The sequence below is a fragment of the Lepisma saccharinum genome, chromosome 6 (genome assembly GCF_977018435.1).
Source record: "Lepisma saccharinum chromosome 6, izLepSacc3.1, whole genome shotgun sequence".
NCBI classification, from domain to species: domain Eukaryota; kingdom Metazoa; phylum Arthropoda; class Insecta; order Zygentoma; family Lepismatidae; genus Lepisma; species Lepisma saccharinum.
The window spans coordinates 18,233,995-18,378,173 of NC_139234.1; the positions used below are offsets into that span (position 1 = coordinate 18,233,995).

The window sequence follows — 144,179 nt, forward strand, 5'->3', positions numbered from 1 at the left end:
ATTAAACACCTTGCATAATAAGTTGCAATACTCTGAGAAATTCATCTTCATTAGATTAACTGTGACAATTAAACCTGGACGTACGCAGTATTTCTTTCTGGAGAAAAGCAAATGAGTCATATTTTTCCACGTAATAGTGGGACAGTCCTTCAGTTTGAAATTGTCATGTTCCATTTACATCATTCTAATAATGAACAAGTTACTGCGACTGAAATAAAATAATGTGTTGAATATATATTAGGTCAGTCAAAAAGTAAATGCAATCATTTTTTTTATTTTTCACAGCAACAATTGAAAAATTACAATGATATCATTTTCCAACATAGTCCCCCTGCACTTCAATACACTTGGTCCAACGTTCCACAAGCTTTCCGATACCCTGAGAAAAAATGGTACGTATGCACCGCTTTCTTCACCCGTTGATCTGTGTCGAATCGACGGCCTCTTAAATCATCTTTAAGTGGACCGAACAGATGGTAATCCGACGGGGTGAGATCGGGACTGTATGCAGGATGCTCTAATACCTCGAAGCCCGGATTCTGAAGAGTTTGAGCGGTGTTGGCGGCGGTATGGGGACGCGCGTTGTCATGCAACAAAATAATGCTTTCCGACAATCGACCTCGTCGTTTGCTTCGAATTGCAGGCTTCAACTTGTTCGAAAGCATATCACTGTATCGTTCACTGTTTATTGTTGTCCCCTTTTCCACATAATGTTCCATAATTACTTTTCAATCCACTGGTAAACACTTCGCAGCGGTAAAACATTGTCACCGTATTGTGCTGAAAGTCTTCTATGGATTTCAGCTCCTGGTACACCTTCAGACCACAAAAAAACGGATTACAGAACGCTGTTCTTCTGTGGTGCACACGGACAGTGGCGCAGCCATGTTTACTTGGCAACACTGCAGAGCGAACTAAAGTGATGACGCTGTAACCTGCCACAGGCGAAGACAACGATAATATCTATCGGCTTGCGAGCGCAGAAAGCTATACAGCCAACCTACGGAAGAAAAGAAAAACATTGCATTTACTTTTTGACTAACCTAATATATTTGTATTTTGCAAATAATTTTTCAGGGTGTCGTTACCACCTTGCTCCTCCACTTACGGATGTCCATGCAATTGGATAAACGGTCAAACAAACACCCATAAGAGAATGAAGGACACAACGCTAATCCTTGGATTGCAAATAATAGCACTTTAATTCACACGCTCTCCACAGTTCTCCCGCCCCCACCTTTTCTTTACGATAGTACGTAGTTTGGGGTCGTTCTGCCGATTGAAAGACGATTTCAATAAAGAAGAGCACAGAAAAGGAACCCTGTGCGTTTCATCGGAGCTTATTTCCACCTGCGAAGTTCCTTTTACAGTTATTCTCACATTGCTAAAACATGTCACAGTAAGTGTTAAAAGTGAATAACCAGCCCATCCGTCTCTCTCTTGTAGTTCCGCTACTGCAATACATGTAGGGTGACCAGACATACTCTTTTTAAGAGTATTATACTCTTTTAGAGGTTCATGTACTCTGTACTCTTTTCAATTTGCAAAAATCCCCAAATATACTCTTTTCTATAAAAACAAAGGTAAATATGATATTGAACAACATATAAAATTGAAGTCACACACAGAATGTTCATCGGTTTCTGAGACACGTAAGTTGGATAGTTTCTACAAGTGTATTGATGGATACAGTAAGTCAATATAGTTTGGAAACTAAGGTTGTTGGATTTGTAGCAGATAATGCACCATTAAATTTTGGTAGCATAAACAAGACAACATCAAGAAATAAAAATGTGCACAGAGAGTTAGAGTGCAGATTAGGAAAAAAATATTTGGCCTATTTGTTGTGGGGCTCATATTCTAAAGAATGCAATTTCTGTACCTTGTGCGAAAATAATACCCATAGATGTTGAGAACTTGGTTTTCAAAATATACAATCATTTTAGTATTTTTACTGTGAGAACAGAAAATTTGAAAAGGTTTTGTAATTTATTTGGTGCCATTATGAGGGTCTTTTATAGCACTCAAAGATAAAATTCCTGTCTTTACTTTAATTATACGTCAGTATGAAGCGACAAAGGCCTATTTTTTGAGTGAGGAAAATGCCCCAATTGCTATAGTCAATTTTTTTCAAGATGATACAAGTTAACTATGGCTATTTTCTGCATGCACAGCTACTCCTGTTTAATGATACTATTTTAAAAATTGAAAGGGGTGATATAACAGTAATCGAAGTTTCTGTTCAATATTTTCAACTCCTACAGAATAGAACAGAACTTTTTCCCATTCTCAGCAAAATGTTTACTTATGAAACTTGTAAAAGAAGGGAGTATGACGGAGGAATATCCTTTCTCTGTTTCAAATAGGTTTCATTGTGAAGTGGTAAAATACTTAGAAACATGGTCACTTCGTTTTTTGAAGATGTCAAGAAACTGAGGTATTTACTCCTTGACTCAAGAATTTCCTATGAACAATTCCAAGAGTCATTTTCATATATCCATCAACAAGCAAAACATAATTCAAATTAATTGGAATTTAATGATAATAATATTTTTGACACTTACTGTGCAATTTCAAAAGCCCTTGAAAAACATCTTGAAGATTGGGGGGGAGGGAAGAAAAGAAACAATGATGGGTAAGTGGAGGTCAGGGTCAAATTTAAAAAGTGATTGTGCCTCTTATAAAATTCTTGTTTACTCTACTCTGCCTGGTACAAATGTTGATTGTGAAAAACTCTTCAGTGTTATTAAAACGTATTGGCGAGAGGAAATAAAAGTACAATCCTTGTGTCAACACTCGAACAAGTAATGAAAGTGAAATTCAATGTGGACATGACCACAATAAAGGACGATTTATATACATACTCAAGAAAGCAAAATCATCCCAGAAGTATGAATGATGGTACCCATTGGTTAGAAAGTATTTGTAATTAGCTAATTACATTAGACTTATAAGTAATTTGAATCTGTAGAGTGTAGGCCTATTTTATAGGGGCTATAATAGAAGCAATAACAAATAGCCACCCTTATTTTCGTTTTCTTTTTATGTTTTGTGCATGCGCACCTTCAACCTATAGACTATATACTCTTTTTGTTCAACAATTATCTGGTCACCCTAAATACATGTATTGTTGTTATAAATAGAGTTGCGCGGATTTATCTGTGGAAAACCACCACAGCAAGCCCAAGCAGAAACAAAAGACGGTCGCTACTTGGGAGTGAACGACTGGGAACTGCCGGAGCGGCTGACAACACACGCAAAGCTCACTACTCCGAGGAACAACAACCACAGAGGAACTCCTCGTTCACCCCCGAAGGAGCGGGCAGTTCACAGCTCCCATCACTATAGTGGAACCACGAGCAAAACAACCTGCGCAGACCCGCGGCTCCTGTGCACCGTACCCCCGCGAGTAGGGGAGGGGGAGAGTGGACCATGCTTCCTTATGGCTCGAGGTGGAGGGAAGAAGGGAAAGCTGCGCGGGGACTTTTCGTCCCAAGGTTTTTTCCTTGTGGTCGATCTATAGCACACTCCCACACGGCGTTGAAGGCAAGCACCGTCGCGCTGGGAGAGCAGGTGGATGAGTGCTTTTCCCTCCCTCCAGACCATCAAGAAGCACATCTCTCAGAGTTCCATCTTTCACCCGCGACAGTGGTGTGGCGAAACCACCTATTAGAGCGACCATAAACAAAAGAACCTTCAGCGAAAAGTCTCCGCGCACCTCTCCCTTATTCCGTTCAACTCGGGCCATAAGGACGCATGCTCCACTCTACCCCTCCCCTACACGCGCGAGTACGGTGCACAGGATTCGCGGTTCTGCGCAGGGTTTTTTGCTTGTGGTTCCAGATAGAAAACGCCAAGCATCAGAAAGACCATTTCAAACAAGGAGGCAAAGCTACCATCAGCTTGAATTCCAGATTATAAAACCCGCTAAGATAATGGACCGTGGACCACGAAGAACCTGAAAAATGTTTCTTTCAAGCAGCGGCGGCGCCAGGATTATTCACCTAAGGGTGCTGAGGGGGTGCGGAAAGAAATTTATGGGGTGCGATTCTGAAAATAAGGAAAACATGAAACACGCATGCAACCTTTCAAAACTGGGGGAGCCAGGTGCCAAAACTGGGGGGGGGGGGGGGGAGGGGCAGTTTACTTTCCCTTGGTAGATAAGGTTTAGCATAGTGCGGGGGCAACTCCATCCCTAATCGCCGCCACTGATTAACATAAATTACTGACTAAAATTAAGATATATATATGTGAAATATATGTATAACTTTCGATTGGCATTCATTTTCCAGAGATGCTGCCCCCCCCCCCCGCCTCCCCGGACGTCCATGATGATATGTATTAAGTCTTCTACTCCAAGAAAGTGGTCATACAGTGTAAACATTCAGATACACGTTGCAGTCTTATTGAACTATGTAGTGAAATACAAAGTAAAATCATCCTGCCCTAAAAACACAATTTTTGGACCTTTTCAATGAAGGCACAAAATACATAGTACATTATACCTTCCGTCTGACACAAGACAAAACGCGAAGAACACAGCAACTGTGTCATCTTTAAAATCCCTTTAGCCGCACTGTACCCAACAACAAACTGTAAAATTTCTTCGTGAACATTGGGCTTCTTACTAACAGTTTTGGAAAAGCTTGTAATGGTACGTTTACTAGACATGTTACGTGGAACAAATACATAGAAGAAGAAAACTACCCTTCATGTTACAACTCGCATTAAATAATTTCCGGAGCACAACCTGGCGATATCTTAAAAGCAGCTGAAATTTATGCTCCAGTGTAAGGAAGAGAAAAAGTAGGCGAAAAACAATCCGTTTATCGACAATGCAAAAAATAAAAAAAACATAACTCACATTAAGCTATAAGCAATTATCAAAAACCACGAACAGACCACTTGAAGAAACAAAAGAAGAAAAAAATCATAACAACAATGCTGACCAAAGAAAAAAAAACGGCCGCTGATCTTTACAGAGGCTGCCGCCAGTACAGAAAAGTATCGGCACATCTTTCAGTGCTTGCCTGTTGCATACAATAATAACGGTCTTACTTCAGTACCTATCATTCGGCGCTCAATATGACAATATGACATAATATTACATATTAATGTTAGTGTTTTCAGTTGAACGTAGGGGGTGATGAAGGGGAGCGGAAGAAAATTAAGGGGTTCGCGCTCCCCTGGCGCGCCCCTGCTTTCAAGTGTACCAACTTCACACAATCTTTCCTAAAATCTAACACAGATTGGATAAATCTATGAAAACAATATATAAATTATAAAAATATTTCTTTGTGATGGCTGTGCATTCTCGAAACATGGTAATATCGGAATCTATGTGTAACATATATATTGAATCCTGAGAAATATTGGTCTCGCATTCATTAATGCCGATACCTGGATGTTACCAAATATAGGGAAGATTATTGAAGCAAGTGCTGTGCACGTAAGAGTAGGAGACTATAGTTAATTTTAAGTTCTACAAAATTCATGTACGCCCTCTAAATATCCTTTCTGAAAGTTCAAAGTTTGACAGTATTTCAGAGAAGGAATTTGGTAGGGTACTGCATGAAAGTTGAATGAAATGTGATAACATTTCCATGAATAAGTAGGGTGAATAAAAAATATTAAGTTATGAATTCTCTCTTTATGGCTTTCTTTCAATCAAAATAAATATTAACCAATGATTTTGGTAACAACTGGAGCGACTGTAACAGCTCCTGCTGGGTGAGCACTGGCTCCACTAGTGCTTACAATAGCATTGAAGCCGTTGACGTCATCAGCAGAATAGTTAACAACTCGAATAGTGCCGTCAGGTTGCACAAGGCTGTACCTTCCCTTCACCACTGAACCATCACGGGCTTCCACCTGAGACTTCCTGTCTCCAGTCAAAGCATCACTCACGCCATAAGAGAAAGAGTATCGAGGATGGGCCTAGAACAGAAAATAACACTTTATATAAATATGTACATTTCAAGTTTTGATTTGAATTGATCATAATTATTAACAACAATGAAATACGAAGCACGTTGGCGACATGAGACGAAATGTCAACAGCTAAACTGAACGTGCTTGATGCAAGATGATCCATGATTTGAATATTTATTTATTCGCCTCACCTTAATAACCGAAGCAGACCTTCCGATTTTCTACAATATGTTCCTGCAAGTTGCTCTGTATGTAATATTGTATAACCACATACATTCTAGTCAATTTCATGGAACTACATTAGTGAAATTAGGAAAGTCTGACCAATTGAACAATTTTGTTGTAATATATGCAACCCATAATGTTACAGGGTAAGCTGAACAGCACACACAGTACCTAACATCAAACCATTCTAATTCCTGAGATATGACAACCACATTGCAATGAGTTATGCTTTGCAACATTGTTCTTAGGTCCATTGTTTCAGTTGGCTATGGCGGCACTATAAACTATAAAGGAGCACAATGTTGACAACTTCTGTTGTGTCAAAATAGTTCAGTATGTGCATCGTCACCGGATTTACAGTTTAAAACATTTGAATTGTTTGGATGTGCACCACCGGAATTCAAACCTGGGAAATTTTGAATGTGACGTTATGGTTAACCAGTACATTATCGTACTATCAAAAAATTGTCTTGGAGGCTGCCATAAGTGCAATGATGTGACTAAAGACATTTATTAGGTTATATGTTGCCAATTAGCACCGAGATTCTGTAAAAAAAAAAAGGGCGGGCGTTGAATGCATGAAAACATAACTCATCTTTAGAAACTTATCCTTCCGCTAAGAAAATTTCTACGTATGTAACTTCATGTATATTATGCACATATTATACTTTTTGATACAATTATTAACTTATCCCTTACTCCTGTCATGGAAAATATATTAGGTAAGTGTTAATGATTGTAGTTCGTATGCGCCTTCTGTGAAGTGACAATATAAAATTTGGTAATTTTTAAAAGATAATAAGTCTGTACCACAACGGAGAGTTTCAATTAAAGGAATGTCTGTGCTTAAGGTACTTAAGATATACTCACATAATAATCTACAGCAGGAACAGCAGCTGCAATTGTTGCAATAGGTGCAGCAACAGCAACAGGTGCAGCAACAGGACCAGCAGCAGCAACAGTAGCTACAGGGGCAGCAACAATTGCGGTAGGTACAGCAGCAGCTACAGCAGAAGCTGGGTGAGCGCTGGCTCCACTTGTGCTCACAACAGCATTGAATCCGTTGACGTCATCAGCAGCGTAGTTAACGACTCTGATGGCCCCATCCGGTTGCACCAGGCTGTACCTTCCCTTCACCACTGAACCATCTCGAGCTTCCACTTGGGACTTCCTGTCTCCAGTCAAAGCATCACTCACACCGTAAGCGAAGGAATAACGAGGATGTGCCTACAAAGATAATGTCAGCGTTAATTATAAATACAGAAAGGAAGCTGGGTAAGTTTGCTAGAGATATTGAGTTAGGAAAAGGCACTATATATACCATAAGAAGTTTACGCTTTTCGTACTTACGTAATAGTCAATAGAAGCTGGTGCCGCAACGATTGGTGCGCCGTAACTGATTGCACCTCCAGCAGATGCCACTGCTGCAACAGCAGCGAAGTAAACAAAGATCTGAGAAGAAAAGGTAAAGAAAGTTATGTGCTTCATTTAGTCAAAGTATATCGTAATCACATTAAAACATCCTTTTAAGAGATAACACAATAATTAAACAGCTATAACTTTAAAAACGATTTCTGCCGTTCTTTACCGCACACAAATTACTTATTAAGTTAATTAGTTTAATTTACGAATATAATTAGGTTTCTCTTGATCTAACTTTGAATTTAATTTATCTCATCATGTTCTTGAAAGCTTGAGAAATAGAAAAAGAAAGTCTGGTAATTGAGTTTTGAACATGCAAGCATTTACAAAGAGGAATTTTTAAAATATAATGTGGTTCAACACAAGATACAAAATACAACACTATAATTCATTGCAAGGGGTGCATACGCGTTTAATTAAAACCACCTTTTCCACCTGTCTTCTTCTTTTCCTTTTGATTGTTGTGTATTATAAGTTATTTGAAGTAAGGTTATGGTTACATACAATATTTTCGATTGCGTTACCAACCATAACAAAACTATTATTATCACAGAAAGTTGTTATTAAAAATAAATATTAAATTTGTTATTAAATAAATCCAAAAATTTAACAAGAAGTGAATTCGAATCGAATGGCATTTCTTCTTTTCTTCTGGTTGATGAAAGTTGATTATAAACATTTGTTGCTAAATAAGTATGAAGGTGTTGATCCATACCTTCAAGTGTTACACCAAGCATAGAGTTTTGTAATATTGCCAGATCTAAACTTTCGTTACAAAATTACTAAATTTGCTGGAGTTCACAGTTTTAAGAATTTTTACTGATTCCTTCCACGACATTTTTCTGAATTTCAAAGTAATTTTTATCTACGTATAACTGTCTATGCGTGTTAGCCATTTACAAGAATTAAATATATATTATATTAGTATTTAGTTTTTAAAGCATTTGAAGTTTACACAATTATCTGATTCAAATAATTCTCTGATCTAACCACCGTACAAAACCGGAGTTATTATTAATACTTACTGTAATTGTGTTCATGCTGAAGATGATATTAATCTGATATAGAGAATGTGTTTTCCAGTGTCTTATATACGATTTGTTTTTTTAGGAGGAACAGTTACATTCTCCCCTTACTTCCTTTGCAATACAAACTTAATAACCTTGGATGTATTCAAATAATATCCGAAAGGATTCCCTTCACTTTAGACTGGAAGATAGTTAGAGCAATAATATGGAAGACGCTTTTCTAATTCTGACAGGAAAATTAGTTATCACAGCTTGTCACGAAGACTTTCTGTTTGCAAGTTTTAAAGTGGACAAAGTGCAACGTACTTCCAGGCATAGCTTTAGTAAAAAATAATTACTGCTTTGATTTAGAACAATATTCAATAAAAATTGAATTTATGTTAGATTTTAGTTTGATATAAGACTTTTCATTATATTTTTAAGAATACGAAAATTGCACTATTGTTAGTAATATGAATTAATAAACTGGTGGGGCAACAATCCGAGGGGGTCGTCCCACCTACCGACTGTCGGTCTCGCTGCGAAGGTGAGAGATCATTCAACCAGTTACGGGGTGACGTGTGGTCGTCACAACGAACCCCCATTGTTGTAGGTTTCTATAACCACATTACGCGACTCATTCGCAGCTCCTCAATTTCCTGCGATGGTGGGTGGCCACCGGTCCCATCCACAGGCCGAAGTCTCAGGAGTAAAGTTGCGCTTCCTCCATACATCTATCTAATTTAGCAAACAAATCGTAGTAACTTTAAAATGTAATTTTTTGTTTGGTTCATATTTGCTGTCAAATGTTCTTCAAGAAAATTAATACATTTTTATGTTGCATAACTCTTGTACAGCAACTCAGTTATAACGCTGGCTTATGATTTCATGTGCATTTTAACAAATATATAACTGTTCGTAAAACACAAAATAATAAAGTTTTTTTCGATCAGTGCAGCATCAGTGGCGTGTCCAAGTGGGGTTTGATGAGGGTCATACCCCCTCCCCCTTTGGCCAAGCATTCCTAAGAAACAAGAAAGTCAAAGGTACGAAAAGATGGCAACGTGAAGGTTGAGTAAAAAAGTATACGTATCCCCCCTTTCGATAATTCTTTGCAATATGAGGCATTATTCATCTCATAATATATTTTAATTGTTTTCGAGATCTCTTTGGCAACGTTATGATAACTAATTTCCCTGTCGGAATTCGAAAAGCGTCTTCCATATTATTTCTCTATCTTCCAGTCTAAAGTGAAGGGAATCCTTTCGGATATTATTTGAATAAATCCAAGGCTATTAAGTTTGTATAGCAAAGGAAGTAAGAGGGGAATGTAACTGTTCCTCCTAAAAAACCAATCGTATATAAGACACTGGAAAACACATTCTCTACATCAGATTAATATCATCTTCAGCATGAACACAATTACAGTAAGTATGAATAACTCCGGTTTTTGTACGGTGGTGAGATCAGGGAATCATTTGAATTAGAGAATTTGTAAACTTCAAATGCTTTAAAAACAAAATAGCAATGAGATTTAAGTCAAATAAGTGGCTAATGAACAGATACAGTTTTAGATGAAAGTTACTGTAACATTCCGGAAAATATCGTTAAAGGATGGTAAAAATTTGCAACGTGCCACCACAATTGCAACTCCAGGTAACCACCGACATGTGGCAGTAAATAAAACTAAAACATTAAATTAAAAACGTCCAAAAACTTTAATCACGAATCGCGCGCGTACATACTGATTCGCACAAGATAAAATTATAATTTGTTTGGTCTTGCTCGTTCGTAGGCAGTGATAAGCAACTTATTTAACACGACAGAGTCCGCGCACCGCCTTCACCCTTAATAGCAAGATCTCAACTACTACCTCAAGCGGAGGAATAGCTTAACAGTGTCTTTCTTACAATGCTACAAACTCATACCATAAAAATAACACAAGAAAAGTTGATAATGTATATGTCAGATTAATGCTAATTAGCGATAGTAAGCTTTGATTGTGGTTGGCAACAATTAAGAATGCCAACGTGGAACTTTTGACGTCGCCATATACACGAAGCGTCACTCCCCACTCCTAACATAAACAGCCAATAGGAAAACGTTATTTTATTGAAAGCAAGGGAGAAATTCTTTGATATAATATTACAATATCAAACTAGGAAAACAAATAATGAAACTGACTTTATAAAATAATTCATATTTGCCCCTGCACATAAAATTATTAAATAAAGATTTAGCTTACGGATTTATAACGAAGCCTAAATTACTTCAATCTTGTCTATTGTTGAGAAATATCGGTATTAGGTAGAAATGTATTTAACATGTGCTCAAACAACAACATTCGCGTGAAATATGGAAATAATCCTAACCATCTTGGATTTGACAAATAATGAAAATGTTGCATATATTATTTGGGATAATTATTAACCTATAAAATATGAATTGATGTTGCAAGAATAGACGAATTGTAAAGGGTTCGGCAGAAACAATCGACCACTTTCAACGGTTGGTAGCTCGTACGGCCCTGCAGTGAGCATAAAACCGAGCAGGGTAGAGTGTAGCAGGAAGGATGCCATTTTAGTTACAACGGAGCGTTGGACCAAGATGCATCGCGCTTTTGTGATTGAAGCGTATTTCAAAAGTGGTGACAGTGTGGTAGCTACGCAGCGGAAGTTTCGACAGCAATTCAACATTGGGAGACATGAAAGAGTACCAGAACGGCACACAATTCGGAGGTGGGTTGATCAGTTTCGTGCTACCGCAAATGCCATGAATAACAAGCCACCGGGAAAGCCGAGGACAGTGCGAACACCAGAAAACATTGAGAGAGTACGGAATGCTATTGATAGGAGTCCTAGGCGTTCAGTAAAGAAACATGCTGCAGTTTTACACTTGTCAGACAGAAGTGTGCGCCGCATTCTCCTCAGCGATTTAAGTTATCATCCGTACAAAATACAGGTGACCCATAAGTTATCCGAGCGTGACTATGCCTGCCGGAAACAATTAAGTACAGACCTTATCGACCTATTGGACGAGAATAGGGACATTCTTCCCAACCAGATTATGTCGGATGAGGCACACTTTGAACTGACAGGCTATGTTAACAAACAAAAAATGCGATACTGGAGTAATGTGAATCCACAGGAACTTCACTAAAAACCACTCCATAGTGAAAAGGTCACGGTTTGGTGCGGTGTTTCGGCTTCCAGGATTATTGGACCCTACGTTTTGAGGATCATAACGGAAACGCAGTCACAGTCAATTCGGAACGTTACAGAGGCCGACTGACGACTTTCCTGATTCCTTAATTACATTTGTCATCAGTTTATTTCCAGCAAGGTGGTGCAACTGCGCATACCCCTGGAGACACGATTACAACGTTACGTACGGTGTTCGCAGGCAGAATCATCTCACGTTTTGGGGACATATCGTGGCCAGCGAAATCCCCAGATCTGAGTGCTTGCGATTTCTTTCTGGGGGGTTACCTCAAGAGTCGAGTGTTTGCATCACGTGCCCCAACTTAGAAATTCTGAAGCGTCGCATCAGTGAAGAGGTCAAAGCAATTCCACCTGAAATGCTGGTGAAAGTAATGGACAGTTTCGTTCGTCGAGTCCGTCAGTGCATCACAAAGGACGGTGGTTATCTCACAGATGTGATTTTCAAAAAAGAATTATTGTGTTATAAAATGGCATTATGTTATTTATCAATTACCACTCTCGTCCTTTACATTCCCTATGTAGTGTTACTGTAGGAACTATAATAAACGTAAGATAAAACATAAATATATACCTGAATTATGAAAACAATTAAATATAAATAATTTAATCAGTTATTAACTTGAAAGTATACGAATAATATAAATTCAAATATATGACTGAAATTTGCCTAACATGGCGGATGTTACAAATTCTTGAATGGGTAAACTCTAGCAAATTTAGTAACTTTCTAACTAATGATTAGATCTGGCAATAATACTACACTTTATGCTTTCTGTAACATTTGAAGGTATGGATCAACATCTCCATGCTTATTTGGCAACTAAAGTTCATAATCAATTTTCATCAACCAGTGTAAAAAAAACACAAAAGATAAGCCATTCCATTCGAATTCAGATTTTGTTAAATTTTGGAATTGTTTATCTTAAAACGGAATATATTGTTTTATCATAATATTTAATACGATATAGTCATTGTCCAGCTTTTATTGAAAGGACATTGTATTGGTAACGCAATCGAAAAGCTTGTGCGTAACCTTACTACAAAGAGATTATAATAATAAAGCGAAGTAGCAGAGGAACAAGATAGAAAGATAGCGTGATCTTAAATGTGATTGCATGTTAGTGAATTGTATTGTGGTCAGTGATGCGGGGATGCGGAGAAATAGTGTCCCCCATCTACAAAATTTTGGCAAGGTATCCCTCTATCTAACCCCAAGACTCGACTAAGCATCCACTTAAGGTGGTGAGTGTTGTAATACTGCATACATACATACATACATACATACATACATACATACATACATACATACATACATACATACACACACACATACATTGTGTTATATGCTAAATCGAAAATATTCTTGTTTCAAAAAACTATTTTTGTAAATGCTTGCGCGATACAACGTCACTTAAGATTTTCTTTTTAAATTCCTCAAGCTTTAATTACAAGAATTAACTTGGACACATAAAACTAAGTTCTAATAGGATGTCAAATTATGTACATTAATTAACATATTATTTCATTTAATAATAAATAAATAATTTAATAAATAATTTGTGTGCGGCAAAGAACGGCAGAAATCCAGCTTTTAAAGTGATCAATTATTGTGTTATCTCTTAAAAGGATGTTTTAATGTGATTACGCGATACTTTGACTAAATGAAGCTCATAACTTTCTTTACCTTTTCTTCTCAGATCTTTGTTTACTTCGCTGCTGTTGCAGCAGTGGCATCTGCTGGAGGTGCAATCAGTTACGGCGCACCAATCATTGCTGCACCAGCTTCTATTGACTATTACGTAAGTACAAAAATCTTAAACTTCTCATGGAATAAATAGTATTTCAATATCTCTAGCAAACTTACCCAGCTTCCTTTCTGTATTTATAATTAACGCTGACATTATCTTTGTAGGCACATCCTCGTTATTCCTTCGCTTACGGTGTGAGTGATGCTTTGACTGGAGACAGGAAGTCCCAAGTGGAAGCTCGAGATGGTTCAGTGGTGAAGGGAAGGTACAGCCTGGTGCAACCGGATGGGGCCATCAGAGTCGTTAACTACGCTGCTGATGACGTCAACGGATTCAATGCTGTTGTGAGCACAAGTGGAGCCAGCGCTCACCCAGCTTCTGCTGTAGCTGCTGCTGTACCTGCCGCAATTGTTGCTGCCCCTGTAGCTACTGTTGCTGCTGCTGCTCCTGTTGCTGTTGCTGCGCCTATTGCAACAATTGCAGCCGCTGTTCCTGCTGTAGATTATTATGTGAGTATATCTTAATTACCTTAAGCACAGAAATTCCTTTCACTGAAACTCACCGTTGTTATCACAGACCTATTATCTTTTCAAAATTACCAAATTTTAGATTCTCACTTCACAGAAGACGCAAACGAACTATAATCTTCAGCACTTATCTAATATACTTGCCATGACAGGAGTGAGGAATGGCCTAACAATTGTATGAAAAAGTATAATATATGCATAGTACACATGACGTTACATATGCAGAAATTTTCTTAGGATAAGGATAAGTTTCTAAAGAAGGGTTATCTTTTCATGCACTCAACATCCTCCCTTATTATTATTATTATTATTATTTTAAAATAAAGTCTGTGCTCTTTAGGAATATATAACCCGAGAAATGTCTTGAGTCACATCATTGTACTTACGGCAGCTTCCAAAAACAATTTTTTGATCGTTCGACAGTGTGCTGGTTAACAATAATCTCATATTGAAGATTTCCAAGGTTGGAATCCCGGTGGGAACACACAAGAAATTGTATTGTTTTATACTACATCCGTTGGCGATGCACAAATTAAACTATTTTAACACAACAGAAGTTGTCAACGTTTTGCTCCATTATAGCCAACTGAAAGAATGGATCTAAGAACAATGTTGTCAATTACAAATCATTGTAACGTGATTGTCAAATCTCAGGAAATAGATGGTGAGATTCTCGGTACTTTGTGTGGTATTCAGCTTACCCCTGTATCAATATGCGTTGCACATATTATTACAAAATTGTCAAATTGGACAGACTTTCCTACTTTCACTAATGTAGTTCCATAAATTTGACAAAAATGTATATATGTTACAACAGTATTTACAAAAGTTCTTGCAGTAGCATAGTGTAGAATAACGGAAGATGTGCTTTGAGTTTGAGTTTCTTGTTTTAAACTCACATTATGCACAGAAAGGCTAATCGGAACTGGACCTACAATTTAAAGTGGGATCTGAACCACTATCTGCCTCCACCGGGTATCGAGCCCGGAACGCTTTCATTACAAGGCGGCAGTTATACTACTGCGAAGATGCGATTTTGGTTATTAAAAAGAGGAGAATAAATAAATATTCAAATGATGGATTATCTTGTATCAAGCACGTTCAGTTTAGCGGTTCATATTTCGGCTCATATGACCGAAGTGGTTCGTGTTGCATTGTTGCTTATAATTATGATATTAATCCGAATCAACACTTAAAACGTACTTAAATAAAAGTGTTATTGTTCTTCTAGGCCCATCCTCGATACTCTTTCGCTTATGGCGTGAGTGATGCTTTGACTGGAGATAGGAAGTCCCAGGTGGAAGCCCGTGACGGTGGAGTGGTGAAAGGAAGGTACAGTTTGGTGCAACCTGACGGCACCATTCGAGTTGTGAATTACGCTGCTGATGACATCAACGGTTTCAATGCTGTTGTGAGCACAAGTGGAGCCAGCGCTCACCCAGCAGCAGCTGTTGCAGTTGTTCCCGTTGCTTCCAAAATCATTGGTTAATATCAATATTGATCGAAAACCATTAAATAAAGAAAGTTTATAGAACTTTATAATGTTTATTTACTTTGCTTATTGATCGATATGTTCTTTCAGTTCCACTTCATTGCCGCTCATTACCAAATTATTGTCTGATATCTGTCAAACTGTGGAGTTTTAGAAAGGATACTTATTTGCATATTAGAGAACTTTCTTACCTATTGTCTCGTATAAAAAAGGGCATGGCATTCGCTTGTCTAAACTCCTCAATATGGAATGTACCTGTCTGAGCATGTATAACTTCGCCGTCGGTCTCCTCCTTTCACCTCATGCACCTTTCTCCCCATGCCCGTTTACTTGATCTCATTATTTTCCACGCATTGTAATCAAAGGGTCCCGGGTTCGATACCGGACCCGGTGGAGGTACATAGGGTGCGTTCTGAAATTCTTAACGAAACGAACGAATTCAACTAAAAATTCGACAAAAACGCAGTTGCAGAGTTTTGTTTATAGAAATTTTCCAGCATGACGTACAGCGGAAGGTATTTTCTTCTGGCAGAAATAAACTCTACTGCGGACACTGTTACTCATTTTAATTACATTGTAAGAACAGGTAAGGCACACTCACCTTGCGCATGTTGCTTCATATAGCTCTCTGTTAAAATTATAATACAATTTCAGAACTAGTGCAGTTTGAAGCCATCATGCACGCGCGTTGTCTGCAAGCAGGAGACGATTCTCATCGATCAAACCAGCCTCCTGGCCCGCGCATTTGGTGAATCTCGTTCTTGCACGGAAAGCGACGTTTGGGACAGCATAACGAACCTCACGAAATGCACGGAAGCACTCATGGGACAGCCAGTTGCCATAACTCGTTTAATGCGTTAAGCTCATGCGACTTCTGGAACGAGCCTATAGTGGTTCGGATCCCACTTTAAACTGTAGGTCCAGTCCCGATTAGCCTTAGTGTGAATAAAGTGGACTTAAAACACTAACTCAATCAATCAATCATTCTTTTCCGATCACTGCCCTGCCTTTTTGTCCTCTCCCAACACTTCTGTTTTCACATTTTACTCTGTAGTCCAGTTTTTATATTTCGTAAATTATTTGAATCTGCAATTCCATGATCATTATGTTCTCAGCAAACGTGATGGAACTTATATTTGTATGTATGAAATCTAACTAAATATCCTGAACACATTGAACTTTAAGGAAATGCATAACTTTTAAATGTGATGTTTACACATACTTTCGTAACAATATTTTTTAACTGAAGAAATAAATATAGTCAAAATTATATCAACTTGTGAAATTGCAATCACATTATTTAAAAAATTTGAACAATTACGCTATTTTCTCACTACTGTTCTAAATTTGGACTTCACAAAACACAGTTAAGTAAATTCGTTTTGTTTCTTACTGCTTCACGTACGAATGTAATATTCACAGCTTCATCAATACTTGGTTTACGAATATAGATCTAGAATGTAATTAGGTAAGACATTGCATTAAACAAAGTAAACGCAATCTACACTCCTCCCACCATTTTCCTTAATCTGAATTCGTAACTTGTAATATTTTATTATGATGAAGGCTTTACATTTTCGATTGGATACCTCTCATGGCATCTATGGTCTTTAAAAGAAATGGATTGATTTATCAGATTATTATACGTTAAAAAAGATTGGAATGATATCAATACTCCTAACATTATTCACTGAGTGTAATTAATTACAAACTTAAGTTCAATTCCTATGCCATAATTTTGTTAACTTTGAATTCCATTACACACATAATACAAACATAATGTAATTAGTAAAGTTGAACTTCAATCGGCTCGATTGAATAATAATAATAATAATCATAAATTAACAAGACGAACATAATAATCCAGTTGCATTAAACTTCCAAAAGGATTTTCTGAAAAATCATACCTGAAAATGTAATTCAATATTAATATTTCAGCTTCACGGTTCATTATGTGACTTTAATTTGAAACTTAAGGATAATGTTCAAAGTATCAGCAACGTAACATGTTTTCGAATGCAACTTGTAACTATCCAGAGAAGTGTCGTTGGATTCTTATTTTGTAATTATTATGCATTTATTATATTGTATGTTATTCCTTTTGTTATCGATGTCTTCTATTGTTCCTCTATATCCATATTTACGTTGTATTAATAAATGCTAACTGAACACGAAATTCGTCCGTGTCCCGCAGGAGCGGGAGATGGCGACAGTAGAATCCTGACCCCTCGCAGTGCGTGTTAAATGTTAATAGAGGTCCTAGTACTGCCACTAGAATGATCGTTAATAGCACTAGACGGATATCCCGAAAGAAGCATATAAAGGACACTCTGTCTCGGTAGAGCAATACAGTGTGCGCTGCTGCAAGCGGCTGGTAGCTGCAGCTGCATTTTCCCCTCCATGCACTCACTTTCCCTCTCACGCGTCCATGGGTCGAGGTCTCTCGAGTCACTGCTTGCGCAGATGAGTTGTTTTCGTTCGCTTTTTCCAGAGATTCCCAGGAGAGAGTGTAGGTAAGTGAGATTAGTTTCGTAACATCTCAGTCTGTTACACATTTGAAGGTTTGGAGCGAGTCATAATTCAGGAAGCCTCCAATAAATAAGTGAGCTGGTGACTTCATCTCAACCAAGCACCTATCCCTAACCTTCTTCACGCTCTATGCAGTTGTAGGCTCGCTAGCTAGAATGACGCAAAAAGGTGGAGATGTTTCGAAAATAATCCGACTATACTATACTATACGTGTGGTTATGGAGCGTATCAACAAGACAGCCTACCTAGAGTGGAACACAAACGGTTATATACGGTTACATTGTATTTAAATTTTTGTTAAGAGTCGCATTTCTGCCACTTTTGGCTAATCGTGACAATGAAGATGAGTGATAAGATAAAATTGATGAATAGAGACTCACAAAGAACACCCTTGCTTAGGCTGGGGCCCAAACCCAAGAATTTCGGTGACGAAAACGGTTATGGAGGTCACGTGTAAGGTTTGAATGTTTTAAACGTCTGAAACACATACCCATGGGAATTTTAGAGGTGTTTAAAACGCTTTTAAATTGGAGAGTCTTTGAATGAAGCACTGTTGTTCCGCATCTCAACATACGTTGCTGTTAATATCAATGTATTTTATTGCGTTTACAATAAAATGCTTTCACAAGCACGGCGGAACCACTGTGAGGAATAAATGGGCATGACCAACTGGTAAATACAAGTTTAAACTCTCCTGAATAACTTACATGGGAGATTTTCAAATAATGTAATTGGATATTTTAACGAGATAGTTAGATGTTTAAAATATAAGTAAAAACACAGTTCTTCATTTCATGTCCACGGATCCCGCCAGTCTATGGATGAGAAAGTGATAGTGAGGTCGATTTAGTGAGTCTGAAAACGTTGAAAATATTTACTCAATGTATACCACAATCTTAACGACTTTCATCAATTGTCAATTTTCAGTTACAGTGAACTTTCATAATTTTTCCCCAGTCCTTTATTAATAGTTAATTTGCTACGTAAATATCTTGTTTGAGCTGAGTGTATAAATGTAATCATGTGGTTGTGGTGCCATTATGTTCCTGGCAAGCAAACTAAACTTCCATATTTCTGCAAGTTGGGTGTAAATGTCTGTAAAAGTAACAGCATAAATTAGCCTAACTGCTCCAAACCTAATGACAGGTTTCCTACTTCCCTGACACTCCACAGATGAAAAATTTGAAGTTCACTAACTTTCCTTATCTTCAAATAGCTCCGCAGCGGAACATCGCTTGAGTATGGTTGGAAACGTCGCCGAAGTGAGGTGCAGTACTACATTTCAAGTTGGACGACGATTGCAACGATAAAACATGAAATTAATGAAGATAAACATAAGACAACCGTTCTGTGTTCATTCCGGAACACAGACTCAGAATTCTCGAGTTAGCTGAGCTTTGAATACGTTCAGCATTTATCATAGGTTCGTTTTATTTACTCTATTGCCTTGCAGGTGAAAGTTTTTTGCCATGAATCATGATGAATGTCGGATGCCTTTGACCGTTGTAATTAATGCCATTAAAGCAATTGAAGAAAGTACACACATTTATAGGCATTACATCACATAATGTTGAAGGTCAGACATGCATCCTTGACTTCGTATAATATATGATAACAACATGAATGCAGGAAACATTAAATTCTAAAATTGCTTCATTATGATTTCTTAAATATCTTTTATGACAGATATTTACTTGAATATTTATATTTCCCTTAATCATTGTAATATGATATAATACAACCTCGAATACACCGGCTTCATCCCTTCCCAACCTCCGTCCAGTTTGCTGTCACTCTCTAACGTCTCTCTCCAAGTCTCAAGAAGAAGTGCAATACATCCTATCTTCAATGCCTCAAAATCGCGCCAATGGTCCTGATGAAATCCCTTCTATTTTCCTAAAAAACGCTGCTTCTTCTCTCGCTATTCCCTTCTCTATTTTATTAAACAGATGCTTCAATGAGGGTACATTTCCAGATTCATGGAAAAATGCTAACGTGGTACCATTATATAAATCTGGAGACAAGTGTGCTGTTTCTTCTTATAGGCCTATTTCCCTTCTTTCACCACTTTCTATCGCCTGTGAAAAGATAATAAAGGACCGACTCTACAAATTTACCTCTCGATATATAAATACAGCACAGCACGGCTTCTTACCAGGCAGCTCCTGCTTAACCAACTTAAGCATTTTATTATCTGACGCTATCAACTCTATATCTGAAAACTCTCAACTGGATGTAATATATCTGGATTTTTCGAAAGCTTTTGACCCTATAAACCACAATTTCCTGCTTCATAAATTATCCCACCGTTTCAATATTCATGGAAACTTTCTCTCTCTGCTCAAGCACTACCTCCAAAACAGACAACAAAAAGTTGTTCTTTCCGGAATGTCTTCTTTTTATCAAGCTGTATCTTCTGGTGTACCTCAAGGAAGAGTTCTTGGACCTCTTCTCTTCATTCTGTACCTTGATGATCTTCCAGAATATCTTTCCGATTCATGCAAAAACCTTCTCTTGTTCGCTGACGATTGCAAAATATATAGTAAAATCTCCAATTTCAGTGACATGACACTTCTGCAAAAGAATTTAGATTCTCTAATAAAGTGGTGTGAATTATGGAACTTAAAACTCAACCCTCAAAAATGTACCATGATGACCTTCTCCTTAAAGAAAAACACATTTAATACTAAATATTTCATAAAAAATAATTGTGTTCAAAGAGTTGCCGCACAAAAGGGCCTGGGAGTCATATTTGGCGAGAAACTTTCCTTTTCTGAGCACATCTCTACAGTCACAAGGGGTTCAATGCGTATGCTGGGTCTTCTCTATCGTTTCACGGAGATAAACAACTTGATTGCCCTCAGCACCTTTTAGAAATCTTTTGTGTCACCTAAAATTGAATACTGTTCTCCGATCTGGTCTATGGCATGCCCCTCAAATTCAGATAGACTAAATTCCGTCCTAAATTTCTTCCTGGCCATTCTTCGACACGGAATTCCGTCCACAAAACACTTGCAAAAGTCCATCCTCCTGCAAATGTTAAATATCCAAACTCCTCAAGAGAGACATAGACTGGCTGACCATATATTTCTACATAAAATAGTGAATGGCAACATCAGAAGTGACCGCCTTCTTCAGGAAATTCACTTTCGTGTGCCTGCCCGCTCAACAAGAAGCACTCAACTTTTTTCTTCTCAGAAGCCGAGATTGTGCCTCATCCAGCGCTCTCTGTTTCATAGACTGCCCAGTGTATATAATAATCTAGGAAGCCAAATATAAATTTTTGAAAATCTGGAAAGTTTTAGAAGAAAATTAACTAAAAGTATGTAAGTCTCTTAACCACATGTAATTTTTCTATGTTATTATTTTTGTTGTATTATGTTATTATTTTTTTGTCCTTATGTTCTATAAAATCGTTCCAATGTAAAATGGCTAACGCTGTATTTGGAATCTTCTATTAAATAAATAAATAAATATAACTAATGTGTAAATAACAGTTATGTTTTATGAATAATAAATACATTCAATATTGCAGAGAAACTCTTTCTGATACTTTTCGATCATTACATCATTTCCAATAATTCCAAGATTATGTCTCATTTCCAGTCTGCGTTAGATTTTAGGGAAGGTTTATTGACGATGACCTAGTGAGGATATCATTTTAACAATATGGTCTCACTAAACAATAATCATTCAACGCGCAAATTACTCTTTGCAATGGCAAGGGATGCCACACAGCACCGTAGATTCAGATATAATCAATACATGTGCATATTTTTGTATATTTACAATGAAATCCGCTCTCTTTTTGAGAGAAGAAAACACACATTACATTACAACTATTATTTTTAATACTAACTGCAACAAAACATTAAAGTATTGAAAACTACACAATGATATTCATTTCTTACGAATCATGGTTTCTACAAAATTAAATGTAGGTCTAAATTTGAAATTCAAGGATATTCTAATCCTCACATAAAGTTTCGAAATCTACGTTACTTGTGAAAAATACACTGAATTTAACCATTATTCTCTTGATAATTTAAGCCAGTTTAAAACTTTGCTGACTGTAGGCCTTTGTTCTCGCTCAATATAATAAGTGTTCAAGTGCTAATTGCAGAGAAGATACATTTTGAAACTGTATACTAGTAAGCTCTTTCTATAGATTCTAAGTTGATTCACTGTTGAAATGAAAGAAATTTCTCATTTCAATAAATTCAAGGCAAATATTGTCCTTTCAAAAGGAAACAATGAAGGAATTCTACTTTCTCCTCGAAAATCGTAGTCCTATATAAGCTACTCAGTACACAAATCTATACAGCAACTTACAAGAAGCATCGACATGAACACCCTTGTGGTAAGTATCAACAATAATACTTTTAATGTGTTGAACTTAGACGAATAAAGCAAGAAATAATGAAAATTGCTCAGTACTTACTTTAACATGTAAATAGCATATTACGCTGTGCATACATTAAACGAAAAAGCATAATGCTTTATGGTCAATAAATCAGGAATGTATGGTACGATATTTCACTTAACAGTACCAGATACATTGCTTGGACATTATACATTGGTAGTAAAAATATTATAAAGTATGTGCACACATACAAAAAATAAATTTCAAAGTTGGACGCAACATATTTTGTGCTTCATTTGCGGCAATATCTATTTGGCTGGTGAAGCAAGCCTTTTACTTGAACTTCAACGAAGCATCCTAGTATTCACTTTACGAATTAGCAATTAGGATTTCTATAACTTCAATGAAACTCGGACGTCACTATTTAAAATTTCCATATATTTTATCACTTATTGATCTATTGTGTTTTGTTTCTTTTTCGTTGCTATGGTCAAAAATGTATATAGAAATGTATACATCGTAATTTTACATTATCAAAAATGTGATAATAATTAATTATACATCATATTAATGCAACAACGTTTTCCAAAATATAACAAAACAGAAATCGATAACATAGATATATCATCGTGCGTATTAAGACAAAATTAAAGAAAACATAATAAATTAAATAAATGTGAATTTTTGGGCCAGTCACACTGGGAAGGAGCATAAGCAAGATTTTCATTCAAAGGTAGCTGGAATTGCAAGGTAGATAGTACATAGCTGCGTTATGGGGGGGATAAGCAATAAAATATTTCGTAATTAGCACTTACACTATCGTTTTGAAAGGTGTTCGAAGACAATAATTGTAATTGGGACTCATTATAAGGGGAGTTTTACTGCTTTCATTTGAAATTTTTCATTTCAAAATTTCGTAGGCTGTACATCCATCAACTTCCCCCTGCGTACACCAGTTGTACTGTGTGAGTATTGTATTAACGGGGAAGGGTAAAAGTTATCCCCCACTACAAAATAGAGCTAAAATATAATCCCTGCCAGTAATGATAGAAGTCATCCCCTTCCATTTGTAGCAAATGTGTACATAAATAAATTCATGTATTTATGATCTTCCTCATTTTGTTTCTCCCTAGATTCTGATTTCCTTTGCTGCTATTGCAGCAGTGGCATCTGCAGGAGGTGCAATCAGTTACGGCGCTCCAGTCGTTGCAGCACCTGCTTCCATCGACTATTACGTAAGTTAAAGTAAACTTAAATTTTCTTGGGGTCTTCTATTAGATCGGATATTTGTAATGTGCTTGTATAGTTTTCATTTTCCATCACAGTTAATTTATACGTATATTTCTTCTACAGGCACATCCTCGCTATTCGTACGCCTATGGCGTGAGTGATGCCTTGACTGGAGACAGGAAGTCCCAGGTGGAATCTCGCGATGGTCCAGTGGTGAGAGGAAGATACAGCCTGGTGCAACCCGATGGCGCTATCCGTGTTGTACACTACGCTGCTGATGACGTCAACGGATTCAATGCTGTTGTGAGCACAAGTGGAGCCAGCGCTCACCCAGCTCCTGCTGTAGCTGCTGTGGCACCTGCTGCAATTGCTGCTGCTCCTGTAGCCACTGTTGCTGCTGCTCCCATCGCTACTGTTGCTGCAGCACCTGCTGTAGATTATTATGTAAGTAGCAACTCCTTTTTTAGAAAATATTTAAAAGAATCATTTCTTAGAAATATGTCACAAACATAATCAATGATTACTTTGATTTTTAGGCTCATCCCCGGTACTCCTTCGCTTATGGAGTAAGTGATGCCTTGACTGGCGACAGGAAGTCCCAGGTAGAAGCCCGTGATGGTTCCGTTGTTAGAGGAAGATACAGTCTGGTGCAACCTGATGGCGCAATCCGAGTTGTCAACTACGCTGCTGATGACGTCAACGGATTCAATGCTGTTGTGAGCACCAGCGGAGCCAGCGTTCACCCAGCTCCTGCTGTAGCTGCTGTTGCTCCTGTAGCGACTGTTGATGCCCCTGTCGCAAGAATCCCAGTTGCTGCCCCTACTGTTGATTATTACGTAAGTACATCTTTCTATAACCATTTTGATTGTTCTGTTCATTGCAAGATGTGTAATTCTATCTCGTTATGTATGTGATAAATTTTTGGTATAAATAATACTACTTTGCCTTATAGGCCCATCCTAGATACTCTTTCGCCTATGGAGTGAGCGATGGCTTGACTGGCGACAGGAAGTCTCAGGTAGAAGCCCGTGACGGTGGAGTGGTGAAGGGAAGGTACAGTCTGGTGCAACCTGATGGCGCAATCCGAGTTGTCAACTACGCTGCTGATGACGTCAACGGATTCAATGCTGTTGTGAGCACAAGTGGAGCCAGCGCTCACCCAGCAGCAGCTGTTGCAGCCGCTCCATTTGCCACCAAAGTCATTGGTTGATTATTGTTGTGACTGTCATGAAATAAATAACTCTTATGAGAAAGAAAGAAAATGAACCTTTTTATCAATGTTTACCATTGCTTAACATTAGCAGCTATTTCACATCGGGTTCATATAAGAGATGAAGTCATAGACTAAGAAGCCACTATGGTTGTGAAATTGAAAATGGACATTTCTACTAATTTTTTACCACAATTTTAAAGACTACACCCTGGAAAAATGATCCCTGCAAGTTCTCGCATTTCTCTGCGTTCAGTTGGCAAAAACGAGACTTCCAAAGTTGCGCCATGTTAATACGTCACTACTTGGAGAGCTTCTTTGTCGTCTGCTTTGAGTGTCCAGTTTACTGGGGGGGGGGGGGAGCCACGGCAGAGCGCCAACGTCAGGGACGTCGGAACTTATTTCGGAGTGAGGAGGGGGGGCAGGTTTTTAAATCTATCAACCAGCAACCAGTTTTTACAATCTCATCCCCCATATATATATATATATATATATATATATATATATGTGTGTGTGTGTGTGTGTGTGTGTGTGTGTGTATGTATAGTCCACGCGTTTACTTCGTTAAGGTGAAAGAACTAAAGAAAGCCCCCGCCACAAACGAGGGTGGGGATAAACAGCGGTCGAGTTGTTTTCGTCCAATGACACTCAACCTTTAGCCAATGGGCGCAGCTGTCATTCTGCTCGTCTACTCCACGTGGAGTCCTTGAGCCAATGGGTGCAGCTGTCATTCTGCTCGTCTACTCCACGTGGAGTCCTTGAGCCAATGGGCGCAGCTGTCATTCTGCTCGTCTATTCCACGTGGAGTCCTTGAACCAATGGGTGCAGCTGTCATTCTGCTCGTCTACTCCACGTGGAGTCCTTGAACCAATGGACGCATCTGTCATTCTGCTCGTCTACTCCACGTGGAGTCTCAGTCACATGACTGCGGATACGCTGTTGCCGGACTTTGCAATTTCAATATGGAGACCGTGGAAAGGTGGTTGTGCGCGGAAGGACAAGATGGCGTAGAGTAAATGTGTAGCAACAGTGTGCGTTGAATGTGTTTGTTGCAGCTGGTGGGCGCGCTCCGTCGACTTCAAAGCCAGCTGTTCGTTAACGTAGCTAGCGCGTCGACTATACACATGTACATATCCATTATCATATTTACACTTAAAAAAACAACAGTAATCCACTTCGAAGTATATAATTAATCATGCAATTCCTTTTCAGTGCCATAATGAACTAAGCTGCTATATCACAATGTCAAAACTTTATTTGAGAGCTGTGGACTGAACAGTGCGGGCACACAAGCTGACTGCTTACAGTAAACAGCTTACTATGCAATAGAAGAGATTTGCAACTGAAATTTAGTGCTGCTAGCAGACGGCGGCGCTATCGTGAAGTCAAGTATCTTTGCAGCATCTTCTTGTAACTCGATAACTCTTGTATTGTCGAGAGGGAAGGGTTCAATGTACAATTAAGAATGTTTAGTAAAATGGGCATTTTAATATTACGATTTTATATAAATAATGTTGAGGAAAGTATAGTCTTAATAATTTCTTCTTTCCCACCCGATTCCAGGACATTTGTGCATCGCGAAGAAACTATTCGGGATACCAGGACAAATTATACCACTCCGGAATTGTCCCGAAAAATCCGGAACGTATAGCAGGCCTAGGTATGATCAGGCTATTAACATCCAATCTGTCAATCAGGCCATCAAACATTTTGACACACTGTTCCAATGAATGAGGAATAGCCATTTAACATTTTTGGAATAAGTTGTTGGGATTTTGCAATGTATTGACTGTGTTCAGAGAAACGTGAGTTCAATTCTACTACAAAATGGTCCAAAAATGGACAACAAAGGTTTACCTTGTAATATTCTTTTGTGCTCTCAGCTGGTGCATTATTCCCGGCTGGGTGTTCTAGGTCTCTTCATTTCTTCATCATAGTCTCTAAGTAGTTTCTCTGCTTTGGAATAAATGTCATTCAAGTTCTCAGAACTCTCTCTCTCTTTTTATAATATTTTTTTCAATATCTCCATTAGAATACTGACATGTTCAAAGTACTGAACAGTTCAACTTTTGAGGTGTCCAACATAATCTTGCACTGCGTGAAAACAATTTGGTTAGAACAAGTGGAGATGTTTCAAACTCCCCAGAGGTTACACAGTGAAGAACTGAAGAGCTTGTTGAAATATTTCTCTTCTGCTAGTAAATTGTAAAGTATGTAAAGTTTCTACAATTAGTGAATACAGTTCCATAAGCAACGCTACTTAGTATTGATACTTTTCCGTCCAACTTGTGTCACACAACTTGAGAATGTTATGGTGTTTTCCTGGTTATCTTGCACTGAATTTTTGAAAGCAAATTCCTTTAAGAAGACTCGAGGGAAAAAAATATAACTGATTTGACAGTCCCAATGCAGTTTCTTATCGAAGGAATTCCGAAACTATAAGGAAATTCCAGACACTTGGTTGCAGTCCCATCTGGTGTGTGGAATTATGTAATTACCTTCCCATCCTTATCCCGTCCTATACGTCTCCAATTTAGGAGACTAAAATACTCGTACGTCAGAAGAAATTTTTATGAACAAGTGAATAGAACAGGTAATCTAGTAATTTTACTGAACCAAAATGGGGTGGACCCGTTGAACACCCCCACTTAAATACGCCCATTCCTGTATGTAAAAATATCATGAAGACATGCCCGATACACGTTATTTGTACCTTTTCGCAAACTCGAATAAGGAGGCAAAGAAAGCATCAAGGTACTCACCGTATCCAGTCCATTTCCATCCAGGAATGTCCCTGTCGTGCATCTTCAAGTGGTTCGGTTTTCGACGACGTCATTTTACTTACCCATGGGTTCGTCCCCACCAATTCACGTGCTGCCAGCCCACCTGGTCGCTAGGTGAAGCGAACGCAGAGCACCGAAGCCAGCCACTCCCGGTGAAATAGCATTTATCACACACTTATTACTAGGGCCCGGGACTTATGTTCTAACATACCTTTTATTTGGCATCGGATCGTGTACTGGGCCGAGATCTTTACATATCGGATGAAAATCAGCCGAAATAGACCAATTTCATTAAGCATATTTTGACATATATACCAATTTCGCGTTTTTACAACATATTTATTCAATTTTCTCGTAATAAGACATATTTCTGCATGGGCGTCCGGAAGGGGGGGGCAAGGGGGTGGGTCGTGGCCGCCCCCACCCCTGGAAAATGAAAGTCAACAAAAAATTATGTATTTCATACATAAAATTTCATTTTAGCCACAATAATATGTGTTAATTATTGCATGAACACCATAAATTCAAATTTAAGCAATGTTTTTTAGGGAAGAACACTCTTTTGGGGGAAAATGTGACTTGTTTTCCCCCCTGGAAAAAAATACCTTCCTTGCCCCTCCCTCGAAAAAATCCTGCGGACGTCCATGTATTTCTGTATAATTTCGTAATTGTCTTGCATATACTCTGTTATTTTATAATTTTTCTTCGTATATTTAGCGCAATTGATACTTCATATTATCGATGCTAGTATAAGGAAATTACGAACGAAGAATTTAAAAGCAGATGCAGTCTTTTCTTACCAACTAAAAATAGAACAATAATACTCCCTTTTTTTTATCCCGCCGACAATTAATAGCCATGCAAACATGATTGAGGGAAAATGTTCTCTCACCGTTGTTCAGGATTCTGGCTTCATTTAATACTTCAGCCCCACCCTGGTCGATCTTCCCTGGAAGATACTGAATCCCGTATTATGAGAACCTTGAAAGTACTGTTGTGCATATTTTTGGATTTACTGCGAATATTTCTACCTTTTTCTGCCATATTTTTCAATTTTTATGACACAATTACATACATATTTTACAGTTTTATAGGACATAAAGTTCCGGGCCCTACTAATTACAGCTCTTCCACTGCTGAAATGGGCAGATACATTTTGAGACACAATAGAATCACGATATTCCAACATTTCCGTCAAAAGACCCGGTTCCCAGGAGTGAATGAATAAAATGAACACCCTGTCACTTTCGCAGGAAGATTTCATTTCCGTCTTCTGGTTGCCTCTACACTGCCTTTATTTTATCCAAACACCTGAAAGGTGTCTCTCGCCTTTCATCTTATCTACATATATCAACTGGTGAATAACTTGGAAGAGCGACGCATAGCGTTACGCGAAATTAGGAAGGAAAACGTAACAATTTGCGGGACGGTGATGAGGGAAATGCTCAAATTTACAATAAAACAAATACCATCCCTTTTAAATCATCATAGCTTAGCTGTGTGGCTGTGGAGAGACCTGCGCTCGTTCGCCAGCTCTGAACTTCGAAGGAGACGAAGAAAGTGAGCGGAAACATCCATCGCGGCACTTTAGGCTGCTCTGATACTGAACTAGGCTTCGTGGCGGTTCCTCTCTCAAACCTTTGGCCACCCTCTGTCGTCAGCGTCCTCGAGCATAAATCGCCTTCGAAAAATTATACAATCGCAGCTATTACATTAAAAAAAAATCACGAAGACAAAGCGTCCATCCTCATCTTTACCTTCCTATTTCCTTCAATCACCTTTTATATTCAGTTGCATCTGTTTTCTTCACCTCGGCTGAACTCTGTGGGCTAATGGGATGCTCTGACCCCTCTCAGGTACGGGTATAGTAATAGAAATACATGTGATATGAGGCTTCAACTGTACTAAATCGTTTTTTGACGTAGGCTATGGGAAAGGAGACTAGATAAATAAACATCTGATTCTGAAGAAAGGTCTGCGTCTTCAGTAGGCTTCTTTATGGGAAATTCTTTTCCTGAAGATGGTTTATTTTTTAGATACTTTCATAAATTTACATCTTAATTACAGATCTCCATAAACAAAGGATGGAACAGATTTCCTTCTTATAATCAAATCTATGCAACTCTTGCAGTTTATTTACAAAGTATGGATCAAGCGGTCATATTCGTTATATAAAGACGACCAGGTGCTTGCTTGGAACTTTATGAACGCTCCCTGACATAATGAAGCATAACTTTGACATGACTGGCGAAGGTTTTGAATATTGACTCCGATTTAATATAAATTGGACATTATGGCCTGGCTTCAAGATATGTGCAGAAATACAAACTGCTATAATTCGTAAAATATTAGTCACATAGACTTCATATTGGGTATGGCAATATGTTAGCATGTTCACAGGGCGAAACCTAACCATACCAGATATCAATAATGAATAACCTGATAAATAAATAATAATCATGGAGACGAAATAATCTGAACTTATTCTTCCGTATGATGGCTTGTTAGCATGCCTACAGGGCGAACCTACTCATACGGCAGAATAACATTAAGTCCTGTGCTTTATGCAAAATTGAAAATATGAGTATAAGTTTCAAAGAAATCAAACTGAATTATCACAAAGTTGAAAGCAATCGCAAATTAACTTATTCTCACGCATGGTGACATGTTATCATGTCTACAGGGCGAACCTAACCATGCGTCAGAATAACAGTAAGTTCTGAGTCGAAATGTAACATTATTTTGCAAAGATTTAATTTAAAATTTCATAAAGCTTCAAAAAAAAGTTTAAATGAACTTATTCTTTCGTATGGTGACCTGTTAGCATGTCCACAGGACGAACCTATCCATACGACGGAATAGCTATGTCTCTACGTTCATTTGAGAACAAATACTAAGTTCTTGAACCCTCCCATATAGGGAGCTGAGTATTTAAGATGTCAACTCATCGGAGTCAGTGAAATAAAAGAAAGGAAAACCCCCGCCCCCAAAGGAGCGCCGGGGGGGGGGGGGTGAGTGGTGGTCGACCTAGGTCAACCGGCAACCACACCGAAAGGCGCAGACCTCGCCTGAGACTAATGTACTCTCCAAATACATTATAGCCCCATGTTTGTCCTTTGCCTAGGCATAGTCTAACCCTCAGAATAGATCCAGTCAAGCCGGATTTCTTCCTTGGGGAAGCCTACATTTCATGCAGGCATGCTCTAGTAACAAACTACCTACAGGATTATCTGGTATCATGTTTCCTGGTTTCTAGTCTTGTTAAAGAAGACTTTTACCAAGTGTCACAATTAGAAAGAGTTGAAACGACTACAAGAGAGTGAAAGGAAACTCCCGAGTAAAAATCCAGCAAGCTGGGAAAAACCTCGGCCGCATCTTGAATTAGCTAGAGTTTCATCTAGATTCTAGTGTGCTAAGAACCCCCACGTTAGAAGGGGGAGGAACTTCGCACACCCTAAGGTTCAATCTTAGGAGAGACGATGATGTCGGGAATTAAGGATATATCCCGAAGGCCATCAGGAATTTCTAAGTCTAAAGCCCCTATCACACGGAACTGGATTTCTAGTTGGAATGCCCTAGTTGGCGATGAACTGACTTTCTGGGTAGTAATCATGGCCGCCTGGCTGACTGCTTGACTGGTTTTGAGGAATAGGACATGTTCTAATTGCTACTAACTTCTTCGACTAGATTCTGTGGAACAGCCAATCAGAGCAAAGTTTGGCCATGTGAAGATTTTTCTGTGAGTTTGTAAAGTAGCCTTTTTTTGTCTGTGGCTTCCGAGTGCATACAACACGAAAGGCATGTTTACAATTGAAAAAGCTAAAATATTCTTCCATACGTGTATAGTAAACGTTGTAAAGTATGTATTTTATCAGCGCCATTCTTCTCTACCTAAAACCATTTAATGCGATGCGATATTCCTCTCGATTGGATAGTTATCGTATTTTAAAAGTGTGAAGTGATACGTTGTTTATATCTCACGCGGCCGCCATTATGGGAACGAAAGACTATCGACAAGTACGGTATAACAAGTACCGTGTGAGGCGAAAACTAGCAAATGGGTAGCCAGTCCAGCGTCAACTAGAGCATTCCAAATAGAAATCCAGTTCTGTGTGATAGGTAGGGGCATGCATATTTCGTTTTTGACAAAAAAACGAAATTTGAAAAACACATTGTAGTGTTAATTTTTCATGTTTTTGAAAGGTGTGAGGTGCATTTTGTGACCATATTTTGTCACGAAATAATGCGAAATGAACTGTAAAAAGCGAAATTAACTCTTAAACACGAAATTCAGGGTTTATTCACCGACGCGACACCTTCTGAGGTCTGAATTATCCTGAGAGTTATGCAATTCCCGGAAAATTGATTAATTCTGCTGTTAATATTGGAGAAGCAAAAAGGGACTCCTTTACACAGAAATAAACTTAATACTCTGATAATGTGCTATTAGAAGTGAAATGTTAATTCTGTGGAATAAGTGTAGTTTTTAAATCAAATTTAGGATTATTTTCTCAATTTTAAAACCAATAGTCTTTTTATATAGCACTTTTCATCCATTTTTTCACTGCTATAACACCGATATTTTATTTTATTTACCGCTTTTGAACCCGAAATTGACTCCGTTTTTGTACCGAAATTTTGCTTTTTTATTTACCAAAAATATGTGCCTCTAGTGATAGGGGCTTTAATAGGACCTACACATTCCGACTAACAACCGTAATTTTGGACAAAGGGCCGAACGAAGATTAATTTTGATATACAGGCCGAAAAGTTAACCGGATCAAAGATTTAAAAAGTCGTAAGGAGGAGAAGTAATTTTTGTATCAAGTCCGTTGGGAGACATCTCGTCTGCTTCTCTGGGCATCGGCGCTTCAGTTTCGGGTCAGGGCGTTGGGCAGTATTGGCCTCTCTCAGCCTAGGGGTCGACGACTTCTCACCAGAAAACGACTCCTGTTGCACTCCTTCCCGGGGGAACCATACTTGATGCCCATGTGCCTGCCTATACCCCTTAGGTCCTTTCCGAGTCGGGGTAATCATCATCCTAGGTTGACACGACAAACACATGGTCCCTGGTGCCTGTCTCCATTCAGGCACGCAGGAGTGCGGTGCTGTCGGGGCTACCACCCCCCAACAGACCTGGTGAATCGGTCCTTTTGAGGGCCACAACCTGGTTGGATCTGATTAGCCTCCGCTACCCCACGCCTTTCTCCTCCTCATCCCTGCTTTTGCCCAGGATGAGCTTCCGAGCGGTTGTTGCTAGGTAACTTCCCCTCCTGCGACATCCTTGTTCTTGCGTTCCTCCCGGTCTTAATTTCACCACTAGGGCTTGTGCCGGGCGCCTGGAGGTGCAGATAGCTGCATCGGGAGTTGTTACCTTACCCTGGGTTGCACTGTTTAGTCCCTAATGTGACATTCGTCTTCTTCCTTAAGTTCCCGCCAAAAAGTGCTTTGTCCTGAAAAGGACTCTGTGCTTAGTGGGGGAGAGTTTTGCTCGGTGCTTCAGGTCCTAAGAAGGACTTTCAGCATTACCGGTATTGTTCATCCCCTTGAAGGGCATCCTGAATTCCTCCACGAGCGTTGGTGGCCCTAAGAAGGACCGTCCGCCACTCGGGAGGTGTTTAGGGTCCTTGCAGTAGCAACCAGGGAACTACCTACTCTAAGCTTTCCCCGTGGGAGAAAGGAACTTCAGAGTCATCTCGTCCAGCAGGCAAACGGGAACGTACGTCCGGGTACGTGAGTCGTGTGTCGAGCTGTGCACTTGGTTGTCACCGTTAGGTATCCACGCATGCGCTCCCCCCTCCCCCCAAGTTCGCTGTGGGGTGGTCGCCGAAGTCCCAGGATGCTCGCCGACTACTGCCACCCGTCGGCTCCTATCCTGGAAAATCGACGTCGCTCACGCTGCCTGCGGTCTGGTACTGGACTCAGTCATGTTCTCCATGCAAGCTGCCATTCTTGCTTTGCCGAAAGTTGCTTTCCCCAAATTTTTGATAGAGAGCATGTCCAACACCGGCGCTTGGAGCCACCATGCCCCAGAATTAGGTTTCGAGCATGTCACAAAAGATAAACATAGCTACAGCTGTGATATGTAGAACTAATTTGTGTATAATGGCAATATTCTAAAGATTAAACAGTATGTTCCATAAGGTTCATTTTTCTATGTCTAAAACAACAATTATGACCCTTGAAGTTATAATATTCTCTACCACAAAATTTGTCACATTCTTAAAGAACTGCTTTCCAATGTCCATAAGGCTTATATTACTAATAACTTCAACTGAAATCTAGCTCTTATGGTTTTCATAATAGTTTAATTCTAAAACTGAGAACAACATATTTTTAACAAATTGTCAACAATGGAAGATTTTGCTTCTATGAAGCTTTCAAATAACACAAAACTTTTTGAATAACAAAATTATGTCATTAGGTCAACCATTAAATTTCTTAACTGTCATAATGTTTATCGTGAATATAAAAGGCAAATATTATAAAGAATAATATTAGATATGATCGAATCTTTGATAGAATTTGGAAGGATCATATCAATGTCCCCATTGGTCAAAAAATAATTTCTTCGTCCTAGTGAAGGAAGAAGAAGAAATGATTTCAACTAGACGAAGCTATTTATGAACCATGTTCATGCATGAAATTTAAATAGTAACTTACTTTATACAAGTCTTATTCGTATAACGTTTTCAAGTCAAACTGTAAATTAATATACCGTATAACTAAAGTAACTAATCCTGCAATACCAATATTCCTTTTGGTGTCACACTTACTCAACTTCTAAACTAGAAACCTTTACTTACATATATAATGAGAAATACCTCTCGTGGATCCCGCATGGAAACTTATGTAGATGCACATACCTATATATTAGTATACACATAGATTAACATGCACATAGAGTAACATACACATTGATTAATATACACATAGACTAAGATGCAGATCTGTATTCATTCACACACATATACCTATTTACACATATCCACCTAGGTACATCTATTTACAAACTCACATATGTGCCTATTTACAATGTGTCCGATGCTCATGCCCCACATTTAACGCTTTTCAATTTTGTTCCTGAAATTAGCGAGTATGTTCTTTACATTAACATTTCGTAGAATTCACCTCTTAGTAGTGGACTTACTATAACTGGTACAATATTTCTGCATTACTTCATGCACTAGATCATCGAACTTTAACTTTCCTTCTCCCAATATGCCTATTGGCTTCCATCCTGTTCGCAACATGACCACTAATATGAGTCACCTCACTTGTACCATCATTGTGTCCTAGCGGCACTCCATCATCTTCTTTCAAAAGTCTGTCCTCTATAGGATCATCCGACAAAGTACTTAACATCTGATCAAATTCTACGTCAAGATCAGGTGACAGACACAAACTGACCAGATCGTCACTACCCATAGGGAACACATCTCCCCCAGTTTCTGTGTCAAAGTCGGCCACTTCCTCGGATATTGTTTGTGGGACACTTGATGAAGCATTTGGGTATTCCGTAGCTACGGCAACATCTCGAAGCTGAGGTGCAGGAAGTCCTTCCAACTCCAGTGGATCGACTGCAGCCTCCTTCAATTCGGAACTTCTAGTCTATGTGGAATTCTCCATGCACTCACTGGGTTGTCGAATATCAGTAGTGTATATTAGCCGGTTCAAAATAACACTTTGTAGGTATCCCTTTTTTTAATCAATTGAATATCAGTTTTTGACATATTTTGACAATTTTTTGTCGATGTTTTAGCGTTCAGCGATGTTTTAGTACAAATTTTCACTGCACCACTTTTTTTCCCACTCAAACTTGGTAGGTATATCACGATCTTACGTGGTACAACTTAACCTATCCTTTTTTCTTACGATTTTTTAATTTTTTTACGATCCTAAGTGATATAACTTAACCTATCATTTTTTTTTATTTACGCACCGAACTAACCTACAAGGGACTCTGTTTGTTTTAATATTTCAGTATTTTAAGGTTTTCACAAATTTTATATAACCTAAAATGTGTTGGATGTTGATTTTTTTTTTTTAGTATGTGGCAATTTTTTTATGAATTTTAAAACTGTTCCGTCACCCTCTCGTTCTTCACGTCGTACGCGAAGGACTTCTCTGCAATCAGGATGACGCTGCACACGGTATCCTCGGGCAGCGCGTCGTGGAACTCGCACACGACCTTGATGTTGGTGCGATCATTGACCACCACCTGCTTTCTCTTAGATGTGTTGATGACGAACATGGGTCTGCGTGCTTTGAATTCGCTGGGCGTGTAGTACATGTCCACGTTTCCCTCGGTCACGCGCTTGTAAGAGGTGTAAGCTTCGTAAAGTTTTAGGTAATCATCTTTGGTCATGTCGACCTCTGTTTGTCAAAAATTCGAGATATTTGCAATTTAACGCTGGACTTAGAAAATTTTCGATTGATGAAAAATTGGTTCCATGACGACCTATGTTCATTTTGGTATGGGTGGACAGAGGACACCGAGACTCGACCGACGCACTAAACCCGACCTCTCTACGACTATTCGTTCAAAAGTTACGAGTGATCAAAGTTTTTGGGAGGGGGTGGGCTAACTTCTTACCCCTTGACCCCAGGACCACCAAACTTTGGTACACGTATTCTACACCTCCAAAATCGACAGGGGGTATCTAACGATACCAGGATGGGGGTATTTTTCGATATATTTTTTCGATAACTCTTACCATTTTCGAGATATTTGCGAATTAAGATTTTTTTAACGCAGGACTTAGAAAATTTTCGGAACATTTTTTTTTGGTTCCATGACGACCTATGCCAGTTTTGGTAGGAGAGGACAGAGGACACCTAGACGATGCTAACGCAAGAAATCCCAGCTATCTATGATTATCCTTTCGAAAGTTACGAGCGATGAAAAAAATATTTTGGCAATTGGCCCACCCTTGACCCAGGACCTATAAAAAAAACTTTTGTACAAGTACTCTGCATCACCAATATCGACAAAAGGGTCAACGGGGAGGATTTTTGCGCTAACTCTTACCATTTTCGAGATATTTGCAATTTAAGATTTTTTTAACGCTGGACTTAGAAAATTTTCGATCGGTGAAAAATATTGGTTCCATGACGACCTATGTTTATTTTGGTATGGGAGGACAGAAGACACCGAGACTCGACCGACACACTAAACCCGACCTCTCTACGACTACATGTTCGGAAGTTACGAGTGATCAAAGTTTTGGAGAGTGTCCACAAACACCCCGTGCTCTTGAACTAAGGACCTCCAAAATTTCGTACTAGTACTCTTTATTACCAAAATCGACAAGGGTGTCAACGGGGGAGATTTTTCGATTTTTTTTTCTATCTCTCACCGTTTTCGAGATATTTGCTGGAATTGGAAAATTTTCGACAGAGGGGTCAAATATGATAACCTATGTTTATTATTGTTAGGAGAACACTGAGCCAATGCTAACGCATGTCTCTACGATGATCCTATGGAACGTTAAAAAAAAAAAAATCGGCAATTGGCCCACCCTTGAACGTTTAGGACCACCAAACTTTGGCATACGTACTCTACATCACCAAAATCGACAAGGGGGTGGTGTTTGGGGAGATTTTTTCGATTTTATTTTTTTGCGCTATCTCTCACCGTTTTCGAGATATATTTGCAATTTTTAACGCTGGACTTGGAAAATTTTCAGAGCCTACGTTATTTTTTTTTGAATTTCCAGTCAGGGAGAACACGAACATGTCAATGCACAACCTTCGAAGTTACGAACGAACGGCCCACCCTTGGATCTCCAAATTTCGTACCCGCATCACCAAAATCGACAAGCGGGTCGACGGCGAAAATGTTTTCGATTTATTTTTGCTCTATCTCTCATCGTTTTCGAGATATTTGCATTTGATGCGTTAGAACTCTTCCGTCACTCTTTTGTTCTTCACATCTTGGACGAAGGACTTCTCGGCGAACTTAGGATGACGCTGCACACGGTGTCGTCGGGCAGTGCATTGTGAAATTCGCACACGATCTTGATGTTGGTGCGATTGTTGACCACCACCTGCTTCCTGATTGATTGATTTGATTTGGTGTTTAAGTCCACTTTATGCACAGTAAGGCTAATCGGGACTGGACCTACAGTTTAAAGTGAGATCCGAACCACTCTGTGCCTCCACCGGGTATCGAACCCAGGATCCCTTGACTACAAGGCGACGACGCTACCACTGCGCCATCGGGGAGACCTAACCGCCTGTTTCCTCTTCGCTGGACGTGTATGGGAAAATATAGAACCTATCGAAAAACAGCATATTCTTGGTTAATTAACATTGATGAATGGAATGTGTTATAACTAAAGCTTTTTCTCGTCTGATAGGAGGGGAAAAAAAAGTTGATTTCGACATCTGAAAAAGAAAGAAAAGATCGCTCGTCAAAATTAATTGGAGACCAAATCTCATGAAACATCGATAAAGGATGTGCTTTCTACTGAAAATTTAATTACTTATAAACATGGAATGAGTGATATTCTCGAAAAAAAATTCAACCCCCCCCCCCGAAGAATTCGAATCCTGTTAAAACAAAAAAACTTCAACACGGACAACAAACATGCTTCACAAGAAATATTAGCATATAAACCATCGATTTCTTTTTAAGAAACCTATTTCGTTTAATTAAAAAAATCCTAATGAAAGCACATGCCACTATACAAACTATAAAAAAAATACAATCCAAGGCATAAAATGAACTTTAAAGAAAATTAATGAAACTTATTTCCACATAATGAACCTCAACGTATACATTTTTGTACATTTTTTTTTATTCTGTGTACCTCCAAAAATATGAATTAAATAGATTCGATATTTTGCAGGATTTAAATGAAACAGACGTAAATAAGAATTGGGAGCACGTACGTAAATGCAATAGAATCAGCAGTTAAATAAAGTATAGATCAAGAAAAAGTAAGCCATGGTTCGCATAACGTAATAGAAATAGACTTAGGTGGTTAAAGAACACCATGTTTAGAAGATTACTTGAAAAGTAAAATTAACGAAAAAAATATATTAGCATTATTCTTAATTGTATTTACATCATTCCCCAGTAAGTCTACATCATCTGCATATGCTAACAGTACTTCGTTAGTTTCTTTTACCTTCCTAAAAGCATATTCTAAGGCAAAATTACAAAGAACATCTTCTTTTTTTTTTTTAATCCATCATGAATTGTACATTTGTCAGACATATTAACAAGTTTCTTCTCGACTAATTTATCTCTTTGGCATCTTTAACTTCAATCAAGTTAGGTTCTGCTGTGCGTACTTAATTTATTTCTGATTTATCTCCTACATGAACATTTAAAACGTCATTAAAGTAGTTCTTCCATCTATTTAAAATAGTCAGCCATTTTTTTTTATCAAGTTTACTTTAGGTTGGCACCCCTATCTCAATTCATTTGCACCTCTGATACTTTTATTTCAATTTCGTTAATTTTACTTTTCAAGTAATCTTCTAAACATGGTGTTCTTTAACCACCTAAGTCTATTTCTATTAGGTTATGCGAACCATGGCTTACTTTTTCTTGATCTATACTTTATTTAACTGCTGATTCTATTGCATTTACGTACGTGCTCCCAATTCTTATTTACGTCTGTTTCATTTAAATCCTGCAAAATATCGAATCTATTTAATTCATATTTTTGGAGGAAAAAAAAAAAAAATGTACAAAAATGTATACGTTGAGGTTCATTATGTGGAAATAAGTTTCATTAATTTTCTTTAAAGTTCATTTTATGCCTTGGATTGTATTTTTTTTATAGTTTGTATAGTGGCATGTGCTTTCATTAGGATTTTTTTAATTAAACGAAATAGGTTTCTTAAAAAGAAATCGATGGTTTATATGCTAATATTTCTTGTGAAGCATGTTTGTTGTCCGTGTTGAAGTTTTTTTTGTTTTAACAGGATTCGAATTCTTCGGGGGGGGGGGGGTTGAATTTTTTTCGAGAATATCACTCATTCCATGTTTATAAGTAATTAAATTTTCAGCAGAAAGCACATCCTTTATCGATGTTTCATGAGATTTGGTCTCCAATTAATTTTGACGAGCGATCTTTTCTTTCTTTTTCAGATGTCGAAATCAACTTTTTTTCCCCTCCTATCAGACGAGAAAAAGCTTTAGTTATAACACATTCCATTCATCAATGTTAATTAACCAAGAATATGCTGTTTTCCGATAGGTTCTATTTTTTCCCATACACGTCCAGCGAAGAGGAAACAGGCGGTTAGGTCTCCCCGATGGCGCAGTGGTAGCGTCGTCGCCTTGTAGTCAAGGGATCCTGGGTTCGATACCCGGTGGAGGCACAGAGTGGTTCGGATCTCACTTTAAACTGTAGGTCCAGTCCCGATTAGCCTTACTGTGCATAAAGTGGACTTAAACACCAAATCAAATCAATCAATCAGGAAGCAGGTGGTGGTCAACAATCGCACCAACATCAAGATCGTGTGCGAATTTCACAATGCACTGCCCGACGACACCGTGTGCAGCGTCATCCTAAGTTCGCCGAGAAGTCCTTCGTCCAAGATGTGAAGAACAAAAGAGTGACGGAAGAGTTCTAACGCATCAAATGCAAATATCTCGAAAACGATGAGAGATAGAGCAAAAATAAATCGAAAACATTTTCGCCGTCGACCCGCTTGTCGATTTTGGTGATGCGGGTACGAAATTTGGAGATCCAAGGGTGGGCCGTTCGTTCGTAACTTCGAAGGTTGTGCATTGACATGTTCGTGTTCTCCCTGACTGGAAATTCAAAAAAAAATAACGTAGGCTCTGAAAATTTTCCAAGTCCAGCGTTAAAAATTGCAAATATATCTCGAAAATGGTGAGAGATAGCGCAAAAAAATAAAATCGAAAAAATCTCCCCAAACACCACCCCCTTGTCGATTTTGGTGATGTAGAGTACGTATGCCAAAGTTTGGTGGTCCTAAACGTTCAAGGGTGGGCCAATTGCCGATTTTTTTTTTTTTTTTTAACGCTCCATGGGATCATCGTAGAGACATGCGTTAGCATTGGCTCAGTGTTCTCCTAACAATAATAAACATAGGTTATCATATTTGACCCCTCTGTCGAAAATTTTCCAAGTCCAGCAAATATCTCGAAAACGGTGAGAGATAGAAAAAAAAATCGAAAAATCTCCCCCGTTGACACCCTTGTCGATTTTGGTAATAAAGAGTACTAGTACGAAATTTTGGAGGTCCTTAGTTCAAGAGCACGGGGTATTTGTGGACACTCTCCAAAACTTTGATCACTCGTAACTTCCGAACATGTAGTCGTAGAGAGGTCGGGTTTAGTGTGTCGGTCGAGTCTCGGTGTCTTTTGTCCTCCCATACCAAAATAAACATAGGTCGTCATGGAACCAATATTTTTCACCGATCGAAAATTTTCTAAGTCCAGCGTTAAAAAAATCTTAAATTGCAAATATCTCGAAAATGGTAAGAGTTATCGAAAAAATATATCGAAAAACACCCCCATCCTAGTATCGTTACAGACCCCCTGTCGATTTTGGAGGTGTAGAATACGTGTACCAAAGTTTGGTGGTCCTGGGGTCAAGGGGGTAAGAAGTTAGCCCACCCCCCGCACAAAACTTTGATCACTCGTAACTTTTGAACAAATAGTCGTAGAAAGGTCGGGTTTAGTGCGTTGGTCGAGTCTTGGTGTCCTTTTTTATCTTCTAACAAAATAAACATAGGTCGTCATGGAACCAAATTTGACCCCTCTGTCGAAAAATTTTCCAAGTCCAGCGTTAAATTGCAAATGTCTCGAAAAAACAGTGAGATATAGCGCAAAAATCCTCCCCGTTGACCCTTTTGTCGATATTGGTGATGTAGAGTACGTGTACAAAAGTTTTTTTTTAGAGGTCCTGGGTCAAGGGTGGGCCAATTGCCAAAATATTTTTTTTATCGCTCGTAACTTTCGAAAGGATAATCATAGAGAGCTGGGATTTCTTGCGTTAGCACCGTCTAGGTGTCCTCTGTCCTCTCCTACCAAAACTGGCATAGGTCGTCATGGAACCAAAAAAAAATGTTCCGAAAATTTTCTAAGTCCTGCGTTAAAAAAATCTTAATTCGCAAATATCTCGAAAATGGTAAGAGTTATCGAAAAAATATATCGAAAAACACCCCCATCCTGGTATCGTTAGATACCCCCTGTCGATTTTGGAGGTGTAGAATACGTGTACCAAAGTTTGGTGGTCCTGGGGTCAAGGGGTAAGAAGTTAGCCCACCCCCTCCCAAAAACTTTGATCACTCGTAACTTTTGAACGAATAGTCGTAGAGAGGTCGGGTTTAGTGCGTCGGTCGAGTCTCGGTGTCCTCTGTCCACCCATACCAAAATGAACATAGGTCGTCATGGAACCAATTTTTCATCAATCGAAAATTTTCTAAGTCCAGCGTTAAATTGCAAATATCTCGAATTTTTGACAAACAGAGGTCGACATGACCAAAGATGATTACCTAAAACTTTACAAAGCTTACACCTCTTACAAGCGCGTGACCGAGGGAAACGTGGACATGTACTACACGCCCAGCGAATTCAAAGCACGCAGACCCATGTTCGTCATCAACACATCTAAGAGAAAGCAGGTGGTGGTCAATGATCGCACCAACATCAAGGTCGTGTGCGAGTTCCACGACGCGCTGCCCGAGGATACCGTGTGCAGCGTCATCCTGATTGCAGAGAAGTCCTTCGCGTACGACGTGAAGAACGAGAGGGTGACGGAACAGTTTTAAAATTCATAAAAAAATTGCCACATACTAAAAAAAAAAAATCAACATCCAACACATTTTAGGTTATATAAAATTTGTGAAAACCTTAAAATACTGAAATATTAAAACAAACAGAGTCCCTTGTAGGTTAGTTCGGTGCGTAAATAAAAAAAAATGATAGGTTAAGTTATATCACTTAGGATCGTAAAAAAAATTAAAAAATCGTAAGAAAAAAGGATAGGTTAAGTTGTATCACGTAAGATCGTGATATACCTACCAAGTGTGAGTGGGAAAAAAAGTGGTGCAGTGAAAATTTGTACTAAAACATCGCTGAACGCTAAAACATCGACAAAAAATTGTGAAAATATGTCAAAAACTGATATTCAATTGATAAAAAAAAGGGATACCTACAAAGTGTTATTTTGAACCGGCTAATATACACTACTAATATCCTTGGCTGAACTCAGCTGATCTTGAATCCAGGATTTAAAATTATCAAACTGAGATCTCAATTGACGAGACAATCTCTCAGTGGCACGTGCAATCTCGTGGTTGTCATGGCCCTTCAGTCTTTCCTCCATTTTGTGGATTTTGGCTTCAACAACAGATGACATTAACGTTTCCACTCAAGTTTCCTGATAACATTCCCTTTCAACCTGTTTAAATTGCTGAAGCCAGTCTTTATACTTCTGAGAGTTTATATGATCTAATTCTCTCTTCATCCTCAAAGCTTGCCTCTCATTATGTTCCTTACACCTTTGATCCATGATAGCAGACTTTATATTCAAAAGATCAGTGTTGCATAATTGTGCTGCATGAGACATGTGAACTGCCTGGATCCATGGCATTTAGCCAAGCACTCAATAAGCCTTAAGAAAATCGTGTCCAACCTGTCCAACTTTCTGAGAAAGAATGACAACAATGGGAAGAGTTGCTGCTTAATGAAGTAGAAGCTCAATAACATTCTCTATATCAAATATACTGTGAATCCGATCTTCCTTTTTATAGTTTCCTATGCTTACTAAATAAACCAATTTTGCCCTTGAACATAAATTTCCAAATGATCTTTCTCCCATGTCTTGCGCTGAAGTTTAATCCATTGTTGTTTAGCATATTTATAAATCAACGTAGAAGTTCTTAACTTTCTAGCGCTTGTGAACAAATACAAGTGTAATAAAATGTTCATGTAGTTATTTTGGCTTCATATTCAGCCATCCATTTTGTAACATTATTTCTTCAAAAGGATGCCATAGCCTCAAATAAATATTTCTTTATTGCCATCAAGCCTCATATATATTTCTTGCATATTTACTTCTCGAGCACCACATGTATATATCTATTTTTTTTCCTCTTTATCGAGCCATACGTTTAGGCTACCATCATTGAAATGGGTTAATTCACACCAAACGTCTTTTCAAGGGCTGCTAAGTACAATTATCATCGAGCCTCGTGCTTGATGCACAATTATTGTCATCGAACCCCATGTTTAGGGTGTCATTATTGAAAGATGCCTCTCATTTCAAAGCCATATTAAATAAGAACTTAAGTAGTCATTCATTACCTAAATCACAAATTAGAGCTCGCTGTTCATGCCGTCGTTGATGTTCAATCGAAACCTTTGCATTTTAAGTCATTCATGGGCTCATTAAACAAACTGTTTTCAACTAGTCTCAAAAACAAAAAAAAACTTGAAAGATTGATTGATTTATTTTACTACGCTTTTGTGCCACTTTTGGCTAATTTGCGAAGATGGGGATGAATGATGAAATCGATGAATGGACACTCACAAACATCCATGCTCAGGCTCAGATTCAAACCTGAGAGCCCTGGCGTCAAAGCACAATGTGCTAACCACTCTGCCACGGGGTCCGGCTAAGACTTGAAAGCAACTGCTACGAACTTGAACGTAGAACTCAGAATCAGAAGAATTACACATAGCTCTGGATGTCCGACATTACTGGTCTTGGAGAGTTTTTGTACACACGAGACAATGACAAATCTCATGTATATAGAAATCGAGTTAATTACCCAGGCTACATGACTCGATGGTGAAGTGCTAATTTGTTATGCAAATTTGTCTCTTTCTAAATAATTTACAAGTTTTGAAACAATTGTCTCTGTACTTGCAAAGGAGAATTTCAAGTCCTGTAAATGTAAACTAGGACATTGATATTACTGTTAGAGCTTTCAGTGCAATGAAGGATGTTGCAGGAATTTCCTTGAAAGCAGCTACAGAAGAACTTACTCTGAAAAACATACACATATCAATGTATAAAATATACTTCAGACATTGGGAAAAAAACAATTAACAGATTTTAGAAAATAGTTCGTACAAGGTCTTGTTGACAATATAACACCAAGATATTCTGATTGTAGCGAGCATACATTGTTGTGAAGTATTGGATGGAAACAAGTAGTCGCAAAGTGAAAATGAACCGATTCTTTATGGTGATGAAAAAACAAAAAATGTTGTGAGATTTTGTGAAAATTATGACTTCAGACTGACTTTCAATAAAGAAGTTTTGATTGCACAAGTGGAACGAGAAGTGGGAAATTTGCTGAAATAAGTTTTAAAGAGATTTGCTGCTGTTCCAGTATCTTGAACAAAATGTGAGAGGAATTTCTCAAAACGAATCTCAACTTGCGGAATCGGATGCTAATTCAGTTTCTATCATTTGACGTGTGTGTCCATTAAAGGTCCAGTCATCGAAGATTTCCTGTCAAAAATAAATACAGCCTTGTGGATTAAAGAAGGACACCATTCTATAACTGACCAACCTCACAGAGCTGTGAGACAACAGCAGGCTGTTTTCCACTTCAAGTTGCAAGGCACGGTAGGTAGGTTAGGTGCACATTAAGTTTGAACTTGGCAATAGAAATTTGGTCATGTTTTCAGCGTTACTAATTCAATAGCTCTTTTGGTGTATGAGTTTGGGTTTTCTGATAATGTAAATACACTAAGTGTTTCTAAATTATGTGCAAATATTGTCATAAGATTTTATGACCTAGGTTAGAACCAATATTCTAAGGTACTTAAATTGCAAAGCAATAGTTTAGTTAACTGACTGGTAATATACACATTTATATACCAAAACAAACCTACTTCCCAAAATGAAATCACATATACTCCACTGAGTGGCCATCCCCCCCCCCCCACCTCTCCCACTTAATTTGCACAGTGGACATGATAGATACTTTCACAAAACACTTCACAAAGGTAAAAACCATGATATGTGATATAACAGGTGGGCATCATCACCTGTGCAGTCACATTAACAGCAAAGCCTTAAGTCAAAGTCCAAGCATACTTCTCCAAGGAGTTGCATTTTCTCAAATTTCCCTCTAATTTTCTGTTTCTCCAACTGAAAGGCGTATTTTCTTAATGCAAATCTTGTGATGCTCAAAATCAAGGACATTAACAATTTATTTCAAAATTCTCCCGGACACAAGACTGAAATTCAGGCCATGTCCAAAAAAAAAAACATCATCTGTTAGCCCTTGACTTCACACCAACAAACAATGTTTCAGAGAACAATTTAGTTTATCAGCAATGTTTCGGTGAAACACAACAAATTCGCACACTTTCTGCATACATGTCATCAGGGGATTTATTCAGAATTATCCATCTGGTGATATAAGATCTTATTTAGGAGGTGTAATGGTAAATTTTGAGCTAAAATGACCATAAATTGGGCCACTGTGAAACATTCTAGGGACATTGAGGAAACTTTGGCATGTTAGAAGGTGTTGGAGGAGCATGGAGAAATAACTTGTCATAAATTTATTTATACTGGCATTTATCAGAACTGTCGGATTACCAGTCCTGTGCTGAATGTAAGAATGGTGTAGTTACACACCAATCTTGCATTTATACCAGGAGTGTTGTATTCCACCAAATCATAGTGGTTCGGATCCCACTTTAAACTGTAGGTCCAGTCCCAATTAGCCTTTCTGTGCATAAAATCGACTTAAAACACAAAATTCAATCTTAGTATTTTGCACATAGTTCTTAGTGTGTGTGTGTGTGCAGTGGTGGTGATTAGGTGGGCGTGGGAGACAGTTGCCCCCCTCCCCCATACACACACAAACTTTTACAACATTTTGTCCCCACACTATGGGCTCTTAATGCTAATCCTTGTCTACCAGTTTTGCTCCTTCAGATTTGACATCCAATCGTCCATACTGTGGTGTGTTTGTGTGTATATAGGCAATAGTCATTAAATGTGTGGGTTTCTCCTTAAAACAGTAGTCCTTTTTAAGTTTTAGAAACTCCAGTAATGTAAATACAGAGGTTGTTTCCGATCTATGGTGACGATTTCAAACTGCACCTACCATAAGAGAAACCATGTCGCCACCATCGAGAGTGCTCTATTTGGTGTCCCTGCATCTTGGCAATTGCACGACAGCGAAGTTTCCACTGTAGGAGACTGGCACGAAGTGTAGTCATGTCCAGCCTCAATCACTCCTCCTGACAGGCTTTCCATAGCCCTTCAATGGTGTAGGGTCTCCTTTGAGACAAGGCTCGTTTCAGTAGGCTGAAGGTGCAAAAGTCCATCGGTGAGGCATCAAAACTTTCCTTACATTCAGTGAACCATCTTTGAAAGTCCCTTGCACCTGTCGATCGATAAAAAATTTGCACGTGGCTTGTGACAGTCAAGATAAACATATGCCTCGTCCAATGTAACAACCAACTTGCACTTTTCACCTGACAGGTGCCGCTCATAAAGCTTCCGACAGTTGGTGCGACGTTTCTGGATGTGTTTTTGCAAGAGCTTATGAACACGCCCCTTGGGTCGCTTTTCCAAACGAAAATCGCGGTGAATGATGGTGTGCACTGTCTTCAGTGATGTTTGTAGCCGGTTCGCAATACTTCTGTGTGGCTGAATTCTCCCTGGTGACCAGCACCCCGACTTCCTGAATTGTAGCTGGTGTGCGGCTAGTGGCAGGCTGGGGGTTGGCCTGTTTCTTCCCCACAGGAATCATCTAATACCTCTCCTTACATGCCCCTTTCAAAACCCGTGATATGCCATTTTTGGACACAGTGAATCCACGCTCCTTGCACAGTTTTATAATGGCACTATAACTGTAGTTTACCTCGGAAAGTGCAGTTATGTAACCCTCCCAATATGCACTGATTTTCGGCGGCAATCTTCCCGATATGCACTGACCACACCTGTCACGCACAGTCAATGGTCCAAGGTGCCCACATGACTAGCAGCTTCGTTCTCTTCCACCTTGGTGGTGCTGCACAAGATGTTCAATTTCGTCACCATAGATTGGAAACAACCTCTGAAATATTATGACACTTGAAAATAATATTTCAATATTATATTGAATATCAATTTAAGAAATTACATATTTACAAATATGAAATTTTCTTGCTTTATTTCCCACTGAATGTATTTCAACAATGCATGAGTGAATATTCCAAAAACAATAAGTAAGCTTCAATTATAAAATTAAAATATAAAGTAATTAAGCATCGACATGAAATTTAAAATAATGCAATGATTAAAATCACACATACTTCCAAAGTTCGGAGCCAAATTAAACAGTGGTAGGGACGTGCAAGCTACACGACTTGGCCCTGAAAGAAATAAAGCATTATCAAACTAACAAACATTGAGAAACAGTAAGGATTATACTGTGCAAAATGATTTTGCTTTGCTTTGAGGAAGTAATCCATAGCAATATTCAGGTGCATAAAAATCCATTGAAATTTAACTGTGTTTATACACAAATGATGAAATTAAATTAACATGTCTTGAAAATTTATCTGTAAAATACCACAAAAAGTGCAGAAATGATTTAATGCGAGATTAGCCAAAAGAGAAAGTTGTTGGTGGTGTAGATTTTCTTGTTACAATCTCCTTGCATTAAAAATAATTACTCTTTTTTTTATCCAGAAGTAACAAATACTTTCAATATTATCGAGTTTTTCTTGCAATAAGCTTGTTCAGTACATATTGTCCGTCTCTCAATATCCAGAGATGTTGTCAATGATTGAAATGATGATGCTAGATGCACTAAAAATACTTACTTGACGAACCAGTTTACAGTTCAGAATCTAATGGAAATATCTGCTTACAATCTGGCTATCATTTATGGAGATATTAATCCATGGCATCTCCCTTTGCCCATGAATTCATACCCTGGTTCTTTCTACCTAGGTACTAAGATTAAAATTTAATCCGAGTGCAATAGATGATATCGAAAATCCCCCCCCCCCCCCGGTACATCTGATTATCTCTGGATTCAAAGGTTCATCCTTGCCATAGAGGAATTTATTCCCACATCATAAAAATATAATAGGAGTAACATTTTTCACAAATATTTTCATCAGATTTTCAAGTGTAAACTTGTCCATGAATCTAATTTGCTAGTCTTATTAGTGCAATCACTGGCATCACACTGTAGAATGGGCCCAGATAATTATCAAGAATTACTTAAACAATATGTTAAGTTCTTGTTATTATTGTCTAAAAAAACACAATATGTTACTAAACATCCTTTTACATTGGTTCTTGAAAACAGCTATTCATAGGATGATAAAACATATGTTCAGTCGAGTCGAGTCAATGGTGGAACAAAGAATGCTTGACAAATGTACTTGTGTGAAGAAACTGATGTTAATGTTTTTACTAACAATTATTATTATCATTACTGATATTGTGCATTTTTTAACTTTCGAAAAACTGAACAGACTTCCTTGCACTTGAATCCTGCAATGCATGGCTTCCCCCAACCAAAGAAAAACTTTAATTTTTACATCAAATCTAATGATATATTTTGTACAGTCACAGACACTGCTACATCGTAACAACCCTATTGACTATCAAAAGAGCCCGGGACTGTGCATATATATACACACACTATATATTTTTTCATAAAATATTAAAAAAAATGCTTGTAAGCCCACTTCAGGCACAGAAAAGCTATTCGAAATTGGACCTACAGTTTAAAGTGGGATCCGAACCAATATGTGCATCCATCAGGTATAGAACTGCGGACCCCTTGATTACAAGGTGATGATGTTACCACTATGCCATTGGGGAGGCTTTATTAAAAAAAATTGAAGTGCATGTGCTTATATTTTCCATTATCCTATCTTCGTTGTGTATTGTTTCAATGTTCTGCCTTATGTTTCATTATTTTAATTATTAACGATTATAGTATAAGTTTCAGGACACTAAAAAAAAAGTTAATTTAAATCAGTGAATTTAAATAACACTTTTTGATAATAACCAATAATGTGGAGATGAACTTCATATCGAAGATAAAAATCTCAACTCTATTGATAAAAGATGACCTCCTTATTAAGAATCAAAGTAGAATGCATCTAAGAACAAAAATCACAGTGCCAAAATTTAAGCTGTGAAATGGCACCCAGCGAACAGATGGACAAGAAATAAGGACAACACAAAACCAAACAGAGGATTATGCGACTGTGGATTCAGGTGCCAGAACCTCATTAGCCTGCAAGAGTGGGAAGTAAGAGTAAATCACGGGAATAATGGGTACAGTCTAGCAACGATGTGCATCAACGGCGAAACTAGGAGAGTCTATACCAAGGGGTAGACAGCGTGGACCATGAAATATACATAGACAATATACGGGGTGGCTCAAAAAGTCACTTAACACCCTCGGTACAAGGCCACTGCAGCGTGCAACATGGAAATGGTGATGACGAATCGTTGCCAGGCCAAGGGGGAACCACATTGACGCCACCCGCACAGTCAGCGGCCATATTGCTGTCCGCCATCTTGAATTCAACTTTAGAATTTTAAATGGGAAGGGGGTGATATGATATATCAAATCAGGCTAGAATTTCACGAGAAATGCAATGGTGAAGGTTTTCTTGATGTATCTTTAACCAGTAAAAAGGTAAAAAAAAGGTAAAGTGTTCCCCTGTGCATAGCACCACGCCATGAAGGCGTATAGGGGGTGTGGGGGTAACGCCTCACACTTTCTTGATCCGGTCGTGAGTGGGGGTGATGTGATCAGCATCACGCCCCTGACCGCCTTTACCCCCCAGGGTTTCCCCCAGGTACCCATGTTATTCGACGCTGGGTAGGCGCCGGGGCCGCTTCCACCGTTAGAAAAGTTCCCGGATTTGAACCGGCCGGGGATCGAACCCGGGACCTTGAGCATGGTAGTCAGACGCGTTACCGACTGAGCCACCGCGGCCACATAAAAATATAATAGGAGTAACATTTTTCACAAATATTTTCATCAGATTTTCAAGTGTAAACTTGTCCATGAATCTAATTTGCTAGTCTTATTAGTGCAATCACTGGCATCACACTGTAGAATGGGCCCAGATAATTATCAAGAATTACTTAAACAATATGTTAAGAAGTTATGACTGAATTCTTGTACCAATTTGCTCCTTTTCGAGGTGTTACAAAAATGCCTTAAAATTTGTTTAGCGGATCGGTAATGCATCAAGATCAAAGTGACGTCTAGGGAGAGAAGTTCGCATGCCATTGCACAAGATTTTAATCGGATACATCCACGAAGAGCTGCGCATTATGAATGGTTGTCGCAAACAATTACAGTGTGATGCTTCCATTAAATGAAAAGTCCTTCACAGTGACAAGGCTAATGTTTATGTTTATAAGGAAGTTCAAAGATAACGATTGGTCATCACCATTTCCATGTTGCGCGCTGCAGTGGCCTTGTACCGGGGGTGTTAAGTGACTTTTTGAGCCACCCTGAATGTAAAAATTATCGCGACCAGCATCCTGTTGAACAGTGGGCATTGTAGAAGTGGCATAGAATTATCCTTCAGTTGCTGGGTGTCCATTCAAGGACCACTGACCAAATAAATAAATTTTAAAAAAAATGTACCTAACACATTCATTTTCACAGTCCCAGAGAGGGGCAGCAGAGAAGAGGGAGACAATGTAGCAACAGTTTCAGTTGTCAACTGTAACACGCACTGTGATTTTGGCACGAAGGGGTAAGGCTGTATGACTGTGGCGCACTGTTTATGTAACTAATAAAAACAAGTAAAATTTTCATATAAGTTTACCAAGATTCTTACAGGAGGCTGTTGCAGTTTTTGCTGTCGCTGCATTTCCCTCTCCTTCTGCAGCCACAGTTCGTACTTCACCCGTCTCCTCATTATGGCTTTCTGCATCGGCAATTCCTTTTTTATTTCCAACACAAGGGCGTAGAATGGAGTCTGCTCCTGGCGAGTCATCTTAAGCCACCGATCGGCCGCCAACAGGCACAGCTCCTTCGGCGAGTCATATTGCAGATTCTGAGGTCAATTATACATAATAAGAAACTCGAAACATTTTAACATACAGTACTGACATTGCAAATGGCAAACACTACGAATCAACATGAACTTCCCCTCCCCACAATGTTTTCTTACTTGTTATCCATAGAGGGTTGTTCAAAATTACCTTTTAAATGGCTTACATTTTTTGTATAAATTTCTTATTCAATCATGAATAATTATTTTATGTTTGCCTTCACATGTCACTGCATAAGGTTATAAGTAATAATTGAATTATATGTTTTAAGATTGTTTCTACTTCAAGTATTTATTAATTTCAAGAAGTTTTTTTTATTTCTGAGAACATGCATTTTTTATATTGGTAGGGGGGTGCATATGGGTATGGCTGGGGAGCAAGAGGGAGACAATTTGAGACTTTCATGAAAATGCATCCTCAATGAGATATAAACATCAGCCTATCAGCTTTTTGCTGTGGGTCAAACCCTATTTTTCCAGGTTATTTTTCCTTTTTTCTTTTCTTGATGTTCAGTTTATATAAAATAATTGCATTTAAGAACCAACAAATTGTTATATTACAAAACTATTTCTGAATGAAAATTACATTAGAATAAATAATCACTTACCTTTCTGAGTCCAGCCAAGAAGAAGAGAAATGCCTTGCTGTAGCGAAACTTCCTCTGAAAATGAATGTATGTTCCATTAGTAACTTACAACATATTTGCTACAGCAGGTCTATGGTTATTTGTGAAGCAGCGTTAGCAGTGCTTTCTGTCAAAGACTTGAAGATATGTAGTCACACATGGCCCACATTTGTTTGAAAAACATATGAATGCATGCATAGACACACCCACAAAATTCTTGACGCAATGGTCAGCTGCTAGAAAAGCATTTTGAATGCCAGTGTACGGACAAAAATTGGAGTGATGTAGTTATAATGACCTATTGTCTTCAAGTTAATTAAAGAAGGGGGGGTTCTGACCCTAATAAGATCATTTCCGTATAACCATTATGAATGTGGAAAGGAATATATTTAAATATGGAGCAATCTCTAAAAATGCTGGAAAAAAATAATTATTTTGACATTTTCCCTCTTAAGGTTTAACACAGTCACTTGTTTCTGTACCAAGAACTATTGGACAGCAATTGCCTTGTGGCTTGGTGCATTGCCATGCTGTAGGAACCAATCACCGGATGCAACCAGCTCTGGTCTCTTGTCACAGTCTCTTTAACAAGCACTCCCAAAATGGCTCTATACACAGTTGCAGTCACAATTTGACCTTCAGGAATAAATTCCTTGTGTACCACCCCCATCCATTCAAAGAAGACATTGTCTTCACATGTGACTTCTAGAGACAAAGTTATTTGGTTTTAGAGAATTTTGACCAATCCATGCTGAGGACTGCAGTTTCATGGCTGGATCATAAGCATGAAACAATAATTTGTCACAGGTTACCTTCTTCTTGAGAAAGTCTGGGTCCCCTATCGGCCAGTTCTATCTACGACATGATGCAACCCAATTTTTCCATTGTTCGACAGTAAGTGCATGTGGCACTAATCGTGCACAAACTTTTCTTTTCTTCAGATCCTGAACCACAATATTATGCACGGTGTCTTTGTGCATACCAAGGTCCATAGCAATCAACCTCAGTGACACTGCACAGTTTTCATTCCGTTTTTATCCAACCTTTTCAACATTATCATCAGTTCAGTTCAACTGATGGAGGGATTATCCACTACATCTTCCCAACCATCACGGAAAAGATGATGTGAAAACAAAACATTGGCCCGAGAAACTGCTTCATTGCCGAAAGCAATTTTAAGCATTTCAACAGTTTATGAAGGGGCTTTAGAGAGTTTTACACACAACTTAATCACCACTCTTTGTGCTGTTTTCAAATCCATGATGAGGAAACTATAAAAAAAATACATATTACTGTATATAAAACAGTAATTTTGTGAACTTGGTCCCTTACATTAAAAGAGGAACATAAATTAAGAGTATTTGCAAGTAACCTTAGAAAAAAATATTTGGACCTTAAAGGAATGATGAGACAGGTGAGTGGAGAAGGTTACATAATTTAGAACTGCATTATATGCATTCCATGTCCAGATATTATTATAATAATGAAATCAAGAAGACAGGTGGGCAGGGCAGGTAGCACGAATGGGAGACGAAATAAGAGTTTACAGGATTCTTGTTGGGAAACCTAATGGTAAGAGACCTGTAGGAAGGCTAAGACAAAGATGGAGGATAACGTTGAGATGGACCTAAAAGAAGTTGGTAAGGATAAAAAAAAGATTGGATTGATCTTGCCCATGATAGGGACAGATGCAAGGCGTGTGTTGCTGCAGCCATAAACCTTTGGGTTTAAGAAGACTATAGAGTTAGTTAGTTAGTAACATAATAGTAGTAAAAAAGGTAAAGTAAAGTGCTCCCCTGTGCATAGCACCACGCCATGAAGGCGTATAGGGGGTGTGGGGGTAACGCCCCACACTTTCTTGATCCGGTCGTGAGTGGGGGTGATGTGATCAGCATCATGCCCCTGACCGCCTTTACCCCCCAGGGTTTCCCCCAGGTACCCATGTTATTCGACGCTGGGTAGGCGCCGGGGCCGCTTCCACCGTTAGAAAAGTTCCCGGATTTGAACCGGCCGGGGATCGAACCCGGGACCTTGAGCATGGTAGTCAGACGCGTTACCGACTGAGCCACCGCGGCCACATAATAGTAGTAGTTGTTGCTTTTCGTACCTGCTATTGACTGAAACCACTTTAAGCACTTTGGTGATTATGTCTATGTGATGTATGTATGCCTATTACATGTGTAATATTATTTCAGTACTGTGGAAGAATACCAAATTCTATACACTATTTCTCCTTGAAGTGATTGTTTTCGCATTTATGGAATAAATACTGGCATTTACAAATAATTTTTGACAACACTTTAGAAATTTTAAACAGCCACTCAAAATTTTCCGACTTTTCAGAATTCGGATATCAGAAAATGATTTCCTAAAATGGGAGTGTGGAGAGGGAGATTTTCATCCAAATCAAAGTACCAAAATTTTGGGATCCCACAAATGCTAGTGATTTATAAAAACTTGAAATGTATAGTTGAAAACTGAATTAGCTTTTACTTATTTTGCCCGAGAGTTAGTATATTCTTCAACATAATAGTCCAAATATTTGAGTGGTTTAATGTCTAAAAAAATATTTTTCACGGAGTGCGGTCAGCCAGTGGCATGCTGACCAATCGAGCAAGAGGGCAATTACCCCTGGGCTCCACCTCAGGAAAAAAAAAGTGCAATATGAACCAGGCATTGGTGTAATTGTGAGTTGACAACCATGCTGTGGACTTCCACACTGATTCTCTACCACACTATTTCTCTTTTAGATGTGGTTCATTTTAAAACTGCTATAGCCGTCCCCCAACTGTCTATCTATCGATCCTTAGAAACAACTGAGCCAAAGTCTTTTCTGCACAAGTATCAAGTGTAAGTGTTGCAAAAGACTTAATTTGTTGACCTGCAATGTTTTGAATCTATCCATGAATCTTTATAAAATTTTGCATATATGCCTTTTTCGATCAAACTCGTACCAATATTAAATTGTAAGATTAAAATAATAAGGTGCCAAATAAATACCTTAGGTGGCATTTCTCTTATTTTGCAATGGTTAATTTCGAGATTTATAGAAATAAACTTTCACAAAACAGTTGCTATACTGCGAAACTAACAATATATAATGACAAGTTTTATTTAATAAGGTTTGTGCATAGGTTGTAGAAGTGTGTTGATTGGTCGCTTCAAAGACATCACTCTTTATCATACTTATGACATAAATAACTTTATCATTGATTAAAATATTCTAATACCAAACAATTAAAAAAAAATCCATGTATAGATATAATTTAAATTTGAAATAACAGTTTTTGTATATCGTGTTTGAATATTACACATTAAATTAAAAATTAATTCATCTATTGCACCAGCTTCAACACAATGAACCTAAAGATGGGCATGGGGTAAGATAACCAATATGCCAATACAAGATTCAGTAGGCTGTTCATGAGGCATATACTCTTGGAAACAAAGATACACAGATATTGGCTGATGGGGCTTCATTTGAGAACATATTTGGCGAGATGTTACATGCAACATAAAAGAATGAAAGCATTTTGGAAAGAACATTGAATGTAATAAAATGGTTCTCACTATATTATTTGTTCTGCTCAAAAACCCTATTACTGCCATAGTACATCCAGATTGAGACTCGCAGATGAATTACCTATTGTGAATGATAAAATTATGCATCAGTGGCATGGTGTAACATTCTTGAAACTGTTTTATTGATTAGTACTGCTATCCTAGTAATAACCCATCACTGAGTAGTGCCTGCCCAGCAAATTCAACTACTGGAACCAGTTTAAAAATAATGAATGAAATAATATTCAGTTTGCCTGTGAAATTCTTGTAGACAATTTTACCATCAAGTTTTCAGTTACACAATTTCAATCATTTTCAATTGATAATGGAATCCCCGGAGATGAAGACATTGCAGAAAAATTAAACATAGTATTAAAAACTCTGCTTACATGGCAGGTTAGTGTCACACACTGCAGCATGGCCCTGGCTAACAGAAAGCAATAACTGCTATGTTGTATCTGGCTGGAGCTGCAAGTGTTACATGTACGAGGCGTATTCGGAAAGTAAGTACCGAAAGGGTGTAAAAAATAAAGTAAAATGGTTTTGTATCTATTTTTATTTGCATTGCATTCTACAGACCCTAAACTACTTTTCTACGTAGTTTCCACCATTGTTCAAGCATTTGTCGTAGCGTGGCACTAGTTTTTGTATCCCATCATCAGAGAATGTTCCCGCCTGTGACGAAAGACATCCATGCACTGCTGCTTCGACGTAGTCATCCTCGTTGAAACGCTGACCAGCAAGAAACTTCTTCTTCAGATGAAGAAAGAGATGGTAGTCACTTGGTGCCAAGTCAGGGCTGTTGGCGGATGAACAAATTGTTCCCAGCCGAATAACGTGATGACATTTTGAGTTTGTTGGGCCGTATGCGGACAAGCATTGTCGTGAAGCAACACAATGCCTTCACTAAGCATTCCGCATCTTTTGTTTCAGGCATCTTTGTTCGTGGTCTGTCCTCTAGGCAAAAATTCAACCATTCTTGCATTGAGAAAACAAATCACAGACCGGACTTCACAGTCGGCAGGCTGATTGCTTTTCTTAAACATTTCAAACCTTCAGAAAACTACAAAGAAAAGCATGACCTGCTCCCACGCGTGCCTGTGGCTAACTAATGGATGAAGGACGTTAGCGAGAACTTACACGGTCGCGACTGCATAGCTACAGCGGCAATATTTGCAAACAGCACTTACTTTACGAATACGCCTCGCCTCGTATCTTACCACAGCATCTCTTGGCATTATTATCCACTTCACAGTTGATTTGAAAAAAACAAAACAAAAAAAAACATTTACTTTATTTTTAAAAAAAACATGGTTAAACCCAGATAAAAAGGGATGAAATCTGTGAGAAAAATTTAACCCTTTTTTACAATCTATTAACACAAAAAAGATTTGTTAAACATATTGTTTTATCCATCTGCCACAAATAAACCTTTTTCAATGTTATTGGACACAGTGGCGTACGCAAGGGGGGGGGGTTACGGGGTTTAAACCCCCCCCTTGAGCTTGTGAAATATTATGAAAAAGACTGTGGAAAAAACTTAAATGGCCAATGTTTCACAGTCAAAGATCTGGGGCAATAATATTACTATTACTACTTCTACTACTACTACTACCAATAATAATAATAATAATATAATAATGCTTTGAATTATTATTTCCATGCGGCATGGAGAAAAGGACAGCATTCCAAACACACGCGTCTTTCAGAGTGATGCCTTGAAAATAACCACGAGTTTATGAGGTTAGGTTAGGGTAACTATGATTTAAAAGAGAAAAAGTTGTTTTGTATCTCAGTTGCAACAATGTTCAACACACTGGCGTACGCAGGATTTTTTTTCGGGAGGTGCTGGAATAGTAAATGTGAATAGCAAATGGCTTCGATTTGGAGAGCAGGATGCATAATAAAATATTTCGTATTTTTGGAGCTTTCCAGTCTATTAAAATTGTATTCAAAGACAAAAATGGTAATCGGGATTCACTTTAAAAGAGGTTTCGCATTTACACATTTTGACTTTTTAAAGTTCTTAACGGATTTTTATTTGAAAATTCTGATTTTATCAAAATTTCGGTAAGGGCTGGAACACCATCGGCCATCCCTCTACGTACGCCAGTGTTCAACGAACATGTATTTTTTTTGTGTGTGTGAACAATGAGAATTAACTAAATAAAGTTATTGGTAAGTTGTAAGAGGCTAATGTATAAACAAAGGCTAGCCGGAGAAGAATACAGTCACCAGTTCGCTTTCCCTTTGTATTGTTTACCGCAGCTCGTTTGAATGTCTCTCTTTAAAATGTCTCACCTTCTTGACTAGACAATTATTAAAACGACAATAAGCTTAACTATTGTAAAATGTTTTGTTGGTAAGAACAGCGAGATAATCCAGATGTGAATTATGAGGGGAAAAATCCGGAAAAATTCCAACCAATTTCGGGAATCGAATCCGGATCTCCCGAGTGATTGTCACTTGTCAGACGCTCTACCGACCAGATCACCGCAGCTCCTTGGATGAGTTCCATACTTTGATTATTTCAATTTATTTTAATATATTTTCTTGTATTTATGGATCTCTTCACCCTTGAAATATCTCACCTCGTTGACCAGACAATTATATCGTAACAAAGAAACAAAAAAAAATGCTCCCTGGATTTGATAAAAATCGGATGACTAGAAAGTAATTTCGTTCTATTGTTTTCATAAATACTATATTTATGTAGATCTCTACTACTTAATAGTAGTATTATTAGTATTAATTCAGCTAATTAATTAATTATAAGTATTATTAATTAATTGTGATTATTATTATTTAATTGAAGAATAATAAAACAATAGTAATGTGAATTTGGAAAAAAGTTTTAGAAATAACACCCCCCTTGATGAAATCCTGCGTACGCTACTGATTGGACATGCAAAAAGTTAAAAATGAGTCCATTGGCAATTCACCAAAAATGCACATAGGCATTTTGTAGACAGTTTTTAATCTGCAGTAATGAAAATATTGAGGACATAATTTAAACAAGGAATCATTAATACAAAATGAAAAACACATGGTTAACTGTTTATGAATATATTTTTCAACAGATAACGTAAAAACATAATCCACACACTATTTCCAAGATACAAAATTCAATGTAGGTATACAATCAGATTAGCACCAGATTAGTACTTGTATATTTCAAAATGCTTACCTGACACTGCATATTTCACACATTCCCTAAAAACAAAAATATCACGTATTGAAGTAAAAAGAAAAAAATATGAACAATATAATTCTCTATTTGGAAAATGAATTATTTTTAGTTTTCTTATCTTTCCCAAGTACAATCACTGTAGTTATTGTTTATAACCTGACAACTATTCTTGCAATAGCCTTCTTGATTCTTACAAACATAGATTCACGAAATATCATGAAATTTGAGCTGTACCAATGTCACTTTCAACAGATGCCAATACTTTCACCAATTTCCACTGATATTAATGCCGATATTTGAAACTGTAACAATCAAATTTTGTCCTGCACATCTCAAAATATTAATACGCACGTAGTGCATTTGAACTCTACCATATTAATCTAGCAGATTTTTACTTCAAAATATACATAACTTCACATGTGAAATAACCACAAGATTAAAATAGATCTTACTTTATAAGTAGAGGCACATATTTTTGGTAAATAAAAAAGCAAAATTTCGGTATAAAAACTGAGTCAATTTCGGGTTCAAAAGCGGTAAATAAAATGAAATATCGGTGTTATAGCGGTGAAAAATTGGATGAAAAGTGGTATATAAAAAGACATTTTGGTTTTAAAATTGTGAATATAATCCTAAATTTGATTTAAAAACTACACTGATTCCACAGAATTAACATTTCACTTCTAATAGCACATTTATGTAGTTATAAGAGTATTAAGTTTATTTCTGTGTAAAGGAGTCCATTTTTGCTTCTCCAATATTAACAGCAGAATTAAACAATTTTCCGGGAATTGCATAACTGTCAGGATAATTCAGACCTCAGAAGGTGTCCCGTCGGTGAATAAACCCTGAATTTCATGTTTAAGAGTTAATTTCGCTTTTTGCAGTTCATTTCGCATTATTTCGTGACAAAACATGGTCACAAAATGCATCTCGAACCTTTCAAAAACATGAAAAATTAACACTACAATGTGTTGTTTCAAATTTCGTTTTTTCGTCAAAAATGAAATATGCATGCCTCTATTTATAAGTAAATACTTTAAAAAAAATTCTGATGTGGAATACATGTAAATCATGAATTTTGCATAACTTCCAGGAACTTTCAACTCCATAAAAATGTTGCGTGCCATTGGGCACACTTTGTAGGGTACCTAAATTTCGAAAAATATATTTGCCATTTGAATTGACATTTTTTTTATATAGATATCACTGATATTAGGCAATTGGTATCAGCTCTAGTCCTAGATGAAACCATTACTTAGAGAACAACCTTTTATCAAATAAAACCAACCAATACAACAAAACAAATTAAAAAAATACAAGAGTTCATTACTTAACTTATATTACAGTATCTTGACACTTTTATTCTACAAATGTAAGCATAACAATTAAAACTATATTTTGTAGCTTAAGACAATAAGGTAACCTAATACCAAAAAAAAAAGGGCATGTAAAACAAAATATTAAGATCTAAAATGCTTTTCATGTATTATGTTCTCCATGATCACATTTTAGTCTTCTAGAATTATATACAGACACAATACTATGAAACTGAAAACCCCATATTTCCACAGAAACAGCTTTCATTTGTTCTTTTACGACTAAAAAATATAAAATCTATACAAACGCACAGAAAAAGTGTTCATTTCCGCACTATGTACAGGTACTTCTTAAAATAAGAAAACAGAAATCCTTTACATTATTATTTCCAAATCACACAGAGGTACAATTCCTACAGGAATGACCATGTTGGCACTGGAATGGTTACCAGGTAAGAAATTATGGCTGTCAAGACTGGTTTTGGTGACTAGACCATGCTATAATTGCAATTTGCTTCTCTCTTCGATGCTTATTAACAATGATTCAGAGTGAACATTTGGTCATGGGAATATAATCTGTGAATTTGGCAAAAGAAAACTCTATTTGTCTGTGGTTTTTAAGTGTGCGAGTTTCATTTTGTTTGTTGAAGATAAAAGTGGCGTAAGGAACAGATAATTTAGGAATCTACCCATAGCAATGAGATTCTTGATCAGATGTGATTACCTGATAATGCCAGTGTTTTGAATATTTATTTGAACAATAATTTTTTTTTTTTTTGCAAATCTCATATATGAATACATATCAGAGTTCATTAAAAAGTGTGTTCAGTTCACCTTGATTACCATTTTTTTCAAGCAAATTTCTAGCCCCTCTTTTTTCTCAAACTTTTCATTTTGGCAACTGTAAGCAAAGCAGCAGCAGTAGCTATTTCATGACAGGGGTTCCCAAACTTTTTTGTTTCACGGCACTCTTAGTGTTTCAAGATTTTTTCGTGGCACCCAAGTCTGTGTAGGCCTATCTAACACTTGCAAAGCTTAGTTAGTGAGGTTAGGTTGCTTGCTTGAAGTTAAAAAAACAAACTCATTTTTCAAATTTAGAAACATTTCCCATGTAAAAAATACTAAATAAGCACATATTATTTCGTGAATATATTGTAACATTTGTGGTGCCCCTGTAAGCTAGCCACTGTGGCCCAGGGTGTCACGGCGCACACTTTGGGAACCACTCCTATGTTGTTCTCCTCAAGTTGCTCATCCACCTTTTTAGCTTGTCTTCTCTGCAGAATGCTTTGTGGTAACAAAAAAGGATGGTACAAGTACAAAAGCAAAAACTAGCAGGTGAGATACACCACCGCTTATTCAAGTTTCAAGCAGTGAACCTAGTAGGAAATCTAGCCTTGTGTGATTCAGTCTTTAATACAGATGGTGAATAAGTTACCTAGCAGTCCTATAGTTCTGAAATGTGGGTGCTTATGAACAATCTGGGCATACCATCAACATGGGAGGATCACTTGAACACTGCAACTGAGACGTGGAATATTTTTTATAGGAAGGGGGGTAGTATAATATATCCACACATATTAGAACTTCACCAGAAATACAATCTGCAATTAGTTTTAGCCTAGGTGTAATGGTTGCAAATATGCTTTGCATTAACAACGGAAGAACACATGGAAATCCTCCTCTATCTGGAGAATAAAACTACTGAGTGGTCGCTGCAATTTAACCCTCACTACACTGATAAAGCATCAGTTTCCCAAAGAACAGAGGCAATGTTAATAGTCAGGTTCTGGGAAAACTGGAACTGTAGCTGGCAGTTGGACTTTAAGATGACGGCAATGTCCCAGGTATTTGTCATTCTCCAGATAGAGGAGGATTTCCATGTGTTCTTCCGTTGTTAATGCAAAGCATATTTGCAACCATTACACCTAGGCTAAAACTAATTGCAGATTGTATTTCTGGTGAAGTTCTAATATGTGTGGATATATTATACTACCCCCCTTCCTATAAAAAATATCCCTGGACTATGTTGGTATGCCGAACCAGACACATTTCAGAACTTTCTTTAATTTGCTTTCTTTTACATCGCTTTTTGTGCCACTTCTGGCAAATTTGCAAAGATGGGGATGAGTGATGATATGATGAAATTGATGAATGGACACTCACAAACATCCATGCTCAGGCCAGGATTCGAACCCGAGACCCCTGGCATCGTAGCATGATGTGCTAACCACTCTGCTGTGGGGGCCGGCACATTTCAGAACTACAGGACTGTGAGGGAGCTTTTCAGTATCTCCCTGTAGAAATTGCATTATATATTTATTGTTTTTCACTGCACATAGTTATGGTAAAAATACCATAAATGACTGTACTGTACATCTATCATGCAGTCACTTAACAGGAAAAAAATTCATTCTGTTTAGAAATATTGAAAAAAAAAAGTTATTCCATCCAAAACTTCTCACTCATAACGGTTGTTAATACCTCAAGTAACTGCACATTCGGACATCAAATAAATGCACTTATGTTGTCATACAATGTTAAGAAATACAAAAAAGATCCTTTCATTTTCAAAAATAGTCCTCTTGGCTGGAACCATATTTAGTATGCAAATCTTAACTTCTGGCTGTATCCAAGCTTATCTAGATTTGGCATACAAGCAAAGTTAATCATAGGAGGCGGTCCACACATGACCACAAAAGTGTCATCTCCAGGTGGGAACAAGTTATCTCTTATCATTTCTGCCGATACAAATCCAGAACCGTACTTCCAGCCTGAAAGAAAAAGTATGAATAAATCCACCATATAAAGATCTACCATTCACAAGATCAGAACAATTCCAGGATGTAAAATAAATTGTGGTATAATCATGAAAAGTAACAGTTTAATTATGTCTAGGTTTGCTATGCAAACTAAAATGACAAATTTCAGAAGAACTTCTCGTTTTCCAGTGATTGAGAAACACTGCCTCTTTGAAAGCTCTTTCACCACAAAATTTAGTTTTAGTTTTTTTATAATGAAACCTTTTCAAAATTATTAAAAATATTTTAGCTGTAAGTTCTCTCTGGGGGTCACCAGTAACAATACAATTTTCTTTCAGATTACAAAACACACATAAAATTGTTTCTCAAAATCATTCCATCCTATGGAGACATTAAACCCCAAGACTACTAGAAGGAAAGGTTGGGGTCAGACATGCCTCTTTTCGCGACTGGAGCGGGTGTGACGTCATCGGTGGACAAAACCCAGCTGAGTCTTTACCCAATACGGAAAGAAACATGGAAAGGCTGATAAGTTTTGTTCTTTTCGCTCCTTTTTTCTTGAATGTCTGGATTGTTGGGATGTAAAGTGTTGCAGTTTATGCCTTCAGTGAGGTGTTGCGACATGTCGTGATCTCCGATGAAAAAATAAAAACAGCCGGTGACAATATATAACTGAACACACTGCACCTAATGGGACTTGTTAGTGGATTGCGATACCAGTAGTCTCATTACACAACATCAGGTTACCACACACTTCAATTGGGTTACAATTATTAGAATAAAAAAAAATAATATTGTAATTTATAATAAAGACTCTCACGAGTATAGTAAAATATTTTTGGTATTGAATAGTTGAATCTCTGCCTCCTCCAAAAAATTTAATTCTCAATTACCACTCCAAAATTCCCACAACAGTCTAAGTGCAACAGTAATTAATACTCAAGACTTCGCTATCTGCCAGTCTAGTGCTCAATTTCCTTACTATAGAGTTGGAAACTTCCCCTACCAAGGGTAATTCCACATCAGAATTCACATGGAAATTTAAGGTTTAATATGTAATAGCTGGATATTGTGCACCTCAAATAGAAGATACCGTGTTGCCAAGAGACGACACTGGTATGTCTCGTCGTGTGAAAATTCCATCTCTTGTCGTGTCTAGTCTCGTTAACAACACTAATAATACATAGTAACTGTTATAATTCCCTTGATAATACACAATTTGCTATTTATATGGACTGGTTAAAGTTACAGTGGTGTAAGTCACTTTTTTTAAAAAAGGAAAGAGTCTAACTCACAGCACTCTGCTGATCAACACAACAGCTGTTTCTTTATCACTAGAACTTAAACTGTCATACGTTGCCAGTTGAATGAATCTCTGATTTACTTCATGTTTTCTGTTAACAGATTGACTCTATCTCGAACTGGTTTCTGTGTCTAAGTCTTTTTTTCACAAAGGGACTTACACCACTGTAACTTTAACACGTCCATATAAGAGTGATGCTTAAATGACAATGTAGTTCGACTTCTGTCCTCCATTGCTGTATTATTTATTCAGTTAAATTTTCATCACAATCTCCCCCCTCCCCCCCACAAAGTTAAGTGGATGCAACCAGCTTCCACAAACCTGCCTGTGGGCACACGTGTTCGACATCCCACTGATTATATATATATATATATATAAAGTGAGCCTCGACTTTCTTCAGTTCTATGTCCTAAGTTTTCGTTCAGTCAAAAGTTGTTTAAAGTGTTTGTGACATAATATACACGGAACTTCCTCACATTCCTCCCAGTGTAGTTCAAAGCTTCATAAGACTCAGAACTGTAATCTGAATAAGGAAAATTAATGAAGAAATAAATATCAATAGTCAAAGCAAAGTTACCAAATTGAAGAAGTTAATTGGAAACAGCTCCTAAAAGAGAGCAATAGATGAGGTTATTTTATTTTACATATTCAACTTATCCATAACTTTGGCTTTCTGCCTTTCTTTATTTAACAAAATGCATGACCAGGCATATTAACTTCAATTTTACATGAAACTTTAGGTTTCAGAGAGAAATGTGACGACCTAAAACCTACCGATGCAATACATGTGTTAATAGCTGTATAATCCAATTCTGAAGCCCTACATTATCTCGGATCCTAAGTGAATCTGTATATTCAGTCCCAGCTAGCTTCTGGGCATAATGACGGCTCTTTTTTGCTCATAATTTCTGCATTGATTCTGCTGCAAAACCGTGGAGCGGAGCGATCTGTTCGCCCGGTGAAAGTCACGCTTTCATCGAGGACCACATGATCAGGTATGGCCCCAGCCTTCTCCTTCTAATAGTCTTGATTAAACCCACATATCTCTTATATTGGAAATAATTAGAATTGCATTAACTGCTAGCCAGTGGGGGGTGGGGGGAGGAGACAATTATTTGTGAAAATGTATGATACGTTCAATCCTGTATTATTTATTTATTAAACATATTATTATATTTATTAATAATAACTTAATAATACTCAGCGGTGAACAATCAGACTCAGTGAAGTACACAGACTCCTCTCAGGTACAGGCATAATGTTAGGCAAAGACAATATTCACAGCACAGAGAAATAACATCACATTGCTGCAGTAGATAAACTAAAAGGTTTTATTCTTTATTTATGGCAATTATAATGCGAATATACTTGAGACGAAGGCGAATATTTTGCTTTGTCGATGAATTGACTCAACTAAAAATGAATAAACTCAATGTGTGGCTATCGGCATGCCTATGATCACATAGACCTAGCAACATTCAATATTCTTCTTCCACAACCTGTATGCCTTAACGACCACCACAAGTAAAAGAGCAAGAAACAGAGAGCTTACCTTCCGTGGGCCTGTCCACGGTATACCATAGCTTAAACTGATCTGTATGTTTTCCTTGCACCTCTTCCAATTCCTTCCTCAGCAATATATCGTCTTCACTTTGATTTGCAAACAGTAATGCAAGCTGAGTTTTATCAGTGGGGTCTCTTCTAATATGTCTGATAAGTTGAAGCATTGGTGTGATGCCAGTGCCACCTACAATTGAAAGTGAACTTAATACACAGATAATAAAAGAGATCCCGTTCAGATACCCACATGCAAGCCACACAAACTGCAACACAACAAATTCAAAATTTTGGATAGGACAGATTATCCGGTACTCTACTGGTATCTGCCAATATAGGCATATTGGAGTATTAATTTATCAATGACGATATATTTATTGATGAGGGAAACATAGGCAATGCAAATTCAACCCTCAATTCCTCAGTAAATGCAGTACGTTCACTGGATCGATAGCTTGATGCATTGCAAGCTTGATCCTGTTAGAGGTGGCAGCATCTTTCTTCCTTCCACAGAAAAATAAATCATCATTTGCAGGCTGTGCTATTTTCAAAAACAGTTTCTCAAAACCTACCTCCACAAGGTACTGTCTCCATATTTCAAACATGAAAGTGACTTTTCAAAAACACAATTAATTTGTTAAACCACAAAATAACAATAAAAAAAAACTGTACACAGCTGTAAACACATGGCTACCTTAAGAATGTTCATAAGTTATGTTATACCTTGCATTTGTGTTTCAGCATTAAGCTCAATAGCTGTAAATGTAATGTAAAATAAAAGCATGTACCTGCAATCATGGCAACTTTTTTAGCATCAACTATTTCAACAGGTGACTTCTTAGTAGCCCTAACAGAAAACTTCCCATGGCCCTCGTACATAAGGCGGCCTGATGGGCCTCGGACATCAATAGTTTCTCCTATCTTCAAACTTTCTAAGTACTGGCTCATCTTTCCACCCTCAGGGTATTTGGGATGCACATTTTTAAAATAGACCTGTAAATATAGCAACAATTGAAATTAGTAACTGTACAATTCATGAAAACATGATACATGATATAAAAGATTTATTTTGAGGGATATTTATGAAGTATTTGTATACTTCATAATTCTGCTACTGTTGGAGAAAAAAAAACAGCTTAAATGTTATCAACAACTACTTTAGCAAATAAACAGTGATCAAGAAGTGGTGATCTGCCAAAACCAACATATAAGATAAAATATACATAACTACAACAAAAATATATTTCACACTGCATGTTGTGAAAACAAATAAACAGTAATATGATAAATCCTCCCACCCATTATTTTTAATTTTATTTCCTCAGATATAGTCTACAGCACCTACATTATTCACAAAAGATGAAAAAATTTCTATGTATTGACATTTTCTCCACAGTTATATTTTACATCCTAATGATGGCACTTTGTAATACACAAACATATTCCAGCAAATAGAATAAAATACAATTTATAAAATTTCTTAAACACTAAATGCCTCATCACTACCTTCTAGATACAACAGGCAAAATTTAGCCATCTGATGTCTCCAGAAGAACTTAGAAAATTTCCTTGCATAATGACAATTCAAAACTGATTGCATTAAGAAATACGAGGGATGACTGAAATGTTTTGACTTGACCATGAAGGACAAGGTGAAACTTTGTATATATCATCATGGATCTTCCACATGAATATACCATAAACAACATTTCCATCCGCTCACATTTCCATCTTCATTTGTTTTTAAACTGAATAGAGGAAAATGCAGAGTTTATCAAAATGGAGAGAAATACCAACATAGATGTGACCCGGTTATACTGATCGCAACTCCAACTGGTGGCTGACCTTGAAGGCTATTTCTAGCGCGTCCTGTCCCCCCCAATCATTTTCGGGGGTGTGGTCCGATGGGTATCAACAAACTCATTTGCGAAGTGAAAGCCGAAGGGATCGCATTCCTCTCCCGAAGCAATGTTGCCAAGCGTGCTTCTGTTTTAGCCAGTTGTCTTTATATGACTGTGTGTCCGCCTGCATTCTGACCTGTGGCTGGTCCTTCCGGAAACTTCATCATTCAGGACCGCCTTTGCAGTTGTACCATTAACTCCCGCTGATTTCTGATGCTGACAATACCGTTGCCGAGAAGATTCTGTCTGGCAAAATGTGGTGGACCCAACGCTCATTTGTTTTGTTCCCATGAACAATGTTCGGTACCTTGTGACTCGAAAATGTCCAATCTCAGTTGAAAAAAATTCAACTGATCGCTGATTTGCTGTTTCCCAGCTGCCAGTTGGAGTTGCGTTCAGTATAGATAGCACTGAATGAGATCTATGAAGTCTTACTGGCAGTGCTGATAAAGTTCACGACAGTTGTGAGGCTTTGAAGATATCCCAGGAATGTGTTCAGCACATCCTCAATAAGGTTCTTGACATGCATGTGATTACATCACTTGGTGTTCTCACATTGTTATAAGTAGATCAAAAGTGACAAAGTGTGAAATTTTACAGATGTTTGAGGAATTCATACTTTGAGCCCACCATAGTCAGAGTACAAAGAACATGGCAAGCAAGGGAAACTCCTCAACTCTCTAACATTATAGAGGGCAAAGATGGTGACATCAGGTGAGAAGCTTGATTGATTGATTGATTTAGTTTATTTTATTTCGCGTTTTGTGCCTCTTGGCTAATTTGCGAAGATGGGGATGAGTGATGAAATGATGAAATTGATGAATGGACATTCACAAACAACCAAGCCCGACCGGGATTCGAACCCGGGACCCTTAGGTGAGAAGCTAACGACATCCATCTTCCTGAGAAGCTAACGACATCCATCTTCCAAGATTCAAAGGTGTTTGGTTGATAGAATTTCTGCACAAGGGTGAAACAATCGTGAGGATGTACTATGCCTCACTTTTGGACAAGCTGAGAGACGAAATGAAAGGAAAAAGGCAAGGAATGCTGAGGAAAAGTCTTGATGCAGTTTGTGCTTCCGGTATTACTATGGTGCATGAGTGTGAATTTCAATGAATTCTACTTCAATCTTTCCTGATATCTCTTTCCTAAACTCATAAACCTAGAACTCAATCTGCCACAGATAACAGGGTGCCGGCCCCTTTAGGACAGTGATAAAATTCAAGTACAATTCCCGGTTTTCAAGGTGAACTTTCCAAAAAATCAAGGGTACAATTAGGTATTTTTTCTACTTCAACCTTATGTATCACCACCTCTCACCAGCCACACAGATACACACACAAAGGGTCTGTGGTCTGTGTGATTCCAATGTATCCAAAAATTCTAATTCAATTCAATTAATAGGTATATACGAGGGTCACTATTTATATTTTGAGCCTAACAATGAAAAAACAGGAATTTGGCATTGAAAACTGCTTTATTGTTTTTCAAAGTATTCTCCTTTATGGTCAATACACTTTTGCATTCGTTCGAACAATTTGTCAAAGCAGTTTTTCCAATCTTCTTGAGACACCTCCATAATATGGTTTTTGAACGCATCAACGGCATATTCCGCCGACGAAAATCGTTGTCCACGCAATTTATTCTTGACATTCGGGAACAAGAAGAAGTCATTGGGTGCCAAATCAGGACTGTATGGTGGATGACCCATCAATTCGATTTTTTGACTGTTCATAAAGTCGGTTGTTAGACGAGATGTGTCACAGCTGGCATTGTCTTGATGAAGAATGATCCACGTCGAAAATCGTAAAAAATCATCGCACGAAAATGTTCACGAGTTAATTCCATTTTATTGTTGTCGCGCAATCTCCAAGGCAACATAAACAACACAAATGAAGCTATTGACAAAACATTTGAAGTACGTTATGGTCAATAATGCCAGACGATTCAGTGCAAACATCAAATCGCACCTAACTTCAATCAGTGTTGGCAAGGCTCAAAATATAAATAGTGGCCATCGTATGTACATATTTAATTTAAGGTGTGAACATTACATTTGCCATTTCACATACCCAGACCTAAGACTCAAAATACATCAACAAATAAAAGTCACAAATGTTATGGGATATACTAATCTACGAAATATTGTTAATTGTATAAGAATTTCAAACTCAAATTTACCTAATCAACTTCAAGATATGTTATTTTGCAATAACCTTCCGTCTGTCAGATAGATAATTTTGCACAGGACACTAACCAAGTAAACAGATTGAGAGAATTCTGTTTTATTTTCCACACAGTTTTCTTATCATTCTTTGATAAAAATAAAAGTTACTGTGAAAAACTTGCCTCAGGGCATTTATAAATATGTGTAAATTCAATAGAATTTGGATTAATAAAAGTTGCAATTTTTCAAGTCTATGGAGAAAAATTCACGCAGAATTCCTGGAGCTAATAACTTAAACGTAATTCCCGGAACCTGGAATTCAATTAATTCCTGGTGAGTAGCCACCCTGGATAATCATGTCATGGAAGCTATGAACACAGAAACAATTTATTGGCACAAAGAAAGTCAGGGTCAAAATTCTTCAGTCACTCCTTGAAAAAAACGAAACCTTACCTTAATTACAAGATCCATGTAACCTTTATCATCATCACTGCTGACTGGTGTGTAAGAACGAACAATAAGCTCATCATTTATTTTTGCTGATATATTGATATGTTGTCCGATTGGTAGTCCTAGAGAGAAATGTAGTTGAAAACAGTTTTATTATTATAACAGTAAAATATTGGTTTAATGCTTTCTAAGAAACTAGCCAAAGATAATGTATCATGAGAAAAACATATTATACAGAAATGATGCAAACTATACAACTAAAAGAAAGGTAATTCTGTTTTCCTCTACAATTTATGGGGTAGGATGTCATAGTCGCAGATAACAGAAAGGCAGGTGTGTCTGAACCAGGTCAGCAATTGTCACCACCTTTGCCACAACTTCTGGCACTACCAGATGGGGGTAGTGTTGACAGGGTCAGTGACCATGCATGCGGGTACAAGTCATAACTTGTAACTTCTTCCCGCAACACCTACTCTTTGGATCAAAATGGAGCGTGCACATGTTATAGGTTTTTCTACTGTTATGACCAATCAAGAACTGGGCCTACATGCCCACACACAAATACCCACAGACCCAACCTAAGTGCAAGGGCCATTAGGTTGTGAATAAATGTGCCGTTTAAATGAGATTGACTTGATGTCATTGATGTGATAGTAAGACTACCAAAGCCTCCTCTTCCTACCATATTAGTATTTAGGTTAAGTATGTCTGTTGGTTAACAGGTCTCCCACAGGACACCATACGTAGCATAGGGTCTGCGTGTGGCAGCGTAAAGCGTTGCTTCTTCTCTCCCTCTCTTACTTTTTGAATAAGTGTTGTTGTTGTTTTTTTTACATAATCTTAATAGCAATATACATATCATCCTTAAAGTAAAGTAGGATTCACCCCTTTATACGGTGTTTGCTGTGTTGTTAGTACAGTGTGTCCGGCTTTAAAGTGTAATAAAAGAAAAAATAATAACTTTTAAATTTATTAAGATATTTCCAAACAGTTTTCTTCTATCTGTAGAGTAACTCAAAAAGTTTTTTTTATACCTAATACATACCAATATGTGCACCATTACATGTCATACCTTTATTCAAGCTCTGTGCATGTGTTATACAGCATTACTGGCATCACATTCCGGATTACAGCACAAATGCGACACTGTAGATCAGGAAGATCATGATCTATGTTTCGTACATATGAGAGTTTACAAAACTCCACAGAAAAAAATCAAGCAGAGTGATGTATGTAGTAGTCTCCAGTGTACCAAACATGAATTTGTAATCTTTCTGATCTACAATGTCGAATCCGGAATGTGACGCCAGTAATGCTGTATAACACATGCGCAGAGCTTGAATATAGGTTGGACACCTGTTGTGCCTCTAATGGTGCATGAATTGAGATGAATTATGTATGTAAAAAAACTTTTTTAGTTACTCTACAGATAGAAGAAAACTACGGAAATATCTTAATAAACTTAAAAGTTATTAATTTTTCTTTTATTATACTTTTAAGCCGTAGTGATTCTAGGTGGTTTTCAGCATGGAAGAACTTTGTATTCTGATGTGAGCAAAATAAGTTGGAAATTCAGAAATGTAGGAAAACGTGAACCATTTATATCTGTTCATTTGGTTCCTGCCCTACTACAACAGTTATCACCCGGAAATAGCAGACGACACAGACCCAGACGCACAGTTAACAACAGTGCACCTAGCGGCAGCCAGAGAACTACAAACAAAAGACGCACGCCAAGCAACAGTACAGCAAGTTCCAACGAGGATGGTGGCAGTGGCCATTGAAATTAATCGAAAAAGAAAAAAGAGGTTCATGGATAAAAGTGAGTACTAGTTTCTTCGTATTTATATACTACCACGTCTCCCTTTTCCCAATTATGAATATATGTAATTGTGTCATAAAAATTGAGAAATATGTCATAAACAATTAAAAATATGTCAGAAAAATGCAGAAATATTCCCGGTACAGCCAAAAACATGTGCAACAGTACTTTCGAATTTCTCATTATACGGGAAGTTAGTATCTTCCACTTAAGATCAACTAGGGTGGGGGTGGGGTATTAAATAAAGTCAGACTCCCTTTAACCAAAGAATATATTGGAAAAATACTAAAACTATCGTGAATATCACTGCAATTATCCTAAGTTTCATTTACTATTCTGTCAGATTTACACCTTTGTGGAAACTAAAGCTTAATTGGCAGCTCGCTTCAGCTCTGGTAAATCTACGCAATCAATACACAAACACAACTTTTTTAGGCAGATTTTAACTACACAGAATCTGAAAAACAGCCTAACTTTTGACTGATTGTTGTGAGAAGTGAAAAGAAAGGTAAATAAATTAGGTCAATTGAAACTTGTTTACAGTGATTCTCATGCCTGCACAACAATGATGGAGAGGGTATTATTGTTCTGTACTAGTTTGTAAGAAAATACACCATCTGCTTTTAATTTTTTCATCCGCAATTTGCTTATCCTTCCACCGACAATATAAACTATCCATTGCGCTACGATACGAAGAATAAAATATAAAATAACCGATTATTTATATGCAAGACAATTACGAAATCATACAGAAAAATGTCTTATTACGAGAAAATTGAAGAAATAAGTTGTAAAAATGCAAAATTGGTAAAATATGTCGAAATATGCCTTATCAAGTTTGTCTACTTCGGCTGATTTTGATCAGATACGTACAGATCTCAACCCAGTATTCGATCCGATGCCAAATAAAAAAATCCCGGGCCCTACTAAGAAAATTTAAGAGCTTGCAGAATGTTCATGGAGCCACAGTCATAGTGTTCTATTATAATGTACTGAAATTTTATAAAATTGAGAAAAATTAATATCAAATTTTAGTGCTAATAAGGCAACCAATGGCTCTATCACACTTTATTTACAACTTAGATTTGTGCATATAAATTATGGCTGGAACAGTTTTATCAGTCACTGTAGACACATAGGTGTGTGGGTTTATCAGTAAACATTTCTGGCAATTTTACCAATATCTGTACAAATAACTCCTAAATTTATACAACTCTGTTGCTATTTTTGTGAATAAAGGTATAATTTTTATACTTTGGTTTTGCAAACTAAATTTCTACACATGCAGTACAAACACCAAGGAGATGAAAAAAAGTAATTATCAGGTTCTTCTTGGAACAGTTATACAATTTTATATTAGATCAGTAGAGTAGATAAGGAAGGTTAATAGATACTTATGATAGTAAACAGAAAACATACCTAGAACATGACTTTCTGTAGGCAAAGCAAACCTAAATCGACGGGTATCATGGCTGATTTCTTCCTTCTCTACTAATGGTAGCGAGTACTTCACATTTGGATCAAGCAGGGTTTTTGGAGGGTATTTCCCTTTCCTTCTATTAAGATAAAATTTTGCTGCTATTGCTGTTATAACCACTACAGCCAGACCAATAATAACTGGCAGTGCCTGAAACGAAAAAAAGAAACAATGAACACATTTTTATAAAAAATTAACAAGAAAGAACAATATTAGCAGCACAGACCAGTTTATACATAATTATTTTATAGCCATGAAACATGCAAAGAACTATTATGGATTGGATTGAGCTTCACAAATACACTACACACACTACATTTTCACTCACTGAAACTATTTAATTGTCAAATCCACAGAACACATGTAACTGCATGCAATGTCTGCAAGGTAATAAGTGAACATACATCAAAAAAATATTGTATGTGACTAATAGGTAGGGGCATGCATATTTCGTTTTTGATGAAAAAACGAAATTGGAAAAAACACATTGTAGTGTTAATTTTTCATGTTTTTGAAAGGTGTGAGATGCATTTTGTGACCATGTTTTGTCACGAAATAATGCGAAATGAACTGCAAAAAGCGAAATTAACTCTTAAACACGAAATTTAGGGTTTATTCACCGACGCGACACCTTCTGAGGTCTGAATTATCCTGAGAGTTATGCAATTCCCGGAAAATCGATTAATTCTGCTGTTAATATTGGAGAAACAAAAATTGACTCCTTTACACAGAAATAAACTTAATACTCGGATAACTACATAAATGGGCTGTTAGAAGTGAAATGTTAATTCTGTGGAATAAGTGTAGTTTTTAAATCAAATTTAGGATTTTATTCACAATTTTAAAACCAAAATGCCATTTTATATAGCATTTTTTATGTGATTATTCACCGCTATAACACCGATATTTTATTTTATTTACCGCTTTTGAACCCGAAATTGACTCAGTTTTTATACCGAAATTTTGCTTTTTTATTTACCAAAAATATGTGCCTCTACTAATAGGGTATACAAAAACCCACATTAGAAGTCTTTTTTTGCAACACCTACAAAAATATTCTTCACAGAGTGAAATCAAGCACAGGCCCCTTAACAACAATGAAATATAGGAAAATTCTCATTAATTAAAAGCAAATGCATCATGTAGAGATGAACTCCTTTTACTTATAAAATACATATAATAAAATTAAATAAAATACATAAATCTGTGGATAAAATCTTTATACTTGTCACACAAGCTGAAATCATTTAGAGCTTTCAGTATATAGGGCAATACGCAACCTCAGAGAGAATAACCTTCACTGTGGGTCCAGGTGCCAGTGTTTATTAGTTTCATTAGCCTATGAGATTACAGTTTCCACAGATTGCTACATCCCAGAAATCAAATGTACTACTCAGACATCAGGTTACAAAATTTTGTTCAAGAAGTGCATGTATCAATTCAGTTCTGAGCTACAAGTTTCCATTTTTCAAAGATCACTGCACTGTTGGTTATCAGTACCAGTACTTTCCTACTAAAGTGCACCTCCCTTACAAATAACACATTTCTATACACACACATAATACATAATTGCCATCCCTCAGAAGCTAAATTTAAAACAACTCACACTCCTGCCACTCACTAGTATGCAGGATGTTTGCAGGGGGGGGGAGGGGTGGAATTGTAAAAGTGGATAAATAGCTTTATCAGGGTGTCTACTAAATGTCTGTTTTTAAATGCCAGGTATTTGCCAGGTTTGTCCAGGTCTATTTATATTATTTTCCAGGTCTATTTTTTTTAAACAAAGAAAAGTTGTTATTGTTAATAACCCCTACCAGAAGGCCAGTTGAGAAAAATTTGCAGTAACTAACAAAAGCAAGCTGAGTTCTCACCTTTAACTGCCGTGTATTTCATATCCCTTGGTATAGTATATTTTTTACATTTTGTTTTCACTACAAAAGTTCTAAAAATTATTAATTTAAATTCTAAGCATATGTTAATTTATATAATTACATGTTACTGCATAGTCATCTTGGATGGGGAATGGCCAGTTACTTTATTTTTACAAAATTTACTCATACTCATACATATTTATTCATAAAATATACTCATACTAAAATGTAGTTTGAGCTTGTAAAATAATTCTGTAAGTAAGAGAAACAATATGTTCAGACTGGAGTTCTTTGAGTACAACATTTTCTAGTATAACTTTCTTCCTTTTCTTGACATTTAAAAATATTACCAGCAGCTATAAATGAAAGCATATATTCTCATACATGTTCACACATTGTGTAAGGCAAATAACAAATTGCAGGACAAAACCTAATAATCTTGATTCTTATTCTTTCGAGTTCAACGTGGCTTTTAACTGTTTTGCTTCTTCATCCAGAGCAACTGCTTCAGCTTCAGCATCAGCCAGCAGACTTTTCCTTTTTATTTCTAGCATTTTCATTTTCTCTTTAAGGCTTTTCTTTTCTTGAGATTCTCCGACTTCTTTTTCACTACAGTCTTTCAAACACTCATTCCTCTCCTTGATGCATTTCTAACATAATAAATCATGCTCTTCCTGATATTAACATTGGTGAAGGGCTGTAGAGGGGCAGTTTAAGGTCATACCCAGGACCAAGCTTTCACTGATTTTCTCAAAACTAATGAAGAAATCCCTTGCATCGCAGCATTCCCCCCAAAATTCAAGTGGAGGCAGTGACAATCTCTGCTCAGGTATCCCCGTGGTCGCCATCCACGTACTCAGAAAACATAAGCCCCTAAGTGAAGTGGGTATGTGTAGTGAAAATGGTAACTTTGAGAAAAATCCAGGTTTCTGGTTAAATTCCAAGCTTTTTCCAGGTTATCCAGGTACAAAAGTAGATTCCAGGGTAATTCCAGGTCAGTAGACACTCTGTTTATTCTATGGGGGAGGGATACACAAATCTTATTGTTTACTTGGAGCTTTTTCACTCTATTAAAGTTGTCCTTAGAAAAAATGGCAAACTGGGGTAATTTTGTGGGGGTTTGCTTTATTGATTGAGTTGGATTTAAGCACAGTAAGGCTAATCATGACCGGACCTACAGTTTGAGGTGGGATCCGAACCTCTATGTGCCTCCACCAGGTATCGAACCCGGGAGCCCTTGATTACAAGGCTATGACGTTACCACTGCACCATTTGTGTTTGCCACTTTAGGCTACCAATCCAAATTCACCGACAGTCCAACACCGAGCAGTGGCATATTTATTTTATTTGTGAAACAAAGTTTCTACCGATTTCCCATCATAAACTATTTCTGGAGAGAGTACATTCATTATACTATTGCGCTCAAGCTGACCGAGACAAATTTGAAGGTGTGCCGTCCCGAAAGTGAGGAAAGAAACGGATAGACCATCGGCATCAAGGGCCTGAAGGCCCACAGAGATCTTTTCCGCCGCCTTTTGTTTAGAACCGCGGCTGGGTTTCTCTGACGTCAAGATGAAACTGTCTTCCGAGTATCTCATACTTCAGTCCTATTGTATTTATTTTGTAGCACGTAGTGCTCCTACTGGATTCCGGTCACTTCCTCCCTCAAAGAGAGCGACGAGCGAATGTGATCCAGCAGGCGATGCTTAGAGTAATGAGCAGGGGTGCAGATTTATAGATGCTAAAAATTTAAAAACGGCAGGTAAATAGGCACCCAAAATGATGAAAATACACGTAGACACTTCATGGCACAAGTATTGACTTCATTGTTTTGGTATTTTATTCTATTTTTCTTATTTTTGCGTCACTTTATTTACATTCGGCTATGAGTAATTGCGACGACGATGATCAATGGTGGTTAGATAATACTGATGATAGGAAAGGTGAATTCATAAAACAATAATAAGAAGAAATATGAATTTTAGCATATAGCAGGGAAAAACTTGGAAATTGTGGATACATTTACTGCTTTAATTCATTGTTATCCTCCGCTTTCATTCCTACTATAATATCTAGTACTCAAAAACTCTGGTTTTAATCACGGCGATGAGGACGAATAGTGATAAGATGAAAGGACAATCATGAAGGAGCATGGACAAGACACAACATAATGCATCAGATGATTATACTGGCTGTGGGTCCACATACCGGAACCTCATTAATCTGCAACAATGCAGTCCACAGTGTACTACGTGGAAGAAAGGTTGACATTTGAGTGACCTCCGTAAACACCACTCCCTACACGCAAATATTAAATAATTTTGGTGGTTACTGATACTGTAAGTGCATGTGTGTGTGTGTGTAGCAATAAAATATAATTACGCAATACTAATAACCATGTTGGATTTTTTAGTAGAATTTGCTAGAAATGGATGTTGTCTGTTATTTCAGTTTTCATATCATATAGACGCCGACATAGGCCTTGAGCGGGGTATCCTTGTGCCAAGATAACTGGCACATCAGAACTACAGACATCCCTTCCTCTTGTGTGAAAGGGTTTCAAATGTGATGGCATGCTAGTGTTTCAAATGTGATGGCATGCTAGTGTTTCAAATGTGGTGGTGGATCTGGAAAATAAAAGTAAAGGTACCCCTGTGCATGTGCACACATGCCACGAAAGCATATCGGGTGATGTGGAGGTAGAGCTCCACATATTCTTGATCTCGGCCATAGTTGGGATGATGTGATCAGCATCATGCCCGGCCGCCTTATAACTATTATTCACTATACAACTTATGATTAATTATATTTATGTCTAAATAGTAGTTGTACAACTTTTTTGTTTGAGTTAGTGTTTTAAGTCCACTTTATGCACAATAAGGCTAATCGGGACTGGACCTACAGTTTGAAGTGGGATCCCAACCACTATGTGCCTCCACCGGCTATCGAACCTGGGACTAGTTGTACAACTTTGCCACTTAAGCTGGAGCTGCAACACCCACATTTGCTGCTGGAACAAAAAAGCCAAAGAATTTGGAAAGCTGATATACCTAAAGCATGTAGATTATTGTTAATAATTTACTACATACCTCGTTTTCTTCCTCAAATGAGGGGTGACTTATTCTTCATTACAGCCATGTGTTAGCGGCAGCCCACCTCCCCTCCCCTGAAGTTCTATCTTACAACTTGTATCACACGCACAACACTATAACTGTCTCCGTAATCTGAGACAGGAATGAAAAGTATTTCCAAAGAGCTCCGGAAAGAGTGACTTCTATCCCGAGGGACATCTGTTACCACTTACCAGTCAATCAGGCTGAATTTTGACCTGGCAGGGAGGGAAAGTGGATTTTCAAAAGGACTCAAAGTTCCCTTAACGGGACTGGCAATAAAAACCATTAACCGCAGCTCCTGCCCTTGTTTTCGACAGGCAAGAAGTAGGAATAGGAAAATGAGGATTAGAAAGACAAGTCTTGCTTTGGGGTTCATGCTGCAGAAAATTGAAGAACAGTGCTTCAAATTGAAAGCAAAATTTATTGAAGAACAATTTTGCAATATTTGCCATCAAAGTAAAATTTCCAGTAAAATACAGAAACATATGCTGGGGCCACGTGGACGTTTGCTGGGGCCACGTGGATGTTTGCTGGGGTCAGTACCCACACATCCCTACTAGTCTTGTTTCTGCTTCCATTTCACAGTACATATAAAAATTATATACTTCATTCGGTTGCACATGTCGTTCATAATTTTGTATAATGAAAACAACCACCATATTTTCTTTTGAACATATAGATTAAATACACAATGATAAATACATATATTTCATGGACCAAAATAGCTGCGAACCATGCACATACATCTTATTGTTAAAATCAACTAGTAAAATATATTTCAGTTCAGTCCATGAAAGGAGTGTCATAACACATGTGATTAGCGAAGAACGTACACTTATCAATACTGATGGGAAAAAAGTTGCATGCATCATGAACGATATGGTTAGAAGAAGGAAGTAAATTTGTAACACACTCTACTTGAAAAAAGGTAGGAGAAAGAACAGGAAGGGGTAGTTAGGTTGTCTGGAAAAAAACATTTTAAATGTTAGTACTACATTGTAACATATTATATTATCATTACTATATCAAACAAAACAGAAATGATGCACAAATTTAGACTTTGTACATTGTTAATTTAAATTTACAGCGTATCAATGATCATGGGTAATCATGTGATAAATATCTATCGTGAAAACAGGCATGAAAGTATTGTGAATATTGAGACAACAGAGAAAGCAAACCTCATGAAGTTTCATGTGAATACTCTGCAATAAATTGTAAGCAGATGTAATTTTTTACGAGACTTGGAATATTATCACAGTTTCTCGAAAAGAGATGAAGTTTTGAAACCAGCTTCGCTGCCACTGGCCAAAGATCTAGGACCCTTAAGTGTTCTAACATTTCTAGAAGACATTTGACATAATAGACAATAAAATGCCATGTGAAATGTGCAGAAACATGTGAAGTAGATATAGTCTGGGTTGGGTAGTTTCAGATAATGAATGATTAAAATTTTGTGATTGTAATTATCATGAGACCATTAAAAACCGACACACATTTTAGATGCACAGTGAAGAACACAAACAACAAAGATCATTAATGAGAATTGCCTACAACATCCTGTTTAAGAATGAATATTTATGATTCACAAATTCCTTATAATGTGTGTTAACTTATGACACAAAAATGAATGAAAGAAAATTGCTGTCTTAATTGTGTCAATCAACTGAATGTAACTCAGCTTCTGGCAAGGCCATAGGGGCACGAGTGAGCAGCGCCCACCCTGATATTTGCAAGTCAATGCACACCAATGTGTACATATCTGGCATAAATTCTCACCCTGAAGAAAAATAGCTGCCTACCCAACTCTGGAATTCTGACTTTAGCACTGGCTTCTGATGAGTACTGTGTGAGAGAAAAATCAAATAAACTGAGCTCACAGAGCATTACTTGAAATATGCATCACATAAATATTTACAGTGAACTAATATAATTATATATTACGTTATTACAAAACTCCATACTTGGTAAATATACTTGTGTGTTCACCTTAACAAAAAAAAGAACACCTGTGCAAGCTTCTTATCAACAACTGCTGTATAAAGTTTCTGACAACAAATTGCTCAAATATCACAAAATCCACCTGCTCATGTTCCAAAACATCCATTGCCATAGGTTGGGGGAAAATGACTTCACAGAAATGCTCAATATTGTGCAAGGTATTTTAACTCGTACTTCACCTAAAATCTCAAGAAAGTTATCTTTGTGTTCAAATTTGACAGTGATTTTCTACAGGTGCAGTAAGAAAAAACTGGTTCAGTATTTTCAAACCTCACACATACAGGTCTCTCTCTGTTTAATTTGAGGATGAAGAGTTATAAATATCCTCCAATATTCAATATTCTACTTACAATTTCTGTTTGGGTATTATATTATTCGTTACGATTTTCTATCATGATGGAATAAGTGAAAATATAAATCTTTCATGACAGCATTTTTCATTCAGTACAACAATTTGCCTCAAATGGCCTCCTTCTGTTGACTCTGAAGTGCTATGCTGCCAAATTTATGAATTCAGGACTTAGAATTTTTTTATTTTTTTTCGGGAGGACAAATAAGAAGTTGCAAGTGTTGACTTCATACTGATTCCAATCTGTAGTTACCAGGGTAACCGGAACAGATTATTTTAAAAAAAAATACTGTAAAATGAGTGTAATATTTAATGTGATATAAAAGTCACTGTAAATACTAATAGGTATAAAAATATTTTCAACACAAGTGTTGAAGTGGCTATGTTGGAGCTTAGCTAACTAGTGAAAGAGTATGCAATATGTCTGTACCCTTTATGAAGTAGGGTGAACAAGTGAGACAATGACTCAGTATGTCTAAAGTTCTTTTAAAATTCATAATTCATGTTTATTCCAGCAGATGATTTAAGTGGCCAGTGACACAGTAAGCTTGATTCATATGGTAATACATCAACAAATGTGAACAAAGACAGTTATAGAGTAATGCAATGAAAAGGTCAGAAACACGACACAAAATTAGAATAATGTATATATTCAGGAAGTACAGTAAATATCTGATGTGTGTTTTGTTCCTCCATATAAAATAACAGCACTCTTAAAACTAAGCCGTTGCAGGGACAAGGTCCCCCTAAGTAGCTTTTCAAATTTATTGACATAGCAGCTGTCTACAGAAGGATTTCAAAGGAAACAAGTTGTACAGTGTGTGAAAACATTTGTGGGGGAGGAAAGGTATGGTACGTATGCTAGAGCCCCATCTCTGAGACCTAGTTAACCTGGCAATTTACTCGTAAATACGTACAGGGTGTTTTCATATAATGCGTGCTGCTAAAGGAGCAAGTTTCAATGTGTATTGCCACAACCAGACTACTGAATGATGTGGCTTCTTTGCAGATACAGGGTTAGAATTCAGCATAAGATCTTGGTATGCCCGAAGTTTGATGGGGTTGGTTTTTGGAGTGATGCAGAAGTGAAGGGGGTCACTTTGAGGGTGAACAATGCAGATAGTTGAAATTCCCTTCAAACAAATGTATTCAAAATTAAGATTTTCCTTTTTTTTTTTCTTTCTTTCGTCTTGTACTTAGTACCTCCAGTTTAAGATATATTATAGTGGCGCCGGGGCCGCTTCTAACATTAGAAAAGTTCCCGGATTGGAACCGGCCGGGGATCGAACCCGGGACCTTTAGCATGGTAGTCAGACGTGTTACCGACTGAGCCACCACGGCCACCATGCGGGGAAAATGTAAAATCAAGGAAAATTTATTAGAGTTTTGCTCTATTGGGACTGTGAATATTGAATGTATAATGTGGGAAAATGTAAAACCGAGGAACGTAAAATCGGGGTTCCACTGTATATCTTAGACAACAGGTTAATCAATTTGAAATAAATGAGCAACAATTTATCTCAGCAATGTGCATCTTAAGCTGCCAATCTATGGTTATCATTACATGAAAAATGTCAGTATGATTGTAAATGTTATATTAAATTTGTTAGTATGGTTCTAAATGAGTAAATGGTCTACTGATTGCTAACATCTACACAAGATTGTGCTGCAGCTGCAGACTCTAGTCGAAAAGATTCCATAAACTGGCCATACACTGGTTTGGAGCACTTATTTACATGGGTAGTTTTTAGAATAATGTGCATTAATGCATTTGAAGTTAATTGATGAGGGGTTAGTCTGTCGTTGGAACAAACAACCACGTATGTTCAGGCAGACCTGCAAAGAAACATTAGGTAGACCCAGCCAGGCTGAGCCTACCCTGAATTCTAGCCCTGGATGTGCATTCAATGCCTGTAGAACTAGAAAATGCACAGGACTAGCCGAATCACCCAACAATTACATGTTAGTTGTAGCTTCATGGTTCATTCTCACATTCTCGTCTATTCTTCCCATGGAAATGGAACTGTTCAAGCTTTGAAAAACTCAATATGCTGACCAAGGCAGTAATTTATTTTATTATAAAACATAAACTAAACGTAACATTTCAACCTTCTAGCAAGGTCTTCTTCAGACTCTGTACTAAGTACAATGTAACCAGGTACACAACAGGATGATATATATATACCCAAACATTACTCCCTTCCAGACTATTAGAAAGTTGTTCTGGAACATTCTAGCAGGTGGCTTTCCCTTGTCAACTGTACTTTCATCTAAAAGGCTAAACACACGGGAGAAACAGGACATGACATAGATTGGGATGAGGCTAAGCAGATAGGAAGGGAGAAGAGAATACTAGTGAGAAAATGGAAGGAGGCCAAGGAAATAGAGAAGAAAGGTGAAGAAGACACAATGAACTGGAATGGGGGACTGAAGTTAAGAAAGAGTGGAAAGGAGAAGAGAGAAGAAGGAAGAAGAATGAAGGAAAAAGAGCTTGAGATAAAGAGTCCAACCACATTCTAGATGGAAGTAAATATGATTAGCCTTTTAGGTGAAAGTACAGTTGACAAGGGAAAGCCACCTGCTACAATGTTCCAGAACAACTTTCTAATAGTCTGGAGGGGAGTAATGTTTGGGTATATGGTATATTATCCTGTTGTGTACCTTGTTACATTTGTACTTGGTACAGAGTCTGAAGAAGACCTTGCTAGAAGGTTGAAACGTTACGTTTAGTTTAAGTTTTATAATAAAATAAATTTCTGCCTTGGTCAGCATATTGAGTTTTTCAAATCATGGAAACAAGGCTTAATGGTGTTATAACTGTTCAAGCTAGGTCACACTCATTCTGTACCATGGGTAAATAGACACTCCCCTTTGTTCAATGTCCTTGATTGACATTGACATCTAGTGGTATCACAATATACCACGTAGTCTATCCAAGATGTATATTTCCTGGATATTTGCATAAAAGAAATACTTGGCATAGCTTATATGGTAACGCTTGTATTTTATCCAATCAACAAATATTAAAAAATATTTCACACATTAAAAATATCAGATAAAAAGTCACTTACTTATGATAATGTGAGTCTCCTTCTTTGATAATCCTACGTTTCGAGGAACAACCACCTCCTTCTTCAGGCACTTTTATGCATGAGTCACTACCATGCTGCGTCAAGTTTATAATTTAACCTGTTCTTGTGGAATTTTAATGAACAATGACAAGGGGTAAGGATATATTTTTAAAAGGGAACAAGTTTTACCAATTTCTCTACTCCATTCCAACCCGCATAACCTTTTCCTTGAATGATAAACTTGACGCAGCATGGTAGTGACCCATGCCTTAAAGTGCCTGAGGAAGGAGGCAGTTGTTCCTCCGAAACGTAGCATTATCAAAGAAGGAGACTCACATTATCGTAAGTACGTGACTTTTTATCTGATATTTTTATCGTGTTTTATAATAGAAATATTTTTTAATATTTGTCAAACTGTGAGTAATTTGCACAAAACAAATTATGAATTTATTCAATCATTATTCAGAAAAAGCTTGCACTGTTCATTTTGTGCACAAGTATGATGAATGGCAGAAATATGCACAACTCACAGGTATCACAGCCAGGCAACTGCAGATGTAAATGATTTCACCATTGATTTCTGAAAAAGTTCTACCTCTGCATAGAATTGAGTGAAAAAAAAGAAAGAAAAAGAAAAACAGTCTCCAAGAGGAAAGCTGCATACATAGATGTAAATACATGAGACAGAATGGCACCATCACAAAGCAACCAGAATATATTCTAAGGGAAGGAAATTCATGCTTTCACATTTTTAGAGCCCTTCTTCCTTTCATAGAGCATGCAGCGAACAACAAATACATGTAAATAAGCTATGAGAAGATTGGAAAAATCAGTACATGCCGCTAGCACTCACTCACACTCCCTCCCTCTCCCCCTTCTACCTGAAGAAGGTAAGGTAATCATCTCCAAAATACACATGCTTTGTATTGCTTTTTATATACCAGAATAGCATTTTCAGAATTTGCAAGATGTTAATGCAGAATAACTTCGAAATGGGGTATTTTCAATTAATAAAAGCATGCAATTTAGATGTGCAAAACTGTTACTTTATGGTAAATACTATTTTAAAATTGTATACACATGCACACTCACACTGAGCAATCACTGAATTATGCTACCTGTAGGCCATCCTCTTGCTCACAGAACAGCAATTATGCAACATGCCAGTGATTCAACAATTTGCAGTAGCAGTCATGAGGTATGGTCAACCATTGTGTGTTAAAATGTGGACTCTGTTTGTGAAAATAAATGGTACCAGTCCCCCTTCCCTCGCAGCTACTCACTGTGCTACATATCAGGAGAAAAAAGACTTTCAATCTGTTTCTTACTTAGTAAGGTTTGTAATGAGGTCAATGAAAAAAAAAGGTTGGACCATGGTCTATTCATGCTGATGAGTGAAGCTGTTAATGTCTGCTGGAATAGAGTGTGCATGCAATATTGTAATGTATGGTGAAGATAGAGGTTATTTCAGGTTAGTCCATGATGTATTGGGTTGTTGCAATGTTTTGCATTTTCTGATTGATACGAGTTGTTGACTTCACCTGTACCTCCCTATATTCTCTGCAGTCTTTTTGGTGGTTCTTTGATTTTGATTGTGTATTTGGATACCAGTTCTGGTACACTTTCACTATAGCAGCTCGCGAGCAACTTCCAAGTGTAGCCATTTGTGACTCGAGCACTAGTCCTTCGTGCTCCCACGAGATTCGTCCTTTATGAAGGCCTAGTAACTCATTCCATTTACTCATAACATGCAGATGTGAACTACCTACCGATCCACAGATGCCCTTCTCAATTGCCACTAGTCAATATGCAGTGCCCTCTTCACAGTGATGTTCGCAGGTCACATTCACTTTGCACTGGGATGGTCACAATTCAATGAGCACACACGCACAAGTAATGACACAAAAAAGCAATTTAAACATCCAAATAAAAACATAATATTAAAAAAAATCATGCTATGCACACAAATTTGCTTCAAAATTCCATACATGTAAGCAAGCTGATCCATAATTAGCTATTTTCCATTATTTTGTATCAATATGCCTTTATTTACATGCATAATCATTTACACCACCAGTTTCACAGAGTAATGCATGCAACAAAAAGCAATGTTGTACAAAACTGAAAGACATATACCTTGGAATTCCCCATATCTGTCATGATTCAAATGGAAAAAGCTTCATGCATCAAAGACAAACTTCACAATATATTTTTGCTCTTTCTTTCTCATAGGTCACGCAAGCTAGAAAAGACAATAAGAGAAACTGAAAAAATGATAGTATGGCAAACAGTGTTGATATTATATCAGTGAGAAAGTAATAACACAATTCTCTAATTCCAGTAGTTTTCTAATTGTCATGGTGTTAGGTACAAAATAACTTATTTTAGCATGAACTTGTGTACTTGCTGATGATTTCACATATCTAAATGTGAAAATAACCTATAAACCTATAAAACAACTGCATAATACGAACAGCAGGAACAGAAACAGTACACAAAAAATCAAGTAACTGTATTACATTACGATCTTTCTCCTAGTGACACACACATTATATTCCGGAAAAGATATGCAACGCAAACATTAAGCATGGATGTAAAAATATATTTATGTTGGCTAGTTGCTATATTGAACTGCAGTTAGAAAGCTGTAAACAGGATGCGACACAATACGGCACCACACGATGGCACACAATGAAAGAGATCAAGAAGCAGCTAGACAATTCATTCCATTTTTGAAAAAACAAAACTAATGATTGATTGATTGAATTGTTGTTTTAAGTTCACTTTATGCACAGTAAGGTGAATCAGGACTGGACCTACAGTTTAAAGTGGGATCTGAACCACTGTGCCATATGCCTCCACCTGGTATCGAACCCGGGACCCCTTGATTACAAGGCAACAACGCTACCACTGCACCATCGGGGAGGCCCCACAAAACTAATGAAAATTGCTTCTCATGATCTCAGTCGACTGATGAAGAGACAACTGTAGTACATGTGAGTATTACTTGTTTCAATGACAAAAGAACCTCCGATAGTTGCTGGATGTACTCAATAAATGTATTGATTATAACTTGTGAGTTTTATGACATGCTGTTTCATTCTACTCTACAGTCAGTGTGATATTCCAAGTGGGTAGGGTGAAAACTCCTGATTGTTAGAATATGTTCTGACACAAACATATGTATGTGAGAGCCTATTTCAATATTGTAGGCTCTATATATGCATGGACACCAGTGGTGTAAGATGCAACCTTTGCCTGGGGTGCAAAACAGGGTGTTCCTTTCGAGTGTAGTGTTCCTTTATTTCCACTTGCCATCATTCATCCTCATACTCATGATTTCCCACAAGTGTCAGCAAAGCAAATAAAATATGTTCTTCATACTCCCTTGTAAATATTACAATGGGTACAGTGGTATATAGTGGCGTAACGTTTATGTGTCAGCCAGGGAGGGATTTATAAAATTTGTGCTCCTAGGCTGTCATTTGTTTTGGGTCCTGCCAACTTTATTATTACAGTGGAAGCCTGATTTAGCATTCCCGGATTTTACATTTTCCCACATTTTATGTTTTTTCGGCTTGGTCCCCTGAAAAATGTAAAATCGAGTTTCCACTGTATTACTATTATTATTATTAACAGTATTGTTATCATCAAAAGTAAAATTTAACCACAAGGGGGTTCACATAGATTTATTTTACTCATTGATTCCCCCTCACCATAAGAAATTGCAGAATTGACAACATCACATGCATTCTTTTCGAAGTTGAGAGCCATCTCAACCTGTGGTTCAAATTTCGGGGTCTTATTAGGAGCGCCTGTTACAGCTGAATCTGTTGCGGCTACTGAACAAGACAGATTTGCTTTACACACACTTTCCAAACAGAAAATACCTTAACTTAGGTACTTTCTTTAGAATTTCCGAAATATTATTTTCTTTCTCTTTCTTCCACTTCTCGTTCATAAGTGCCACTTGTACTATGCATTTTGCCACACAACACTAATACCGCACACACACCAAAGAAAAAGGAACCGACACTACATTACTATAGCCACATTGGCCATGAACTGAGAACAAGGATGTTGATTTCAATTGTCAATTTGAAATTGAAAATTCCGCTAGACTTTCAATCCGTTTCTTCGAGAAACAATTGTTTATATTCAAGCACCGTGACTTGGCGCGACTTCCTTTGCAGTCTGCCATACAGACTTGCACTCCCGTTAAAATACAGTACTGAAAATAGGGCTACGATGTAAGGAGTTATTTAAATGCTAGGAACTCCTTCCTTCTACCTTTTCATGAAATAAGCAAGTAAAAGGACTTGACATGTTGTTTTATTTTTTTAAGTATTATTAAAATATTAAGGCATTTTAATACTCGATAGTCTTTTGTCACTTCTGTTTTGAGCAGCCCTCTGGGGGTGATAGCCTAGTGGCATATCACCCCCATCTGGTGTCCGCAGAAGAAAGAAATGTTTTAAGGGAAGGTGGATAAGATAAAAAGTAAGACAGATGGAGAGAGAGAGAGAGTGAAAGAAAGAGAAATATAGAAGGGAGACAGAGCCAGGGAATAAAGAAGGCAATGAAGGAAAAAATGGGGGAGAGAGGGGAGAGATGAGGGGGAGAGAGAGAGAGAGAAAAGATAGAAAAAGAGTTATGAATACAAATGTAAAAGATAGAATACCAGGTGTATAAGCTTAAATCTGCTGTTTGCTCATAGATGGCGTTAGTGAGCGTATGAAGCTACCATGAGCACGCCATACCTGGTGTTTTTATGAGTTGAACATCTGCCAACACAAATCAGTGCACATCGTTAGCAGGTGCAGACAACAACAGACAGTGTTCCTGTGGTAAGCATGTCTAGTTTTGTGCCAGAAAAAGAGCATATGCGGGAAGCTCTGCTTTTCTGCTTCCATTTGAAGAAATCGGCTGTCGAATCGCATCGAATGCTTGTGGAGGCCTATGGTGACAGTGCTGTATCGGAAACAACGTGCAGGGATTGGTTTCGTCGGTTCAAAGACGGCAATTTTGACCTGAGCGACAAGAAGCGTGAAAATCGGCCCAGGAAGGTTGAGGACCATCAATTGCAGGCTCTTTTGGACGAGGACGATACCCAAACGCAAAAGATGCTTGCCGAGCAATTGGGTGTTACTCAAGCAGCCATTTCCATGCGTCTACGTGCCATGGGAAAGGTTCAAAAGATCGGAAAATGGGTGCCGCATGAATTGACCGATCGGCAGCTGGAGAGACGGCAAAACACATGCGAAATCTTGCTTGCCAGACAAAAAAGAAAGTCTTTCCTGCATCGGATTGTGACTGGTGATGAAAAGTGGATATATTTCGAGAATCCTAAACGCAAGAAATCGTGGGTTGATCCCGGCCAACCATCAACATCTTCCTCGAGACCAAATCGCTTCGGCCGGAAGACGATGCTGTGTGTTTGGTGGGATCAACAGGGCATCGTCTACTTTGAGCTGTTGAAACCTGGTGAAACTGTCACTGCCCACCGCTACCACCAACAACTGATCAAATTGCACCGTGCTCTGTGTGACAAAAGACCGGATTATCAAGAAAGACATGACAAGCTGATTTTCCTCCACGACAACGCCCCATCACACACGTCAAGACTGGTCCAAAACTACTTGGAGACACGCAACTGGGAGGTGCTACCCCATCCCGCCTATTCACCAGACCTGGCCCCTTCCGACTACCATCTGTTTTCGTCGATGGGCCACGCCCTCGCTGAGCAGCACTTCGATTCGTATGCAAACGTCCGAAAATGGCTTGATGAGTGGTTTGCCTCGAAAGAGAAGGACTTTTTTTGGCGTGGTATCCACAAATTGCCCGAGAGATGGGCAAAATGTGTAGCTCGCGAGGGCAAGTACTTTGAATAAATTTCTTGTTGCTTTCTATGAACAAACCATGTGTTTTTCTGACTACAAAACAGCAGATTTAAGCTTATACACCTGGTAAGTATACTCTGTCCTGGTATCTCAGGAGCAAGGCTGTGCCTATCGGCAAAGAAGGGGAGAAATCAAGTGGGCACAGCGAAGCAGTACACACTTCTGTGAAGGCTGGTAACTGTGCAAGCGAACAAAAACAAGTCTGCATAAATAGTGATGTGTTCATTGGTGGAGCAATTTCACGTCACTACTTGCGCAGACTTGTTTTCATTCGCTTGCTCCAGAGGTGACCAGGACAGAGTATAGATAAGTTTACTGTATTCCCATTGGCTGCTTCCCTGCTTGACTTTTTGTCAATGGCGAAGTAGGTTAACAAAATGAATCAGGATGACATGAATTTTTCCATAAATATATGGAAGATAAAATTGGAGATACCATCTTTTACTTTAACTTAGTGGCAATAGGGACTTTATGTAGCTAAGCCAACTATTTTCTGCCATTTGCCTGAGGTTCAATCAGAGATTATGACAAGTGCCTTTTTTGTTGTAGGAATTTAATCTTCCTTTTTCTACTGCAGTTGAAAATTGTATTTATTACATAACTTTGAGAGCATGTTATTGGGAACTGACAGTATATTGACCGGCAAGGTACTGATGGTTTGTGGAGTTTGTTTTCTCTAGATCAACTGCATTTGTTTTTGGGGTTGGAAGATTGGAGCATATTTCAAAATAATAGAAAAAAAATTGTAAGCTAAAGTTAAAAAATGTTGAGGAAACTCAGTTTTGGGGCTGAAAATACCAATTGGACATGGGTACCAAACAAATCAAACTTTTTGCAATGAGATTTTGCAGATCATCGATTGCCATACCTTGTAATTTCAATTTCTGGTAAGTCAAGTATTAAAATCCTATGTTACTATATTTTCTGAGGCTTTCTTAACTCAACTTTAAAAAAGAAAAAGAAAAGACTTCATTATTCTAGGTATGTATGTAGCTTAACCATACTCTGCAACGTCACAAATTAGGACATATATGCTACCTCATTTTGACCAAACGAGTTGAGTCTAAAAATTGAGATTTTTACTGCGAGTTTGGTTAGTGCGGGGCTTCCTTTATGCCAAATTTCAGATTTTTTCACGAGGACCCATCTGAGATATTTAAACCGAAAAACTGTCAAAATTCCATGAACGGCCATGTTTGAGCCCATGCTGTAAAAAAGGGTTGCATTTCTAAGCAATGATATTTTATTTGCAGATACGGGAAAACTAAGGACAGGACATTTTCTTGAACTTTGGTTTGGTAACAGTTTCATAGATTGGAGACACATTAAAATCGGATATTTTGTGTTTCGCATGGTTCGTACTTAGCAATTTTGTATTGCGGAACATAGTTCAAGATGCCATTATGCTTTTTACATGAAAACAAACTCAATTTTTCACATTCTGAATGCTTTTTTTTTCCTTTCTTCCCTTCTGGAACACACAATTTGGCGGGCACATCTTGACTCATGTTGTGGGTATGCAGTGTTTCAACCTTGTGCACCGAAAAATACCTACTATCGTGTTCGTCACCGGTGAAAAGTATTCATTATGCAGGGGTAGCTGACGGATAGCCCCCCGAACCATACACGGATAGCCTCACGAACCATTTCCGATAAGGTTAGGCTAGGTTTGGTTACGTTAGGCAAGCATAGTAAAAAAAAAATAGGGTTGAAACACTGACAGGGGGTTACGTCATCAAACGTAAGCAGCATCTGGTTGCCATAAGGCAAGCAAATGAAAGCAATGGCAATTTTGCGTCGGTGAGATATTTCTCTTGAAAAATACATGATTTCCTGGTCAAATATATTGCACGATGAAAGAAAATACCTCGATGAACGATCTAAACCTTGGAGAAACTCATTACAGTAAGTAGTTTCTTCTGTAAAATTGAAGAAATGTCTCCGATGTATGAAACTATTACCCTTTGGTTTTGATATCATGTTTTGACAAGCAACATGTACAAAAGTATGTACTAAAAATGAAATTTTCCTAAAATGGTCATGCAACCACCATTGGGTGATTTGGTATGGAATGACCTGTATTTCAAATTCTTTGCTCAAACACAAATGCTTTAGCACAGACTTCTACCTCCCTTGCATGTTTTATGAGGATAATATTGTATTTGAGGTAGCAGTTCAGATTGTTTTATGTTGTTTTTAAAATTCTCCTAGCAGAATTTTGGAAATCATTGTCCCATGAAATTTGAACCTTCCTTAAAGTAATGAGCACTGTTTGGATTCAGAATAAACGTTATTTATGTTGGAAAAAAAACAACTTAAAAATTACCTTACGGAAACATGTGCACTTACCATGGTCAAGGTATTTTCAGTTGACAAGCAACAGTAAATATCGCAGACTACTGGGAATGAATGTAGAAGTAAATCGGAACCATTGTAGAATGCATTTAGGGACTTCATTTTAATGCTAAGATAACCAAACCTGGCTTGCTTAACCTAACGACGAAAGCATTAATTGAACAAAATCTTAAGCAATCTGCAATATACAATATGTTTCAACAGAAGTAAATCGAAATCGAACCACGTTAAAATTGCATTCGTAGCATGATGAAATCACAATAAAACAAAAGGAACTTTGCTGTATTTGATCTACCACTGCAAATAATAATATTATTATTATTATTGGCAACTTTATCCTGGTACTTGCCCCCTCCAGGCAAAACTTCGTGGTTGCACCTCTGAGTCTATCAAGGTATAAAGTGGACTTTAAACAAAACTCAATTCAACTTGGTAACACTTTACTATACCGGAGACGGATTTCTTCAAATTTACAGGAGAAAGTACTTCCGCAAATCATTTTCTGTAGCGTTGTTGATGTTCGGGAATGTAGTTTTGATCCATTCTAATGCAAATGCATGTGGTTTTCTACGAAAATCTATTTCCAACGAGCTATTGCTGCTGCCGCCATTAGCTTTCTGCACGAGAGCACAATACGCTCTTGTATTGTCCGTATATGCTAAATTGAACGAAAGGAGTGCTAATGGAACCTAAACTAACAGGCCTAACCTAACCTAGTAGGCATACCTAGTCCCCGTGATGGTTCGTGGGGCTATCGTGAATTTTTGGGCTAACGTAAATGGTTTTTGGGGCTACCCGTGGATGGTTTGTTGGAAATAAGGAACAACAGTAAGTACTTGTTAATGTAAGAAATATACATTATTTTCGTTAGAAATTCATTATTTCACCTAAAGAAATGTCCCGCAATGCAGAATAGTACGTTAGCAATGTAAAAAATTGCGAAATAAATCATTGATAGGTGTCTCCGGTATAGTAAAGTAGTACCTTCAACTTTTAACAAACAATCCTAACCTACTTAAAATTGTATGTACAAATAGCAAATCCAAAATCACGTAGAAGCGTAATATTAAGAGCACAAAACCTTGACCTGTCTAACACACTGATATGTAGGATTGGAATGGGAAAAAATCGTTAGAACAAAAACCGAAATAAATAATCAGAAAACTTGTTCAGTATGTACGAATAGAAATATACGAAATTTTATTCCTGTAGAAAAAGTGTGTGCATCCTAATGGTATGAGAATTACAAAATCAGAACTTGGCCATTCCACAGTTAAGCCTTGTACTTTCCTGCGAAATAACTAACATGGCACTTGAACATAAAATTTTGAACAAGAAACACCATTAATCCACATACATTTAAAGGTAGTTCTCGCTGCTACAAATGTAAATGGATTAACTACTACTCATGTATTACTCGTTTACACTTTACCGAAGTTTCGTCCTGTAACTTGGCCATTGTATTGCGGTGCTATACTGCTGCAGAACTTGAGGTATTTTCTTCCCCTTACCTAAGTAAGGTTCCCTTCGTATTTTTACAAAACCTTTGCTTTCCACAGTCACGTAGTCGCCCTCTGATGTTACGCAAGGTCATGAACATAAATATAGGGTTGTTACCAAAGAGAATGGTTGTTACGTTGGTTCAGAAGACTGACGAGATTGGCAGGATTACAAAGCAACTTTCTTTGAAATGAACAACTTGGTGTAAAATTTCCCTTCTTTTGCATCACAAATTCCTGGCTCGAAGAAAAATATTACCTTTAATATTTAAAACGAACGACAAACTCTTTAAAAAGTTTAACCATGATATTTAAGTAGTTCGTAAAAAAAAATATTTAAGTATGCATTTTGTTTAAAATAATTGACGAAATCTGTGGTAGCGTAGATGTTAGGTTTGGCAACACTGATGCAAAACATGTAGCAATCTAATCTTCGCAGAACTAAGTGACAGGAAAATATATATATATATATTCTAATATGAACGAAATAACTTATGTTTTAACCCAGATTTACGATCGCATAGGAAGTTAGAAATAATTTAATAATTTTCGTTCCATTTGTATACCAAAGTGAAGCAAGACGTACTTGATATTATGTTGCCCAGTATGCTGTCATTTTACGTTATTATCAAATTACTACTTGTTTGTTGTGTTTTGCAAACTAGAAGCTGCATTTTTATCTACTTTATTGAAAAGCTTTGTATACGCCCATCGCCCATCTGCTTGAAAAATATTCTAAAGCTGTAAATAATTCATATCGTCATCTGGACAATGGAACTGTTTAACTTTAAGTTAATGCATAATGGAAACAACAAATAAGTGTCAAACAAATACCGTAATGAGCATGATAGTAATTAATTTTCGAGGAAGAATGTAGTTTGCAAATGAATGCAGGAGAACAGAGAATTCAACAGAAGTGAATAATTTTTGTGAATTCGTATGTATGGTGTATGTACCGGTGATCAGACTATTTTTATGTGCCAGATAAGTGGCTAAGTGACAGTTTGCGATGGCTTGCTTCAACAATAACAGACGAGAAACAACTGTTGACATACCAGAAGTGAAACAGAGAGATCTTGACAGCTATGTTTCCTACCACATTAATGTTAAAGTTGGTGATATACTTTGGTCAGTGTATCATCGATACAGTGAGTTTGTACAGCTTCATGATATACTAGTTTCGGATCGTGGAGTCCCCAAAGATATTCTTCCACCAAAGAAAGTTATCGGTAATAAGGATCCAGTGTTTTTGGAGAAAAGAAGATCTGACCTATGCCAGTACCTGAAAACAGTATTGAGTTTTCTGCAAATAGCAATGCCTTTGGAATTAGCGGTGTTTTTAGATTTTCATCGCTATGATACACAATTCTTGGTTCAACATATGGCTTTCCACTTTTATAAAGAAGCAGATGGTATTTTGAAACACTATAGAGATTATGTATTTAACCCTTTAGAGGTGAGTATACATTTGAACCACATCCAGATGTTTTGTTCAAAGAAGATGATATGGCAGTACTTTAACCAAAAACTCAATATGCTGAATAAGGCAGAATTTATTTTATATTAAAATATAAACTAAACGTTACCCTTCTAGCAAGGTCTTCTTCAGACTTTGTACCAAATACAAATGAAATAAGGTACAAAACAGGAAAATATACACACACAAAAATCACTCCCCTCCAGACACAAGATCATTAGAAAGTTGTTTATCTGGAACATTTCTTTCCAGGTGTTCCAGCAGGTGGCCTTCTGTCAACTGTTGTTTCACCTGACAGGTGATTTAGCTAAACATTTCCTTTCATCTGGAACATGGTTGGACTCTGTATCTCATTCTCTTTTTCCTTATCCTTTCTTCCTTCTACCCTCTTTCGCTCTTGTCCATTCCACTCTATCTAACACCACCTTCCATTCTTTGTTTGTATTCAGTCCCCCATTCCAGTTCATTGTGTCTTCTTCCCCTTTCTTCTCTATTTCCTTGGCTTCCTTCCATTTTTTCACTAGTATTCTCTTCTCCCTTCCTATCTGCTTAGTCTTATCCCACTCTATGTGATGTCCTGTTTCTCTTGTGTGCTTGAATATCGCATTTCTCTCTTAAGTCATACATCATCCCTATGTTCTTTCAACCTGTCTTTCAGCCTCTTTTTCGTTTCTCCTGTGTACACACTCTGTTATTCTTTACACTTCACTTAGCCAGACCCTGTGGACGAGTGGTTAGCACATCGCGCTGCGACGCCAAGGGTCTCAGGTTCGAATCCCGCTCAGGCTTGGTTGTTTGTGAATGTCCATTCATCAGTTTCATCACTCATCCCCATCTTTGTAAATTAGCCAAGAGGCACAAAACGCGAAGTAAAATAAACTAAACCAATCAATCAAATCAATTTCAACTTCACTTAGGTAATCCCTTCCTCTCCCTCTTCTCTTTTTTCCTTTTTTTTGTTTGCATTCTTATTCTTAAGATGCTTCGTCCTCCCTTCCTGTAAGTTTTAATGCCCGCTTTGCTAAGCACTTTTATGTGGCTTTCCCCATACTCCTTATGCCAAACCACCTCTCTTTTTCTTTCTCTTATTCTTTTTCTTTTGCTTCCTCTTCTCCCGTGCCACTTTTCTTCTTTCTTCTGTTTATATCCAGTCTATATTCTCCTTCTCGTAGCCATTCTTTTCCAGCTGTTTCCATAGGCTATTTATTTAGCCTTCTTTTTCACATTCTTTCGTGCATATTTTCCTGATTCTGTCTTCCATATTCTTTATAAAATTTATTTTTGTCACCTCACTTACATCACTTCTTTTGTGACAATACCCCTGCTGGACACTTCTTCTGATGCCAAATGGTTTCAATTTCTTGTCCTCTCTTCCTTTTCATCATATATCTGGGTAGCTTATCTTGTCTTCTTCTATTTGAAGTTCTAGCAATATCCCCCTTTCTTCATCTTGTATTTCTTTGGCAAATATGTCGAGCTGCCTCTTTGTTCCCTTCTATATGCCAAAACAATCGTCCACATATCTGCAAAACAGAATTATTTTGTCACCTCCTTTTTCGTCCACTTTCTTTTCCCATTCATTCATAACCAATACATCCAATGCTGGGCTTAGGCTAGAGCCTATATTTAGTCCTTACACTCATTAACATTATTTTATCCCCCATTTTACTGTAACCGTTATTCCAAATGGTTTCCAGTGCCTTAACTACCATTTCACTGTCCCATTCTCCTATAATTTCTTTTCCCATTCTCTTTGTAACAATGTCCAAAACATGTCCTCTCTTGATGCTTGGGAACATACTTTTCACGTCTAAGCTAAACATTGTCTTCTTTCCATTCAACTTAAGTCCTTTTATGAGGTTCATCACTTGTGGAACTAATAAACACTTGTGTCTGGAAGGGAGTGATTTGTGTGTATATATATATCTTCCTGTTTTGTACCTTATTTCATTTGTATTTGGTACAGGGTCTGAAGAAGACCTTGCTAGAAGGTTGAAATGTAACGTTTAGTTTATGTTTTAAAATAAATAAATTCTGCCTTGCTCAGCATATTGATTTTTTGGTTATCATGGAAACAAGACTTCATGGTGTTATAACAGTATTTTAAACATTGGAAGCTTTCACATCAAATCGACATTTATATGTAATATGCATGACAAGATTAGGTAAATATGCGATATAGCCCGAATGGATTTCTTCAAATTTACAGGAGAAACTACTTACTGAAATCAGTTTCTGTAGCATTGTCGAAGTTCTTCGAGGTATTTTCTTTTGCGGAAACTGAAAACTTCACCATAGAATGCTGCAGAACAAGAAATAATCACTTTTTTATGTAAGGAACTTGCATTTTCTGACATTATGCCGTTGTTTCCATTATGTACCTGCAGATGGCGCGAGCATCAATAGTCACGGGGTCTTGCCAGTGTTTCCAAACGTGCCTTTTTCTTACGAGATTTTTTTCTTTTTTTTATAACTATGCTTACCTAACTCAACCCAGCCTAACCTAACCTTGCTGGAAATGGTCTGTGGGGCTATCGTGAATGTTTTTTGGGTCGTGAATGGTTTTTGGGGCTATCCATCAATGGTTTTTGGGGCTATCCGTCAATGGTTTGTGGGGCTATCGTGAATGGTTTTTTGGGGCTATCCATCAATAGTTTGTGATGACATAATGAACACGAAAGTAGGTATTTTTCGATGAAGAAGATTGAAACACCGCATACCCCACTCCAAATCGACAAAACACAAGCACGACGCGTGACGATCCATGATGAGTGCATGCCATAATGTCTGTTACCCAAGCGGAACAAGGAATACAAATAATGACTCGTAATATGAAAAGTTGACACTATTTTATGGAAAAGGGCGTAACTTCATCTTAAAGAATCTTCCGCAATGCAGAATAGGTAAGTATCAATGCTAAAAGTAACGAAATAAATGAGTGAGAGGTGTTCGGGCGATATCGCATATTTACCCAAGATTATATCAGTAGTGTGGGGAATCAGGTTAAGAGCAAATGTCTTGTGGTGGCTACCATGTTTCCTGAGCCAATACAGCCATTACTCGTACTTGTTATCCTTCACCATAAGAGTTTTTGACGGAAGTATAACATTGAAATGTATGAAAGCACAAAACTCGTACCTCTTGACACTGTACCCCTTTGTAGAAAGTGAAAAATTTTGCATGGTTTATGAAGATGATGATGTTTATGTATACTTTTGGTAACAGCAAGGTACTACTATAGTATGGGGGTGACACCTATAAATCATATATTTCGCACTTTTTTCCATTGCTAACATACTATTTTGGAATGCGGAACATTTCCTACAGTGAAATAATGCATTTCTAACTAAAATAATGTCTATTTCTTACATTTATGAGTACTTACTGTTACTTGTTATTTCGATTCTGTAACATACATTATGGCGACACTGTACTGGTTCATCGCGCGTTGTGCGAGTGTTTTGTTGATTTATGCAGTGTTGCAACCTCGTTTACTGAAAAATACCTACTTTCATGCCCGGATTTGAAATTAATGCTAATACCTCGCAAACCATTGACGTTAGCCTCACAAACTATTGACGTTAGCCCCAAAAAACATTCACGTTAGCCCCAAAAACCATTTTCCGTAAGGTTAGGTTAAGTTAGGTTAGGCAAGCATAGTTAAAAAAAAAAAAAATACTCGACACATCATGTTCTAGTGAAAGCACGACAAGTTTGAAACACTGACTATGGGGTTGTGTCATCTAACACACGGAACATTGTGCTCTCGTGCAGAAAGCAAATGGCGGAAGCAGAAACAGTGTGTCGGACAGAGATTTTCGCATAAAACAACATGTATTCACATTAAAATGGATCAAAATTACATTCACGAACTTCCACAACGCTACAGAAAATGATTTCCATAAGTACTTCCTCCTGTAAATTTGAAGAAATCCGTCACCCCTATACTATAGTGTTACCAAAATAAGAAAGTGCACATCTGAACACTGCATGGTAAACGAACATTCTGTGGCCCAATACAGGAAACCCCTTCGTACCTCACACATGTGACCTAGGTAGATTGTAACTAAGGCGAAGAACAGAATTATATCGAATTGAAAAACCAGTGTCAAGGAAATACACATTAAGTAATCGCTAAAACTCCACAGTATGTGTTAACAGACAAATCTAGATTGAACCACTAAAAATGCATATGTAGCATGATGAAATTGCAATAAAACTAAAGGAACTTGGGACATGTTTTCTTATTGTTATTAGCTTGTAGGGATGTGTTCTCTATTACCTTAGCCTGAAGCAGCCCAGCCTGAGGGCTTCATGCAAGTGAATGTAGCACCTGACATGACAAGCCAAAACAACAGGCAGGGCATCGGCTAGTGCTTCATATGTTGTGAGGTTAGGAATGTTAGGTTCAGTGCTGATAGCAATTTTCAGAGTTTTTGTTAAGTTAGAAGTGCTATTTTTAGCGGCACTATCATTTGCATGTGTTTTTTTCACATGCAAATACAAACTGAAAGTGCTCCGAAATAGTTTTTTTTTTACACCGGCCATACTTTGGGATCAAATATCTCTGTTTTGTTTGGTTTCCACACCCTGAAAGACATTTTATGTTACAAAAAACATCGAAATCTGTAGATTATTAAAAAAAAAAAAAATCTACCTAATTCCCAAGAGGCTACAGTCAGTCAAGTCAAGAGCCCCCAAAACTGTATTAATTATATAACTTGTGGAATATATTATTAGGAACTGACAGTATGCTGATTGGAAGGCACAGATGTTTCATTGAGTTTGTTTCCTCATCAATTAAATTAGTTTATCATTTCTTCATGTCATTCATTGGATTAATTGTGCCCAGGATAAGGACAGATGGAAGGCTTGTGTTGCTGCAGCCATAAACCATCGGGTTTATGAAGGTAGTTTACCCCCATTTTAACAAATAATTTACTTGCATGAATGAATGAAAGAATTAAAGCTTTTTTAATTAGCAGGGTAGTAGGTCAAGAAATCAATAGAAAGTCAAGAATTTATGCTTGTGGTCAAGAATTTTTGCTATCACAATGACTGACCGATTGGCTAATTTAGTTTATTTTGCTTCACTTTTCTACCACTTTGGCTAATCGCGAAGATGATGAGGAATGGTGGTAAGATAACATGAATAAAAGGACAATCACAAATATAGGTATGATGACACTAGCTCCACATAAGATTATACTGACTGTGAGTCAAGATGCCAGAGTCTTGCTAGTCTTGTCAAATGCAGTCCAGTATGCATTAATAGATAAAGCAAGTCTTTATTCTCTTGTTAAATACAGCTTCAGTTGTTTTTAACTGGCCTTTTGGTAGGGGGTTTCATTAATTAATAGTTTTTCTTGTATGTACGCATTGCTTGCATTGTAGAATTATTTTCTTGTAGTTTACTGTTATTACAAGCATAAGAAAACAGTTTTTCGTTGTGACGTTTCAGGAGAACACACGCTCCCTTTATCAGACATTTATTTATATTTTGACGAAATATACAGTTATAACAATGGTTAGCAATTTTTTAAACAAAAAGAATCCAGTTATATAATGGATGTTGTCAATATTACATTGTTGTAATATATCAACCTAACTGCGACCTAATTTTTATTTCAGATAAAAAATTTTGATCACATTATTTCTTATTTAAAATTATGAACCCCAAATATCATCAGGTAATTCAAAGTCATCATTGTTTTCACAAAGTTTCTTGATGTTTTCTGTTACATTAAATTTTAAAGATGGTGGCTTACTCCAGTTGTGAATAAGAAAACTCCATACTGGAGCCAAAATATAAATAAATGTCTGTTGTTCTCCTGAAACGTCACAACGAAAAACTGTTTTCTTATGCTTGTAATAACCGTAAACTACAAGAAAATAATTCATTACAGTGCGCGTCAAATCTCCTGCATATGGCCTTGAACGGCTGAACAGCACCAGCGAAACACAGACGTGCGGCATTGCCGTGCTCTCCGTGACAAGGCGTTTCGCTCAACCACACTGTCTCTTTTCCGTGTGAGATTTCGACATGGCACAGCTGCAGTGCGCTGCTATTGGCTATCGCCATATGCAGGAGATTTGACGTGCACTCTAATTAAATATTGATTTTCTTAATTGCTAATTTACAATTTTAAATAAAGGTTAAGAAAGAGAAAGTCAAGAATTTTGGATTTGTTATTTTGGTAGACACACTGATTAGGGCATATGGTTTCATGATACAGTCAAATGACTAATTATTGACACCTTGAATACATGTAAACCTAATACTTGTAGCATATGTTAGATAACACAGAGTTGCATATTAAAAAGTTGTGTGTAGAAGATAAGTGTGAAGACATGTTGTATAGTGTCATTCCATGCGAAATCAACAAAAAAGTGTCATTTCTAACCCGACCATCTCAGATTTTTCTGAAACTCTGCTATTTAGTAGTCTTCATGAAGATATGAAATCCTGAGAAATTGTAGCTTACTGTGTGGCGGAGTTTTGGGGGCTTGAAAATACAAAAAAATCATCTTATTTTTAGTCTGCACCTGAGACTTTCATGGATAGTTGCTCTTACCCTAATTGACACAGAGAGCTGGCTGTAGTCTTGTTTGAAAGGACATGAAATAAGCTTTCTAGCGGAGTATCACATCACTGTATTTAGAATAAAATCTTTTCAAGATCATCCACTTGGACCTTGAACTTTTGAAGATGCATATCTGCACCTAACTGAACTGGAACTGAAATATATTGTTAACACAAGGTTACCCTATAGCATAACTGAATTTGACGATTATGGGATAATTAAAGAAAAGCAATGCAATTAGTAAGTGTATTTTTTTCAGCTGGTGACCCATGTTCCGATTGTTTAATTCTGAATTAATCATGATACACAGGTACATTTTACATGGTTTGATTCTGTTTGTCTGTTAACACATACAGTTCAGCCTCTTAATGATTGCTTGAAAATTGTTTTCCTTTCTGCATACTTCTATATGATTCTTTTCTTGTCAGCAGCCATTTGTTTTGGTTACGGACTGCTGCTGTCATCTAGATTGTGTACTGGGGTGTGAAGGGGTTTTCTGAATCGTCCCATTTGCCATGCAGTGAACTATTGTGTACTTTCAATTTCATTTTGAAAATGTTTGCAGATTTCGGAGATATGTGGAATAGATGCAAGGCTGTGTGTAACTTTTTGAGATGAGCTAACAGCAATCCAGTGGGGTGTGGAGGGTTTACTACACACATATCATGCATGTTCCAAAATGTTATCGTAGTTAGGTTAGGGCTCTTAGCATTCAAATAACACCTCTTAATACTTTCATAGGGCTCTTCGCATTCAAATAATGCCCTAAATGCTTTTTGGTTGTTGACCATCTCAAACACAGTACTCCTTCGAGCATCCTGTGAACATTTGGCAGCAAGTAAATATGGCAATAGTCTGTATTCAAGGTGAAAAATGCCTTGTGGATGTGTGCATAAGGTAATTTTTACATCTCCTATTTGCCAATATATATCTATATATACAGGGTGTTGCCAAACAACTTCAACAGCGCTTAGGTGCTGGTAGATATCATAAAAACAAGTAACTGTATCCTTATAAATATATATTACCTCGATTCCACTTAGTTTCTGCGCTATAATCACTTAAAATCTAACTTGTATGTATACAACCCAACACTGCAAACGATTGCTCTGTTATAACTTCCAGGGACGCGTGACAGGCAGGGTTGCCACTAGTGTCTCTTGTTAAGAGAGACAACTTGAATAGCCTACAACTTTGGAGTCTTGCCTGACCAAAATACAAAAGAATAATTTTACTTGCGATGTTGAAAGAAGTACTTACAGTACTCACAAACAGAGCAATACAAAGAATTTTCAATAAATTTCCTTCCACAAGTGGTAAGTTACTCAAAGATAGAACTTTTCAGCCTGGCAAACTAATAATGATAGATATGCAATGTAAATACTATAGAGTTGGAAGTGGTCGGGAAAAAAACTGCTTTTGGGGGGGGGCAGTTTTTTCCGTGGCTTTTTTAAAAAAGTGTCTCAAATCAATGTAAATACAGGAGTTGGCAGTATTTTTTCTGTTCCATGGTTTTCGTTTATCTCCGTACTGCAAAGTAGACACTCATTTCTAAATATAACATACAATTACAATATGAAATTCGTAGCTAGACATAAATAGTGTTTTCAAGTGCACATTATAGTGCACTGCATAAGAATTTCAAATTCTTTATTCTGCACAATTATTAATGATAGATGTGCATGATAAGTCGTATTGTCACTTCCTAGAAATGGAAAAAGTACTAATTACAGTGAGTTGTACTAAAACTCAAAATCCACCCTTCTGGCTAACTAAATTTTAGAAATGTTATTTTATACCATCATGGTAGCATCTGGGATTGCAGGAGTGTTTAAACTGCTGGAAAAACTTGGTCTGCCTTGGTGCACACTTTCAATATGTGTATGAATGGGCTGAAAAAATATGGATAATACCTAGTGGAGTGTCCCAGTGAGTAGGGAGTGTGGAACAGGAGTTTGATATTCAACAGCATCACTTCTGAATCATGGTTGATGAATAATTGGATCTTCCATTAACCTCGGTAACACCCCCTTACTGTTCACAATTATTGGTTTAAAATATTTACAACTTTTGATAAACCATTTCCAGTCACAATGATGGAACTCAGCTGTGATGGTCTGAGCATATTGAAAAGAAGCTGCAATGATTACTTCAGGAGGATTTTTGGGAAAGTTAGAAAAGTATGAGTTTCCTGGCCCATATAAATCCACCTTTCTCATTGTCTGGTTATCAGACAGAAGCCACCTTTCACCCACAGTATTCACTCTCTCAAGAAAATGACCATTTTTCAAACCAATAAGCAAACTGGATCAGTGTCATACCATGGATACTGATGGTCACTAGTCAAATCAAACAGTAGCCACATCTGTGCTAGATGCCTACTATTGTATGGGCTACTCCAAGGTTTGCTTCCAATGCCTGAGTGTTTGTTCCTGTATTGGAACCTGCACTTGTTAGATAACTGATTTCCCTGTGATTTTCTGTGTGTCCAACTGAAAGATGTTTCAATACATCCCAAACACTAGGTAAAAATGTTAAATCATAGAACATGTGTGGAAAAATTAGAACATTCGGGTAAACCTATCCAAAATCATACCTCTAGGTTTTGGTATTTTATTGCTATTGGCAAAATTTATTTTATTTACTCCACTTTAATAAGCATGTCATATTTATCTAATAGAAATGTATGCACTACAACAAATTTCTCTCATTCACAGCTCCATGCAATCAGTGAGCGACTGAAACAACCTTGTCCTCCAGTGGAAATTTTAGACAGAAGACAAGATTTTAGTCATGTCCTAGATTTTTGTACACAGTTAACAGAGTTGTGTATTAAGGGGAGTGATGTGCCCATAGGTTCAAGCAACATTGTGACAAACAGTTTGAAGTTTGAGCTTTCTGCATTTAAATCTCTGAAAAGGCTTCTATTGGTTGAACTGCATGTGGAAAATATATACAATGCAAGAAACATCAGGGACACAGTCACAACTCTGGAAGTTGAATTATCTAGAGTCAGAAAAATTTCGCACATACTTCTCTGTGATACAGTTCACAAGGACGACATCAACATGAATGAATTTGTTTGGAAAAACGTAACAAAAGCAGACTTCAGCTTGAATGAGATAGAAGAAATTGATGATGCAATCAAACTGATGCCAAACTTGGGACACTTAGTTTTAAACAACAACAGGATTTCTTCCATTAACAACCTAACTTGCCTTCCCAGTCTTTCCTATTTGTACCTTTCAGCTAATAATTTTACAGTTGTGGAAAATCTGCACACAAAACTTGGCAATATACTTGTATTAGATCTTTCTCAGAACAGTATTACTTCACTAAAAGGTTTCTCGAGATTGTATTCACTTGTAAGTTTGGATCTAGCATCAAACAGAATCTCTGACTTGGAGGAAATACAGCACATACGTTCTTTGCCATGCTTGGAGAATGTGATACTGACAGGAAACCCAGTCGCTACCTTGGTCGATTACAGAACAAGGGTTTTAGAGCAGTTCGGAACTCGTGCCAGTGAGATCTGTTTGGATAATGAAAAATCTACTCAAAAGGAGTTGGACACTGTGGCCGTTCTGCAGGCAATAAGGGTGGTTAGGGAAGGCCGTAAGCCACTTTCCTCGCCTGATTAGTTTGGATCTTGTATACAAAGATCTGATTTTGTCTGTGTATTTTGCAAACTGTATTTATACATATATATTTTTGGCATTAATCTGTTAAGTAATTTTGTTTTGTATTGTTGGAATAATGTAATATAGTATACAAACATTAATGTAAGATAATATTTTTGAAACATGAAAGGGTACTAGTATTGTATTCTCAATGAAAAGAAAAGTATTTGTGCATTGTTATTGTTAAATAACTTAGTGACTGGTACACTAAGGTTCAAGTTTTTAATCTCAGTTTTCATGTTTTTACAAAGTTACAGAATAAATATATAAACACAAATATTGAGAATTTATTTTGTTAATCAGTCTTGCAACCCTTTCACAGTTTTCTTGTGAACCTTTAGATTTCTGAATATATTTTTAAGGTTCATTTGAAAGAAACCACACTGATTTATTTGTGGGACTAAAGTGTATTTTCATGGTATATTTGACTAGAAGGTGTCCTCCTCCATGGCCATGCAATGCTGTGCTTTGTACTCCGACTGCAGGATGGCTTGAGTCCACCTGGGTACAGTCTCTGGGTTTTTGGCCTATGTATAGGACTTGTGGCAACCCACCATCGTGAGAAAATTGGGGAGCTATGAGTGAGTAGCGTAACACAGTCATGGATATCTCATATAACGGCTGAGGGTTCGACGCGCTGAGCCCACGTCACCCCATTACTGGTTGAAGATCTCCACACACTAGGTAGGATTGTGGTAGGGAGACTGGCAGTCAGGAGATAGGCCAAGCCCCTTCCAGGGCTGTAGAGCCACGGGTTAAAGTTAATTTGACTAGAAGAGGGTTCTTATTTGTCTCATTCAAAGAGTACTAAATGTTATGATATACAAAAAGTGAGTACTGTAAAAAAGAAATGATCACTGTGATGCTCTCAAAATGTGTGTTCTTGAGTAAATTTAGCAAAACAAACTACTAAGTGCCTTAAAGTTTCCATGTTCATATAATTAATGAAAATGTTGAAGGTATGAGGCGTATTCGTAAAGTAAGTACAGTTTGCAAATATTGCCGCTGTAGTGATGCAGTCGCGACCGTGTGAGTTCTCGCTTGCATCCTTCATCCATTAGCTAGCCACAGGCACGCGTGGGAGCAGATCATGCTTTTTCTTCATAGTTTTCTGAAGGTTTGAAATGTTCAAGAAAATCAATCGGCCTGCCGCCTGTGAAATCCGGTCTGTGATTTGTTTTCTCAATGCAAGAATGGTTGAATTTTTGCCTAGAGGACAGACCACCAACAAAGAAGCCTGCTGTGACACATTAATCCGGCTGCACCGTTCAATTCAAAACAAAAGACACAGAATGCTTAGTGAAGGCATTGTGTTGCTTCACAACAATGCTCGTCCCCATATGGCTCAACAAACTCAAAATGTCATCACGTCATTCGGCTGGGAACAATTTGTTCATCCGCCAACAGCCCTGACTTGGCACCAAGTGACTACCATCTTTTTCTTCATCTGAAAAAGAAGTTTCTTGCTGGTGAGAAATTCGATGAGGATGACGACGTTGAAGCAGCAGTGCATGGATGGCTTTCGTTACAGGCGGGAACATTCTATGATGATGGGATACAGAAACTAGTGCCACGCTACAACAAATGCTTGAAGAATGGTGAAAACTACGTAGAAAAGTAGTTTAAGGTCTGTAGAATGCAATGCAAATTAAAAAAGGTATGAAACTATTTTACTTTATTTTTTATATCCTTTCGGTACTTACTTTAGGAATACGCCTCGTATATAACCTCAGTAGCAGAAGTTTCTATCTGTAATTCTCATAACACTAGTAGAATCAGGATTTTTGTTGTTGTTTTATTTTTGAATTTGACGTTACAGGTAAATGAAAATACATGAAATTTTACAGAATACAAATATACTACATGTGACATTAAGTGTAAATTATTTTCCAATGCATAAACTTGAAATTGTTGCATGAGACATTCCAAGGCAATGGATGATATTCAACTTGACATCATCTCGCAGTGCACTTTGGGATGAAACAGCATGAACTCAGGCAAACAGATTCACACGTGTTAAGGAAACTGTATTAGAAGCCTTCTTACGGCAATAAATTTGCTATATTTTATACATATACAAGGGTTTGTCATAATCAGACAAGTGTTTGTAACATGTGTATGTCACAGGGTCAGACAGGTTTTTGTAACTTGTACATTAATACGTGTGTATGTCACAGGGTTGCTTGGGTTCCTACAAACAAAATATCCATAATGGATACTCTTTCAGTTGTATATAACAAATTTTTAATACATCCTTCGATTGTCGAATTATTACTGGGTTGCCATGACTTACTCACCAACCCTTGTACATTCATCTTAGGATCATGGAAATCGTACCTTGAATCAATTCGGCAAGGATTACAGGCACAGTGCTTAACCGGTATATCTTCAATGCAGGATGTAATCTGTTTGCCCGAAATATGGTGCTGAGGTGTGATTTTGCACAATGAATTGGGGGGAGGTTGTTCACTGAATATCATCTATTATTTTTTTCAGTCAAAAATCTATATTTAGTATATCTTGCCTAGGAAAGAAATGTGAGAAAATTACACTTTTTTTTTTAAGATACCATGAGGAATTTCAGGTTGTTTAAAAATACAGTATTTAGCTAAACTTTCTCTATATTTTTTATAGGTTTACCCATTTACAACAACAGACATCTAAATTTGCTGAGAATCCTTATTTGAAGATGTCCTTGACAAGGTTGAAATTCAAAAATGCTTGCACATTGTAATTACTTTTATAGCATCACTGCTTACAAACTTACTTTTGGTTACTTATCTCTTGAAAAAGATGCATGTGAAATTGTGTCAAAATGTTGAGTAATAAAAAGTTCAGACACTACAAACAAAGTACATTGCAATTAGTGCTAGTAAGTATGTTACACTCTTGTGCAATGTGTCCTATGTGGTGGTTGATATTCTTTGGAAAAGTTGAAAGTTACTTTTTTGTGGTGGTGGTCTTGAAAAGTATTAAAGTAGCCCTATGTCACAACTCTTTTAATTTCACTACGAGATAGATGTCAGCATATGGTTAGTCACATTTCACAGTTTCATGAATTTATCCATTTTCTTCATGTAAATATTTTGTGGGATTTTTCCAGTACTATTTACACTTTATTTATTGTCAGTTAGCAACATGATAGGTTGGAGTGTTTTATTTCTTTTAACAAATTTCCATGTACAATTAACTTTGCTATGTATGTTAATGTTTGAATTCAGTATATTAAATTGTTAAATAAAGCATAATGGAAAATTAGCATTAAATATATATCTAGAAATGGCAGATGGTTGTAGGAAAAATATAATGAACCTTACATTTCTGTAATTTATGATATTTGGTCCAAATGTAAGGCATTTGTTCAATAACAGATAACTTTTCAACCTTATTTATTACAGGAGTTTGTTTTGTTTCCATTGCGAAGTTATAAGAGTGACTGACACATCAGATTATAAGCTTTCTCTGTTTGATTTCTGGGATGTATTAACTTTAGTCTCTTTGTCTTATCATTTAGTCTAATTTTCAAGATTAACTCTTTCCCTTTCTTGTTGTGTATGTGTGTTCTTGTCTGCCTATGGCCTTCGAGCCTTGTACCACTTAAATAATATTGTAGGCATTGAGGTTAAGAAAAAAATGTGCGAAAGCCTAGTATTGTCACGGTTAATCTATGGAGCCATAGTTGCTTTCAATGCAAACAGCTCCATATGTAATAAACTACAAGAACTACAGAATGCGTGGATGAGACTCATTTACAAGCTTAAAAAAAAAAGGAACCTCATTTCAAAATACTTACACAATTTGAATTCAGCCCGGGTGGGCCCAGCCCAGTTTTCCCCATGCAGTTTTTTTTTCAGAAAACTCGCCAAAAAAAAAAAGTTAAAAAGTGTTATTTTCTTTAATTACATGTGAGGTTTTAAGATTGTCAATTTTTTAAAAAAAACTTGCAAAGAAAATGCTTAGCAGAGCTTATATATAATACTAAAAATAATGAATGTAGTACAAGTCATAGTGTTTTTTTTCAGGCTATTTTCCTCAAATCATGCTAAAAATGGACTTTTAACAAATGAAAAGAATATATATCCATGAAACGAAAAGGAAAAAGTATCATAAATTTTTAGATAAAACGTTTGCATTGATTGATACAGCATAGCTGAACAAAGTTTATAATTTTGAAATGTGGTACCACTTTGGCTATCAGTCACTTCCTTATGTGGGGGAAACCATAGTGGCACATGATAGTTTCAACTGTGATGATCCATTGATACAATAATTTTTTGCATGTTTAAGCATTACAAGGAGAATTGAGTACACTTTATTAAAATGTCTGTAATCAGTGGCGGTGATTGGGTTCCAAAACTGGGGGGAGGGGACAAAGACAGTAATTTCTCCTTCTAGATAAAGTTTTGCATAGTGCGGGGCCAAAAATGGCGAAAAGATGGGGGGGGGGCGCAAATGTCTCCCCTCGCCGCCACTGTCGGTGATTATGGTATAATTAAATCGGAACACTCTTCAAATGATTCTTCTCATTTCTCATCATAATGTGTTGCTTGCCTATTCGATTTAATGCTATTTATGTCTGGTTAGGAGTTCTGTCCTGCACCTTCATGATCTTCCACAATTTCAGTTGTTTTTTTTAAGGTTGTAGGGCACTCAAGTAAATCCAGTGTACATACACTGTCATATACATATTTCATACACTTTGTTCATTTTTGACATTTTCAAACCTTTAATAGACTATTGTTTTGAGCTTTGTGCATGAAACTTACAAGAGCATTATGTACTTGCACTATAATTTGACAATAGAATTATCAAAATATGATGTATGAGTTAGGGTGGATGGTCAAAGAGGGATAAATCATCTATTTAGTGGGCATGATAACTGCTTCAAATTTAGAATCATTTAGGTAAAATTATTTCTGCAGCTAGAAAATGTGTTTCAAGATGGTGGGTGAAAAACTGATTTTCCCCATGTTGCAGGCTCTATACTATGCTCTACATTGTTTTGTTTTTTCCTTTTCTTTCAAAACTGTCTAGAATACAATATTTCATTGGTTCGCAATTTTGCAGTAAAGCTTTCAAAATAATATTTCCTGGATTAGGAGAGGAATGGTGGTAAAATCACAAACGTTGTATTTATGATAACCACCATAAATGCAAAGCTTTTGGTTTGCAATTTATATAATTGGAAGATATCTCGATGGATTGGTCTCACATTTGAGAAAAACTGGTCCCATGTTTAATGATAGTAATAGTAAAGGACAGACCGGTTTAATATTTCTTGGGAGAGTTTTAAATTATGCTCATAATTGACTAGGTGACATTTTCGTAGATTAAGAAACGCAGGTCTCTGCAATGCGTAACTTCACCATGTCGTGGTGGATGGCGAGTTGAGATTCGCCTGCTGCAGTGAGCTGAAACAAGTACCTTCCCCAGCGTTGCCAACCTTTGTACACGATAAGACCGCGTATGTACATGGCATACGGCTCCGTCCATACGCAAAGTTTAAGAATTTCTTAGAGAAATACCCCCCCCCCCCCCCAACATACATACACACCAGAGGCGAGGCGTCCGGTCATCGGGAGATGTGGCGATGACCAAGCAAAGTAATAAAAATATTGCATTTTATATATTTTAGAGAAGAAGTAAAAAATATGTCGGCATACTTGCATATTTGGGCGAAATAAGCCAAGCGACAGCATGAAACAGCTGGAAATACGCAAGAGATTCACTAATCTTAGCGCATCGAAATGATGCTCCAGGCCAGTACTACCCCTCGTGCTGAACCCTCAAGTCAAGTTTCCCATTGAAGGCAATGGTGTTAGAAGCCCCAGCTCATCGCAGAAGAGGTGCGAATCCATCGTCTTTGACAGTGCCGAGAACAGCCAAACCATGGCCGAATGCTTCCGAGCAGGCAGTCCAGCAACCTCTACTTTCCCCCACTCTTCAAGGTCTGGGTCATAACAGACCTTCTTTCAGCCCCCTCATGCTTACAGCCACGGCAGGGTTTGTCTGGGTCTGGCTCTGGCTCTGGAGTCATCAAGATTCTTCAGAGTGTCCAGTGGCGTGATCAAGGAGGAGTTGGTGGGGGGGGGTCATAATCCCTGCTTAGGCTCAAAATCTTACAAAAAAAAAAGAACGTTAAAGGCAGGAAAGGATGGCAAAATGAGGAATTCAGGAATGACTACTAAAAAGTACAAGGGCGCACCACTGCCAATGTCTGCTATTTCCACTTGTTAAGAGGAAATGCACACATTGAACGATATGAAATCTGCTTCTCATTATCAAAACAACAATTGACGGCGAACAATAAAAGTTATTACCTTTAAACGCGACAATTGAGGTGTTTTCATTTCAGTTTCGATCATATTTAATAATTCTCATCGTATGGGATAGAATTGTGTGTTTCTTGTATTCTTAAGGTCATTGGTATGAGCTTTTACATTGAATTGGCAATGATCTTGGCCTTTATCGCAGAGATATATTGTATCTCCCCCTCCCCCCCACACACACACCGTTGAAAAATGGACCCTGACGTTTGGGAAATCTTGCGATGTTAGCATTTAATTAATGGCTTGTATGCTAGTTAATCGCGAATGAAACATGTCATATAGTAAAAAATGTTGACATACTGCATTTAGACTTTCATATTTTTGCCATGATGGACGCTTCTTCTTATTATTATTATTAAATATGGAAGTAAGCTCCGAACAAATGCCACGTTACAAATTCTACATTTCACGCTTGCCTGGCCGAATTGCTAGCATCCGAACACAACAATTCTGGAATATCTTCCCAGGATTTCCCGTATTTCTGCTGTCTCATTGCATTTGTTCTTCTTACCCTTCATGGTACATAAAGGGCGAGAATCACTGTCTTCTGAATCTAAACCCATTTGCACTAGTACAAAATACACACGAGAAAGTAAGGTTCTCAGGACAAAATAACCGTCTTCTCTTTATGAGGAACAAATGTTACGGAATGCCCGAAACACAATCTTTTCGGTCCCCACAGTTGAGCGAGAAATAAAAACACGTTTCTTTGGGGAGAGGATTGTTGACGTTCATGTTTACACTGCGTGCGGCAAAGCCTTTGAATGTTTTGAAGTCCTGGCAATGCCTCGTTCTTGACAAGATTGATTATTATTGATTAAAATGCTGTTTTAAATCCACTTTATGCATAGATAGACTAATAGGAACTGGACCTACAGTTTAAAGTGGGATCCGAACCACCACGTGCCTCCACCGGGTATCGAACCCGGGACCCCTTGATTAAGGCGACGCTATCACTGCTCCTTCGGAGAGGCCCCTTATTGTTACCAACCATACGTAACGTTTTGACCGGCACAGTCCGAGTTTCCCGTCGATATTATTTAAAAGCACTATTTGTCCCGTTTTATAAAAACCTAGGAGTGAGCTTGAAAACCAAGTATAAATTTGAAACATTTCCTGTACTGTACTGTTACATTTCGTGCTAAACAAAAAAAAGTTGTATTATTTTGTGGGTGTTCTCTACCCGCCTCAGAGCTGCCCGTAGACAGTATATAAGCGAAGTAGCGAGGCCCGGAGCTCAGTCGACTGCCAGATGCCGACTGCGAAAGACATGGTTCCCAGATCTAATCTGGATGCCTCCCCGGCCAGGTTCCAATAGGTAAGCAGCTAGAAGGAAGGAAGGAAGGAGAAAAAGAAGAGAACCAGATAACCTAACTACCAGGTCTTCCCAATACGAGCTTGGACGATCTCCCTTAGGTCGTGGCGCCTAAGCCCAAGTCTCCTGGGTGCTCCGAGACCTATCCTTTGTACCTCGCCGTCTCTTGCTACTGCCTGGACATACCAACGGACCTGTCCATTCCTTCGCAGTAGTCCGAGTGACCCCGCGGCGTCCTTTGTTTCCAACACCTTTGCGATTCCGCGGGCCCCCTCGGCCCGTCCCACGCAATTGACTTGGGCGCTTTCGCACGTTGTCCGCGGTCAGCGCGGCACGTGACTACTACAAAGGCGGCTATTGGATACAAGCACTAATTGATGCCCTAAATTAAATAAGGTCCCTAATACCACCCCACGCATCTCACTGCGAGGAACAAATGAATGATCCCTGTCCTCCCTTATCTTCTAGACCTTGAGAGCAGTGATGACATCTGGTGTAAGTGTGCTAAACAGGTAATTTACAGGTGTGGGTAAAGATAAATAAAGTTTTTACTGGTTGACCTTTTACCTTTCCTTGCTAAACCCTGCAAGCCCTGAGATACTTAGAGTACATGTCTACGGCTGGTTACAAGCTAGCGTACTTTGCATTGCCTGCTGGTGTAGTGTGTAGCACGCTGGTGGAACGTTGCAACCCTTTCATTTTAGGCTGGGTGAAACCGGGAGCCACTTTTTGCGGGGATGAGACCGGCAAAATTCCGACCTTAGATCACCCACCACGAAAATCGAACCCGAGTCTCCGCGTGGCAGTCAGACGCCCTCACAACCAGACCACCGCGTCGTCTCGCATTCGTCTCAATTTTTTCCCCACCTTCACCTTTTTACTTTGAAGGCTCAAGCTCCACCTGCCCTCCTGGTTCGGAGCCCTTGCATCCATGGAATGTAGTTGCAGATGGAAAAGAACACTTGATTTGCGGAGACGCGGCTGCGATTCTTATCTGCACATGGATCTTTCTGACACGTACTTCTTGCTGGTATCGAAACTTGAGTCCACGTTCATTTAACTAGTGCAAAAATATGTTTCTAATTTTTTCAAAACGAAACACATGTTGAAAAAAATATAGTCTCATTTCTAGCTCGCTACCGGGGGAGGGGGGGAAACAAGACTATTTTTCCTCCCTCGATGATGAGTGGGGGGCAAGTCACCCCCGCCCCCCCTGTTCCGACGTCCCTGGAGATCATGCTAACAGAGAAGCAGATAGAATAAAACCCCTGATTTTAATTAATCCTTTCCCTCAATTCATGCATTGTTATTTTATCGTATTTTGTACTTTGCATTAGACTCGTCAAGTTTGATTCACAGATCTTCATACCTTGATGCTGATCCTTTCCTCTGTCTGTCGCGTATTAAATATTTTGTCGTCCGGCAAAAGGAAAATGCTAATGGTAACTGAAATGGCCATTTTCGAGAAAAATGTTTTTCGAATTTCGAAAGTGAAATTTTGTTTTTTTCGCAATTTTCGATATTCTTTTAAAATCGTTTTTCATTTTCGGCCTTTTTGTTCATACAAAAAATTTTCTCTTTTCCAAGTTTTTCATTTCTTATCTTTCGATTTTTAATTCTCGAAAAAAATTTCGTTTTTCGCAAAACGTTATTTTGCTCCATGAACTTGTTTACAAAATTTTAGTTTTAAAAGGTTGCTTTCTTGTTTTTTCCATGTATTTCTTTCCCGAATGGGAATTACGTTATTAGTATAAGAGCAAATTTAAATGTCATAATTTTGCTTAACAGGCATCCATCTTTACAGTTTGTGCTCAAACAAACTTGCTTATTTAGGTACTGTTAACTAAAAATGCGATTCCTTGGCATTTAAGTAGAAAATACCAATACATTTCTTTGGGCATTGAAAAATGTAATTTGTCAAAAAAATAATGTTCTTCAATATAATAAAAATTTTAATGAAATTTGAAAACTCAAATGAAACGTTTCGAAAACAAAAACCTATTAAAAACAAAAGGAAAAAAAATAAAATGTCTCGTGCAGCCAGTTAGAAAATATGAAAATATGAGAATTCAATGCTCCCCAGAGTTCAGGTTGGTCCGCCATCCCCCCCCTCCCTGTAGGAAAGGAAATCTGAAAAAACACTGATCATGTGTATTATTGCGTTTTATTATTTAACAAAGTAACATATTTTGGTGCAAAAAGGTAAGCAATGACTCCAGAAACAACAAGTTGCTAAAAGATGTATTACTAAAGAAACAAATTGAAAATGTGACTAGCTGTTGACTGTTACGTACCCAATAGGATCAAGTAATGTGAATAGTTTGCCAAAGACGAATAGAGATGGCAGCACCAGGCGTGCAAGGTTAAGAATTGGCATAATATATGTGAATAATTTTATAAATAAGAACAAAGCAAATTGGAAAGATGAAAAACAATAGAATATATTATAAGAAGACAAAGAATAAGTATGAAAGAAGTAAATTAATATATATATCTTATAAATCAAATCAATGATCACATGTAAGTTAATATGAAAATTAAGGAAGTCAAAGCAATGATACAAATTTGTGTCTTTGAACAGATATTGCATCTGTATGATTAATTTACCATTCCTATAGGGGAAATTTTGTTTACATCAGTGGCGAGCACGTTCTGATCGACGCCCCACAGCACTTTTTGGTTGCGCGGTTTAACCGTAGCACCTACTTGGATGCGCGTGTAAATCGTTTGCACCAAGTATACACTCTGTTGTACCTAGTTAGTGGTGGCGCGTTCCAATTGCAGCCCCAAGGGAGGATATTAGTATTATTCCCAAAGCTTAGAGGAAAAAGTTGGAAAAGGATAAAGGAATTCGTTAAATAGTCAAAACCGAAATAAATTGAAATCCAGAGGGAAGTCCAGATCCTCCATATTGAGAAGGAAGTCCAGATCCAGACCGTCCATTGAGAAGGAAGTTCCGATCCAGGCCGTCCATCAAGAAGGAAGTCCCGATCCAGAACGTCCATTAAGAGGGAAGTCCAGACCGTCCATTAAGAAGGAAGTCCCGATCCAGATCTGCCCATTACGAAGGAAGAATATTGAGATGAAAATTGACTGTAAACGAGAAAATTATAGAAGAATGTAGCTTATCATGTAAAATTCTTACTCCATGTATCCTGTGTTTAAATAATATATTCGTTTAAACGTCTCCATTGGAAGGCATCCTGTCTGGTTTCGTTGTCTACAAAGAACCCTACCCTGTAGATAAGATAGCTGAGATTTAAGATTAAGGTTTATGTACCTTTGCACCAAATGAAGGTAGCATGACCTAACCTGTCCAGGAATGTTCCTTTTCTTTTATTACACTGACACAAATTATTGCATATTGCCGATAATTAAAACACACATTTCAAACCCCTTACTTCACTTGTTGACCATTGAGCACAAATCGTATGAAAAGAAAAATTCCGACAGACCATACAACTTATGCGCGACTGAAACATCACCTAAGGAGTGCGGCCGAATAGGGGCTGTATATGTTACAATCTCACGATATTCCGGTATATGGCAGCGAAATGCAGTATTTACCCAAATATGGCAGGTTTTGAAAACTCGACATTATAAAGGGGAACTTCAAAACTGAATTTTTCGATTTTCAATTTTTTTGTTTCGGAAGAAAAATTAGTCGAAAAAATTTCGTTTTTCGTATCCAAAAATTTTTCATTTTTCGATTTTTTTTGTATTTTCTATTTCGTTTTCGAAAAAAAAGGAGGGGTGTAAGGGATTAATCTTCCACGTAGTACACCAAATTGTCAACCTCACTGGACTGCATTTTGCAGACTAACGAGGCTCTGGCGTCTGAACCTACGGCCAGTATAATCTTCGTAGTAGTGTGTGTGTGTGTGTTGTCCTGTTTTCTACCCTTGTTTGTGTTGAGTGCCCCCTTACAGCCTAAGCTTTTAACCCAGGTAAGGATATTTTAGTTTTTAGACACGCTTTTATTTTGTTTATAATAAGGGGCTGGGTCCCGTATAGTGTGGCAGGTGCAAAATTGCCTAAGTACTGGCGCAGCCAAAATTTTACTTTCACCTTCCAAAAAAATAATTACAAAAACATGTATTTTGTATGTTTGTGTGCTACTTGAAATCTTTACCGATGCTCTAAGTGGGGAGATGCTTTTCCTCCAAACGTAAGATGTTATGCAAAGCATCCCCTCTGCTACCCCCCAAAGGTTGAAGAAGATCCCACACCAAACAATTTTTACTTCGAGCGCTGACCTGAACACACTGGTATTGTCAACGTATGAACATTGCACATACTATGGTATGATTTGATTTAATTTTTGTTTTTTAATGTCGCTTCTCTGCCACTTTTGGCCAACCACGACGACGAGAATGAGCGATATGATGAAATTGACGAATTGAACTCACAAAGAACAGCCATGCCCAAGCCCTGATTCGAACCCAGAACCCCTTTCATCGTAGCGTGCTTGCTAACCACTCCACCACGTAGATCTTATAGTATGACAGAGGGGAATTCCTTTAGAGAACAAATGCAGAGAAGAGAAACCAATATAGCAGTGCTCGAAAAATCTTCTTCAGAGCTAGGCGCCAGCTCTGAAATTCAGGCTCCAGGAGACCACCTACTGACAATTGTGCATACTGTAAGAAGTTGAGTATCACCGTATTCAAAACATCGCTAAATCATGTGAGAAAGCAGAAAATTCGTGGTTGGGGGACAAGGAGTAAGGAATAGTTACTGATTCTATGAAATGTTCACAATGTTGATAAAAGAATCATTTGCTAACTTACGCTGTACTGCAATTTGAACTTAGAATCTTCAAAATTTCGTACATGCAAACTTAAAAAACCGGCAATATTACAGCAAAAGATCACAGTCGCCAGGCTGAAATTTTTAGTCGCCATGGCGACCTGGCCACTGGGATTTTTCGAGCCCTAAATATAGCATACCTCATTATTGAGAAAAAGGCACAGTCTGAGCAACACGCAAGCGACAAGCGGCAGGTGTTGCTTGTCGTCTGTCGCTTTGGGTGTGAAATCTGCATTAACGTTTTACAAAACGTTTGGGAAGGAATTGAGAATGAAAGATGTATGATAAACTAAAGGTTCTGAATTTGGGATTTTTCGAATGCGACAAATGACGACGGAATAACAGGTCTGCCATCGCTGTCAGATCGGATTCTTGTGACGTCACGAAAACGCAAGGAAGGAAGTTGGTCACTTGTTTACATGTATAGACATTGCATATTATAATTTTATAGTATATGTTGTCCAAACACTACATGAATTTAATAATTCATTCATTCAAATACGCCTCGTTTATATATTCCTTGTCCAATAATGGGCGTTCCCCAACGGGCAGACACATTCTTCTCCTTCATTATTCCAGATACAATCTATAGTTGTGAAAAAAATAATGGGAAAGCAAAGAAAATATTTTCTTTGGGACAGTCACACGTATACACCTAATTACCATACAAATATACACATAGAGCATTTATTTATCTATTTTTTCTCCATTCTGGGGAACGTTCGCCTCCTGGCACTGTTACGGCCTATACCCTTTTCAAAATTTTGTTTATCCCCTCCTGAAAAAATATTCTGGATGCATGCGGACACACTGGAGACGCTGACGTCTAGTTTTAAGGGAGACAATAACTTCAATAATTTGTAGTTAGTTAATCGCGATATTGATTATATGGCATATGGATGTCCGTTACCTGGTCGGAACTCGAGCCGAGAAACTTCAGATGAGAGATCGTGTATCGGTCGATAAGCGCTCAGCCAACGGTAAGATCATCTTCACGTGCTGCGAGAAGAGAGGTCCCAGGATCGAATCCTGGTCAAAGCATTGTGTTTATCTCATCATCCATTTCAATTGTTCATCATTCATCCTCATCATATCGATTAACCCAAGAGGTAGAAGAGTGATAGAAAATAACTGAAAATGGGAGTAGAAAGATACAGTTTAAAATGACTCCTAGTGGACGCACATTGTGCGGAGTTTCGGATACTTTTAACACTAGGTGAAATTAGAGGTATTCATTTTGAATCGACCTCCATCACCCTCACGACTTGCCCTCATTCTGATCCTCACATACCTTCACGGTTCGACCTCACCCTCACAAGCAAGGTGCATTGATTTAAATAAGGTTGAGTTAATCGCGATTAAAATCAAGAATATAAACATAGTTTGAATGAATTGATGTGATCAATTTAAAACTGGCGAGTAATTTTGTCAAAAATTGCTTTGACAGTGTTTTGTCAATTGTGCAATCGCACTCGTTCTTTCTGCTAGAAATTGTCTCATTCAGAAAGAAGGATACCTTTATCAGAACAGAACTCTTAAAACTTTGGATTACTCTCCGCCCGTTGTCCCAGCTTCGTGTCCGTCGGAGAATTACTTTCATCCGTTTGTCTTGAATCCGATTTTCAAAGTAACTTGAACCCTAATTCGCGCATGGTAAAACTTCTTTTCCATTGGTCAATAAGCGGGACTTCACGAGCGAGAGGCCAATAGGATGACACAACGTGAATCGAATCGATCGGGTGACGTAAGCAGGTGAGAGGGAGAGCGGCTCCGAAGCGAATGCAGGGGAAGAGCGGAGGAGAGAGGGGGAGTCCGTGATGCTGGGTTAATGGGCCGCTTTTTCGGCATGACAACTCAGTTTGTGCCTGACAAGTGACGAGCACGGTGCGCTGCGAGTTGGCTCTCCGAAGTCGGGCAGCGTGCTTCCACCACGTCTCGCGTCGCGAAGTGTCGGACTGGTTGCAGCATGACGGCGGTCAGCCTCATACATGACCGTCGCTGAGAAAACATACTAGCGTTCCTTCCAAGTTCACCGTTAAAATATTCAAGCCAAGAAAAAAAGGAAATACACGAAATAATGTTCAGGGAATGGACAGAAACTTCCCAACAATTCAAAATCGCCTGAAACATTTTCCCCTCTAGAAAAAAAAGAAAAACTTTTTTTCCCAAGAAAGAAGTGAAACTTTTTTTTTGTAACACTTGTGCACTTTTAGACGTCCTTGTTTCGAGTCTATTAACGCGTCCGTCTATGTGAAAATCCAACGACCACTTTCGTGGGCCTTTCGAAACACTGGGCCAAGATGAATACCTCTTTCGAGTTCCTAGCTCTTCTGTTGGGCATCTTCATTTCAGCGCAAGGTGAGTAAGCGTCTCTATTGTGGAGCGAAGGTTTCTAGTTTCTAGGCTTTTCTTGTTCGTTCTAGACAGGCTCTTAGTCATGCTCACCTTACGCCGTTTTCTTTAATATAGCATGCCTTTTTTTCCTTATCAGATGCAATCATTCATTCTCAAAAGAGAACATTAATTTTCACTTATCGTACAGCACGTCAAGAAGGAAGCCCCGGACAACAATGAACGCTTGTGAATAATATCAAAAGTCCATTGTTATATTCGAAGCTCTCGCACAATTATTTGCATTTGTTAAGTGCGAACCAACGACTTTTCTTGTCCAAATATACATCTTAGAAAACCATATAACAACAGGAAATGCTCTAAATTTCTTGCAACAAAAACTGTACCACCAATCGTTGGACGTTAAATGTCCCTTAAAATTCTTCCTGCGTCTACATTGTCATTATCACAATGACACAAATGTGACCATGCCACTGAACCTAAGTTAACTTTCAGTCTTCATATGTGTAAGTCAAGATATATGGATTAGGTTACTTCAAATAATCTAGGCGTGAATGTATACATATATGGAGACACAGGCCTAACAACACCTTGAGGTCCTACTGTAAAGAATTTCACTTCTTTTAGACTAAATTATGTCAGTGTTTAGTTCTTTTTTTCCTATTTTTTACATTACAAATATCTCATTTTTTTAAAAAAATTCCGGACATTTTCAAAGAAATTTTCTCCAGTAGAGGCCCCTTTTGCAGATGCTGTAATCGTCCTGGGGCTGAAGTAAGCTAACAAATTATGTTAACCCTTGTGGAGGATTCAAGCCGCTTAAATGCGCTACTAACTTAGAGAACAATGTTTGCCAAAGCATATACTACAAAGGAAATAAATTATGTTTTAATTCTTGTGCAATTATTAAAAATTTTGAGGAAAAGTAATTTCTGAATTATCTACGACCTTCTTCATTAAACTTCAAACCCCTATCATCATCGTTAAAAAAACCTTTAATTATACAGCTAAGATGCTGTTATTCATTTTTATTCTAGCAGGACAAGAAAACACATTCATTTAAATCTAAAATACAGGTCTTACAAAATTGAATTTTATGTTTATGAAACACATATATTGGTATTTTATTGGCGTGTTCTCAGAACCATTGACTTATATTCAGCTACCTTTAAATCTTGTATTCCCGTCATCATGTAAGCATTGTATTTTTATAAGATATGACTGAATTTTCTTCCATTATTGGCTACCAAACAATCAAAGCAAGATGGTGTTTACGATCAGAAATGTTGCAAGGAAGAGTAAATATATTTGCATATTTATACTTCCCTTACAACCAATGCCTCATTAAAAGTTGTGGCGTCCACGTTACTTTATCCCCTTTCTTAACTTTACCATAACATAATAAATCTATATTTTTTTTTTGATATATTCAAAGAAATATAATCATTTTGGAATAGTTTTGACTGTAATTAAACTGAAAGAAGATTCGCAGTGCAGGAGATGGTTCTTGAGCCACTAAGGACAACTGTTATGTTATCCCATTATTTGAGTTCTTATGGTTCTTTTTACATTATTTACTTATTGTTCCGGTGGTTCCTGAGATCTGGTGCGCGAGAAGTTTCTAATTTATAATCTATTTACATTTGTATCTGAGCAATTGTCGCTTTCGCATATTCTCACCGGGACTTGATCCTGTGGTCATCGAAACAAAGTGAGAAATCCAAATTAAATATACAACCCAAATAAATAACCCATCCTCACCACCATTTATTTGTGTTGCATATTTAATTTTAAGTCATATATATTTGAAGCACCACACATGTGAATTGTGTATTACTTACTTCGTTATTAAAATAAAACATCTTTCTATATAAATCAAAATATCTTCATTGTAAAAAGTAACCACATTAACGCAATTCATCCATAATAGATACTTTAGTTTACTATAGCAACGCTTAACAAAACAAGAGCGCTCTGAATTTGAACATGAGCTTGCACATTGGAGTATGGCCTTTCTGTACACAAAATTTATGTTAGAATATGTTCTACCAATACTTAACAAATCAAGAGACGGTCCCCGTGGCGGAGTGGTTAGAACATCGCACTACGACGCCAGAGGTCCCGGGTTCGAATCCCGGCCTGGGCATGGATGTTTGTGAGTGTCTATTCATCAATTTCATCATATCATCACTCATCCCCATCTTCGCAAATTAGCCAAAAGTGGCAAAAAAACGAAGTAAAATAAAGCAAAATCAATTTTAAAAAATCAATCAAACAAATGAAGAACTTATCGTTATTATTGGCTGATTTGCCGTTCTTTATTCCTACCCGTAATAAGTGCCATAAGTTAAAATGCGGTTTAAGATATATGTTAATAGAGACAAGAAGATAATTCTGGATGAAAAGACATTAAAAAGGTTCATGATTGCATTTGATTTATTTTACTTTGCTCTTCTGTCATTTTTGCGAAGATGAGAATGGAAGGTGATAAGATGAAATTGCCGAAAGGAACATCACACAGCGACAGGACAAGAAACTAGCACCATAGAGGATTACACTGGGTATTCTACGTGAAAGAGAAGTTGAGACTTGTGTGAAAAAGAACCCCTTACACGGCCATGCTTTATTCGGCATCGGTAGAAACAATTACTATATTGCGTGTGAGAACTGACTGAAACAACTGAGCTACGGAAAACAAAGACATATTTCTAAATGTATCACCGAATACAACACACGTTCCTTTTTAATATCCAAAGCAATTGATATCAATATCATCAATCAAACCTACGACTAGATAAACTCACAACTATATTTTAGATACATTATATAGGGTAAAGGAGTGGAAGTTCGCCACCAAAATGTTTTTCATTTTTTCCCTTCTAAACGAATTGGAGGAGGAGGACAAAATGTATGCGATACAAAAAGTAGTCATTGTGGATTATGAGGAATATAACATAAATACTATGTTACTTATACTTATGACGTAAAATTAAAAATACTAAAATGAGAAAATGTGGCGAAATTCCCGCCACATGCTGGGAAATTCGCCATATAACTTATTTATCATTTTATCGTCAGTTTAAGTGTATGAAATACCAAGTTGTTGCCAATAACTCAGACAACAAAGTGTAAAAGACCTACAAATGACAATACAAAACTGCTTAAAAAGATACAACACAAACATGTTTAAGAAACATAGGCCTAAATGTTCATATGCATTGTGAACAAGTTGTGTGTGAAAGATCGCCTGTAAGAAGATAAATTCCACACATTTTCTGTTACTCTGGCGAATTTACCAGCAAATGCATAGTTGAAAGAAAACAACTTATGTTTACTTGTACATGCACGCTTTCCAATGCAAAACTTTTCACCACATTCTTAAGGTTTAAGGTTACGATATCAATAATTAAAAGGAAGAAAAATAATTCTTACTGCTTGTTGCTCACCACACTAGTTTTCAGTGGAAACAATGCACATGTTACTTGATTTTTTACAGACATCAGTGAGTGTTTCCAACCTATAGTTTCTATCTACGATTACAAAAACAGCAAGTACGGCGAAATTCCCAGCATGGCGAACATCCCTTCTTTTACCCTATTTACAAATGAGTTCCAGAAATTAGTTATTCCCTGTCGTATTTCCTCCAGATTTACGATAGATTTATTATTGATTAGAAGCGCCAGTAATTTTATTCGTTACTCATTATAAATTGTGGGCATCATGGGAGAAATCTCTAGAATTGCAACAGATTTATAGCAGAAATGTAACACACTTCTAATGGAAGTGTATATATAATGTTAATTTGAGCTAAGCGTTAGTATGACATGTTATTTCAAAGGACAGCTATATTTGTGTGTTATTATCCCATTAAGACCGAAATTAATTTTCGCTTAGAATTTTCATAATGTTGTTACTTTAACTTGTATCGGCGTAGAATGGTTACTTTGTCCCAAATTCGCGTAATTTAGTTTAGGCCCTTACTCTAAATTTTGATTCTGCATTACAGTTTTGTCCTCAAAATAGGACGCTGGGTTTTACCACTAACACTAAATGCTATCGTAATTTTATTGGTATATTAGATATTAATATTCTAAGCGCTGTATACAATTAGACAATTATTAGCAGTAGTTTATAGGTTGTTAGCTTTCCTGTGTTTTATTCAAGTTTTATATCGACATAATTTTCAAAATAATCGAAACAAAACGGTAACTTTTGAATATTAGACATTTTTATTATCTACATTATTTCCATTAATGTCTGTATCCAAACTATCGCCCGTATCCTCCAGGACCACAATTTTAATGTGTACAGTATTAACACAGACAAGGGTATATACCCTTATCTGTGGTATTATATTAGTTTATTTTTTCGATTTGTATACTATTCTGTCAATTTTATTGTTAAGTACAAACTGCTTTAAGAAGGTTTCTAGCTATTTTCGGTAGTCTAATCTTTTATATAATAAAGAAATAAAATACATATTTAGTGTGGAAAGGAAATAAAAAAAACGAAAAGTGATAAAATAACTTTCAAAATTGCCTTCACAGCAGCCAGGATTTGAAAAATGATAACATTTACGTGAAATATTTGAGAGGAAAGACAAATTGTGAACCAGCGGACAGTGAAACATAGTTCGTTGGGTTAACAAGAAATTAGTTAAGGCAAGATAGCTGTTGTAAGTAAAATGTTCAGGTTCATGAAAAAGTTTTTTTTTTTATTTGAAGTATTAACTTCACCTTTTTATTTTTGCTTATTCCTTTTCGCAAGCAAAGCGATAAACGTTTAAATGCAAAACAAACTCCCGGAACATATTTAAGGAAACTATACATTGATGTACGTACATAGCTATAAATATCTATTACTTTGAGCGAATTCATTAATTGAGATTTCATACAGATGTAGAGTTATTTAGCTTGACAATTGTACAAAAAATACATTCATTTCTATTTTAATTTGGTTCATTCAGTGCCGGATCTACAACTGTTCGCCCCTCGCCCCGCAAAATGTTAACAAAGAGTAACAAAGGGTACCTAACTACCTTCACACACACACACATGAATACGCGCGCGCGTGTATAATATATATATATATATATATATATATATATATATATATTATACATATATAAAGTATGTGGGTGTGTGTGTGTGTGTAAATCTTCATCTCATGTTGACAAAGTCACATATAAGGCCTACAGGGTGATTCAAAAGTCCCTTAACACCCTTATAAAAGTAAGGAGTGGTTGGGTACAATTGGCCATGATAGAAACAGTTTAGGCTTAAGGGGAAAACACACTGGTGTGTTCCAAGACGGACGTCTACTATATTGAATTCAACTCACTTTTTTAAATACTAGGGGGTGACGTGCATAGGCACCGATTTCATCGGAGATTGTGTGGGGGGGGGGGGCGCAAAGCTGAGTTAAGCATAAATAATGATTTATTTCTGCTTGCGGTGGGGGGGATTTTTTTCTTTAAGTTGGGACCTAATACACTTGAGTTAACCTTTGAAAAATTGTAATTACAATAATTAGGTTTGACAACAAAACATATACCAGGATACATCTATCTTTATTAGCTGGACAAAAAGTTCACTGTACTACTGTGATTATGTATTTATACAACATAATACTTTACATGTAACTTTTGACTGAGAATTTGATTATCATATTTGGTTTATAATACTTATTCCTACAATCCTTTATAGGAGTTTAATATCTTCACACATATTTTCTTTTTTTTTTAAAAAAAGGAGGAAGCCCCAAGATAAAATTTTCATCCAGGCGAGGTCGATTGTTGGCACCCCAATTGTCCACCCTGTCATAATAGACCAAGCGTTTTTCTTAATTCATTCTCGGTTTGAGAAAGGAAGAAGAAAAACATTCAAACTGAGTGATAGTCCCACATTATTGATTCTGATCATTTGAAAGCAGAATCCTGCGTAATTTCCCACCTGTTGTGTGCGATGTTTCTGTGTGGAAAAGTTATGTAATATGTTGAAATTTATACATTGGGGTCCCTATAGGTAGGGGGTGGGGGGCAAACGAAAACTGGAGGGGCCCGGGCACCCTGACCCACCCAGTTTCGGCGCCCGTGGTGATGTGATATATATATATATATATATATATATATATATATATATGACACTGTTTTCTCACACCTGGAAAATTATACATTTGTTACAAATTACAATCATGCGGTCATAACTTTTTCCTGATTAAAGATAGGCGAAGGAACCTCCACCACTGCATTTCTCGTGAAATTCTAACCTGATTTGATTCTAGTTTCATTCTAATCTGAACATATGTGGGGCCCTATCTCCACATACCCTAAACGTGTCTAAACAGCAAGGTGCTATGTACACAGGGAACGTTAACTTTACCTGCATATATTGTATTAGTTTCTGTACCACTGAGTAACTACGTTTATTTTTTACATACGCGAACCCTCTACTATGTCAATGGCTGAGGGCCCCCTAAAGGCTTACTTGCCTCCGCCCCCCCCCCGCCCCGCACTGCGGCGTTTTGCGGCTTGTACATCCGGCACCGGGTGCATCAATTAATACAGTTAAACGTAAAATTTTGATTTCCTTGCAATGTTCGTGTCAATTTATGCATTTTTAATGCATCACACGGAATAGAAGTGATGCATTTCTCCCTTTTCAAACTTCTTTTGATGCACCAAAAGTGTATCATTAGTGTACTTTTATCTGTTGGAGTCAAACAATTATGCATTTTGCGTCAGATGACCTTATGATTACAAGACGATAGCGTTGCAATTATACCTCCGGGGGGATGCGTCGTACACGTGTTTGTTACAACGGTCAATATAACTTACACTCAATGGCAGCGATTGGGTTCCAAAACCGGGGGGCAAAGACAGTATATTTCTCTTTGTAGATAAGGTTTAGCAAGGTGCTTGGGAAAAAAGTGGGGGGGAAACTGCCCCCCTCGCCCCCCTAATCGCCGCCACTGATTACACTGCATAAGCGGAACTCGTAAATATTAACCTCATCCTACTCGTAAGACTCAGTTTGTCCAGGTATCGATCACACCAACACAATTTAAATGTCAAGAAAGAGATAAATGATAATTAAAAATATTTTCGATAAGTTTATTTAAAAACTGAAGTAACTACAATATCAATCTATGGACCTTGGACTTCATTAGACAACTACTTAATTCTTTTAAATTGATTAATTCAATCAATACACTAGTTATTCCTCTGCCCTAAATAATACATAATTTCAAAATGTATTTGTTACAAACTTTGGTAAGCACTGCATTCTAGACATATTTTGTTCCTTCACTAGGAAGTGCCATCTATTAATGCAGAGTGAATGAAATGAATATATTGGCTGGTATAGTGTAGACATTACGAATAGAAATAAACGTGTCTCACTGAAGATAGTTCGATTGTTCCACCGAGAGCTGGCACTACAGTGATGTAACAGGATGGCATACTCAGTTAGCCCAGAATTTTACACAATGTAAGAAATAAAAGAAACACTATTCATTATATGTACTATATAAATGGCCAGTGGTATATGTAGTAAAGGACTTTCGTTTTGTTATTTACTCTGTCTTGACGTTCAAACAAAATATTTCATGCCGTTAATAACGCTTATAAATTACTGCGTTTTGTTATTAGAAATAGATTACTAAGAATTTCAGAAGTATAAACTCTCTTACAACCATAATACAATAGTATTGTAAGAAGTAGGCTTGCACATGCTTCCATTATGTGGTCACCAATATACAAATCACACGAAAAAACGGTGGAGAGAATACAGAAGAAATTCTACAGATATTTATATTATATAAAATAATACGTACATACATACATATACATATATATAATATAATATACATGTATATTACCGGCGTATATATTGTACTCATTTTTGAGGAAAAATCTTTGTCACTGAATTTATAATTAATTTACAGTATTTCAAATATGTAGGTCTACTTTAATCAAATAACTTACCTAATTTAACTAGGAAAGAATCTTCGTCACGCATCACAAGAAAGCAAGAAAGAACTCGTGTAATTCAGAACATAGAAAATTTCCAGAAATGAAGTATCGGCGTATAATACGCAGCCTGTTTTTCAGACCTACTTTTATATGGAAAATATGCGTCTTATACACCGGCAAATACGGTAATAAGCCATTACATCAAAATGTGGCACATACAAATTTGTTTCAAGAATTTAATTTTAAGAGTCTTTGTAATAGACGGAATATTCTATTTCAATTATACTTGCGTAAAACTGTAAAGTGTATGTTAGACAATAGGTATTTCCTCAGCCAACTGCAATTCCATACGAGGAAAAATAATTTACATGGGCGAAATTGATTGATTTTTTTAAAAAAGTCAGAAATATCAGAGTAGTCCAGCTAGAATATATGATTTGTCTGCGCTTTCCATTAATAACCCTACCTTATATTTACATTTCCAACCAAACTTTATAAAAAATTGACTGAATCAGAATTATAATAACAAATACAGGGTGAATCAGAAATATGGCTACACATTTGAAGTAGATGTAGTGTGTTACTGTACATTGTAGGGGGAAGTGGTGAATGGTATATTAAACTTGAAACTTCATATTTTTATTTCAGATAAGAGTTACGCACTCGAGCTTACGTCATTAGTCAAGATGGTGCTGAACATGCAGCAGTAATTTACAGTTTCAGCGTGTCTATTGCATACCAGAATGATCGTGAGATTGGCGAGACGTGATTTTAACGTAACATTGTTGCCGTCGACTGTGGAAAAGTGGAGAATACGACTGCTTACATTAAATTGTTGTTTAAGACCATTGCTGTACACACGGCTCTCACGCTCATTTTGGTATCTGAACTGCTGCTGCAAGTTGACTAATGACGTAAGCTTGGACGCGTGACACTTATCTGATATAAAAAATGAAGTTTCAAGTTAAATATACCATTCGCCGTTTTCCTCTACATTGTACAGTAACACATTACATTTCTACTTCAAACGTGTAGCAATAATTCTGTCTCACCCTGTACATTGTACTTATTTCGGTACCACTTATATATCTTATAGTATATTCTACAATTATATAATATCTTCAATATATGTAATTATTACATAAGTATTTTCTCTTGTATGGTGAAAGATCCAGATTGGTTAATTTGATTATTTGTGATAATGCAGTTGGTTACTTGTGTTATTGGTAATTACATTGTTTTATTATTATCGGTAATTACATTTTTCTTATTACTTGCATTATCGGTAATCGCAGGTGTTGTCACTGGTAAGTGAGCTTGAATTTTTTTTCATAATGCATTACAGCATACATTCATCATTGTCCTCTATCTCAAAACTTATAATTTATGGCAATTTACTCAAAATGTTTGAAAATCATATTTAAGAGGAAAATGAAGATACAAAGTAATAATACAACACTTCTCTCATGACAATTTCATCGTTGTGATGGCTTCGACACAGGCATGTAATATTTTGTTCAAGTTTTATCTCAGGTACATGGGCCAACTTTTCACCATGCTTTATTAACAATAATGTTGAAACGATACATAATCATTATTCATCATCATCGATGCGATTAGCCAAAAATGGCAGGAGATGCCTCTCCGAGGGCGTATTGGTAACGTCGTCGCGTTCTAATCAAGGGGTCTCGGGTTCGATACCTAGTGGAGGCATATAATGGTTCGGATCCCACTGGAACTGTAGGTCCAGTCTCGATTAGCCTTTCTGTGCAGAATGGGGACTCAAAACAGAAATTCAAATTCAAATTTCATTACTCATTCTTACCTTAGCCGTTAGCCAAAAGTGGTAGAAAAGCGAATTAAAATTATTCAATGTACGGAGGAAAGAAAGTGACGCCAAATGAGAAAAGATACAAAATACTTACTGAAGCCAAGTAAAAGCGTACAGGGTGCAACATTTTTATTTTCCATTAATATTTCCTGGCATCTCTCTCTCTCGTTACATTTCCTGGAAGTCACTACTTGGGCAGAATTAAACTTCAGTCCATGTCATTTCTGAAGGTGTCTACCTGATCAGGATTTCCGACACCGACGCCTCTCAGCGGTCACTCAAGACCCAGACGAAGACGTGACTTGGAAACTCTGGAGATAGTTTCCGATCCTCTTCTAGTCCCTTCCATCATTTTACCTCTGAAAGATCTATCTATTTCTGCTCTTCTATTTGATACCATACGTCGGATTTCTATCTAGGTATTACACTGAGAACGAAACCAATGTTAATTGATTGAATTGGTTCATTTTACTTCTCTTTTCTGTTACTTTTGACTAATCGTGACGATGAGGATGACTGATGATATGATGAAATAGATGAAGTAACACTCACATAGAACACATACGCCTAGGTCGGGATTCGAAACCGGGACCTCTGGCGTTGCAGCGCGCTGTGCTAACCACTCCGCTACGGAGTTCGGCGAGACCTATCGATACGAGAACAGATGCTTCGAGACCAACAGTGAAACTAGACAGTGATATGCTATACTAGAGTATATTTCCTTCTGACACTTTAGTAAATTAGTATTAAAAACTATGAACATTTATTATAAATCAAAAGTGCCTTAGCATGCTACTTCAGACAACAAAGTCGGGTTGGCCAAAACTTTCCACGATACATAAAATTTAATTTCTGGATCCGGAGTAAATCCAGAATTCGGAAAATCTCAGGATAAGATAAAAATTCCGAAATGCGGAAACATTCCGGAATTCAGAAAAATCTAGGAAATGGAAAAATTGTTAAATTCTGAAAAATCCCGAAAATTCGGAAAATTCTGAAATTTTTCATGTCCTAAAAGTTGAAAAAAAATGAAAATGGAAAACAATCCGGTGTACTGAAATATTTGAAAAGTGGGTAAGAATTGGAAAATCATAATAATTCCGGCGTTCTGAAAAAGTGCGGAAAACAGGAAAATTTCAGGTTTTTTCCAAATCTCATAAATTTTTTCTTTTGCTGAATTTTCTTCAAATTGCTGGTTTTACTTTTCGGAACCAGAAAATTATAAATTCCGGAATTTGCCATCCCTAATATGTACAAATAAGATGGCTATCTGATTTTATGATAATTATTATTGATAGCGTTCTTTAGTATGTGACGAAATATGTTTAAGACGTTCGTGTATACATATCGACGTATTATGTGCAATTCGAGATGAGGCCAAGATCGAGATTTTCTCAATTATGAAGCAAGTCTCGTTTCGTCTGGTTCTCCTCGCCATCTCCATTTTCTTTGCTCTAGGCGATGAAGATGAATGATGAACTGATGTAATGGATAACTGGGGCAAACACCCAGCCATACCCTTTCCAGGATACGAACCTAGAACCCATAGCTAGTGTCGTAGCATTAAGTAAGCCGCTCTGCAACAGAGGAGGCACAAGCACTCTTTCCAATAGTATCCATTCGGAATGCATATTCGTATAAAACGCTCAAATGAGCGAGTGAACCAACCTTGTTGTGTCGCTGGGCAATTTTACTGGACATTAAAAGCGGAAAAATTGCAATGATTCGAATACGTGATTATAATTGCAGAGTATTGTGTGAGCGCTGGTGGAATTCCCACATGAAACATTAAATTGGAAATGATTCATAATGAGAAGCCTAAAGTGCGGGCTGTCAATTATTCATGTAGTTATTTGCAACGTAACAGAATATTGCATTTTTCAAGTGCTCAAGTGTAGACAAACATTTTTCGAGTTGCATTCGACAATGCTAAAGCGGGCATGATATAGGATTACAAGTATTGATTCCTAACAAGATTACATACCAATTATATGTCTGCTGTCCTGAATATCGTAGATGTTTCTTTGAGAATGGGTCTTATTTTTGAGCCAATTGTTAGTGTAACAAAGAACATTTTGATTGTGTTCTAGCGTCATTTTTGCAACTCTGGACTGGCAACATTGTCGCCATTGTCGCATGTTTAAATCACTTTTGTAGTTCGCATATGTTCCGGGGACTCAGGTATCGTGTCGCTACAGCACATTTCGGCACCAAGCACGTGAAATAAAGTATTATTTTTCCAATAATAAACTTGATATAGGTTAATTTCCGATATATTGCATCATCTACTAATCTTCTTCTCATGGGTGACACAGAGATGTATACCCATTTTGGAATGAACATTACACAGTTAATTGTACACCAAACTGTATTATTTTTGTTGTATAATGTGTGTGATATATTGCCATTTATTTTACATTTATTTATTTATTGCAGTTGCCATGGAGTCACGGTGGAACATCACGTGTTCACGTATGATGCCTATGTGAGAAACGGCGACTCAGTGGTTGCAGCCCAGAGGTTATTCCGCCGGCACTTCCACGTAAGGCGGCATGGATCAGTTCCAACATGTAAAACAATCTTAAAATGAGTTACGCAGTTTCGAACCACAGGCACTGTAACTCCAAAAACACCACCAGGTGCTCAACCTCTGAGCTGCAACATAGGCATCATACATGAACACGTGATGTTCCACCGACCATGACTCCATGGTAACTGCAATAAATAAACAAATAAATAAATGTAAAATAAATAGCAATATATCATACACATTATACAACAAAAATAATACAGTTTGGTGTACAATTAACTGTGTAATGTTCATTCCAAAATGGGTATAAATCTCTGGGTCACCCTGTATAAGTAAGATTAACTTATATTTGTCATTTAACTCTGAACAAATTAGTATTTCCTATCAGGAAAAGATATCCTGAACTGTGAATGTTTAAAAACGGACAACAGGTGGAGACAATTTTAAAGATGGTTGATATTCCAACACTCACTATTCTCCATCCACTGCAAAAACGAAGTTAATATAAACAAAACCAGTGAATTCTGAGTTCCTTTCTGATAGATAAAGGTCTCACAACTTCATTATAGCAACCATGTTTAATCACACGCACTAAGCGTAAGATTTCGTCACAGCTGCCATTTCAACAACCAATAGGATTTCTCACAAGCCATGTGTATTTGATTACATTGACTTCGTTCGTACAACGGACGCAGAATAGTGGAGATGTCAACTATTATGATGGATAGCTGTAAAAACACCAAACACTCACTAATTGCAATGGATAATTGCATTGACAAACATATACATCGTACCCAATTAAGGGGTTAGACGTTCGATTAAATATGTTTTCTATTGCAGTTCTGGTGATACAGGAAGGCAGATCGGATTTTTACGTCCTTGTCATTGTTTTGAGTGATTCGCTGAAGGACTGTAGGCGAATGTGATTGATTTATCGATTGAATTATAATGGGTGCTCGCAAGAGCTATTTCGCGTCCTCCACACAAGACCAGGATAAACCCTTTACCGAGCATACTATTAAAAAAGAACATAATTAAAACCTTGTATTTCTCATCGATCACCATTAAAAATATAAAAAAAGAAGAATCACACGTTAAAACGCAAACAGCAAGGACTGACTTCTCTAGGCGTTTTGAAAATCAACAGTCCATTAATGAAACTTTCAGCAAAAAAGGTAGAAGTTGTACCGAGACGAGACTTGGGACTGCCTCGTCTCGTGTCGTCAGTGACGAGACCTGTCTCGTTCTCTGTCTCCTGTCGTCTCGAAAGCAAGGTCTCGGTATCATTTTGATTTCGTTTCGAGTGTCGAACTAATAGATTGGGCCGGTTGGGTGCGTCTGACTGTCAAGTAGGAGTTCGGGTTCGATTCCCGGGGCACTATTAATGAAAATTATGACCATATCAAAAACCTTCCCGAGTTTTTTTCTGTGCATACCCCTGGTGTTAGCAATCACGTTATTTACTGTATGAACCATTACGTTCTACTAAAACATGTTGGGTTGTGAGTGGTATTACCAGAGAATTTGATCGTGTGGGCTCTGCTTCGTTAGCCATTACGATTCCCTGTTCTCTCCATCTTTTTCACTTTCATTCTTTCTTCTTGTCTCTTTATTTCTTCATTTCTTTTTCTCTTTCTCTATATCTTAATTCTTAAACCTCCCTCCTCCTATTTCTGCCTCTTTTCTTTTTCTCGCTCTTACTTCGTCTGTTTCTTTCTCTCTACCCCTTTATATCTTTGCTTCTTCTTCTGTTCCTTTCCTTTCTGTCTCTGCTTCTCTATCTTATTCCTTCTTTCTATCACCATATCTTCTTTCATTCTCTCTTTCTCCAGCTTCAACTTTATCTATCTATGTTCATTTTTCTTTTCTTCTCTCCCCTCCTCTCTTTCTTTCTATTTCTCTATCTTTTTTCCTTCCTCTGTTTCTCTATCTGTTTAATTCTATTGTTTTCTCTTTCTTCCTTTATCTGTCTTCGTGTGTTATTGATTCTGGCCACTGGCGTACACAGGGAAAAAATGATTGATTTGGTGTTTTAAGTCCACTTTGTGCACAGTAAGGCAAATTGGGACTGGACCTACAGTTTAAATTGGGACCCGAACCAGTGGGTATCGAACCCGGGACCCCTTGATTACAAGCCGACGACACGACCACTGTGCCATCGGGGAGGCCCCACAGGCCCCCTACAATCCCTCCAGAAATTTTGAGAAAATCAACATTTTCAAATAAAAGCACTAAGGAACTCAGGCAAAACCGAAGTACTAAATGCAAACCCCCTTTCAAATTATCCCCTAACTAAAACAAAGGTTATAAATGGCAATTATAGTGTGTTCCCCCCTTTATATTGCAGATGAAATATCCACCCTTACTATTGCAGCTTCCTTCGAAAAAAAATCCTGCCTACGCTAGTGATTCTAGCTCTACTATGCAGCGTATGATTTTGAAATTTTATCATGTGAGTTGGCTAAGATTATTTTATGGCTCTTTCCCACCCTTTAGTGGCTCGGGTTCGATATACGGTGGAGTCATATTTTAAACTGTAGGTTCATCCCGATTAGTCTACCTGTGCATAAAATAGGCTTGAAACAGAAACTCAAATTGAAACACAAATCCGCCCTTTAATGGCCATCCTGCTTTATGCACAAAATTATTAAAAGTCGGAGTTACGAGGAGAGGGACAGCTAAGACTGAAGGGGTGTCCACTTCTGGACGTCACTGAAGGGACATTCGGAGGGGCAAGTGGGAGCTGTTCCGCCGGAAAATGCATGCCAGCCTAGAATTATAGCTATATTTCGCACATACAGCATGTCCGGCAAGTTGCCGTACACCTAGTTGCGACAGTGTTGAAACTTAGATGGTATTCGGTTGCTTTGGAATAACTTAGCTTTCGTGGTTGGCAACCCTGCTCTGAATGTCACTCGAATTCGTGTCAGCTCTTGCGCCAAGGCTGATGTGAGCGAACATAGATGAGTGGTTAGTGACATCTGTGTGGGTGCACGATCGACAACGCACGGGGCAAGTTTGCAAGTATGGTATAAAACAAATAAATATTCATATATATATCTAGAGGAATACGATTGATTTTGATTAATTGATTTGGTTTATTTTACTTCGCATTTCTGCCACTTTTGGCTAATCGCGAAGATGAGGATGAGTAATGATATGATGAAATTGATGAAGCAACACCCATGTCCAGGCCGGGATTCGAACCCGAGACCCCTAGCGTCGTAGCGCGCTGTGCTAACCAGTAACCACTCCACCACGGAAGCCGGCTAGAGGTAATATGTAATGTAATCTAGGGGAGGTGTACATCTCGGACACCCTGAATATTACCAGTCCTGTCTCCCTGATTTACGTTAATTATTACAATAGAAACTCGATTCAAACTGAATAAGTGTTTTGGGGAAGAAAGTCTGTTTTCCTTGCTCCTGCGGACGCCTCTGGCCAGCGAGCCCATTCACGACTGTAGCCTATGCCTCAATACAGAATTACCGCAAGTGGAGAAAAAATTAGCCAAATGGTTATCACAATCCTTGAGACGCGTAAAGTTGCCTGCAGACGCCCAACGAAATGGCGGCTGCACTTAACCCAGGCATTTGAAGTTGGTTGATCGCGCCTTTTGTTCCCGCGGGATCTCTTTGTTAACAGATAGACTCGAATCGAAGGTGACAGAACAAAGCTATTGGCTTACGGCTCACGTTCTCTGCTGACTCGGGCGAAGGGGAACAAAGAGCCGTTGCGACGCCGCAACAAAAACAAAACACTGCTCCTTCCAAGTACAGCGGCTTCTTTTTCTGTCTTTTTATGACGGGGTCGAAGGCGCAAGTCAAGGCTTCAGATACGTCACTTCGGAAGGGCCAAGATAACGCCTTGAATTGAGGGGCTATCTTGTGGGGAAACAGAAGAGAAGGGCGTGAGCCAACGGCCAGGCTGGCTGTCTTTTCTTCTGGAAATGCAAGATGGTTTTCCTAAAGTGACCAGGGTTTATTTACGGAAGGATCAAACGGCTAAAAGGACTAGAATTGAGCCGATACAACCATTTCCCGATACCGATACCATGACCGATTCCTCCCGATACTTGTATAATTCCAGTATAAAATAACAATAGCTACGTAGTTACCGAGGCATACTAACTCGTCACATCACTAGGCACATACCTATGTAGAAATATAATTTGGGGGGCTAGTCTGAGCCAAATGTCTCAGAAATATAATAATAAAAGTGTTTCTATTTAATATGTTAATATTATTATAGGTTGATTCGTAATAATATGTAAATTAATTAATTAGTGCTTAAATTCTCCGATGCGTATGGAGTATTGTTGTATGTAACCACAGACTAATAAACGGAGGAAAGACAACGTTAATACCTATTTTGTTCTTTGTTTATTGACTAAAAATATTATTATTACATAAATACGTAGTAAAAAGACGCTATAAAATCAGAGATAAAACAGCAAATATTCATCATCTAGCTTACGTGTAGTTAAGACCGCTAAAATGTGTGTAAAAACAACTGTCATGGCCAGCGGCGGCGCCAGGATTAATCATCTAGGGGTGCTGATTGGGTGCGGAAAGAAATATAGGGGGTGCAATGCTGAAAATAAGGAAAACATGAAACACGCATGCAACCTTTCATAACTGGGGGAGCAAGGTGCCAAAACGGGGAAGGGGGGCAGTTACATGCCTTCATGGTCAAGTTGCGCTCAGCTTTCACTTTTACCTATGCCTTTGATCTTGCCATCTGCTTCCCGGGAAGGTGGGGTTTTATCCAGTGTTTCTAGGAAAATCTATGGAACTTCCTGTACCGGTCTCCCAATCTGTCACAAGAAAGGGTGAACGAATTTTTAAAAAGGACAAATGTTGAGACGAGCTGTTGCCTTTGCCGGCTTTTCTAGCAACTGAAAATCTTTGGTATCGGTAAAAGAAAATCAACCGATACTCACAGATGCCGATACCGCCGGTATCGGTATCGGCTCAGCCCTAAAAATAACCATTGTTAGGAATAGGAACATTGATGGAAGTAATAATATTGTGACATATTCTTCAGGAAAATGATGTCCAAAGGGAGGCTCGAACCTCCATAACCCACTTTTGGTACGCCAATGGACTTTATACATTTTGATTATACAGAAGAAGGCACAAATTGGATGTTGGTACTTTCCCAGTAATCTATTACCAGGAGCGGGTTAAGGACTTGGGCGCCGCCCTCGGGGGTTCTAAACCGTATTGTCCCCCGGGTGAAAATTTTATCTGCAGTCGACGTTGGCAACCCTTCAGTACACGAAAACCGTACTCGCATGTCGTATTTGGTTGTATTTATGTCTCCTGGACCGAAGACATTCATTTTAGGGATTCCACTACGTGTATTACACACATATACAGCCACTCCCCCACACACACACACCACATACATACATAGTGTGTACGTGACGTATTCATTTTCAGAAGGGCGGGCTTTTGCAGGTGTTTCGTGGATGAAATTCGGTGACGAACAATGGCCATGAAGACATTTGGAACGGAATTAATCTGTCTAAATTTGAGGTGCATGCCATGAACCTGAAAGGAATTTAGTATTCAATTTTAGGTGAAGCGAAAGATTTGTAAATAGTGCTGGTAGTAGACAAGCTGTGAATTGCAGTACAACTTGAGAGCATACGGATGGATGGAACCCTTTGTGACTGCGGAGATGTGTTCAGAAAAAGATAATTTTTCATCAAATATGAGGCCCAGGTCCTTCTGTGAACCAACTCTTTGAACACAATTATTTCCTATAAAATATTTTGTGTTTAATGTGTTTTGCTTTAAGGAGAAGGTTATCGTAGTACATTTTGGCTCTAAATTTACCCTTACACCCTCTAAATGTGACTTTATGTACACCTCCAGATGGAAAATTCTGGATAAAGTCCTGGTTGCATCATGGTTGTCAAGTTTTGCTCCTTCAGAACATCAAGAATTCAGCACGAAGGGAGTAAAAGTTATGCCATCGTCTTTTTGAGAAACACGATCTAGTGAAAAGCTAAGTCGTCATGTGATGACTAGGCTTCGGATAGTTATGCATTTTGCATATAGCATATGAAAATGCATATTTTCAGTGTCTTCAGGATATATTGCATATTTTACCGTTTTTCTTTTCTTACAAATGCATATTCTGCTGTTTCTGTCTGAAAATTTGTAGTTTCCTTTCCTTTGGAGCAATTCAGAAACATGATTCATTTATCAGGTGTTCGCAGGTGAGTCACCTCTCTCTGTTAATGTCCCTGCTAGAACAGGTGATAATGCAGTGCAGTGCTAATGCGCGTAGTTTTTAAAAATCTTTATTTACTGGTTGTTTCCCAGTGGGAGAATCGTTAGTTTTACGGTGGCTGTGCGAGACTGCAATCCGAAGGAGAAGCGAGCAATCTGTACTTCGCTCAGTGCGTATGTAAAAGAATTTAAAGATGTTTTTTACCGTCGACTCAGTCTTGTTTTGTACAGTAAATACTGCGAAACCTCAGTGTCAGCTGGGATAAGGTTCCAAGTAATTCAACTTCTACAAACTTCAAAACACATCAATACGTGTGTGCAATAGTAACCTTTCATGCTGAGTAGAATGAGAGACAGCTGGTGAAATTCCACCTTCTGCTCATCGTGACGTTCAGTGAAGTCAGAAGCAGTTAGTGGACTTATGATAAAGACATATATACAAAAACCAAATGTAAAATATGGTCAATTGTCAATAAGGTAAGCCAAACCATATTTTTTTACTTATGTAAACAGTGGAATTCATAAATAGTTACAAGCTATGGGTAAATTTTCTGAGTTTGATGTCAATTTTTAAAATTTTAAATGCATATTTTGATCATCTAAAGAGCATATTTCGAGCATTTTAGATTATTTGAAGTTATACTTTGCTCATGTTAACTTAGACATTTTTGTGCAGCACACGGAACAGTATAAGATAAAAGTACAGTTTGGTGCATATCTATGTGTATTTTGATGCACCAAAAGTGCATAAACTGCTAATGATGCATCAAAATTACGCATATTTGTGTCAGTTGATACCGTATCAATCCATATTATTATTCTGTATTTTTATTTTAACTTTCTCTAAGCTTCATTTCACCTAAGTTCATTCACTTGTTTACACCACCTGTCCAGTCCTTTCAGGTATTTGAATTATACACAGTCGAGTGTTAAGCACACTCCACTTCCTGATATACTGGGGCTGAAAGGTTTACATCAGGTAAACAAGAAGCAGCTTAAACGAGTAGGAAGGTAAAAACTGACTCATCAGCGTATAGGAAGTCTGCAGAGAGAGGTGTTGAGAAGGACGGACAGACTGGGGAGGGACTCACTTTTGGTTTTTATTAGAGACAGGCAACAGTACTTTGGAAAGGAGAGAAGGAGCAGTCTGACTGACTTAGGTGAACTATCTAAGAAGCCTAGAGAGAGCTTAGTTTATTTTACTCTACGTTTCCTAAAATCATCATCGTTCTTCTAAGTGTACACAGGTAATTATCTTAACCATAACATGCATGATTCAAGTTCAAAGGTTCACAAAATCGAACGAGTGACTATTTGCCATTTCGAGTAGTATATTTAGGTATTCTATTTCAGTTGTACTTTCACAGCCAAGCATACAAATTGTCATGAGGACAAGTGCTCTCATAATTACGAGGATGAATGGTGATTAGCTACATTTTCCATTAATCGATTGGGATTGGTTGGTTTTGGCTTCTGGGTCCAGATACAAATAATACACTACATTACATATGTACAAATAGGTCCACACAGTAGGAGATTCCTAGTTGTGGTTTCTGTGGAATATTGGAATAGATTTGGTAAAAAAGGGAAAATTATTATCTGAATTTTAGAACCTGCTTTATTAATATTATTTCCAAATTTTTCTAAGTAACTACGTTCTAACAGAATCGAATTAATATATTAGTGACAGTCGAAATGTATGTATTATATCAACAGTAATAAGAAATGAAAATTGTAACTGAATTATATTAATCAGTTGTTTAAATAACGTGTTGATTCTTGGTCAAGCAAGACAGAAAGGACTTAGATTAGAACGCAGTCAAAACTGCTCAGAAGCAAGCAGTATGCAAATGCCCATTGCTACAATTCTTGCATGGGTTGCACCTCCGTAGGGTTTCCACATTCACTTCGGTGCAGTGTTCTAAAAAATAGGCCAACTTGTTATGTTGACCAACAAGCTATGAAATATAAAGTTATAGAGCGACCGCAAACAAAAGAATCTTCGGCCAAAAGCCTTCGCTCATCTTCCCCTCCATCCGTTCAACACGGGCGGTACTTATAGCCTGCTTCACTCTACCCCTCCCCGCCACGCGCGAGTTTGATGGACACGGCACGCTGTTCCGTGCCTGTGGTGGTCCACTATACAAGATTCTTCTTAGAATATACGCAATCATGGAGAAGCACATTGCACAGTGCTTCGGATCCAGCTTAAAACTGCAGTTTCAGTTTCTATTAGCCTGTCTGAGCATAATGTGGACTTGAACAAAAACAAGAAAATCTTATTTCAATTTATCTAAGGGATATTCATGGTGTTTTAACGTGATGCTCTTTCAGTCTTGTAATATAACTGTGGATACTGAAAGGCTTTTATTTTATCTGAAGTTACTGAAACGGATGTACGATTTATTTCTTGCATTTAAATAAATGATCTAGTGATAATTGTATCTTTATATTGTTTAAAATTGGTTGAAATGCAATGTCTACTTCCCCTGTTAAGCAATACCAAAGCAACTGCTCACGAAAACTCATGCAATGTATCCAATATCTTCAAATACAGCTGCAAAGATTGATATTGTTTCAAAGTAAATAAAACCAAAAGAAACTTGGCACAAATATTTTAGACAATTTATTTTATGGAAAATAGTAGTGATCAAATTTGATTTTTATATTTACAGTCAATTGTGCTACCATCTCTTATGTATGATAATAATAAAATTATCACAATAAAAAAAAACATAGGTACCTTCACTAAGATTTCCCTCAGGAGTATTATTAGCTATATTCTCAGGAGAGATTAAATCTTCCTCCATAACTTTCGTTAGAAACAAGAATGTAGAATGCATGAAATATTGCTAAGTTAAACCATTCAATATTAGTTCCCACATTCATTCTTACACACAACTGTAATTCTTTTAAAACAATATTTTGAACAAATACTATTTTCAGTAACCCCACCAAAAATATCCTTTGGCAGTTTTTTAATTCCATTTTTCCTACTGTTTTCAGCATTCAAACTTCGTTAACATTGGTTGAAGAGTTGTGTAATAAGTTATCATCATATAAAAATGAGGCAACATTTCATTTAAAAAAATGTTTAACACGTAGAATCTCTTTACGAGCACATCATACATCAGAAGCATAGATTGATTTAATTGGTGTTTTAAGTCCACTTTATGCACAGTAAGGCTAATCGGGACTGGACCTACAGTTTAAAGTGGGATCCGAACCATTACGTGCCTCCACCGGGAATCGTACCCAGGACACCTTGATTACAAGGCGGCGACGCTACCACTGCGCCATCGGCGAGACCCCAAAAGCATAGAGAATACTAACAGTGGTAAATAAAGTGAAATACCTTCAGTCAAGTATTTTCTTTCTATCACAAGATCTCATTTTTACGCTTTCCTTTTTTTTTTTGCTAGTTTTGCATTTATTCAGCCCTAAATTATATTGAAATGCCTCGTCGAAACAGACCTTTTGCGATACCATCTCCTTGTGATTTTCCCCCGCCATTTTTAAGCTTACATACATCTGTTGTGGTAACTGTGAGGATATGCCTCACCGAAAGAATTGTACAAGACAATTTCATTACGCGGAGCATGAAATTGAAATTCCTGTAACCATGGTGAAGACGCCGTTTCAAGTATGTCTCACTCTGCTCGGCGTGATCTTCCATCGAAGAAACATATGAATGCCATCAAATCCACCCCTTCCGACCTGCTGTGGATTTGATACCAAGTTGGTTATTGCTTTCCTGGAACATTGAAGACACAAATTTATTGAAATTTTCGTTCTTCTGAAGTTGGCAGCAAGAGAGAGATTGCCGCAGAAACGTTTTATGAATCGTATCTGATATTCGAAAATATGTGGAAATAACATGTCGGCAAGAAGTTTCCAATATGACTTGAATCTAATAAAAATGTGAGTTCCAGATGCTATCAGCTATTATTTTCTTCTCAACTGCTGATGTAGCGTAGTTCAATGATACCGGGGAACATGCACATGAACATGGCATGATTACATCAGCTGAATTATTGTAATATGACGGTAAACATAGTAAATGCTTTGAAATTGCGATATACATTGCACGGTGCCATCTTGTAAGCAGAAACATCAATACTAAGGAATAGAAGAGGTTATTGGGTGCCAAAACTGGGGGTACGACTCCAACTGACCCCCCCCCCCCCCAGCCTCCCATAATCGACGCCACTGCTAAGCAATTTGGATATCTCCATCAGGATTTGATTTAATTTCATTTTTGTTACTTAGCGTCGCCTTTCTGTCATTCCTGGCTAATCGCGACAATATGATGAAGGGACACTCATGTTCAGGCTGGGATTCGGACCCTCGACCCCTCGCGTTACAGCGCGCTGTGATAACCACCCCGCCGCGAAGTTCAGCAATCTCTAGCAGGTGGCATGACATTTTAGATGAACAAAATGACGTCACAACAGTACAAATGGTATTTGTACGGATTCTATTTTTTTTTTTTGGTAGTGCAAACTTTAATTTGTCTCCATTATGTATTAGTAATTTACTGATAGTAATTTACAAATTTTGGGGGATATTTGTAACTCAATAAGAGGTGATAACCATACATTTTCCCGGTTGTTGCACATTCCGTAGAGGGAGGGACTACTCATGCCCAACAAGCTCCTTAAATCAGCACAGACTCAATGCTCTCGAACATAAAGGGAGAGTCAATATCTCAAATGAGTACGGAAGGATTTATATGCACTAAAAAAATGGGGGGCAGGGGGCAAGGACAATTTACTGTACTTTGGCATAAGGTTTAACATAGTACGGGGACAAAAGTGGTAAAAAGTGGGGGGAACTATCCCCCACGATCCCCTAATCTCCGCTACTGATGCCATTATAATTTAAGAGCCCAAAAATGCTAATAACTGTCTGGCGCATGGGTGGATGAGCCGGAGCAGCTTTCCTGGGGACAGATTTGTCCCACTGTAGTCCTCCTTCAGTGCCATTAGTACTGCTCTTCACATGTCTACTTCCGTAAAGAAACTTTTTCTCTCAAATAGAACAAAGATTAAACAGCACGTTTTGAATTTGTA

The 144,179-nt window shown here is 37.6% G+C and overlaps 4 protein-coding genes and 1 long non-coding RNA gene across 7 annotated transcripts in view; 2 read left to right on the forward strand and 3 right to left on the reverse strand.

Moving 5' to 3' along the window:
- Positions 1–5,679: 5,679 nt before the first annotated feature.
- LOC145989011 (uncharacterized) lies at positions 5,680–9,319 on the reverse strand. Its single transcript, XM_083124310.1, has 4 exons — positions 9,218–9,319; positions 7,507–7,608; positions 7,027–7,383; positions 5,680–5,937 (listed from the first exon to the last, which is right to left on the reverse strand). The coding sequence occupies exons 1-4, from the start codon at positions 9,317–9,319 to the stop codon at positions 5,680–5,682; spliced, it is 819 nt and encodes a 272-aa protein (XP_082980436.1).
- Positions 9,320–47,740: 38,421 nt separating this feature from the next.
- On the reverse strand, positions 47,741–55,403 carry LOC145989262 (uncharacterized). Its single transcript, XR_014441816.1, has 4 exons — positions 55,316–55,403; positions 52,298–52,351; positions 51,474–51,692; positions 47,741–48,014 (listed from the first exon to the last, which is right to left on the reverse strand). It is a non-coding gene; the product is annotated as an uncharacterized LOC145989262 (long non-coding RNA).
- Positions 55,404–62,807: 7,404 nt separating this feature from the next.
- On the reverse strand, positions 62,808–94,345 carry LOC145988606 (NADH-cytochrome b5 reductase 2). 3 transcript variants are annotated; one of them, XM_083123603.1, is made up of 7 exons: positions 93,999–94,345; positions 86,369–86,474; positions 73,770–73,977; positions 70,532–70,650; positions 66,796–67,000; positions 66,003–66,197; positions 62,808–63,159 (listed from the first exon to the last, which is right to left on the reverse strand). In XM_083123603.1, the coding sequence occupies exons 2-7, from the start codon at positions 86,390–86,392 to the stop codon at positions 62,987–62,989; spliced, it is 924 nt and encodes a 307-aa protein (XP_082979729.1). In that variant the 5' UTR covers positions 86,393–86,474; positions 93,999–94,345; the 3' UTR covers positions 62,808–62,986. The 3 variants fall into 3 exon arrangements, with proteins under 3 accessions (XP_082979729.1, XP_082979728.1, XP_082979727.1); XM_083123602.1 differs by having other exon boundaries at positions 93,920–94,344; XM_083123601.1 differs by lacking the exon at positions 86,369–86,474 and having other exon boundaries at positions 93,920–94,344.
- A 252-nt stretch (positions 94,346–94,597) lies between these two features.
- On the forward strand, positions 94,598–105,996 carry LOC145989263 (nischarin-like). The gene is made up of 2 exons (XM_083124587.1): positions 94,598–95,442; positions 104,765–105,996. Exons 1-2 carry the CDS (start codon positions 94,996–94,998, stop codon positions 105,686–105,688), a joined length of 1,371 nt encoding a protein of 456 aa, XP_082980713.1. The 5' UTR covers positions 94,598–94,995; the 3' UTR covers positions 105,689–105,996.
- Positions 105,997–120,055: 14,059 nt separating this feature from the next.
- Positions 120,056–144,179, forward strand: part of CARPA (Carbonic anhydrase-related protein A) — a 428,457-nt gene continuing 404,333 nt past the window's right edge. The window contains exon 1 of the mRNA XM_083124589.1: positions 120,056–120,538. Within this exon, the coding sequence (XP_082980715.1) occupies positions 120,481–120,538 (58 nt within the window). The 5' untranslated portion in view covers positions 120,056–120,480. The remainder of the gene's footprint in view (positions 120,539–144,179) is intronic.

Excerpts from the sequence above, each read along its gene's own strand:
- LOC145989011 (XM_083124310.1), bottom strand. The coding sequence starts at position 9,319 with ATGTATGGAGGAAGCGCAACTTTACTCCTGAGACTTCGGCCTGTGGAT. Across the intron at positions 7,609-9,217 it reads AGGAGCTGCGAATGAGTCGC|ATCTTTGTTTACTTCGCTGC; the intron begins GTAATGTGGTTA and ends TTTTCTTCTCAG. Across the intron at positions 5,938-7,026 it reads TTCCTGCTGTAGATTATTAT|GCCCATCCTCGATACTCTTT; the intron begins GTGAGTATATCT and ends TTTCTGTTCTAG.
- LOC145988606 (XM_083123601.1), bottom strand. The coding sequence starts at position 93,946 with ATGGCCAAGTTACAGGACGAAACTTCG. Across the intron at positions 70,651-73,769 it reads TACAGAAAGTCATGTTCTAG|GACTACCAATCGGACAACAT; the intron begins GTATGTTTTCTG and ends ATTTCTCTCTAG. Across the intron at positions 66,198-66,795 it reads AAAAGTTGCCATGATTGCAG|GTGGCACTGGCATCACACCA; the intron begins GTACATGCTTTT and ends TTTCAATTGTAG.
- LOC145989263 (XM_083124587.1), top strand. The coding sequence starts at position 94,996 with ATGGCTTGCTTCAACAATAACAGACGAGAAACAACTGTTGACATACCA. Across the intron at positions 95,443-104,764 it reads ATGTATTTAACCCTTTAGAG|CTCCATGCAATCAGTGAGCG; the intron begins GTGAGTATACAT and ends TCTCATTCACAG.